Source organism: Arachis stenosperma, chromosome 8 (assembly GCF_014773155.1).
Source record: "Arachis stenosperma cultivar V10309 chromosome 8, arast.V10309.gnm1.PFL2, whole genome shotgun sequence".
Classification (NCBI taxonomy): Eukaryota; Viridiplantae; Streptophyta; class Magnoliopsida; order Fabales; family Fabaceae; genus Arachis; species Arachis stenosperma.
Genome location: NC_080384.1, coordinates 2828258 through 2951826, shown reverse-complemented (window position 1 = coordinate 2951826; position 123569 = coordinate 2828258). Strand labels below are relative to the sequence as shown.

The 123569-nt window shown below is 35.8% G+C and overlaps 10 protein-coding genes, 1 long non-coding RNA gene and 1 other non-coding gene across 36 annotated transcripts; 5 read left to right on the top strand and 7 right to left on the bottom strand.

The window, feature by feature from the left end:
• Positions 1 to 13465: 13465 nt before the first annotated feature.
• LOC130947162 (small nucleolar RNA R71) lies at positions 13466 to 13573 on the bottom strand. The gene has a single exon (XR_009072567.1). It is a non-coding gene; the product is annotated as a small nucleolar RNA R71 (small nucleolar RNA).
• A 36271-nt stretch (positions 13574 to 49844) lies between these two features.
• LOC130943650 (uncharacterized) lies at positions 49845 to 52502 on the bottom strand. 2 transcript variants are annotated; one of them, XM_057871623.1, is made up of 7 exons: positions 52215 to 52502; positions 51968 to 52107; positions 51782 to 51871; positions 51242 to 51294; positions 50926 to 51028; positions 50510 to 50614; positions 49845 to 50396 (listed from the first exon to the last, which is right to left on the bottom strand). In XM_057871623.1, the coding sequence occupies exons 1-7, from the start codon at positions 52471 to 52473 to the stop codon at positions 50388 to 50390; spliced, it is 759 nt and encodes a 252-aa protein (XP_057727606.1). In that variant the 5' UTR covers positions 52474 to 52502; the 3' UTR covers positions 49845 to 50387. The 2 variants fall into 2 exon arrangements, with proteins under 2 accessions (XP_057727606.1, XP_057727605.1); XM_057871622.1 differs by having other exon boundaries at positions 49857 to 50400.
• A 217-nt stretch (positions 52503 to 52719) lies between these two features.
• On the top strand, positions 52720 to 56390 carry LOC130943545 (DEAD-box ATP-dependent RNA helicase 20). Its single transcript, XM_057871465.1, has 10 exons — positions 52720 to 52849; positions 52983 to 53245; positions 53397 to 53576; positions 53661 to 53822; positions 53953 to 54107; positions 54735 to 54827; positions 54914 to 54999; positions 55086 to 55312; positions 55516 to 55749; positions 56106 to 56390. The coding sequence occupies exons 1-10, from the start codon at positions 52794 to 52796 to the stop codon at positions 56153 to 56155; spliced, it is 1506 nt and encodes a 501-aa protein (XP_057727448.1). The 5' UTR covers positions 52720 to 52793; the 3' UTR covers positions 56156 to 56390.
• Positions 56391 to 58979: 2589 nt separating this feature from the next.
• Positions 58980 to 63197, top strand: LOC130945191 (3-epi-6-deoxocathasterone 23-monooxygenase CYP90D1). Its single transcript, XM_057873905.1, has 8 exons — positions 58980 to 59262; positions 59366 to 59690; positions 60176 to 60325; positions 60410 to 60655; positions 61201 to 61290; positions 61510 to 61695; positions 61786 to 61907; positions 62743 to 63197. The coding sequence occupies exons 1-8, from the start codon at positions 59042 to 59044 to the stop codon at positions 62831 to 62833; spliced, it is 1431 nt and encodes a 476-aa protein (XP_057729888.1). The 5' UTR covers positions 58980 to 59041; the 3' UTR covers positions 62834 to 63197.
• A 4823-nt stretch (positions 63198 to 68020) lies between these two features.
• Positions 68021 to 73519, top strand: LOC130944504 (protein FLX-like 3). 3 transcript variants are annotated; one of them, XR_009072054.1, is made up of 7 exons: positions 68021 to 68144; positions 68341 to 68920; positions 69033 to 69178; positions 69398 to 69486; positions 69571 to 69791; positions 72755 to 72951; positions 73060 to 73519. XR_009072054.1 is itself a non-coding variant. In XM_057872848.1 (5 exons), exons 2-5 carry the CDS (start codon positions 68373 to 68375, stop codon positions 69652 to 69654), a joined length of 867 nt encoding a protein of 288 aa, XP_057728831.1. In that variant the 5' UTR covers positions 68021 to 68144; positions 68341 to 68372; the 3' UTR covers positions 69655 to 69921. The 3 variants fall into 3 exon arrangements, 1 of the variants encoding a protein (XP_057728831.1); XR_009072053.1 differs by having other exon boundaries at positions 72755 to 73519; XM_057872848.1 differs by lacking the exons at positions 72755 to 72951; positions 73060 to 73519 and having other exon boundaries at positions 69571 to 69921.
• Positions 73520 to 73865: 346 nt separating this feature from the next.
• On the bottom strand, positions 73866 to 76648 carry LOC130944503 (phospholipase D alpha 4). Its single transcript, XM_057872847.1, has 4 exons — positions 76466 to 76648; positions 75786 to 76343; positions 74503 to 75697; positions 73866 to 74407 (listed from the first exon to the last, which is right to left on the bottom strand). Exons 1-4 carry the CDS (start codon positions 76559 to 76561, stop codon positions 73965 to 73967), a joined length of 2292 nt encoding a protein of 763 aa, XP_057728830.1. The 5' UTR covers positions 76562 to 76648; the 3' UTR covers positions 73866 to 73964.
• A 10802-nt stretch (positions 76649 to 87450) lies between these two features.
• On the top strand, positions 87451 to 88531 carry LOC130944667 (PRA1 family protein F3-like). Its single transcript, XM_057873103.1, has one exon. It carries the CDS (start codon positions 87647 to 87649, stop codon positions 88220 to 88222), a length of 576 nt encoding a protein of 191 aa, XP_057729086.1. The 5' UTR covers positions 87451 to 87646; the 3' UTR covers positions 88223 to 88531.
• A 59-nt stretch (positions 88532 to 88590) lies between these two features.
• LOC130944666 (uncharacterized) lies at positions 88591 to 91871 on the bottom strand. The gene is made up of 7 exons (XM_057873102.1): positions 91631 to 91871; positions 91035 to 91186; positions 90809 to 90942; positions 90418 to 90644; positions 90116 to 90319; positions 89686 to 89766; positions 88591 to 89442 (listed from the first exon to the last, which is right to left on the bottom strand). The coding sequence occupies exons 1-7, from the start codon at positions 91675 to 91677 to the stop codon at positions 89190 to 89192; spliced, it is 1098 nt and encodes a 365-aa protein (XP_057729085.1). The 5' UTR covers positions 91678 to 91871; the 3' UTR covers positions 88591 to 89189.
• Positions 91872 to 92232: 361 nt separating this feature from the next.
• On the top strand, positions 92233 to 95894 carry LOC130944934 (uncharacterized). 19 transcript variants are annotated; one of them, XR_009072185.1, is made up of 6 exons: positions 92233 to 92477; positions 93197 to 93711; positions 94331 to 94399; positions 94657 to 94715; positions 94814 to 94933; positions 95385 to 95888. XR_009072185.1 is itself a non-coding variant. In XM_057873533.1 (3 exons), the coding sequence occupies exons 2-3, from the start codon at positions 93468 to 93470 to the stop codon at positions 95606 to 95608; spliced, it is 468 nt and encodes a 155-aa protein (XP_057729516.1). In that variant the 5' UTR covers positions 92233 to 92477; positions 93221 to 93467; the 3' UTR covers positions 95609 to 95891. The 19 variants fall into 19 exon arrangements, 1 of the variants encoding a protein (XP_057729516.1); XR_009072184.1 differs by having other exon boundaries at positions 94331 to 94379; positions 95385 to 95887; XR_009072178.1 differs by having other exon boundaries at positions 94331 to 94379; positions 94814 to 95889.
• A 473-nt stretch (positions 95895 to 96367) lies between these two features.
• Positions 96368 to 99093, bottom strand: LOC130943340 (uncharacterized). Of its 3 annotated transcripts, none has more exons than XR_009071782.1 (5): positions 98858 to 99093; positions 97887 to 98137; positions 97618 to 97755; positions 97388 to 97534; positions 96368 to 97090 (listed from the first exon to the last, which is right to left on the bottom strand). It is a non-coding gene; the product is annotated as an uncharacterized LOC130943340 (long non-coding RNA). The 3 variants fall into 3 exon arrangements; XR_009071781.1 differs by having other exon boundaries at positions 96369 to 96821; positions 96908 to 97090; positions 97618 to 98137; XR_009071780.1 differs by having other exon boundaries at positions 96369 to 97090; positions 97618 to 98137.
• Positions 99094 to 99633: 540 nt separating this feature from the next.
• On the bottom strand, positions 99634 to 104245 carry LOC130946510 (inactive protein kinase SELMODRAFT_444075-like). 2 transcript variants are annotated; one of them, XM_057875274.1, is made up of 10 exons: positions 104156 to 104245; positions 102686 to 103436; positions 102310 to 102464; positions 102126 to 102220; positions 100983 to 102007; positions 100720 to 100880; positions 100558 to 100634; positions 100317 to 100464; positions 99935 to 100084; positions 99634 to 99836 (listed from the first exon to the last, which is right to left on the bottom strand). In XM_057875274.1, exons 2-10 carry the CDS (start codon positions 102870 to 102872, stop codon positions 99762 to 99764), a joined length of 2073 nt encoding a protein of 690 aa, XP_057731257.1. In that variant the 5' UTR covers positions 102873 to 103436; positions 104156 to 104245; the 3' UTR covers positions 99634 to 99761. The 2 variants fall into 2 exon arrangements, with proteins under 2 accessions (XP_057731257.1, XP_057731258.1); XM_057875275.1 differs by lacking the exon at positions 104156 to 104245 and having other exon boundaries at positions 102686 to 103439.
• A 9572-nt stretch (positions 104246 to 113817) lies between these two features.
• LOC130945247 (uncharacterized) lies at positions 113818 to 116321 on the bottom strand. The gene is made up of 2 exons (XM_057873978.1): positions 115709 to 116321; positions 113818 to 115628 (listed from the first exon to the last, which is right to left on the bottom strand). The coding sequence occupies exons 1-2, from the start codon at positions 116319 to 116321 to the stop codon at positions 113818 to 113820; spliced, it is 2424 nt and encodes an 807-aa protein (XP_057729961.1).
• Between the last annotated feature and the right edge of the window lie 7248 nt (positions 116322 to 123569).

Here is a 123569-nt window from a genome sequence, read left to right as displayed (position 1 = left end):
CTTTGTTTAGTTAAATTCTATAAATTTAAAAAAAGTGGATTAAATAATTTATAAGAATCTGGGTTGACGGGGAACATAAAACATAGGTTGATCCTCCAAGGCAATGAATTCCATTTTCGAAGGTATTTAAATCATTAAATGGGCTCTAAGTCTCTAACATGATTTTTGAAAGTTAAAGGCGTGTTTGGGTGAGGAAGTTGCCCGAAAACGAGTTTTGGAGGACAGGAAGAAAGAAAGATTCTCCACCCAATCCCGATGTGGTCGGTTCCTTTTTCACCGCCCGTATGTTCCTCATCCACGCGCTTCATCCCTTCGTGTCCATACGAGAACCAACTCAATTCAGATTTAAGCGAAAACTCAGTTATAGTTAATTTCATGTAAGATTAATAGTTTAGAGTTATTAAATGATAATTTAGTTAAATTTATTAAATTATTTAACAATTTTAATTATTAACTTTATATAAAATTAACTATACACGAGTTTTTACCATTATAAAATTGTCTAAATTATTTAAATTCGAGTCGGATCAAGTCGGTTCGGATAATTAGATATTAAATACGAAATCAGAAACAATTTGAAAAAAAAAAGGTTTATATGACTTTAAGAACTTTTTTAAAAAGATTTGATAAAGTATATATGACAATTATTTTTTTTCATGGTTTGGGATGAGTGAAATTAGGATTAAATTAGTAAAAGATATAAATATTTTTTAATATAATATATTGGGTTTTTAAATAATCGAATCAGGTCGAATTCTACATTTTTAAGTTCGATATTCAGATTAATTAAGGTTGACTGGATTTTATCTGATTAGATTCAATTATCAGTTAAGTAGTATTTTGTAATAATCGAATCGAACCAAATTTAAATGGTTTAATCAAATTATCCATATCTCTTATACTCTTATTAACAAATAATTTAGAACATATTTAAATTTCGTTTAAATATTATTGTTAATTAATAGATTATTATATATATAAATTAAAATTTAAATATTTAAAAATTATTTAAATATACAAATAAGTTAATCACTCTAATAAATTCAAATTGATTGTTCTGAGTCTAATTTTATCTTACCTTTTAGTGTGAAGCCAATGAATCTTTTAAGTTAAACGAGTATAAAAATGGTACATTATGGTAAATTAGTGACCATATATGAAGCTAAATTAAGGGAATCAATGGTTACTTGTGGGGGGATAAAGGGAAGTAAAAGAACCGATATATAACAGAAGTAGTGCTTTTTATTTATGATATGATGTGAATTGTGAAGTATAAGCATCATCTGATTGCATTTCCGTTACAACTTCCAAATCCCACAAACAAAGCAATAATATATTAATTAAATCAACTCTAAATCAGCAACTTAACTTGAATTGGTTTCCATTGCAATTTCATACTAACCCAAGTACCAACCTCTTATTTTCCATGATTTTTCAACAACCTGCAGGCAGCAACCTAACCTTCCCAACCACATTAATTCATGTATTCAGATTTATTAGAATTTTTCTAAATGAAAAAGAAAAGGTTGAACTTTGGATTAAAAGGCTTGTGATTTCTACCAAAAAAAAAAAGCTTAAATATGATGGTTTAGTTTAAATTAAAATGACTAGCTATATAAAATGAATGCATTATATGTGTTACTGATTAGTTATTTATAAATATTAAATTATTAATTAAAATTGAAGGCAATTTTCTATATAAATTGAACAAGGGATTATTGAAGTAACAGATAGTAATTTTTTATATTTTCATTTATTGTTCAAGAATTCTGTTAATGAGTATTTTTAAACACTTGCAAAAGTTTTTTATTTTTATATATATTTAGAGTTAGAAAAATTATTTTTGGTGTAAAATTTAATGCATAGCATTGTAGTACAAAGTTGGGAGGGATGGTTTGGTTGCTTGCTTGCTTGTAGCGTGAGAAACCAAAGAATCAATGTCGTGTGTCATAGAAAGCCACAAAAATAGTTTCGTAGTCACTGGTCAAATTTTGAGGCAGTTTTTTTTTTTTTTTTTTAATAACATGCATCAAAATCTTTTTTATATAACTCATCTTCATGGACACATTTGCCCATTCCAATTCATTGTTATAGGGGAATGTGACGCAGAAATTGTTTCTTTATTTACCAACAAAATGTTATTTTGACAATAGGATATTTTACATTTATAACTTACTTGATAATTTCTATTTGCAAAAAATAGATAAGGTACTTAAGATAGTCACAATTTTTTATTGTCAAAAGATGTTGCATATATATAATATTAAAACAATATTATTCAATGAAGAAGTTTTATATTTTTATGGAAATTCAAATTTATATCTTATTGTTCATGTCCTAACTTAATATTATGGTCTAAATCTAAATAAGTCAAAAATGCTTAATTTAAAGAATGACCTTTACCGTTTATCCGACCTTCTCAAAGAGGTCGAATTTAACATAAGCTGGTAGATAACACTTAGTCAAATAAGTAATTGCTCTCTAAAATTTTTTATCCATTTCTAGAAGAAATATCTCAACAACCTTAAGATAAAAGGACGATTATCTATTTTCAGAAGTGAAACTACTCTAACGGTGGTTATTGGATCATCACCTATAAATACACTGACACACTCAGGTAAACCTAAGTTCCAATACGCTCTAAACCTGCTTATCCCCTTACTAACTTAGGCATCGGAGTGTCTTTGCAAGTACCACCCCCTCATTCTCTCACATACACAACTCGGACGGCGGCTCCCAGACGTAAAACAAGTCAGAGACCACCTTCTCCAACATTTAAACATCTCACTCAAGCCTAACCATTCGGTTCTAAGAAAGTCTCGGAACACCTATATATATATTGATTTGTATGTAATGTAAAATTTATAATTTTGCTATTAATTATTGTTTAAATGGTGAAAATGCTTCCATTCACCGCGCTTATCAAATCATTATTATTGATGCATTCACTCTTTCCTTAATCATTTCTAATTTTTTTTTATGCTTAATTCTAATAATTCTCTTTTAGACATCTAACAACTATATACATCTAATTAAATAATATAATTTTTAAAATTATTAATACACAATAATTAAACTTAAAAAATGATAAAATATTATTAAAATAAATACGATAGTACCTGTTAAACTATTAATATTTTATTATATACATGCTTTTATTTTTATATTTTATGTGATTAATATTGTTTTTTCTTTAAATACATATATATGATGTAGTATTTTAGAATTCTCCTCGATGATATAGGCCAAACAAGAGCTTGAGAGATACACTTTCCTTTCATTTTCCCCACTTGGTTTCACCTTTCATTAATGTGGTGGTTATGTAATCTCAAGTTGGAGAGGTACTTTACTCACTTTAGTGTATATAGTGAACAGTTTAGTACATAGTTGGTGATTAGCTGTGATCCAATCTAACTTCTAAGTTCTAACTCAAAATAATAATAATAATAATAATAATAATAATAATAATAATAATAATAATAAAGAAATAAAAGTGGACCCTAGCTTGGCCATTTGCACCAACATTTTCATTGCCTTCAGTACCATTTTGTTGACTATAAATGCATAGCCAGCTCATTTTTTTGCATTACCAGCATATTGGTTTCATCACATAAAACTCCATTTGTAAGCTTAATTACTAGTAGTACAACTAATTAAATAAACGAATTAGTACCATGCCCAATATTGCCGGTGCCCTAATTATTTGAAAGCATGTGATGTGCACGTGGTCCACAAAATTCATGACATCATAATTTTGTGTGCAACAATGCTCACAAATGAGGACCCTAGTACATGGGATGCTTCTATAATTCAAAGAATTATTGTAAGAGATGTTTATTCTATAGTATATATGTATCACATTATCTATAATTTTATATTTTTATAGAGATTATTACTCTTAGTACAAAATTCAACATCACAAACAATTCGATTATGGTCGTTTTGACCCACATAATAAATGAATCAATGTATAGGTTAAAGGATTGTAACACGAATTGTTCTATGAGAATGCAGATCGAAATGTCAAACACAAGTTATTCTCATAGAGTATTAACACCAAGTTCGATTTATCATAAAAAGTGAAAAATAACATGGAAAATCGAGTTAATACCTTATGAGGTCGAAATATATAACAATCACACGTGATTTTATCTAAAAACATTATATAAAATACGAGGCTTGAAAATTAAAGTAAAATTATAAGATATAGGACGTCAAACTTAAGAGTCATAATTCTTAATGATTAAGACAGAGTTATCATGACTTGAAAAATAAAAGAAAATTAAATTGTGGAAAAAAAAACACTATAAATTTATCCTTATAATTTATAAAGAGGAAAAATACAGAAGTAATAGGAATTTTAATTTGAACATTACATTATCATATAAAATTTTGTAAATTTTCGGTCACAGTCACACAATAAAAGAAAAAGAGAGTACAAATATATATGAGTGTCCAAAATTACTCTTCTTTTATTATTTTAAGTAAAATTCAGGTGCAGTAAATTTCATATGGAGTTGATAACTGAAAATTGTTAGATAAAAATTTAGTTAAATCAATTAAATTATTTAACGGCTATTAGCTATCAACTTTACATAAAATTGACTGCACTGAGTTTTTACTATTATTTCGTTTGTTTCCTTTTAAGTTTCAATTCATTTTTATTACTTTAATTTTCTTCTATGTTTTTTTAAACTTCAATCCACTTATTATTTCATTTATATTTCTTATTTAGTTTATTTATTTTTCTTTTTATTATTTTTGTTTTTACATAACCTTATTCTTTTTCTTTGATCATTTTATTTGCGAGCTCTTTACTTTGTTAATTGTATATTTTTTAGCTTTATCTATTCTCTTGTGTTGTAATTTGTCATAAATATTTTGACATAAGTCGATTCGATACTAATGTTAAATAATTTTTAGGTCGAATATATTTTTTTGATTTTTTTTAGGAGTCGTATTTGCTCTCCAAACTGAAATCTTTATACAAGTTTGATCGATACCTCCTGTTCATATCCCAACCCAATATTATGGTCCAGGCCCAAGTAAGTAAAAAAGGTCAAACCCAAACGCTGGCCTTCACCACTTATCCGAACTATTCGAAAGAGGTCGGGCTCGATATAAGCTCCTTCCCAAAGAGGTCTGGCTCGACATGAGTTGGCAGATGACACTTATTCAAATAAGTAACTGCCCCCTAGAATCTCTCATCCACTCTTTCAGAAGCAATATCTCAACAACCCTAAAATGAAGGGACGGTTATCCACCTTCTGAAGTGGAACTACTCCAACGGTAGTTATTGGATCATCACTATAAATACACTGACACACTCAGGTAAAACCAAGTTCCAATACTCTCGAAACCAGCTTATCCCTTGCTAACTTAGGCATCAGAGTGTCTTTGTAGGTACCACCTCCCATTCCTTCAAACACCTAACTAGGACGGCGGCTCCCAGACTTGAACCAGTCGGAGGCCACCTCCCACTGACATTTGGGCTAGTCCGTCAAACCCAATCCACCTATCTCAGGTTACCCACGTAACATTTGCATCGTTTCTGGGGACTTGAGAGATCACCTTATAATGGCGGATGACCAGAACGAGGACGGACATACTGCATCCGAATCTGAGCAAGAACATCAAGATGCGGTTAACAACGACAGAGCTATAATATCTCTGCAAGGAGCGAATAGCCAATACCGAGAAGGTCCCTCAGGTGTGAAAGACCCAAGGGGAATCTCCTTTGGGGTACACAAACCAGAAAAAGAGGAACAACCTCACGCTGTCGATCTCATGGGGCTGCTCCACGGCCACCAAGGACAGTTAGAACAGCTGGAACAAGAACTAGAGCGACAGAGAAAAGCGGAGAGAAACCTAAGGAGAGAAGTTGAGCGACGAAAAGAGCTTGAGGAAAAACTCTTAAGATTAGAATCTAACCTTCGAGGTAGGAGCTCTCGCGCTGACCGAGAAGATACCCCATCGGGGGGGTGAAGATCCGTGTAGTGAAGATATCATGGGGGCAAAAGTTCCAAGGAACTTCAAAAGCCCTGACATGGATCTGTACGACGGGACCACCAACCCAAAGCATCACCTGAGCAACTTCAAAAGTCGGATGTACTTAGCCGACGCCTCTGATGCTACCTGCTGCAAAGCCTTTCCAATGACTTTGACAAAGGCGGCGATGAAATGGTTCGATAGCCTCCCCCTAAGGTCGGTCACCAGCTTTGACGACCTCTTGCGTAAGTTCCTTATGCGGTTTTTAATTCAAAAGGATAAAGTCAAGCACACACCTAGTCTCCTGGGAGTGAAACAAGAGATCAGAAAATCCCTGAGAGACTACATGAAAAGATTCAATAAGGCGTGCCTAGAAATTCAAGACCTATCTACAGAAGCAGTAATCATGAGCCTAGTGAATGGACTCTAAGAAGGCCCATTCTCTCCATCCATCTCGAAAAGGCATCCGACTTCCTTGAGCGATGTATAAGAAAGAGCAGAAAAGTACATTAATATGAAAAAAATACCAGACTACGGAAACCGAGCTGGCGATCTGGACACCCCAACTCATCAAGGGAAAAAGAGAGGGAGCCCAAGAAAAAAGAAGAAGTCAGGTCTGAGAGGCCCAGAAGATATCATTCCTACACTCCCCTACGAGTTTTCCTAGTCGATATCTACAGGAAAATTTGTCACACTGAAAAGCTACCTCCCCCTCGACCCATCAAGAACAAGAAGGGGAGAAGTCATAGCGAATACTGTGAATATCACAAGTTATATGGGCACTCAACAAATGATTGTTACGACTTGAAAAATGTGATAGAAAAGCTGGCCAAGGAAGGTCGGTTTGATAGATATCTCATTGAAAGGTCGGACCATCATGGAAAGAGGAAACAAGATGAGGAAGATCAGAGAGAACCACCACCGCGGACCCCGGAACGGCATATACATACAATCTCGGGAGGGTTGATTGGGGGAGGACTCACCAAGTCATCTCGTAAAAGACATCTGAAGGAGGTTTACCAAGTCGGAAGTGACTTACCCGACCTCCCAACCATTTCTTTCACTAAAGAAGACTGATGCGTGAGCATCTTTCCTATCTTTTCCTAGTGAATTTGCATCTAATTTATTGAGTTTAATTAAGAATTAAATATATTTTAGCCACTATGGATGCTATTTTGAGTTTTGTGCAATTTTATTTATTTTAGGTAGCATTCTGCTGGATTTGATGGAGTTTCTGCAGCACAATAATCAAAGGAGATGGCTGCGAGGAACGATGTGCACGCGTGCCTGACGCGTGCGTGTGATTTGGAGGTATCCATGGCGACGCGTGTGCGTGACTGACGCGTACGCGTGCGCGTGACCGACGCGTCCGCGTGACTCGCAGAAAAGACCATCGACGCGTCCGAGTGACTGACGCGTCCGCGTGACTGACGCGTACGCGTGACATGCGCCACGTGCAGAAAAACACAGAAAAACGCTGGGAGCAATTTCTGGGCTGTTTTGACCCAGTTTTCAACTCATAAAACATAGATTAGAAGCTGCAGAATGGACAAATCAAGTGGTCCCCACCCATCAGCTGAAGACTTGTTAATTAATTCGAATTTAAATTCAAATCTTATTTTTAGGAAAAGATATTATTTTTAATTTTAGATAATTAGATTTTAAATTTATTAGGATTAGTTATAAATAGGAATTTAGATGCCATCAGATTGGAACTCTGTACATTTTTTACCAGAATCTTAGTTTTCTTCTCTGAACCATGAGCAACTAATCCTCCATTGTTAAGGTTAGGAGCTCTATCTATTTGTATGGATTGATTCGTTTGATCTTTCTAATTTAATCCATGTTTTTATTTATATTTCAATAATTGTTTTTGTTCTTTATTTTATGAATTTGGGTGGAACGGAAGTATGACCCATGTTCTAATTGAGTTCTTGTAAAACTTGGAAAAGCTCTTTACTTGAACAACAGCTTGAAAACATATTATTCTGAATTTCTAATTATTTGTATTTAACAGGATACGTGACATATAATCTCCTTATTTTTGGATAATTAGGATTCTTGTGGCATATAAACTGGAAGTTGATCATCACCTTCTAATTGGAATTAATTGACCAAGGAATTGGCAGTTAATGAATTTTAGAGGAGACTAGGAAGGTCTAAGGAATTAGGGTCTAGTCATATATAGTTTGCCATGAATTGAATCTTGCATGATTAAAATAGTTAGTAAGAAAAATCAATCCGAAAAAATAGATAACTCTGAAGCCTTAACTGTTTTCTCCATATTTTATTCCCAACTTATTTATTTGTCTATCCTTTTGATATTCTGAGTTCGAATTTAAACCTTTTGAATATCTCCAAACCCTTTTCTGCTTGCCTAACTAAGCCAATCAATCAATCATTGTTGATTAGTCCATCAATCCTCGTGGGATCGACCCTTACTCACGTAAGGTATTACTTGGTACGACCCGGTGTACTTTCCGGTTAGTTTGTGAGTTGTAAAATACCGCATCAAATTTTTGGCGCCGTTGCCGAGGATTGACTATGATTAACAACTATCAGTTGTTTGATTTGCTTAGATTAGGTGTTTTATTTTTAATTTTATTAAAATCTATTTTTAAAAATTTTTCAAAAAAAAAATATATTTATTTTGATTTATTTTATTTAAATTTTTTTCTCTTAATTTTTGAAATTAAGTTTGGTGTCCCTGTAGTAATTTTTCTAAAAAAAATAATAATATATTTTTTTAAAAAAAATCCTAGTATCTTTCTTTGTTTAACTTTTGGAATTTATAGTTTACTTCTTTTCATTTATTTTCAAATTTTTATTTATTTTATTATTCTGTATTTTATTCCTTTTCCAAAAAAAAATTTGTTCTGTCTTCTTTACTTTTCTGTTTACCACATGGTGCGTTTAATTCTGTTTGGTGTGTTGTGCTAAGGAAAAATAATGGAGAGAGATCACATGGGTTACTACTCACACCCGAGTAGTGATTCATATTATGGTGGATGGAGGAGCAATCCAAATTTTGGTTGGCAAGGTCAAAACTAAAGAGACTTCAATGCTCCATGTTCCAACTATCAAGAGCCACCACCTCCATATTCATATCAAGAACCACCATCTCATTATTCATATCAAGAACCATCATCTTTCTATCCATATCAAGAACCATCATCTTTCTACCCATACCAAAAGCCACCATCTCCCTATTCATATCAAGAACCATAATCTCCTTCTTATTCATATGAAGAGCCACAATCTCCTTATTCATGTCAAATACCATCAGATCTTGAGCTCCTCATGAAAGAATTCCTACATGATATAAAGACGAGTGTCAAAAATGTAGAGAATTATATTCAGATGATGATTAAGAACCAGGAAGAAGAACAAGCAAATTCCTTCCCAAAAGATACAATGCAAGATCCTATGGAAGAAAGTGAGGAAACTAATCAAAGGAGTTTATACTCTAGTGAATTAGAGAACTTTTCACTCTCACATATGGAAGAAGAGGAAGATGCACAACCTCCCATGCCCTTCGTAAGTGATGAGCGGATAATTTATACACTTTTTGGCATTGTTTTTAGTATGTTTTTTGTATGATCTAGTTAGTTTTTGGTATATTTTTATTAGTTTTTAGTTAAAATTCACTTTTCTGGACTTTACTATGAGTTTGTGTGTTTTTCTGTGATTTCAGGTATTTTCTGGCTGAAATTGAGGGACCTGAGCAAAAATCTGATTCAGAGACTGAAAAGGACTGCAGATGCTGTTGGATTCTGACCTCCCTGCACTCGAAGTGGATTTTCTGGAGCTACAGAAGCCCAATTGGCGCGCTCTCAACGGCGTTGGAAAGTAGACATCCTGGGCTTTCCAGCAATATATGATAGTCCATACTTTGCCCAAGATTTGATGGCCCAAACCGGCGTTCAAAGTCACCTCAAGAAATCCCAGCGTTAAACGCTGGAACTGGCACCCAAATGGGAGTTAAACGCCCAAACTGGCATAAAAGCTGGCGTTTAACTCCAAGAAGAGTCTCCACACGAAAATGCTTCATTGCTCAGCCCAAGCACACACCAAGTGGGCCCGGAAGTGGATTTTTATGTCATTTACTCATCTCTGTACACCCTAGGCTACTAGTTTTCTATAAGTAGGACCTTTTACTATTGTATTGAGATATCTGGGTAGCTATCTTCGTGTTTTATGGTATCTTAGATCATTGGGAGGCTGGCCATTCGGCCATGCCTAGACCTTATGCTTATGTATTTTCAACGGTGGAGTTTCTACACACCATAGATTAAGGTGTGGAGCTCTGCTGTACCTCGAGTATTAATGCAATTACTATTGTTATTCCATTCAATTCCGCTTGTTCTTTGTCCAAGATATCACTTGTTCTTCAACTTGATGAATGTGATGATCCGTGACACTCATCATCATTCTCACTTATGAACAAGGTGACTGACAACCACTTTTGTTCTACAAGCAATCAAGGCTCTAGTGAATATCTCTTGGATTCCTGATTGCACGATGCATGGTTGATCGCCTGACAACCGAGTGCTCGCCTGACAAACGAGCCAACCATTCCGTGAGATCAGAGTCTTCGTGGTATAGGCGAGAACTGATGGCAGCATTCAAGAGAATCCGGAAGGTCTAACCTTGTCTGTGGTATTCTGAGTAGGATTCAATGACTGAATGACTGTGACGTGCTTCAAACTCCTAGCAGGCGGGGCGTTAGTGACAGACGCAAAAGTATCGATGGATATTATTCCGGCCTGACCGAGAACCGACAGCTGAATTCCGCGTGCCGTGACAGGGCATATGCAATCGCTTTCACTGAGAGGATGGGAGGTAGCCATTGACAACGGTGAAACCCTACACAAGCTTGCCATGGAAAGGAGTAAGAAGGATTGGATGAAGACAGTAGGAAAGCAGAGAGACGGAAGGGAAGGCATCTTCATGCGCTTATCTGAAGTTCCTACCAATGAATTACATAAGTATCTCTATCCTTATCTTTTATGCTATTTTCGTTCATCATCATATCCATTTGAGTCTGCCTGACTAAGATTTACAAGATGACCATAGCTTGCTTCATAGCAACAATCTCCGTGGGATCAACCCTTACTCACGTAAGGTATTACTTGGACGACCCAGTGCACTTGCTGGTTAGTTGTGCGAAGTTGTGTAATGCCATGGAATTGAACCACCAAGTTTTTGGAGTTCATGACCAGGGATTATGAAAGTTGTGAAAAGTATTGTTCACAATTTCGCGCACCAAGTTTTTGGCGCCGTTGCCGGGGATTGTTCAAGTTTTGAGCAAGCTTTTGGTAACAATGCCTGGGATTGTTCGGTTTGGACAACTGACGGTTCATCTTGTTGCTTAGATTAGGTATTTTTTTTTCGAAATTCTTGAAGATGAATTCTAGAGTTTCATGATGATTTGTTGAAGTCTGGCTGGCTGAGAAGCCATGTCTAATCTCATTGGACCGAGGTTTCAACTTATCATCACAAGAACTTGTTGATTTTTATCAATCTTGCTCTTGGAGCAGTGATCTGCTAAGGCTTGGCTGGCCTTTGGCCATGTCTAGTGTTTTGGACCGAAGCTTTCTTTGAAGGCTTGGCTGGCTGTGAAGCCATGTCTAATTCCTGGACCGGAGTCTTAGACTAGCATTGCACTGATTCCTGGAATTCTCATTAAGAATTTTGATATCTTTTTCCACTTAATTTTCGAAAAACACAAAAAAATCAAAAAAATCATAAAATCCAAAAATTTCTTGTTGAGACACTAGTCTCATCTTAAGTTTGGTGTCAATTGCATGCATTCATGTGTCTTAGTGATCTTCAAGATGTTCTTGATGATTTGCTTGCTCTAATCTTTGAATTCTATTGACTTGAAGTGTTTTGTGTGTCTCATATGCATTCTCATTAGTGTCAGTAGTATACAAACTGCTAAGTTTGGTGTCTTGCATGCATTGTTATTTGATTTTAGTTGCATTTTGATTATCCTTCGTTATTAAAAATCCAAAAATATTTTTAATTTGTGTCTTTTCAAGTCAATGATACAGAGAATTGAAGATTTAGAACATACAGCAGAGGAATTGCACAGAAAAAGCTGGGCGTTCAAAACGCCCAGTGAAGAAGGACAGACTGGCGTTTAAACGCCAGCCAGGGTACCTGGTTGGGCGTTTAACGCCCAAAAGGGTATAGTTTTGGGCGTTAAACGCCAGAATGTGCACCATTCTGGGCGTTTAACGCCAGAATGGCACAAGGGGGAGAATTTTGTTTTCAAATCAATTTTTTTTCAAGTTTTCAAAGTTTTTCAAAATCAAATCTTTTTCAAATCATATCTTTTCAATCAAATGTTTTCAAAATCAATTTCTTTCCTTTTTCAAAGATACTTACTATCAATTAATGATTTGATTGAACATTTCAAGTATGTTGCCTTTTCTGTTGAGAAAGGTTTAATGTTTGGATCATATCTTTTTCTTGATAGCCAAGTTATTAATTTTCAAAATCAAATCTTTTAAAATGTTTCTCAAATCATATCTTCTCAATCACATTTTTTTTAAAAAATCAATCATATCTTCTTAACCACATCTTTTTCAAAATAGTTTTCAATCAAATCTTTTTAATTTCTAATTTCAAAATCTTTTTCAAAAATCACTTTACTTCTTCCCCACTTTTATTTTTGAAAATCAAGTAATGTTTTTCAAAATGTTTTCAAAATTTCTTACTTAATTTTCGAAAATTACTTCCCTCCTTCTCACATCCTTCTATTTATGGACTAACACTATTCCTTAATGCAAAAATTCGAACTCCTTCTTCTTTGATAAGTTCGAATTTTCTACTTCTGTCTTCTACTTTTCTTTTCCTCTGACACTTCAAGGAATCTCTATACTGTGACATAGAGGATTCCACATTTTCTTGTTCCCTTCTCTTTCTTATGAGCAGGAGCAAAGACAAAGGCATTCTTGTTGAAGCTGACCCTGAACCTGAGAGGACCTTGAAGCGAAAGCTAAGAGAAGCTAAAGCACAACTCTCTTTAGAGGACCTGACCGAATTCTTCAAAGAAGAAGAACACATGGCAGCCGAAAACAACAACAATGCCAACAATGCAAGGAAGGTGCTGGGTGACTTTACTGCACCTACTCCCGACTTCTATGGGAGAAGCATCTCTATCCCTGCCATTAGAGCAAACAACTTTGAGCTTAAGCCTCAATTAGTTTCTCTAATGCAACAGAATTGCAAGTTCCATGGAAACCCATTGGAAGATCCTCATCAGTTTTTAGCTGAGTTCATGCAAATCTGTGACACAGTCAAGACTAATGGGGTTGACCCTGAGGTCTACAGACTGATGCTATTCCCTTTTGCTGTAAGAGACAGAGCTAGAATATGGTTGGACTTACAACCTAAAGAAAGCCTGGACTCTTGGGAAAAGCTAGTCAGTGCCTTCTTGGCAAAGTTCTTTCCACCTCAAAAATTGAGTAAGCTTAGAGTGGAAGTCCAAACCTTCAGACAGAAGGATGGAGAATTCCTCTATGAAGCTTGGGAAAGATACAAACAATTGATCAGAAAATGTCCTTCTGATATGCTTTCTGAATGGAGCATCATAGGTATTTTTTATGATGGTCTCTCTGAACTGTCCAAGATGTCTTTGGATAGCTCTGCTGGAGGATCTCTTCATTTAAAGAAGACGCCTGCAGAAGCTCAAGAGCTGATTGAAATGGTTGCAAATAACCAATTCATGTACACTTCTAAAAGGAATCCTGTGAACAATGGGACTAATCAGAAGAAAGGAGTTCTTGAGATTGATGCTCTGAATGCCATTTTGGCTCAGAACAAAATATTGACTCAACAAGTCAATTTGATTTCTCAAAATCTGTCTGGAATGCAAAATGCACCAAGCAACACTAAGGATGCTTCATCTGAGGAAGAAGCCTATGATCCTGAGAACCCTTCAATGGAAGAGGTGAATTACCTAGGAGAATGATGAGCGGATAAATTATACGCTTTTTGGCATTGTTTTTATATAGTTTTTAGTAAGTTTAAGCTACTTTTAGGGATGTTTTCATTAGTTTTTATGTTAAATTCACATTTCTGGACTTTACTATGAGTTTGTGTGTTTTTCTGTGATTTCAGGTAAATTCTGACTGAAATTGAGGGATTTGAGCAAAACTCTGAAAAAGGCTGACAAAAGGACTGCTGATGCTGTTGGATTCTGACCTCCCTGCACTCGAAGTGGATTTTCTGGAGCTACAGAACTCCAATTGGCGCGCTCTCAACGGCGTTGGAAAGTAGACATCCAGGGCTTTCCAGCAATATATAATAGTCCATGCTTTATTCGAAGAATGACGACGTAACTTGGCGTTAAACGCCAAGTACATGCTGCTGTCTGGAGTAAAACGCCAGAAAAACGTCATGATCCGGAGTCAAACGCCCAAAACACGTCATAACCTGAAGTTTGACGCCAAGAAATGCCTCTACACGTGGATTGATCAAGCTCAGCCCAAACACACACCAAGTGGGCCCCGAAAGTGAATTTATGCATCAATTACTTACTTATGTAAACCCTAGTAGCTAGTCTAGTATATATAGGACCTCTTACTATTGTATTAGACATCCGGGATTGTATTTTCTATCCTGTGATCACGTTTTAGGGGGCTGGCCATTCGGCCATGCCTGGACCTCTTGCTTATGTATTTTTAACGGTGGAGTTTCTGCACACCATAGATTAAGGGTGTGGAGCTCTGCTGTACCTCAAAGATTAATGAAGTTCTATTTTCTTTTATCCAATTCCTCTTTTATTCTTATTCCAAGATATTCATTCGTACCCAAGAACATGATGAATGTGATGAGTTAATAACCCTCATTACTATTCTCACTTATGAACGCGCGTGATTGACAACCACTTACGTTCTACATGCAAAGAAGCTTGAATGTGTATCTCTTAGATTCCCCAACAGAATCTTCGTGGTATAAGCTAGATGGATGGCGGCATTTATCTGGATCCGGAAAGTCTAACCTTGTCTGTGGTGTTCCGAGTAGGATCCTGGGAATCTGGAAAGTCTCACCTTGTCTGTGGTATTCCGAGTAGGATTCCGTTCATGAATGACTGTGACGTGCTTCAAACTTTAACCTGCTGGGCGTTAGTGACAAACGCAAAAGAGGGATTCTATTCCAGTAGGAGCGGGAACCAACCGGTGATTGGCCGTACTGTGACAGAGTGCGTGCATTAGCTTTCACTGCGAGGATGGGATGTAGCTATCAACCATGGGTGATGCCTCCAGACTGGTTAGCTGTGCGAGTGACAGCCGCACAGGTTATTTCCCCGAGAGGAATGAAAGTAGCCACAGCTGATAGTGAACCCCTATACAAAGCTTGCCATGGAAAGGAGTAAGAAGGATTGGGTAGAAGCAGTAGGAAAGCAGGCGTCCGAGAGCTCTACAGCATCTCCATTCCGCTTATCTGAAATTCCCACCAATGAATCTGCATAAGTATTTCTATCCCTTTTATTATTCCTTTTTATTTAACAATCCAATTATCACTATTACCCTTTAATCCGCCTAACTGAGATCTACAAGGTGACCATAGCTTGCTTCATACCAACAATCTCTGTGGATTCGACCCTTACTCACGTAAGGTATTACTTGGACGACCCAGTACACTTGCTGGTTAGTTGAACGGAGTTGTGACTTCAAATAAGAACAATTATTGAATAAATCCAATTACAATGAATCAGATCAAAGAACAGTGATCACAATTTCGTCTACCAAGTTTTTGGCGCCGTTGCCGGGGATTGTTCGAGTATGGACAACTGACGGTTCATCTTGTTGCTCAGATTAGGTAATTTTCTTTTCAAAAATCTTTTTCAAAATTTTTCTTTTTATTTTTCGTGTTTTTAAACTTTATTTTCGAAAAATAATAATAAAAATCCAAAAAAAAAAAATTAGAAAATCATAAAAATCAAAAATATTTTGTGTTTCTTGTTTGAGTCTTGAGTCAATTTTTAAGTTTGGTGTCAATTGCATGATTTTAAAATTTTTTCTTGCAATTTTCGAAAATCCCATGCATTCATAGTGTTCTTCATGATCTTCAAGTTGTTCTTGATAAGTCCTCTTGTTTGATCTTGATGATTTCTTGTTTTGTGTCTTTTCTTGTTTTTCTTGTGCATTTTTGCATTCATATTTTCCATGCATTAAAGATTTCTAAGTTTGGTGTCTTGCATATTTTCTTTGCATCAAAAATTTTTCAAAATTATGTTCTTGATGTTCATCATGATCTTCAAAGTGTTCTTGGTGTTCATCTTGACATTCATAGCATTCTTGCATGCATCTTGTGTCTTGATCCAAAATTTTCATGTTTTGGGTCATTTTTGTGTTTTTCCTTAAAAATTTAAAAATCAAAAATATCTTTTCCTTATTTCCCTCCAAAATTTCGAAATTTTGGGTTGACTTGGTCAAAAATTTTCAAAATTAGTTGTTTCTTACAAGTCAAGTCAAAATTTCAATTTTAAAAATCTTATCTTTTCAAAATCTTTTTCAAAAATCATATCTTTTTCAATTTTTTTATTATTTTCGAAAATTTCAAAAATCTTTTTCAAATTATTTTCAAAATCTTTTTCTTATCTTTATATGTAATTTTCGAAAATTAGCTAACAATTAATGTGATTGGTTCAAAAATTTGAAGTTTGTTACTTTCTTGTTAAGAAAGGTTCAATCTTTAAAGTTCTAGAATCTTATCTTGTAGTTTCTTGTTAGTTAAGTAATTTTAAAAATTAAATCTTTTTCAAAATATCTTTTTCTTAAAAATCTTTTTAACTTTTATTCTATCTTTTTTTTCAAAAATTTTATATTTTTCAAAATTTGATTTCAAAATATCTTATCTAATTTCTTATCTCCTTATCTTTTTAAATTTTGATTTCAAACCTTTTTCAATCAACTAACTAACTTTTTGTTTGTTTCTTATCTTTTTCAAAACCACCTAACTACTTCTCTCTCTTCTATTTTCGAAAATATCTCTCTCTTTTTCAAAAATTCTTTTTAATTAATTAAATGTTTCATGTTTAAATTTTAATTATAATTTTCGAAAATCACTAACTCTTTTTCAAATTTATTTTCGAATTCTTCCTTTTCTTCTCTTCTTCTATTTAATTAATTAATTACTAACACTTCTCTTCACCTCTCTTCTTCATAAAACCGAATCCATTCTTCATTCCTCTACCCCCTTTCTTTTTCTACTAACATAAAGGAATCTCTATACTGTGACATAGAGGATTCCTTTCTCTTTTCTTGTTTTCTTCTCTTTCATATGAGCAGGAACAAGGATAAAGGCACTCTTGTTGAAATTGATCCAGAACCTGAAAGGACTCTGAAGAGAAAATTAAGAGAAGCTAAATTACAACAATCCAGAAACAACCTTTCAGAAATATTAGCACAAGAGGTGATGGCCGAAAATAATAATAATAATGCAAGGAGAATGCTTGGTGACTTCACAAAGCCAACATCCAAGTTTGATGGAAGAAGCATCTCCATTCCTGCCATTGGAGCCAATAACTTTGAGCTTAAGCCTCAACTAGTTACTTTAATGCAACAAAACTGCAAGTTTTATGGACTTCCATCTGAAGATCCTTACCAGTTTTTAACTGAGTTCTTGCAGATCTGTGACACTGTAAAGACAAATGGAGTTAATCCTGAAGTCTACAGACTCTTGCTTTTCCCTTTTGCTGTAAGAGACAGAGCTAGAGTATGGTTGGATTCACAACCCAAGGATAGCCTGGACTCATGGGATAAGCTGGTCACTGCCTTCTTGGATAAGTTCTTTCCTCCTCAAAAACTGAGCAAGCTGAGAGTGGATGTTCAAACCTTCAAACAAAAAGATGGTGAATCCCTCTATGAAGCTTGGGAAAGATACAAGCAGCTGACCAAAAGATGTCCATTTGACATGTTTTCAGAATGGACCATATTAGATATATTCTATTATGGCCTCTCTGAATTTTCGAAAATGTCATTGGACCATTCTGCAGGTGGATCTATTCACCTGAAGAAAACGCCTGAAGAGGCTCAAGAACTCATTGACATGGTTGCAAACAACCAATTCATGTACACTTCTGAGAGGAATTCCGTGAATAATGGGGTACCTCAGAAGAAAGGAGTTCTTGAAATTGATGCTCTGAATGCCATATTGGCTCAGAACAAAGTGTTGACTCAACAGGTCAACATGATCTCTCAAAATCTGAATGGATTACAACATGCATCCAACAGTACTAGAGAGGCAGCTTCTGAAGAAGCTTATGATCCTGAGAACCCTGCCATGGCAGAGGTTAATTACTTAGGTGAACCTTATGGAAACACCTATAACTCATCATGGAGAAATCATCCAAATTTCTCCTGGAAGGATCAACAAAAACCTCAACAAGGTTTTAACAATGGTGGACGCAATAGGCTGAATAATAGTAAGCCATATCCATCATCTTCTCAGCAACAGACAGAGAATTCTGAACAAAACACTTCTAATTTAGCCAATATAGTCTCTGATCTGTCAAAGGCCACTTTCAGTTTCATGAATGAAACAAGATCCTCCATTAGAAATCTGGAGGCACAAGTGGGCCAGCTGAGTAAGAAAGTTATTGAAACTCCTCCCAATAATCTCCCAAGTAATACAGAAGAAAATCCAAAAAGAGAATGCAAGGCCATTGATTTAATCAAAGTGGCCGAATGCACTAGGGAGGAGGAGGACGAAAATCCTAGTGAGAAAGACCTCCTGGGACGTCCCTCAAGCAAGAAGGAGTTTCCTATTAAGGATCCTGAGGAATCTGAGGCTCATCTAGAGACCATAGAGATTCCATTAAATCTCCTTCTGCCATTCATGAGCTCTGAAGAATATTCTTCCTCTGAAGAGGATGAAGATGTGACTGGAGAGCAAATTGCTCAATATTTAGGAGCCATCATGAAACTGAATGCCAAGCTGTTTGGTCATGAAACTTGGGAAAGAGAACCTCCCTTGCTCATTGGTGAACTAGATACTTGGATTCAGAAAACTCTACCTCAAAAGAAACAAGATCCTGGCAAGTTTCTAATACCTTGCACCATAGGCACCATGAGCTTTGAAAAAGCTCTATGTGATCTTGGGTCAGGAATAAATCTTATGCCACTCTCTGTAATGGAGAAGCTGGGAATCAATGAGGTACAACCTGCCTTGTTCTCATTACAATTGGCAGATAAGTCCATAAGACAAGCTTATGGAATAGTGGAGGACGTGCTAGTAAGGATTGAAGGCCTTTACATCCCCACTGATTTTATAATCCTAGACACTAGGAAGGAAGATGATGAATGCATCATCCTAGGAAGACCTTTCCTAGCCACAGCAGGAGCTGTGATAGATGTCAACAGAGGTGAGTTAGTCCTTCAATTAAATGGGGACTACCTTGTGTTTCAGGCACATGGCCATCCCTCTGTGACAACAGAGAGTAAGCATGAAGAGCTTCTCTCAGTTCAGAGTCAAGAAGAGCCCACACAGTCAAACTCTAAGTTTGGTGTTGTGAGGCCACAACCAAACTCTAAGTTTGGTGTCCAAATCCCATATCCAAACTCTAAGTTTGGTGTTGGGAATACCACACTTAAGTTGACCTGATCACCTTGTGGCTCCATGAGAGCCACTGTCAAGCTATTGACATTAAAGAAGCGCTTGTTGGGAGGCAACCCAATTTTATTTATCTAATTTTATTTTATTTTGGTGTTATTTTTGTGTTGAATTAGGTACATGATCATGAGGAGTCACGAAAAAATCAAAAAAATTAAAAACAGAGTCAAAAACAGAAGAAAAAAAAATTTTTCACCCTGGAGGACGCACGGGCTGGCGTTCAGTGCCCAGAAGGAGCATCTGGCCGGCGTTCAACGCCAGAACAGAGCACCATTCTGGCGCTGAACGCCCAGAACAAGCAACAACCTGGCGTTTAACGCCAGGATGCGCACACAGAGGACAATCTGGCGCTGAACGCCAGAAACAAGCTTGAAACTGGCGTTCAACGCCAGAAACAAGCATCACATGGGCGTTTAACGCCCAGAACATGCACAAATGGGCGTTTGAACGCCAGAATGATGCATGAAGGCATGTTACATGCTTATATGGTGAAGGAATGGTATTTGTTTTCACCTCAGGATCTGTGGACCCCACAGGATCCTCACCTCAGGATCTGTGGACCCCACAGGATCCCCACCTAACATATTCACACCTTACCTTTTAATCCAAATCTCATTCCCAATGTCACCCTTCCCAAAAACATTCATCAATCACCTCAATTCCTCTTCCCAATTTACCCATTCACCATTCACATCAATCTCCTCTTCCCCATAAACCCCACCTACCCTCATAAAATTCAAATTCAATACCCACCCTTTCCCACCCAAAATGGCCGAACCTATACCTCCCCCCTCCCTATAAATACCCTTCTTTTCTTTTACATTTTCACACAACACAAACCCACATTCTCCCACATAGCCGAACCCTCTCTTCTCCCTCTCTCCATATTTTCTTCTTCTTCTTCTACTCTTCTTTTCTTTTCTTGCTCGAGGACGAGCAAATTTTAAGTTTGGTGTGGTAAAAAGCCTAAGCTTTTTTATTTTTCATTCACCATCAATGGCACCTAAGACCGGAGTTTCCTCAAAGAAAGGAAAAGGGAAAGCAAAAGCTTCTTCCTCCGAGTCATGGGAGAAGGAGAGATTCATCTCCAAGAGCCATCAAGACCACTTCTATGATGTTGTGGCAAAGAAGAAAGTGATCCCTGAGGTCCCTTTCAAGCTCAAGAAGAATGAGTATCCGGAAATCCGACATGAAATTCAAAGAAGAGGTTGGGAAGTCTTAGCCAACCCCATGCAACAAGTCGGAATTCTCATGGTTCAAGAGTTCTATGCCAATGCATGGATCACTAGGAACCATGACCAAAGTATGAACCCAAGCCCAAAGAATTACCTCACAATGGTTAGGGGGAAATACTTGGATTTCAGTCCGGAAAATGTGAGATTGGCGTTTCATTTGCCTATGATGCAAGGTGATGAACACCCCTACACAAGAAGGGTCAACTTTAACCAAAGGTTGGACCAAGTCCTTATGGACATATGTGTGGAAGGCGCCCAATGGAGAGTAGATTCCAAAGGCAAGCCAGTCCAACTAAGAAGACTGGACCTCAAGCCTGTAGCTAGAGGATGGTTGGAGTTCATTCAAAGATCCATCATCCCTACAAGCAACCGATCTGAAGTTACTGTGGATCGGGCCATCATGGTTCATAGCATCATGATTGGTGAAGAAGTAGAGGTTCATGAAGTCATAGCCAATGAACTCTACAAAATAGCTGACAAGCCTTCATACATGGCACGGCTAGCATTCCCTCACCTCATATGCCATCTATGTTATTCAGCTGGAGTTATCATAGATGGAGATGTCTCCATTGAAGAAGACAAGCCCATCACCAAGAAAAGGATGGAGCAAACAAGGGAAGCTCCTCACGGCCTCCAAGAAGAACATGAGGAAGTGCATCATCAACAAATGCCTCAAGGAATGCACTTTCCTCCTAACAACTATTGGGAGCAACTCAACACCTCCTTAGAGGATTTGAGCCATAATGTTGAACAATTAAGGGTGGAACACCATGAACACGCCCTCACTCTCCAAGAAATAAGAGAAGATCAAAGAGCAATGAGGGAGGAGCAACAAAGGCAAGGAAGGGACATAGAAGAGTTGAAGAACATCATTGGTCCTTCAAGAAGAAGACGCCACTAAGGTGGATTCATTCCTTGTCCTTTATTTCTTTCTGTTTTCGGTTTTTAATGCTATGTTTATTTATGTTTTTGTGTCTCTACTTCATGATCATTAGTATGTAAACCATGCCTTAAAGCTATGAAATAAAATTCATTAGTCCTTCACCTCTCTTAAAAGAAAAATGTTTTAATTCAAAAGAACAAGAAGTACATAATTTTCGAAATTATTAGTGAATTTAGTTTAATTATATTGATGTGGTGGCAATAATTTTTGTCTTCTGAATGAATGATTGAACAGTGCATATGTCTTTTGATCTTGTTGTTTATGAGTGTTTAAAATTGTTGGTTCTTGAAAGAATGAGGAACAAAGAGAAATATTATTGATGATCTGAAAAACATCATGAAATTGATTCTTGAAGCAAGAAAAAGCAGTGAAAAAAAAAAGGGGCGAAAATTCTAAAGCAAGGATCCAAGGCTTTGAGCATCAATGGATAGGAGGACCCAAGGAAATTAAATCCGGATCTAAGCGGCTAAATCAAGCTGTCCCTAACCATGTGCTTGTGTCATGAAGGTCCAAGTGAAAAGCTTGAGACTGAGTGGTTAAAGTCGTGATCCAAAGCAAAGAGTGTGCTTAAGAGCTCTGGACACCACTAATTGGGGACTTTAGCAAAGCTAAGTCACAATCTGAAAAGGTTCACCCAGTTATGTGTCTGTGGCATTTGTGTATCTGGTGGTAATACTGGAAGACAAAATGCTTAGGGCCACAGCCAAGACTCATAAGTAGCTGTGTTCAAGAATCAACATGCTTAACTAAGAAAGTCAATAACACTATCCCAAATTCTAAATTCCCCCAGAGACGCCAATACCTCTAAACTACAAAGGAAAAAGTGAGATGCCAAAGCTGTTCAGAAGCAAAAAGCTACAAGTCCCGCTCATGTGATTGAATTAATATTCATTGATATTTTGGATTTTATAGTATATTCTCTTCTTTTTATCCTATTTGATTTTCAGTTGCTTGGGGACAAGCAACAATTTAAGTTTGGTGTTGTGATGAGCGGATAAATTATACGCTTTTTGGCATTGTTTTTATATAGTTTTTAGTAAGTTTAAGCTACTTTTAGGGATGTTTTCATTAGTTTTTATGTTAAATTCACATTTCTGGACTTTACTATGAGTTTGTGTGTTTTTCTGTGATTTCAGGTAAATTCTGACTGAAATTGAGGGATTTGAGCAAAACTCTGAAAAAGGCTGACAAAAGGACTGCTGATGCTGTTGGATTCTGACCTCCCTGCACTCGAAGTGGATTTTCTGGAGCTACAGAACTCCAATTGGCGCGCTCTCAACGGCGTTGGAAAGTAGACATCCAGGGCTTTCCAGCAATATATAATAGTCCATGCTTTATTTGAAGAATGACGACGTAACTTGGCGTTAAACGCCAAGTATATGCTGCTGTCTGGAGTAAAACGCCAGAAAAACGTCATGATCCGGAGTCAAACGCCCAAAACACGTCATAACCTGAAGTTTGACGCCAAGAAATGCCTCTACACGTGGATTGATCAAGCTCAGCCCAAACACACACCAAGTGGGCCCCGGAAGTGAATTTATGCATCAATTACTTACTTATGTAAACCCTAGTAGCTAGTCTAGTATATATAGGACCTCTTACTATTGTATTAGACATCCGGGATTGTATTTTCTATCCTGTGATCACGTTTTAGGGGGCTGGCCATTCGGCCATGCCTGGACCTTTTGCTTATGTATTTTTAACGGTGGAGTTTCTGCACACCATAGATTAAGGGTGTGGAGCTCTGCTGTACCTCAAAGATTAATGAAGTTCTATTTTCTTTTATCCAATTCCTCTTTTATTCTTATTCCAAGATATTCATTCGTACCCAAGAACATGATGAATGTGATGAGTTAATAACCCTCATTACTATTCTCACTTATGAACGCGCGTGATTGACAACCACTTACGTTCTACATGCAAAGAAGCTTGAATGTGTATCTCTTAGATTCCCCAACAGAATCTTCGTGGTATAAGCTAGATGGATGGCGGCATTTATCTGGATCCGGAAAGTCTAACCTTGTCTGTGGTGTTCCGAGTAGGATCCTGGGAATCCGGAAAGTCTCACCTTGTCTGTGGTATTCCGAGTAGGATTCCGTTCATGAATGACTGTGACGTGCTTCAAACTTTAACCTGCTGGGCGTTAGTGACAAACGCAAAAGAGGGATTCTATTCCAGTAGGAGCGGGAACCAACCGGTGATTGGCCGTACTGTGACAGAGTGCGTGCATTAGCTTTCACTGCGAGGATGGGATGTAGCTATCAACCATGGGTGATGCCTCCAGACTGGTTAGCTGTGCGAGTGACAGCCGCACAGGTTATTTCCCCGAGAGGAATGAAAGTAGCCACAGCTGATAGTGAACCCCTATACAAAGCTTGCCATGGAAAGGAGTAAGAAGGATTGGGTAGAAGCAGTAGGAAAGCAGGCGTCCGAGAGCTCTACAGCATCTCCATTCCGCTTATCTGAAATTCCCACCAATGAATCTGCATAAGTATTTCTATCCCTTTTATTATTCCTTTTTATTTAACAATCCAATTATCACTATTACCCTTTAATCCGCCTAACTGAGATCTGCAAGGTGACCATAGCTTGCTTCATACCAACAATCTCTGTGGATTCGACCCTTACTCACGTAAGGTATTACTTGGACGACCCAGTACACTTGCTGGTTAGTTGAACGGAGTTGTGACTTCAAATAAGGACAATTATTGAATAAATCCAATTACAATGAATCAGATCAAAGAACAGTGATCACAATTTCGTCCACCAGAGAACCCTATGGAAACACCTACAATACTTCATGGAGAAATCACCCAAATTTCTCATGGAAGAATCAAGAGAAACCTCAACAATGTTTCAACAACAATAATGGTGGAAGAAACAGGTTTAGCAATGGCAAGCCTTTTCCATCATCTTCTCAGCAACAGACAGAGAGTTCTAAGCAGAATACCTCTGACTTAGCAACAATGGTCTCTGATCTAATCAAAACCACTCAAAGTTTCATGACTGAAACAAGGTCCTCCATCAGAAATTTGGAAGGACAAGTGGGTCAGCTGAGCAAGAAAGTTACTGAACTCCCTCCTAGTACTCTCCCAAGCAACACAGAAGAAAATCCAAAAGGAGAGTGCAAGACCATTAACATGGCCGAATTCTGGGAGAAAGAAGAGGCAGTGAACGCCACTGAGGAAGACCTCACTGGACGTCCACTGGCCTCCAATGAGTTCCCCAATGAGGAACCATGGGAATCTGAGGCTCAAAATGAGACCATAGAGATTCCATTGGACTTACTTCTGCCATTCATGAGCTCTGATGAGTATTCTTCCTCTGAAGAGGAAGAGTATGTCACTGAAGAGCAAGTTACTAAATACCTTGGAGCAATCATGAAGCTAAATGACAAGTTGTTTGGAAATGAGACTTGGGAGGATGAACCCCCTTTGCTCACCAAAGAACTGGATGACTTGTCTAGGCAGAAACTGCCTCAAAAGAGGCAGGATCCTGGGAAGTTTTCAATACCTTGTACCATAGGCACCATGACCTTCAAGAAGGCTCTGTGTGACTTAGGGTCAAGTGTAAACCTCATGCCCCTCTCTGTAATGGAGAAGCTAGGGATCTTTGAGGTGCAAGCTGCAAAAATCTCACTAGAGATGGCAGACAACTCAAGAAAACAAGCCTATGGACTTGTAGAGGATGTTCTGGTTAAAGTTGAGGACCATTACATCCCTACTGATTTCATAGTCCTAGAGACTGGGAAGTGCATGGATGAATCCATCATCCTTGGCAGACCCTTCCTAGCCACAGCAAGGGCTGTGATTGATGTTGATAGAGGAGAGTTGATCATTCAAGTGAATGAAGAGTCCTTGGTGTTTAAGGCTCAAGGATATCCCTCTGTCATCATGGAGAGGAAGCTTGAAGAGCTTCTCTCAAATCAGAGTCAAACAGAGCCCCCACAGTCAAACTCTAAGTTTGGTGTTGGGAGGCCACAACCAAACTCTAAATTTGGTGTTGAACCCCCACATTCAAACTCTAAGTTTGGTGTTGGGAGGTTCCAACATGGCTCTGAGTATCTGTGAGGCTCCATGAGAGTCCTCTGTCAAGCTAATGACATTAAAGAAGCGCTTGTTGGGAGGCAACCCAATGTTTTATAATTAACTATTTCCTTTTGTTATTTTATCTTTTTTGTAGGTTGATGATCATAAGAAGTCACAAAATCAATGAAAAAAGCAAAAACAGAATGAAAAATAGGAAGAAAAATAGCACACCCTGGAGGACGCACTTACTGGCGTTTAAACGCCAGTAAGGTTAGCTGTTGGGTGTTTAACGCCCAGTCTGGCACCATTCTGGGCGTTTAACGCCAGAAAGGGGCACCAGACTAGCGTTAAACGCCAGAAAAGGGCAAGAAGCTGGCGTTAAACGCCAGAAATGGGCACCAGCCCGGCGTTTAACGCCAGAAATGGCACAAAACGTGATTTTGTTAGCCATTTGGTGCAGGGATGACTTTTTCTTGACACCATAGGATCTGTGGACCCCACAAGATCCCCACCTACCCTACTACTCTCTCTCTCTTCTTCCCCAATCACCTCAACTCCTCTTCCCCAAAAACCCCTCACCTATCAAATCCCCTCTTTCTCTTCACCACTCACATCCATCCTTCATAAAATCCCACCTACCCCTCCATTCAAATTCAAAACATTTTTCCACCCAAACCCACCCTCAAATGGCCGAACCACCCTCTCCCTCTCTCCTATATAAACCCTCCTTCACTCCTTCATTTTCACACACCTTAAACACCATCTCTCTCCCCTTTGGCCGAATACAAAGCCATTCCCTTTCTCCTCATTTCTTCTTCTTCTACTCTCTTCTTTCTTCTTTTGCTCGAGGACGAGCAAACATTTTAAGTTTGGTGTGGTAAAAGCATTGCTTTTTGTTTTTCCATAACCATTTATGGCATCCAAGGCCGGAGAAACCTCTAAAAAGAGGAAAGGGAAGGCAAAAGCTTCCACCTCCGAGTCATGGGAGATGGATAGATTCATCTCAAGGGTGCATCAAGACCACTTCTATGAAGTTGTGGCCTTGAAGAAGGTGATCCCCGAGGTCCCCTTTTCACTCAAAAAGGGTGAATATCCGGAGATCCGACATGAGATCCGAAGAAGAGGTTGGGAAGTTCTTACCAACCCCATTCAACAAGTCGGAATCTTGATGGTTCAAGAGTTCTATGCCAATGCATGGATCACCAAGAACCATGATCAAAGTATGAACCCAAATCCAAAGAATTATCTTACTATGGTTCGGGGGAAATACTTGGATTTTAGTCCGGAAAGTGTAAGGTTGGCATTCAATTTGCCCATGATGCAAGGAGATGAACATCCTTACACTAGAAGGGTCAACTTTGATCAAAGGTTGGACCAAGTCCTCACAGTCATATGTGAAGAGGGCGCACAATGGAAGAGAGATTCAAGAGGCAAGCCGGTTCAATTGAGAAGGCATGACCTCAAACCCATGGCTAGAGGATGGTTGGAGTTCATTCAACGCTCAATCATTCCCACTAGCAACCGGTCTGAAGTTACTCTAGACCGGGCCATCATGATTCATAGCATCATGATTGGAGAAGAAGTGGAAGTTCATGAGGTTATAGCCCAAGAACTCTATAAGGTGGCGGACAAGTCCTCTACCTTAGCAAGGTTAGCCTTTCCTCATCTCATTTGTCACCTCTGTTATTCAGTGGGAGTTGACATAGAGGGAGACATCCCTATTGATGAGGATAAGCCCATCACTAAGAAAAGGATGGAGCACACAAGAGACCCCTCTCATCATGAGATCCCTGAGATACCCTAAGGGATGCACTTTCCTCCACAAAACTATTGGGAGCAACTGAACACCTCCCTAGGAGAACTGAGTTCCAACATGGGACAACTAAGGGTGGAGCATCAAGAACACTCCATCATCCTCCATGAAATTAGAGAAGACCAAAGAATCATGAGGGATGAGCAACAAAGACAAGGAAGAGACGTTGAGGAGCTCAAGCACTCCATAGGATCTTCAAGAGGAAGAAAGAGCCGCCATCACTAAGGTGGACCCGTTCTTTGATTTCCTTGTTCTTTATTCTTCTGTTTTTCGAATTTTATGCTTATGTTTATCCATGTTTGTATCTTGTGATCATTAGTGTCTTAGTATCTATGCCTTAAAGTTATGAATGTCCTATGAATCCATCACCCTTCTTGAATAAAAACGTGCTTAATTGAAAAGGAAAGAATTGCATGAATTTTGAATTTTATAATAGTTTAATTATTTTGATGTGGTGGCAATACTCTTGTTCTCTGAATGTATGCTTAAACAGTGCATATGTATCTTGAATTTGTGGTTCATGAAGGTTGGCTCTTGAAAGAATGATGAAAAAGGAGACATGTTACTGAGGATCTGAAAAATCATTAAAAATGATTCTTGAAGCAAGAAAAAGCAGTGAATACAAAAAAAAGAAGAGAGAAAGCAAGCGAAAAAAAAAATCGAAAAAAAAAAGAAAGAGAAAAAGAAAGAATAAAGTTGTGATCCAAGGCAAAAAGAGTGTGCTTAAGAACCCTGGACACCTCTAATTGGGGACTTTAGCAAAGCTAAGTCACAATCTAAAAAGGTTCACCCAATTATGTGTCTGTGGCATGTATGTATCCGGTGGTAATACTGGAAGACAGAGTGCTTTGGGCCACGGCCAAGACTCATAAAGTAGCTGTGTTCAAGAATCATCATACTTAACTAGGAGAATCAATAACACTATCTGGATTCTGAGTTCCTAAAGAAGCCAACCATTCTGAATTTCAAAGGATAGACTGAGATGCCAAAACTGTTCAGAGGCAAAAAGCTAAAAGCCCCGCTCATCTAATTAATACTGATCTTCATAGATGTTTTTGAAATTCATTGCATATTCTCTTCTTTTTATCTTATTTGATTTTCAGTTGCTTGAGGACAAGCAACAATTTAAGTTTGGTGTTGTGATGAGCGGATAATTTATACACTTTTTGGCATTGTTTTTAGTATGTTTTTGGTATGATCTAGTTAGTTTTTGGTATATTTTTATTAGTTTTTAGTTAAAATTCACTTTTCTGGACTTTACTACGAGTTTGTGTGTTTTTCTGTGATTTCAGGTATTTTCTGGCTGAAATTGAGGGACCTGAGCAAAAATCTGATTCAGAGACTGAAAAGGACTGCAGATGCTGTTGGATTCTGACCTCCCTGCACTCGAAGTGGATTTTCTGGAGCTACAGAAGCCCAATTGGCGCGCTCTCAACGGCGTTGGAAAGTAGACATCCTAGGCTTTCCAGCAATATATGATAGTCCATACTTTGCCCAAGATTTGATGGCCCAAACCGGCGTTCAAAGTCACCTCAAGAAATCCCAGCGTTAAACGCTGGAACTGGCACCCAAATGGGAGTTAAACGCCCAAACTGGCATAAAAGCTGGCGTTTAACTCCAAGAAGAGTCTCTACACGAAAATGCTTCATTGCTCAGCCCAAGCACACACCAAGTGGGCCCGGAAGTGGATTTTTATGTCATTTACTCATCTCTGTACACCCTAGGCTACTAGTTTTCTTTAAGTAGGACCTTTTACTATTGTATTGAGATATCTGGGTAGCTATCTTCGTGTTTTATGGTATCTTAGATCATTGGGAGGCTGGCCATTCGGCCATGCCTAGACCTTATGCTTATGTATTTTCAACGGTGGAGTTTCTACACACCATAGATTAAGGTGTGGAGCTCTGCTGTACCTCGAGTATTAATGCAATTACTATTGTTCTTCCATTCAATTCCGCTTGTTCTTTGTCCAAGATATCACTTGTTCTTCAACTTGATGAATGTGATGATCCGTGACACTCATCATCATTCTCACTTATGAACAAGGTGACTGACAACCACTTTTGTTCTACAAGCAATCAAGGCTCTAGTGAATATCTCTTGGATTCCTGATTGCACGATGCATGGTTGATCGCCTGACAACCGAGTGCTCGCCTGACAAACGAGCCAACCATTCCGTGAGATCAGAGTCTTCGTGGTATAGGCGAGAACTGATGGCAGCATTCAAGAGAATCCGGAAGGTCTAACCTTGTCTGTGGTATTCTGAGTAGGATTCAATGACTGAATGACTGTGACGTGCTTCAAACTCCTAGCAGGCGGGGCGTTAGTGACAGACGCAAAAGTATCGATGGATATTATTCCAGCCTGACCGAGAACCGACAGCTGAATTCCGCATGCCGTGACAGGGCATATGCAATCGCTTTCACTGAGAGGATGGGAGGTAGCCATTGACAACGGTGAAACCCTACACAAGCTTGCCATGGAAAGGAGTAAGAAGGATTGGATGAAGACAGTAGGAAAGCAGAGAGACGGAAGGGAAGGCATCTTCATGCGCTTATCTGAAGTTCCTACCAATGAATTACATAAGTATCTCTATCCTTATCTTTTATGCTATTTTCGTTCATCATCATATCCATTTGAGTCTGCCTGACTAAGATTTACAAGATGACCATAGCTTGCTTCATAGCAACAATCTCCGTGGGATCGACCCTTACTCACGTAAGGTATTACTTGGACGACCCAGTGCACTTGCTGGTTAGTTGTGCGAAGTTGTGTAATGCCATGGAATTGAACCACCAAGTTTTTGGAGTTCATGACCAGGGATTATGAAAGTTGTGAAAAGTATTGTTCACAATTTCGCGCACCAGTAAGCAATGAAGAAGAGATTGAATTAGAAGAAAGATACCAAGAGGAAGAGGTTGAAATTGAGGAAGCTTGCAAAGAGGTAGAAGAATTCAAAGAAGAACACAAGGGAGTGGAGCTTGCAAGACCTCTTCCAAAGCCATCACCAACCAATACAACATTCAAGTGGGTAAAATTCCTATCCTTAACCTTTACTTTTCCACTTGAATATGGGCTACTAGAGACGGATGGTCAACTTAGAGCTATTTGTGGCATTAAGAGTAAGAGGAAGATGGTTAGTCGCAAGAGTTGTCAAGCAAGGTTCAATATGGTTGCATGCTCCAAATTAAAATGCAAGGATTGGTGTAGAGCTCAATTAAATGGGTCTAGAAGGTTGTTTGGATGTCTCTGTGAGAATTCAGATTGCTTGCCACCCGATGGGAACAATGGTGATCCACAAGAAGACGAATGTAAGAGTAAGGTTTGGGACCCTGGGATTCATTCCCACAATCAACACTCTTGGGGTCCTGTCACTTGTTTCAACTTGCTCGAAGGCGTTATGCGCTTAGTTTGGGATCCCGGTAGCCATTGGAATTACAAACATTGGTGGAGATTCCTGGATCAGTACAAGCACAAGCCACCATGACCAGGAGCTCAACACATGTCCAACTTAAGGACTTTAACTAAAAGTGCTTGGTGGGAGACAACCCACCTTAGTATGATCGTTTCTTTTCATTCTTAGTTATTTTTCGTAGCAGTAGTTTTCTTGCTTATTTGATTTTTATTGAGTTCTTACTAATTTTCTGATCATGCAGCTATTTTAGAACAATAACCGGATAATAAAAAAAAAGAGAAGATGAGCATATGACGCGCAAGCGTCGCTGACGCGTACGCGTCATATGCATGTGCGTGAAAAATAAATATGAACAGAAAGTTGCACGAGAGTGGCGCCAGAATGAAGCCTTTCGCACAAACAAGCTCACGTGTACGCGTCCATGACGCGTGCGCGTCATTCGTGATTTTGGCACTCCACGCGTACGCGTCACTGACGCATACGCGTGACCTTGAATTTCGACGTAAATATATGTTAGGCAGAGAGTTGTGCTGGCTTGGGGCTGGAAGTGTGTTAGAGGCACAAATTTACTCACGCGTACGCGTCCCTGACGCGTGCGCGTCATTTGCATAAATGGCCCTCCACGCGTGCGCGTGCATGACGCGCACGCGTCGTATGAAATTATTGGTTCTTAAGCCACGCAAACAGAGAGTTGTGCGTGCTCGCGGCTGGATTCGCGTGAATCGCACAAAACCCATGGCACGCAGACGCGTGCCTGACGCTAACGCGTTCTAAAGAAAATTCGCGACCCACGCGTACGCGTCGCCTTCGCCGTACAACTACACTTGTTCGCTGCACAGTTTTCACTTTTCTTTCTCTCTCTCCCACTCCTAATTCTCTCTTGTTCTTTTATCTTTATATTTTTTTCTTTCCTCTAACTATTTGTTTTTATTTTCAGTTCTTCTTTGCTTGAGGACAAGCAAACCTTTAAGTTTGGTGTTGACGCTTCGCTTAAGGGTTTTCTATTTATTCCTATGGCACCAAAAGGGAGGCGAATCATCTTCACAGAGGAGCACAACCTGAAGAATAAAGCGACCACTAGGATAATTAAGGTGGTTAAGTTCCTTTCATTTTTATTCCTCCCCTCTTTTCTTATGTTATGTTCCGGTTTTCTGCTATTTTTCTTTGTTTGTTTCATGATCCTTTATTAGTTAGAATCCTAGGACTAGTTTAGTTTTCTCTTAATTGTTTTAATTCTGAAAAGATGTCTCATGTATTACTCACTGAGCTTGAACTCAAATAAAAAAATACATAAGTGATTGAGAAATTGAGTTAATTTTAAGAATAGTCTTATTTACTTAAAGGTGGTGGTATTCTCTGTGATTTTTGAATATATGATATGAACAGTGCATATTTGAATTTGAATCAAGGGATGTTGATGTATAAGAAACAGGAATTTAGAGAATTATTATGACCTATCTGAAATAAACAAAAATTTAATCCTTGAAGCAAAAGAAACAAAAAAATTAAATAAATAAATAAATACATAAATAATAAAAGCAAGGTCCAAGACTCTGAGCATCAATGACTAAGGAGGTCAGACATGATTAAAAGCTCAAAGAGTTGTTTTTCTAGTCATATGTTTGTGGTATGATTGTGTCAAGTAATCCTTGAGACAGAACACTTAGAGTCGAGACCAAGTGTGTTTAACAGAGTATGCTAAAGGCTTTGAGCACCACTGTCTGGGAGTAATTGAAAGAAAAATCAGGACTCAAAGAAAGTCCCCCAGTTAAGTGTTTGTGGTGTTTCTGTGTCAAGTAATCCTTAAGACAAAACATTTAAAGTCACGGCTAGGCTCAAGGTGCAAAGCACCAAAGAAAAATCAATTAAACTAAATTTTGTTGTGTTCAAGGATTAAACTGAAATATAAAGAATAGAGAATTCATAATATTATCCGGATTCTAATTCCGAATGACAATGACATCCTCCTGAGTCAAAGGAGAGTGAGATGCCAAACCTATCCAGGATTACAGTTTTAAACCCCACTATAAAAAGAGACATGAGTTTAATCGAACTCTCATTCTCATGCAAATTCATATCCTAAGCTTATATTAGTTTTGGTTGCTTGAGGACAAGCAACAGTTTAAGTTTGGTGTTGTGATGCGTGAGCATCTTTTCTATCTTTTCTTAGTGAATTTGCATCTAATTTGTTGAGTTTAATTAAGAATTAAATATATTTTAGCCACTATAGATGCTATTTTGAGTTTTGTACAATTTTATTTATTTTAGGTAGCATTCGGCTGGATTTGATGGAGTTTCTGCATCACAAGAATCAAAGGAGATGGCTGCGAGGAGCGATGCGCACGCATGCTTGACGTGTGCGCGTGATTTGGAGGTATCAATGGCGATGCGTGTGCATGACTGACGCGTATGCATGAATCGAAGATTTGCTCAGCGACGCGTGCGCGTGACAACGTGTCCGCGTGACTCGCAGAAAAGACCATCGATACGTCCGCGTGACTGACGTGTACGCGTGACATATGCCACGTGCAGAAAAATGCAGAAAAACGCTAGGGGCAATTTCTAGGCTGTTTTGACCCAGTTTCCAGCCCAAAAAATACAGATTAGAAGCTGCAGAATGGATAAATCAAGTGGTCTCCACCCATCAGCAGAAGACTTGTTAATTAATTCGAATTTAAATTCAAATATTATTTTTAGGAAAAGATATTATTTTTAATTTTAGATAATTAGATTTTAAATTTATTAGGATTAGTTATAAATAGGAATTTATATGCCATCAGATTGGAAGTCTGTACATTTTTTACCAGAATCCTAGTTTTCTCCTCTGAACCATGAGCAACTAATCCTCCATTGTTAAGGTTAGAAGCTCTGTCTATTTGTATGGATTGATTCGTTTGATCTTTCTAATTTAATCCATGTTTTGATTTATATTTCAATAATTGTTTTCGTTCTTTATTTTATGAATTTGGGTGGAACGGAAGTATGACCCATGTTCTAATTGAGTTCTTGTAAAACTTGGAAAAGTTATTTACTTGAACAACAGCTTGAAAACATATTATCCTGAATTTCTAATTGTTTGTATTTAACGGGATACGTGACATATAATCCCCTTATTTTTGGATAATTAGGATTCTTGTGGCATATAAACTGGAATTTGATCATCACCTTCTAATTGGAATTAATTAACCAAGGAATTGGCAGTTAATGAATTTTAGAGGAGACTAGGAAGGTCTAAGGAATTAGGGTCTAGTCACATATAGTTTGCCATGAACTGAATCTTGCATGATTAAAATAGTTAGTAAGAAAAATCAATCCGGAAAAATAGATAACTCTAAAGCCTTAACTGTTTTCTCCATATTTTATTCCCAACTTATTTATTTGTCTATCCTTTTGATATTCTGAGTTCGAATTTAAACCTTTTGAATATCTCCAAACCCTTTTCTGCTTGCCTAACTAAGCCAATCAATCAATCATTATTGCTTAGTCCATCGATCCTCGTGGGATCGACCCTTACTCACGTAAGGTATTACTTGGTACGACCCGGTGCACTTGCCGATTAGTTTGTGGGTTGTAAAATATCGCACCAAAGACGGGCAGGGTATTGTTCCCGAATATGACGACCTGGTGGTGATTACTATGATTCTCGCCAACGCCCATCTACACAGAACGTTGGTCGACCAGGGGATCTCGACAGACATCCTGTTCAAATCAGCGTTCGACAAGCTGGGATTGGATGAAAAAGAGTTAAGAGCATACCCTGACATCCTCTACGGATTGGGGGACACACCTATAAAACTATTAGGATTTATACCCCTACATACAACTTTTGGAAAGGGGATGAAATCCAAAACTCTAAGCATAGACTTCATAGTCGTTGATGTGGGCTCGGCCTATAATGTCTTAATAGGTAGAATGATCCTAAATCGTCTTGGAGCAGTGGTATCCAGCCCCCATCTTTGCATGAAATTCCCAACACCAGAGGAAATAGCAACCATCAGGGGAGACTAGAAGCTGGCGAGAAAATGCTACAACAAAAGCCTAAACCTGAGAGGTAAAGGCAAGGAGGTTAACACCCCCGAGCTAAAGAAGAATTGTGACCACAGTCTGGAGGGAAGACTGAAGAAGTGCAGATCGGGCAAGAGGACGGAAAAAATACCAACATAGGAGCAAATTTAAAAGAAGATATGAAGTAGAAGCTGGTAAGGCTCCTACAAGAAAATTCTGACTTCTTTGCTTGGAAAGCCTCCGACATGCCTGGGATAGATCCTGAGCTCATGGCGCACAAATTGTCAGTATACCCAGGATCTCGACCTGTTTAGCAGAGAAGACGGAAGCTCGGTCTTGAACGGGCTCAAGTGGTTGAAGAGCAAATACAAGCCCTCTTAGAAGCCAGCTTCATCAGAGAGGTCAAATATGCGGCCTGGCTGGCAAACATAGTGCTAGTCAAGAAGCAGAACGGCAAGTGGAGGATCTGTGTTGACTACACCGACTTGAATAAGGCGTGTCCAAAGGACCCATATTCTCTTCCAAATATTGATTCCTTGGTAGACTCTAACTCGGGATATCAATACTTGTCGTTCATTGATGCGTACACCGGATATAATCAAATCCCGATGCATAGGCTGGATCTGGAAAAAACATCTTTCATCACGCCTATAGCGAATTACTGCTATGTGGTCATGCCCTTTGGGTTAAAAAATGCAGGAGCCACATACCAAAGGCTGATGAACAAGGTGTTCGCACCTCACCTTGGGAGTTTAATAGAAGTATATGTGGACGACATGTTAATAAAAACCAAGGATGAGGCGGACCTCCTGACCGACCTCTCAGAGGTCTTCAACACCATAAGGGCGCACGAGATGAAACTGAACCCCACATAGTGCACCTTTGCAGTGTAGGCTAAAAAATTTTTAGGGTTCATGCTAACACAAAGAGGGATTGAAGCTAACCCCGATAAGTACAGAGCAGTCCTGAAAATGAAAAGCCCAACCTGCTTAAGGGAGGTCCAGCAACTGAACGGCCGACTTGCAGCTCTCTCCAAATTTCTAGCAGGATCAGCACTAGGATCCCTACCACTTTTTTCTCTACTAAGAAAATGATGCTAGTTCAAATGGACTCCTGAACGCGAAGAAGCTTTTTAGGAGTTCAAATGGTTTTTAAGCCAACCTCCGGTTCTAACCCAACCTAAAATCAAAGAAGAACTTGTCCTGTATTTATTTGTAGCCAAAAAGGCTGTAGCGTCAGCACTAATACGAGAGGACGAGGTCAGACAGCATCCTGTATACTTCACCAGCAAAGTTCTACAAGTCCCCGAGTTAAGGTACCAAAAACTCGAGAAGTTCGCATATGCCTTAATAGTGGCATCTCGAAGGCTAAGACATTATTTTCAAGCTCATACAATAAAAGTTCGAACAAAACATCCCATGAAGCAAATTCTTCAAAAAATAGACATTGCGGGCAGAATGGTGGCCTATAGAGCTATCCGAGTTCGACCTAAGGTACGAAACTCGGACAACAATTGAAGCCCAATGCCTAACCAACTTCATGGCAGAATACGCAGGAGATTAAGAGGAGGCCTCCACAACTTGGGAATTGTATGTGGATGGTTCTTCCAACAAAATCGGAAGCGGTGCAGGCATAATACTAATCAACCAAGAGAAAACCCAAATAGAAGTCTCCCTGAAGTTTGAATTTCCGGCCTCCAATAACCAGGCAGAATATGAAGCCTTGATTGCCGGGTTGAAGTTAGCAGAAGAAGTCGGTGCAACCAAAGTAGTGATCTTCAGTGACTCTCAAGTGGTAACTTCCCAAATCAATGGAGAGTACCAGGCTAATGATCCAAATATGAAAAGGTACTTGCACAAAACTTTGGAGTACCTTAGGCAATTCTCAGAGACCGAGGTCAGACACATAACTCGAGATCTTAATAGCAGAGCAGACGCCCTCTCCATGTTAGCAAGTACCAAGCTAGGACGGAGTAATAGAAGCCTGATCCAGGAAACTCTCCAAGAATCCTCTGTCACAAAAACAAAGGCTAAACAAGATGTCCTGGAGGTATCCGACTTGGACCTCAGGTGGATGACCCCTTTAATCGAATACATAAAATTCGAATCCTACCCAAGGAGGAAAAAGAGGCCAAGAAAATCCGGAGGAAAGCACAAAACTATACCTTGGTAAAAGATATCCTCCATAGAAGAGGAATATCCACACCATTATTAAAGTGCGTCCCGACCTCAAAGACAATAGAAGTTTTGGAAGAGGTGCACAATGGTATCTGTGGGAACCATCTTAGAGCAAGGTCCTTGGCCAGGAAAGTCATTCGAGCCGGGTTCTATTAACCGACCTTGCAAAAGGATGCCACCGAGTTTGTGAAGAAGTGTTAGCCATGCCAAATGCATGCTAACTTTCATGTCGCTCCCCCTGAGGAACTCATAAGCATAACTTTTCCATGGCCTTTTGCGGAATGGGGATTAGATCTACTCGGACCTTTTCCTCAAGTGCCAAGACAAGTAAAATACCTCATAGTGGGAGTAAACTACTTCACAAAATGGATTGAAGCAGAACCTCTGACCTCCATTACAGCCGAAAAAAGTTGGAAGTTCCTCTACAAAAACATCATTACCCGGTACGGAATACCCCATTCCATCACCACGGATAATGAAACCCAATTCACCGACTCTACATTCATAAACTTGGTAGCCAGCATGAAGATCAAACACCACTTCACCTCAGTCGAGCACCCACAAGCAAATGGGTAAGCTGAGGCAGCCAATAAAGTCATATTGGCTGGATTGAAGAAAAGGCTTCAAGATGCAAATGGAGCTTGGGTCGAGGAGTTCCCTCAAGTGTTGTGGGCCTATCGAACCACACCTCAATTAGCAACTGGAGAAACACCCTTCCAACTTGCTTATAGCATAGAAGACATGATACCTGTTGAAGTCAGCAAGCAAAGTCCAAGGGTGAGGTTCTATGATGAGGTCGGCAATATTCAGGCACAGAAAGAAGAAATTGAACTACTCCCTGAAGTCTGAGAACAAGCCTAGATAAGGGAAGCAGCACTGAAACAAAGGATGACGAACAGATACAACAAGAAAGTCATTTGTAGAAGCTTTGCCTCAGATGACTTGGTCCTGATTAGGAATGACATAGGCGTAAACAAGTCAGGCGAAGGAAAGCTCGCCGCCAATTGGAAAGGGCCATATAAGATAAGTGAAGTCCTTGGAAAGGGATATTACAAGGTGTCCGACTTGAGCGGTGCTGATCTCCCTAGATTATGGCATGCCTCCAACATGAGGAGGTATTATAGTTAGAAGCGAACTCCGCTCCCTGATGTACTCTTTTTCCCGACTTCATGGTTTTTTTTCCAAAAAAGGATTTTCCTGAAGGGGGTTTTAATGAGACATCAAAGCAGGGACTAAGGGTTAAAAGTCTTAAAACCCTTAGTAGCTAAAAAACAAACTCTTGTAGAAGTTACCTCAATCAATTGATAAGAATTTATTTTATCTCTTTGCAAATCTGTTATTACCTTATTATCCTACGAAACGCACCGATTTAAGCTCGAAAAAACATAAAACTCCTTTGACCAACCTGAATGGTCAACGAGGTACAAATCAGTATAAAGAGGTTATAAAAGACGATCATGATAACTCGAGGGCAATATCCCTAACGACTCACAAGTCGAAGAACCCAAGGAAAACAAAATGCATCGCAAAAATAACCTAAGTTATGAAAATAATTCAATAAGAAAAAAATTGGATATGTAAGTTTGAAATAATGGAACCCAAAAGAGATACGAAAACCCCTCAGGAATAAAAGCGAAGGCTCTCTCAAGTCTTTAAAAGAGTTTTTGGCAGTAATTGCCTAAACTTAGACAAAACAGCCCATATAACGAAAAAGTTTTTCCACATGAAAAAGCAAAAGGTTTCGTAAAAACCTTAAAAAGATAAAGCATCAAAACATCCGCAAAGCATGCATAATCAAAATACTTTGTTAAAAGGCCCTTATTCAAAAAAGACCAACAAAACAAATACTTTTTTGTTAACGACCCTATTAAAGGTAAAAAATGTCATGAACCACCACCCACCAACACATAAAAAATAAATTGTTCATAAAGGGCCCACAAGCCGGGCCCTAGTAGCTGGAAATAATTGTGAACCAAGAAAAGGATTAGAGTCATCAAGGAAAATGGAAGTCGGATTTGCTGCAGGAGTCAGAAAGGTCTCTTTGGGGGCAGAAGTCGGAACCTCAGAAGAAATCGGCAAGAATCCCTCCTGTTGCTCCACCTCACGGGGAGGAGACTCAACAATACGCTGCCCACAAGTCTTCAGCTCGGAATCTGTTTCAGGACAAGGAGGAGAGACAACGGCCCCATCAATAACAATTTTTTCGAGATGGGGAGGGGAAAGGTCCAAGCCAAGAGCGATAACTCTGACTTGTTCCTTGAACACCCTAAAAGCCTCCTCCGAACTCTCCACTATAGAATCCTCCAAGTCCTGATAGGCCTCTCGATTTAGCTCCGGTTGCTTCTATAAGTCAATATTCTCAGAAAAAAACCTGACATAATTTTGCTTCGCCTTCTCCTTCATCCTCTCAACCAATGCATATTGGGCCATTAGCTTTTTCTCCCTATCCTGGAACTAAGCAACCTCCTCCTGAAACCAGGAGTTCTTCTCTTGCAGCTTCTTCTCCTCTTCCTGATATAGGACAATCCTCCCCTGAAGGTCCTCTATAGTTTTTTGAAAAGAGCTCAAAGGAGTTTTTCCAGTATATTAAGAAGGGTAGTACAGACTCCAGCCGTCCAAATTTCCCCGCCCCCCAGCAAGAATTTGAAGATGGTTACGCAAGGAAGCATCATCCATGGAAATTTGACTAAAAGGAAGGATGTGCTTCCTTGCAAACTTTGGACCATCGAAGTTGGCCTCCCCAGCAGTGGAAGAACCAGTCTCTGAGGTCTTCTGCTTCTTTTTTTCAGGCTAAGCGGAGGACTGAATTGGTGGGACAGAAGCAGGAGGGGGAAGAGAAGAAGCATGAATAGGGTTTACCAGAATATGGTGAGAGGAGGAGGTCTCCAAACCCGAATCTCGAAGAGGAGGAGTGCCAAAAGCTCCGACCTTCGCAGCATCAGCTCGGGCGTGAGCCTTCCTCTTCACCTCTTGAACTTTTTGGTAAGCAGCGCTAGATCCACTTTTCACCATTTTTGAAATAAGAAAACAAAAGTTGGTCAACCTGCAAATCAGAAAGGAACATATTGCAAGTCGGAATTCTTCAAAAGCAGCCACAAAGAAACAAAAGCTACCTAACTCGGTTTTGACGAAACTCGGAGAGCTAAGAAGGATTTTTTTAGTATCCAGATTTGGAGCCCTCCCCCAAGCCTCTTGAAAAATTCAACAATGGCCTCCTCTACCTCGTCCAAATCATCCAAGCCATATTTTTCAACAGGGGAGGCCTCCGACCAGTACAGAGAAAATCGAGGTTGGCATTCTCATTTAAGAAAAAAGAATGGTGGCCCTCTACAGCTTGGACCTTGAAGGAAAAGTTTTTGAAGTCATGGAAGGATTCGTCAAAAATAGAAAACACCTTCCGACCCTGAATAGTTCGGAAAGATACCAATTGCTGTGTGTTTTGCTTATTTAAAGGTCGGGTAAAGTGGAAGAGATAGAAAAAGATTTTTAAAGAGGTCGGAAAATCAAGCTCTTGGCTGACAAGTTGGTAAATCTTCATAAAACCCCATGAATTGGGATGAAGCTGGGTAGGAACAACTCGACAATGGGACAAAACGTCCATTTCGAAATCAGAAAAAGGACAGGAAACCCCTAAACGGGTGAAAAGGCAGTCGAACATAAAGAAAAAATGAGAACCAGAATCAGCAATCCTCCCACAACAAACCCGGTCCTCAGGATCCGGGGCCACTAATTCATTCTTAAGCTCGTCAGCCTCAAGGCTACAAATCCTATGATGGGTACGAAGCTCGGTGATGAAGTCGGTATCTACTAAAGGTTTCTCAATAAGTACAGAATAATCTACCCATTTCAAAAGGGTCTCAGGGATACGGGAAGACATTTTTTCAGCAATAAGGAAGTATGTTTAAAAGCAATAAGACCTACAAAGAAAAAGAAAACCATAAAAAAATAGGGTTCCCAAAGACAAAGCAGTTTCTTCCGAAAGAAAATAAGAAAAAGAATCACTAGGTGGCAACAACAATTTCCAATAAACATGCGAAAATCCTAAAGCCACGCATTACAAATAAAGGAGCAGTAAAAGCACGAATTTTTCCTCAAACTCGCGATGGCACCAAGCAGAAATACAGAAAGCATTACACAAATGTAGTTGCAGCGACAAAAAGTAATGAACCACCCGAGAATAGAAGGCCAAAGGGAGTTTTTAGTGAAAAAGCGAACAAGCAGGAAAAAACTTCGATGAGAAGACGAAGGAAAACAAAGAAAGAAGAGGGAGAATTATTTATAATAGACTAGGGGCATAACAATAAAATGATGCAATCATTAAAGCAACGCGCCGTTACGAATGTAACTGCCCCTATGTGTAAATGTAAAATCTCCAAACGAACGCGACGTTTGATTAGACGCAACGATTGAGAAATTCAAAATCACGTCGGTTTCAAACAAAAAACCACGTCAGTTTTTTACTTGAACGAACCTAAGTCCAACTAATTCTCGAATCTCACTCATGTCTAAGAGATCAGACTTGAGTAGGGGCACTGTTCATACCCTGACCCAATACTATGGTCCAGGCCCAAGTAAGCCAAAAAGGTCCAACCCAATGGTTGGGCTTCACCACTTACCCGATCTCTTCGAAAGAGGTCGGGCTCGACATAAGCTCCTCCCCAAAGAGGTCGGGCTCGACATGAGCTGGCAGATGACACTTATTCAAATAAGTAACTGCCCCCTAGAATCTCTCATCCACTTTCAGAAGCAATATCTCAACAACCCTAAGATGAAGGGACTGTTATCCACCTTTTGAAGTGGAACTACTCCAACGATGGTTATTGGATCATCACTATAAATACATTGACACACTCAGGTAAAACCAAGTTCCAATACTCTCGAAACCTGCTTACCCCTTGCTAACTTAAGCATTAGAGTGTCTTTGCAGGTACCACCCTCCATTTCTTCAAACACCTAACTCGGACGGCGGCTCCCAGACTCGAACCAGTCGGAGGCCACCTCCCACTAACATTTGGGCCAGTCCTTCAAGCCCAATCCACCTATCTTAGGTTACCCACGTAACACCTCCTATTAAAATCGATTAAAGAAAAACAAAATCCAAACAAAACAATGTGAAAGCTTCATACATCACAAGAGCAACAATAGCCTTCTTTAATCATCAAATTTTTCTTATAAATTATATACAAATTTTAGTTTAGTCTTCTTTAAATTTTTTATTTTATTCTTTGTTAACTGTAATTTTTTTTTATCCTTCTCTCAAAGTTAATCTAGCGCCCCAGTGAAATGCAATGTATATTAGCATGTTTGGAATTTAGTTTATATTTTATTTATTGCTTTTTTACAAGGAGAATGCTCCCATAAAGACGCATAAAACGTCTTTTTGTAAAGACACTTATGTGTCGCGTTATTATTGGACATATTAATGAACTGGTTATTTTTAAATTTCTTAATAAACTAGAATAAAATCGATTCTTTTATAACAATAACAATAAACGCAATTGTTATCAGATCCAATTGAACTAGCCAATTTACATAACCCACTGGATCATGATTCTTTTTATTTTTTTTAAAAAACAAAAATTAGGGATATATTTGTCTTTTTATAAAACAATTTAAACATAATTCAATTTATATTGTGTAAATTGATCGGATCAAATCGTGTCTAATAATTATAGTGTGGATAATTGAGTTTATTATTGTTGCTATAATAAACCGATTTTATTATGGTTTATTAAAAAATAAATTATTAACCGATTTAATAAAAATATTCAATAATATCATGACACATGTAAACGTTTTTAAAAAGAGATATTTTTTGTCTTTATTGAAGTACCCCTTTTATAAATCAACGAATAAAAATTAAAATATATAAATGAAACACATTGGCAACGCTATGCATGTCGCTATAAAATATTAATATCTAATTCATTTGTAAAGCAAAGAGTGATGATACCGGATTTACTAATAAAATTCTCACATTTAGAATATGACATATTTCTGAAAATAAAAGTTACATATATTCATAAAAATTAATCTAAATAGTAAATAACTAAAAACGACCAAAAATCATTTAAGTGAGATTTAATTGAATTTAAAAGTAGAAACTTATATATAAAATTAATAGTTAAAAATTATTAAATAATAATTTAATTAAATATATTAAATTATTTAACGATTAACTATTAATTTCATATGAAAATAATTGCGCATAAAATTTTTATCGAATTTGAATAGGCTAAAAAGTAAATAAAAATTAAAGAGTAATAATTATGTTTCAAAGTGCACGAGCAGTATTATTTTCTATATGTTATAGTTTTTAATGAGAAAAAGCAGACGCTGCTCTTCTTTTAATAGTGTCCATTTCTCTTTTCTCTGGCCTCTAGTCATGAGTCTTTACATAAATACACTTTCATAGTTTCTTTTCAGCTCCATTCAAGCACTCAAACGAAAATTACAGTTTTAACTTTTATCTCAACAGCATAAAAAAATTATATATTAGGCACATGGTCCCAAAATGGGCCCTTAAGCCCCATAGCCCATTTTTCATTGTAGTTGGAATTTTGCATTTCTCATTTAGTGCATTACTCACGTTTCCTTCGTCATGTTCGAAAATCCAAAGGCCATTGAATTTATAATTTTTATTATGTGTGAATTTTATTATTTTAGTTTAAATTTGATTAGACTTTTTTTTAATTAACTTTTTATTTTAAAAGAGTTTGATCCGATTGTAATACTTTGAAATTCAAGTACTTGAGAGGGAACCATGCTTTTCTGTTTACTTTTTTTCCCTTGTTTATAAGTGTGAGTTAGTTTATACTTTTTATGATCAGAATTGTTGTAAGTACTTAATTTTTATAGTTAGAAATAATGATATTCTCCTAATTTTATTTACTTATTTATTTATTTTGAATTATTATAACTAGGAATTTTAAGTGCAGAGACAAAGAATGAATAATAGTACATGACTTTACTAATATGGGAATTAGAAATGAATAAAAGAGAGCACACAAAAAATACAAGCAAGAATAAAAGAAGAACAGGGCCACACCAAGATGAGAATGACACTTTTGCATGACATAGCTAGGCATCAACATCCATTGTAATTGTTCGTACTTTTTGGTGAGGTTACAAGTTAGAAAGATTCAGAAATTAATTTGACAATGTTAGCACTAAGTCGAGAGGATAACATGCAAAACACTCAAATATTTAAGTCAAGTCAGTAGTATTTTAGGTGATAGAATGAACAGTGTTTTTTTACTGAATTTTTCTTTTTTTTTTATTATATCTCTTCGATGTAACTGTTATTAGACTTTTAATATACACGTTTAATAACATAGTTTTCTCATTTATTCATAGTCTCGTCATGCCATTTTTGTCCAGAAGAGTAACATTTCTCAAAGTATATATGAAAAAGCCAAATAGTTTAGGGCGAGAGAGGTAGTGAAGCCATGCACATCCATCAAGTAGTTATCTCAAACTTAAAGGGATGAGATTGCCACATACATTTTGTGTTGGCGTTACCCATTTGATTGCAACACTCTCAGTCATCAACATCATTTGTTATTGGATATATATTATATGGTAGGGTCTAATGTTAAATCCAATACAAGTAACAACTATGGTCACTAAAATGTTGTGGGGCTGTAAAAAGTGCATATGCATAGGGACATATCACATATATGTTCATCGAAGATGATAGATCAATAACAATTCTAATCCAGATTTCCCTCTATTATTGACTTTTTCTAGAGCCCGATGCAAAATATATAATTAAATATTTACTTGTATTATTCAATAATAATTAATTAATTCTTCTGAACTTGTTGAAGTTTCAAGCTACTATATACAAATGTGTCTTGTTGTTACTAGTAGAGTAGTAGTAGTAGTAGGGTATTTAACTAACAATCTCCACTAATGCATCCGTTATTCAGTGGGCGGAGTTTGAAATAAAATTTTGGAAGGCAAAAATTTAATATAAAAATTTTAATAATAATATTTATATCAAAATAAAATTTATAATCTAATTATTCTTTAAGTTTATTACTAATAAGATAATAAATAAATAATTCTATAAGATAGAGGATAATTGTCAAGATGTTTTTGATATGGACCCGTTTAAGATAAGCTCGTCTGACCTCATTTCGCTGATTTGGGTGATATTGTCAAATTTGAAGCCATTTTTCAGGGCCTCGTTTCAAAAAATTAAGGTCAAACTCATCAGATGCAACTTTTTAAATTTTTGAAAGTTGTATTTCATTTTCTTCGTGATTCATTAAAGAAGTTATATATTCTCCTTCTTGAATATTAACCTTCCTCTTAAAAATGCATCAATTCTTTGATTTTTCATCATTATTTTGTATAAAAAATTTGAATATATTAAAAGGATAAATATTAAAATTTAAAATATTTATTGATTTTTTTATCAATTTATATAAATACAATAATATCAATACTTATTGAATATTCTAATATTTTTTATCATATAAAAAAATTAAATAAAATAAATAATAATATATAAAATAATATCAAATTAAATAAATAAAAAATACCTAATTTTTTAGCAAAGCGTACTTTTTATAATGAGAAGCAAAGCAACAAACATCAAGGAATGTATTTATTATGCAATAAAAGTATGAGATATAAATTGAACCTAAATACTCTAAACTATAGTAAAGTATTTGAACCAACTCAATTACTCTTTATTTTTCGAAGGACTACTATTAACTTTTTTATAAAAAATTTAGGAGACCATGACTCCATTGCCCTAGTGAAGCTCGCCTCTGCCGTTAATCATTGCGATTTAATGGCTCATTATTAAACAATGCTTAAGTTATATTAATGAACCATTAAAAGATCTAACTTATTATTTTAAAAATCTAAGGGGTCGAGTTCAACGCGGCAAATTATATGGTCATAAACCATAAACATGATGGTGTTTGCCACGTTATTTTATAGAAGAATATAGAAGCATCAAATTATAAAGACTATGGTATCATTGATGGGTACTCACATTAAGTAATTAAAACGGCAAGATTGTTCATCAAGAGAGGGTAGAGTAGTCAACTCCTAATATGTCTTAAAGACTTAAACTCTAAGTTTTCTATATAATATGTGCATGCAAACCCTTTGTTAGTGACAAGATTGTGCTAGCTAGTTTTGAAATGATCATCATTCGATTGAATAATATTCAAACTAAAAGCAATTATCACTTTATCACTTTATTTCTTTTCCTCTTGTTGTTTGCTTTTGAAGTGCTATGAGGAGTTGCGCTAAGTTTCCTTGATGCCGAATTATTATTATTATTATTATTATTATTATTATTATTATTGATAGTTGGTTGGTTTCAAAAGACATGAAATGTTACTATCAGAAATTCATAATCATGCATCATTATTATGTGATGCCACACCAATCACCAACTTGTTTTCTTTGTTCCCTTTCAGACCGATACATATCAGCATCAACATATAGGTGAGGTCTCTGGTGGCCTAACAATAGGTGGTTAAGTATGGCCAAAAAATTGATTACCCTTTCAATAGATGACATATGGTAAAGAGTTTACTCATCATATATTTAAAAGGAATGTTGAGTGTAGTAAGTGCCATAAATTACTGATGGCAAAAAGGGAAATACAATGCAAAAATTTGTTTTTGTCTCTTGAGCTTTATAATAATTAAACCAAAAAAATTCTTGCTACTTTTAATTTTAAAAAACAAATAATGATAATAAAAGAGAAATAGCTCACAAAAAGGAAAAAAAAAACATATAAGATGATAAATTACTTTTTTTTAAATATATTATATTTGTGAAATATACTAATTTAATTACACACTTTTATTCATTTAAAAATAGTTTTATCTATTCATAATAAATTTAAATGTTACTAAGATTTATTTTTTATATTATTATGTTATAATTATTTGAAAATAAAAAGATTAAAATATATTAAAAAAATTATACCTTCGTAGCTTTTTGTTATCAATTATTTTAATTTTTTTTTGTTTTGTTTTATAATTTCGTCCGCTTTTAATTTTTTTTCCAATGTAGTTATTGCTCTTGAAAAATTAATACTTACATGTAATTAATAGTTATTTTAGATAATTTGATATATTTAAAATTTTGAATAAATTATTATGTAATAGCTTTCAACTATTAATTTTATAGGAAAATAACTACATATAAGTATTTATTTTTTTAGTTTTAGGTAATACTTTAAAAAAATATTAAACTGACCAGATAAAAGAAACAAATTGAATATATATTACATATTTAAGATATTAATGTTTTTGTTTTTAAAATAATTTTTCAAGAGCAATAATTACATTGAAAAAAAATTGAAAGTGGACGAAATTATAAAACAAAACAAAAGAAAAAAATTAAAATAATTGATAACAAAAAGCTACGAAGGTATAATTTTTTAATATATTCTAATCTTTTTATTTTCAAATAATTATAATATAATAATATAAAAAATAAATCTTAGTAACATTTAAATTTATTATGGATAGATAAAACTATTTTTAAATGAATGAAAATGTATAATTAAATTAGTATATTTCACAAATATAATATATTTAAAAAAAAGTAATTCATCATCTTATATGTTTTTTTTTCTTTTTTGTGAACTATCTCTCTTTTTTATTATCATCATTTTTTTTTAAATTAAAAGTAGCAAGAGTTTTTTTGGTTTAATTATTATAAGGTCCAAAAGACAAAAACAGTTTTTTGCATTGCATTTCCCTTTTTGCCATCAGTAATTTATGACACTTACTACACTCAACATTCCCTTTAAATGTATGATGAATAAATTCTTTGCCATGTGTCATCTATTAAAAGGTTAGTCAACCTTTTGGCCATACTTAGCCACCTATTGTTAAGCCACTAGAGACCTCCCCCAACATATATTATCTGATACTTCTACGTTATTAAACAATAATCTTCCACCCATATACTCGTGATGATATATAGTAACCATGATTCTACTGCAAGTAATCATGCACACGATGTTACTCTATGCTCATAAGATAACTCAAAGACTAATCTATTATCTATCGCAGATTTAAATTCCATTTTATTATTTATTATCTGCCACTAGACAATGAATTATTATATATCTAAGACGGAATTTAAACTCTCGACATTTATTTGAATACATTAAATCAAAAAAAAATTCCAGTATTCTCTCTCATTATCACCTGTGCAGGGCTAGTGTTTTTACAAGAAATCTCTAGCCAACCTTCCTGTAAAAGATCTTTTCTTAACATCAAGTTTGTTGGTACTGGATAAAAAGGATAACTCCAACAATATCTTTGTCCTCAACGCCGCTTAATTTCCCGGAATTAGTCACTTCAACACCCTTCGATGGTTATACGGGTCGAGCAACAAGTGACTACTAAATTAACCCAAGTTGATTTACATTTTAAGAATATGTGTACTCTATACTCTTTATCTGCAGCCTGATAAGTGAGGAGAATATCATGTACTTGTTAAAATCTTGATGCCCTCTTTCGGTTAATCCTGTCTGGGACCAAACAGCTCCTGAATGTGAATGTGGCTACTAGCTATAGACCCAGTTGACAAAGTACATTTTTGTTTTTGTTCAACTACCATTAGCCTTCAAAATTTTGGAGACCTTATTAGGCCGAATTAATGAATGAATTGTTCTTGAGATGGGGCCATCATACTCACGGGACATGTTCAATTAACCACACAAGTGGATAATAGGGATAATACTACATCCGATTAGACTAGTAGGGTGGGCTGTGAACTGTTGTGTTTAACACTTTTTATGCTTCCTTAGAAAGAGGCTCCAACCATATGCTACTATCTCTTTCTCATGGTCTTGGACCACCATGACCATCTATCAGCTATTCCTACATTTCAAGTCTTGTGAAAAGAGAAATGACTCAAGTGAGGAACATCAATGTGGCCGAGACATGTGATGTAGTGGCAAAGATGTTTGCCACAAATGAAGCCACACCAAGTTAGAATCCTAGTGTAGTTGTTAGGTTAGTGTGTGTGTGTGAGTGGGTTGTATGACCCAAAAAAAAAAAAAGGAACATCAACATGCAATTTTATGGCAGTCAAGTTGCAGGTTTTGAATATATTTCTGCTCACATAATATAATCTGTGGAATATTGAGGCAAAACGCTTTAAATGGGATGAGACAGGTTATCTGCCCATGTGATGGAAATGACATGTATTAAGCATGACCCTATTTACTGGAAGCATATCCAGAAAACTTAGGGATGGTAGGCCCTCATGTTCTTCTCTTCCTCCTTCAATTAAATGAGCATTCATGTAATGTAATTACAATTTCAGACACATATAGTCAACTTTATTCTTGAAGCATAAAATATCATACATTCAGGGCTATGAACTTATGATAACATTCTGTTGAGACCTTATCTGGCTGACTTTTCCGTAATGCAACATTCACAACCAATACCACAAACTAAAGTTTATGGAATCAAGTTGCACTTACCTATACCGACAAGATAGTATTAATTATCACTTATCCCCCAGGATGCTGCTTGGTCCTTTTTTATTTTCACAAGTTGTTTGGAATGAATATAGTTGACTAGTTGAGAGGGTTTCATTTTGTTAAGCTTGCTATCTTAACTGCCAAAATTCCAATATAAATCTTAATTTATGATACAGAAAAACAGTGCATAAGGAAAAACCTTTCGAACATGCATAATTACAAATTATGGGATTGGAATTTCTAAAAAATACTACAAAATAGATATTTGGTCCCTATCTTCTCTGCATAACATTCAAATATTATCCCAAATAAACAAATTAGCTATACCAAACTCAACCAAAATCTCATAAACCATTGCAGTACTCTACCACATACAACCAGAGATCTTCAGGCTGTATCCCTCTGAAGAAAAGATGTGATTTATGTGATTACAGCCTTTGTATAACAGAATTTTTATCGTATAAAAGACCTACAAAAAGGCTTCTGGTGCATGGCAGAATATGTGTGGTTGACGTGTGGTACTGGTACAGCATCTCCAGTGAATAAGTAAAAAGAGGGAGTCAAGTCACTAAAGTTTTGCAGAAGAACACAATGAATTGAACCTGATATTCAACAAGTTGTTTTGCCTGCTCCAATGTAGGGTCGGCTGAAGATCACATCTATCCATTGTTCAACTCACCTGCCTTCAAGCGTAAAGATGGTAATTTTCATCTATTCGGCTATATCATAGATGTCTATGCAGAAATCAAACAGTCCAAGTGAGATTAGATAGTATGAACTATGAAGACTTACTATTGCTTCTTCCAAATTCAATGGCATTGCTGAATCAACTGAGAATCCCAACTCCGACATTAGCTTTTCCAAGCGATTCACATTTGTCAAATAAAGATAGCCAACCTAGTTCAATAGATATCTTCGTTAGGGAAGAGGCATAAATAGCAACTCTGTTTCATACTTCTCAAATTCTTTGATCCTCAACTACTAATGAACAATACTAATGGATTCATACATTAATCTTGTAAGTTGCAACAAAAAACCAAGCTTAAATTGCCATACATGATTTCACTAGTCTTCAAATAATCAAATTAGTTTCATATAATAGTGTGTTGCATTTGTCATCCCCAATTTAAACTCAAGACATATTCACAGAAAACTCCCAAGAAAAAAGAGAACTATTTTATGCAAGAGTTACATCCAGAAGTACTGACCAATGTTTCTAGTGAAGATGCTCTGTTGTATACAGCTGCACCAGCACGCCTTTTTGTCTTGGTTTTGCTTGAAATAATATTCTTTCCCCATCGAAGAACATCCCTGAAAAAAAAAAATTAAAGCCATAAGCTGATAGAAGAAATTTTAACAGATCTTTATGATCTGCCAACCTTACCATGGTAAGTGTATCTAAGCCTGTATTGAACCACTATGAGATTAGCGTAGCAGTATCTTGTATCAGAAAAATAGTGAAATAACATGAATCTATAATAAAATAGTTAAAAAAAAAAGTTGCAGAGATTAGTGTATCAGTACCTCTCTTGATCTGATAAAAAGTTACTGTTAAGAAGCCTCTGAAGCAATGCATCCTGGAATATGAACAACATAAACAACTTACTATATGCCACAATAGAGTTGAAATCAACACAAAAATTATATCAGTGGCCAACAGAAGCCATATATCTCACATACTTATTCACTTTAGGAGCACCAAAGGACACAACAATGATTATTACAGGAAAATGAAGAAACTCTTTTGAAAAAACACAGCCTTTGAGGGAAAAAAGCCTTCTTAAGTTTGCGAACAAGAGTTCATACTTACAACTTACAAGGAATGAAAACCACCACTACTAGTCTACTACTACTAATAATAATAATAATCATAATGATCATCTTATTATCACAACTCAATGACATTTTCCACAATGAAATATGCCCATTACAAAAAATAGAAGTTCACAACACTATTCAAGAAGCAGCATCTCAATCATCTAACTTCATTGCATAAACAGCAAAACATTGAGTTAAAGAACCACTGATTAAATTTCATTTATTTATTTTTTTTAAATGTCATACCTGAGCTTCACATCGCACCACTGCCATGACACGATCATTGTATTCTTCAATACTGAGGGGAGGGAATAAAAAGTGCCTACGAGCATAGAGCTGCAAAATTTCATTTAAAAAAGGAAAAAAAGAAAAACCTAATAAATAAAAAATAATTTATATTCATAAATAAATAATCAATGAAAAGTAAGAGACCTCATATATGCAATCACCGATATAAGCTAACGTTGCAGCATTGAATACAGATCGAGGCTTCACCACTTTAGGTGGAGTCGGTAACCACTTCTCATATCCTAAGTATGTTTCATCATCTTCTTCTTTTTCTTTCTCTCTATCTACAATTATACATTCATTGCATTTCATTCAGCTAAGACTACGAAAATATAAACATTTTTGAAGCTTATAGTAACGGAATTAGTCAATTAGGTAACTAGTTAAATACCAGTCGCGGCGGGAGGAGTGGCGCGTTTGAGAAGATCATTGATGAATTCATCTTTACGCGTGGTTGCAGTGGTCGTCGGAGGCGACTGGGTTTGTGTGAGAGTCCGAGTTTGAAGCTGCTTGGTGAGCTTGCGAGGCGCGTTGGGGTTGTAAGTGAGTCTCTGTTGTGTGTCCCATGAAGCCCTCACTCCTAATTTCACCAAACATGATGACGAAGACGCCGTCGCCGTCGCCGATGCGGCACCGTATAGACCCTGCATTATTAGCTTCGAACTTCGAACTCAACTGAAGATAGTTATGGATAAAGCTGAACTGAAATCTAGAGAAGATATTTATCTCCTATTGGGCCTAGTTGGGCTCTGCTTTGGTCCAATAAGGCCCAACTATAAGGTCAAGTTTTCTGGCCCATATATTTCTTACCTTGCAGGCCCGAATCATATGAAAAACAAAATTATTATTAAATTAAATTAAATTAAATTAAATTACCATGAGGATTTAATAAAACCTTTGCCAGTTGGTGGTGGTAGTGGTCTGCTTCCACTACGACTCTCGCTGCTTATCGAACTCCCCAGTCACCGCCATGAGCCGTTATGACAGCCGCGCCGCCGACCCAGCTTCCTATCGTGACCGGAGAAGGTAAACGCCATTCCTCCTTACTCCATTTCTACTTCAGCTTCCTTTCTAGGGTTTCTCTTCTCAGCTCCTACTTCAATTCATTACAAACTGGAACGTAACAATTCAAAATGGAATCATTTTTTTGTGTGTTTAGCGATTCGGGGCTAGGAGCACCTCCGGCTTCAGCTTCAGCTTCAGCTTCTAGTAGAAGGGATTACGATGACGGTGGAGCCTCCCCAAGGAAGCTGAATTTGGACGGCTTGCCCCATTTCGAGAAGAATTTCTACCATGAATCGCCTTCCGTTAGGGCAATGACTGAGTCCGAGGTTGACGACTACCGTCTCCGCAGGGAAATCACCGTTGAAGGCCGTGACGTCCCCAAACCTGTCAAGTCCTTTCACGATGTTGGCTTTCCAGGTATATTAATCTCCTTTCTGGCCAGAATAGTGTAGTGGAATTGTTTGAATATGATTGTATTCGAATGAAATGGAAGAGTTTCTGTGAGATTATGTGGGTGCTGCTGTGTTTCCAACATTGTACTGATTTCACAACATTGAACTTCAATTAGAATATGTACTGCAAGAGATTAAGAAAGCTGGCTTTGTCGAACCTACGCCCATTCAATCTCAGGGTTGGCCAATGGCTTTGAAAGGGCGCGATCTGATCGGAATTGCGGAAACAGGGTCAGGGAAGACGCTTGCTTACTTGTTGCCTGCCATAGTTCATGTAAATGCTCAGCCAATTCTAGGTAAGGGGATAATGATGCTGTATGACTGAGTTGTTAAGCTTCTTTTTTGTTGTGTATTCTAAGAATTTGGAACAATGTTTTCAGATCCTGGAGATGGACCAATTGTGTTAGTTTTGGCCCCAACTCGTGAACTTGCCGTCCAAATACAACAGGAGGCTACTAAATTTGGTGCATCATCAAGGATTAAGAGTACATGCATCTATGGTGGGGTTCCGAAGGGGCCTCAGGTGCGTGATCTCCAGAAAGGTATGTGGTGAAGTAAGTATTACAATGCCAGGACTTGCCTTTCCATTGCAAGTTCCACCCTCCTCTTGATGCAGCTTTTATTGTGTTATAGTTTTGAATCTGATGATGCTTCTGTTAATTTTTGGGTTAGGCGTTGAGATTGTAATTGCTACTCCCGGAAGGTTAATTGATATGCTTGAGTCAAATCATACTAACTTGCGGAGGGTCACATACCTAGTATTGGACGAAGCTGATAGGATGTTGGACATGGGGTTTGATCCTCAGATAAGGAAGATTGTCTCACAGGTAGGTGACTCTATTATATCATCTTATTCTTATTTTAAAATAGTACAATCTTGAGAAATGGCATAAAGTAATATTGGGTGGGAAATTTGTTTGCTTCCATTTTCTGGTGGCTCAAATTTCCAAGGCTTGCTATAATTTTTTGTAATCCAATTCTGTTTTCTTATGGGTGGATAAGAGAATTTTATATGTTAGAAAGGTTCCAACTTAGTAAAGCAAACCAACAATATACAGAAAAAAAAAACAGCTACACAATAGAATGGCAACACTGTAAGATATCACACGACCCTTTCCCTTTTGTAGCAATTGCTGGCCAAAAAGCCCATGGAAAATCAAAATGAAATTATGTTATCTTATATACAATCCCTTTCCTTTTGAAGAAGTGCAAGATTGAGGTCCAACAAATGCAGCAATAGATACCTACTGTTCTCTTTCAGACGATATACTAATTTCAGGAGACATTATTCTGCATCACTTGCTGAATAGATTACCTTGTGATTTAGACAGCCTCATCATAAAAGTTGATACCAATCTATGTGGTCTAAATTTGCAAAGATAGATTTCTGAAGCTGCAACTGGAATTTTATTCTTCTGGTTGTCTGATTAATATTTTTTTTCAAATTTATGTAGATTCGTCCAGATCGTCAGACTCTGTACTGGAGTGCTACCTGGCCAAAGGAGGTTGAACAATTGGCAAGGCAGTTCCTTTATAACCCGTACAAAGTGAGATACTTTCATGTCCGTTTATCTTTGCATGGATATCATATGTGTAATTTGAGATTGAATTGATTTTTGTAACCATTTTACAGGTAATTATAGGTTCTTCAGATTTAAAAGCTAACCATGCCATACGACAATATGTTGACATTGTTCCTGAAAAGCAGAAATATGACAAGTAGGAGATGTTCTGCCTTATTTTCATTACCTAACATTATTACCCCATCATATGGGACCATTTAATGGGGTTGTCTAATTTATCAGATTGGTGAAGCTGCTGGAGGACATCATGGATGGCAGCCGAATACTGATATTCATGGATACCAAGAAGGGATGTGATCAGATCACTAGGCAGCTCCGCATGGATGGTTGGCCCGCACTATCAATTCATGGAGATAAAAGTCAAGCAGAAAGAGATTGGGTGCTCTCAGAGTTTAAATCTGGAAAGAGTCCAATAATGACTGCAACAGATGTTGCAGCTCGGGGTTTAGGTATAGAAGCTTGTGTTTGTGTTCATTTAATCATTCTGTTGCATCAGATATTTCATTTTTGATATGTGTGCATCAACCAGATCATAATTGAAATTGTCTTAATGATGGATGAATTCTACATGAATTGTTTTTCTTTTTGAGGTAGAATTGCTTTCTACTGCTTCCCATGAATTTGGCATCATCTATTGTCTATTTACTGACAGATGTGAAGGATGTGAAGTATGTGATAAATTATGACTTCCCGGGATCACTTGAAGATTATGTACATCGTATTGGTCGGACAGGGAGAGCTGGTGCAAAAGGAACTGCATACACGTTTTTCACAGCTGCTAATGCCAGATTTGCAAAGGAACTTATAACCATACTTGAGGAAGCTGGACAAAGAGTGAGCCCTGAATTGGCTGCAATGGGGCGTGGTGCACCTCCTCCGCCATCAGGTCTGTTAACCGTGGACACTTGTATAACTTGGCTAACATATAACATTAGTTCCTTGCCCCAGCCGTTCTTTTTTGGTTTGAGTGCATCTCTTAGTTATTTCCGAATGGCACTTCTTGTTCCTTTGGTCCCTTGCCCTGGTCTGCCAAAATTGAACTTTACCATCATGCCATGGCAGTCTCTGATTCTATCCAAAATGCTTACTGTAGACATGCGTCAGTTGTTCTCAAATTCTATCCTGGGCCGAGAGGCCTGTTCATTAATATGCTTGATAACATGCTTTGCTTGTAGAATTTTGTGCCTCGTTAATGGGACGGTTTTATTTATGAGATCTTTAATTTCTGCAACAACAAATCAGGTTTCCGAGACCGAGGGAAGGGTTATGGCAGCAGTCGCCCGTGGAGCTAATCGATGGAGATGGCCAGGTCTTCAGCGATGTTTTCCTTGATGTTACGACCTGACCCATTATTACTGTCCTTTTAAATTAGGTTTTGTAAGAATGGTGGTAGGAATTTGATTTACAGCTTTTGTTAGACTCTTCTTCCTTACTTGGTTCGAATGTCCATAGAACATGGAGAAGCCTTGTATCACTGTAAAATCAAAACACTTGTTTATACTTGATAGTTCATACCCCATTAATTCATTTTGCAGTCGCATTTGATTTAATTATGTCACTGCAATGTTTTTATTCCTTGTGGCTAAGCTGCTCGGCACAGAGGAAAATAAAATGAAAAATACGATGGCTTCCTATGTTTAGAGTGGACTTTGTGATTGGAAGACTAAATGCTTCAAGCTATTAATGACTTAATGTACTAAAGGCACTTCAAGTTTTTTAATCATCAGAAAGCTTAATTAAAGAACTTTAATTAAATTCTATTATTTACTGCTAAGTACCCTTTATAAAATTCATTCTGGAAGGATCTTTCTTGGCTATAGAAGTTTTCTTAAATATACCTACAACATGAGTCTCATACTCTCATTGGTTATCATATTTACAATAATAAATGTTATCATATCGAGTTCTGGTCACGTGAGCTTAATGCAAACATGCACAATTCCCTTGGACGTGGACAGGGTACGGTACTATGCAGACTCTACGAGTTCCCACAACATAGAACCAACTTTAATTTCATTACGGTAGCAACCACCAACCTCTATAACAATGCTACTATATATAGTTAAAATATTTGAATCAATATATACTCCTATTCCTATATATAATGTTTTACTATAATGAAATGCCAACAAAATTTGACAAAGGTATTCCGCATGCCACTGAAGTTATTATTGCGTAGTTCTTATACGCACGTATGGTCATTCTTTTCTAAGATTCTAAATGATGATCTTGTTGAATAATTAAAGGGAACTTAAAAAGCAAGAGAGAAAGATATAAACAAGTAATCTAAGTTGTTATGATGATACACCGGAGTGTGAAATTTGAATGTTGAACTAGGTCGCTTGCATGAAGATTAATTTAAATAACCAAGATACAAACGCTGCGCTAGCTGATTATTTTGAGTTTAGAATTAGAATTTTTCTTTTCTTTTTTTCTTCTTTTTAATTTTAAAGGGTAATCAAGAAATGGGCCATTGCGAGGAGCTACTGACAACAGTCAAACAAAGATTTATAAAAGCTTAATCATACATGGGTAAGCACATGGAATCTTCATTTTCTCCTTGGAAAAGAGATGATTTACTTTTATATACAAATTTGGCACTCTTATCCTTGTTAGGTCCAATTAAGAGAATATACTAATGCTAGCACTCTCCCAATATCTTAATTGTAATTAAAAGAATGGTATATATAGTAATTTTGGTTAAAGAAAAAAGCACATGTATGAGGGGCCTCTAGCATATATATGATATATAATATTAGAAAGAGTGGAAATGATTGTAACACGAGAGGTTATGAAGGAAGATTGGATTGGGACATAATTTTGATGATGATGGAGCAATGTGGTTGGACTAATTGAGTCTCACATGAATGCACGAAACCGAACAAAGAAAGAGAGAAAAGGTGGGGGACGCCCTTAATCTACAACAACATTAATCATTCATTCCCTTAATTTGTGGGGTAATTCAATTCTCCTTTATTCATTTATGTCAAAACTATTCACAACTATGTTACGTATTTATAAAAACGTAGATACTCCAACCAAGATTTTATAATTATCTTCATATAAAAATACTTCATTTTAACTATTGGATATAGATTTTAAGACTTGATTTTTATATGCTATAAAAGTGTTATCTTTGTTTAAAGTATAGCAAAATAAATAAGTCACTTTTTAAACCAAGATCATCATGAGAAGATATTTTTGTCATCTTTATTGGAGTAATTAGTTGAAAATGTGTAAAATAATACATCTATTCATACATAAATACATATAATAACTGATATGATAAATATTTTTCTTTTGTGCATAACATTTTTGAACTACTAAATCAAAAACTTAGATTTCATATTTTACTGAGTCAATATTTGAAAAGCCTAACTTATTATCTATCACTATTAATGCAACATAATGCTTGACATTTTCTGTCTCTTCCTTCTTTTACATCAACAATAATGAGAAGACTCCCAGAAGATAAAAACAAAAAAATAGAAACAATAATGCAATATTCTAAATAAGTACTCTTAAGAACCTTCAAGTATTTATGTGCTTTGCTCAAATCCATCACGTCTCTTGATCATGATGAACAACACATAGTATCCTGTTATATATTAATAAATTTAATATCAATATGAAGGTATATAAATATCTACATAGAACAATACATAATTACTTCATTCCATTTGATGTTCCAAGTTACTATTTAAACTTAATTATTCAATTAAAATAATAGTACTACTATAATCTACTCACATGTGGATGACACTGACTAATAGCTGATTGAGCAGAAAACCAAACAAATTTATATAATTTCCCTCGTCATTATATTCAGCAAGTTGTGATATATAGTATATAGTAACAGACAGACAGAGACTAAGTAAAATTAAATGAAGCTGAAGATAATATTCCCAAAATTCAGAGCAAAACTATTAAACTATTTGAGTATTGACCTCAGTTAAGTCCAAAGGTAGTAGCATCAGTAAAAATTCTTTTTTGGTTAAAGAGAACAATAAAAGGCAATCTTGTATCTATAGTCTATAGTACTATACTTCTTTTTTCTCAATGCACTGCATATATAAATATTCTCACTATCACAACACTTTTGCTCATACTTCATCACTTCACAACACTCAATTAGCAATATTTAAGCCAAATATATAGTGTCATATTAGAAAAGAAAAATGGACAAAGTTGTTTTGATTGTGTTTGTGACACCATTACTCTTGTTCTTCATCCTCTTCTACAGAAGGATCACATGGCTTAGACTCATCAAATCTAAACACATGAAGAATCAACTTCCCTTAGGCACTCTTGGATGGCCTTTTGTTGGTGAAACCATTGAGTTTATTTCCTGTGCCTACTCTGATCATCCTGAGAGCTTCATGGACAAGCGTCGAAGCATGTAAGTTCATTGCGGTTAATTTGATACATTCATATCTCAATTATCTCAAAATAAATTGTATTCAGATACATTAAATGCTTATATACAACTTGAATTTTTGCAGGTATGGGAAGGTGTTCAAGTCTCACATATTTGGGAGCCCAACAATTGTGTCCACAGATGCAGAAGTTAATAAGTTCATTCTGCAAAGTGATGCAAAGGCTTTTGTTCCTTCATATCCCAAGTCTCTGACTGAGTTGATGGGAAAGTCTTCCATTTTGCTCATCAATGGAAGCTTGCAGAGGAGAATACATGGACTAGTTGGAGCTTTCTTTAAGTCTCAGCAGCTTAAGGTTCAGATCACTAGAGAGATGCAGAACTATGTCCAACAATCAATGACTAATTGGAAGGAGGATCAACCTGTATACATACAAGATGAGACAAAAAATGTTAGCTTTCTTTCTTTCCTTCTTATTTCTCTGTTCTCTATCCATCTCCCAAGTTTGATATTTTGTCTTCAAATCTAAGTTTAGTGTGGTATCTTGGCCGAGATTAATAACTGTCACAAGATACAAAATACAAAGACACCGAGATAGTAAAGACGAAAAAAATCTGTTCAAAAAATAGACATTTGTGAATGTTACAAATGCAAAGTTGTATAACAAGGTGAAGCTCTCTTTCTCATTCTCATTAAGCTTGTTGAATTGTAAAAATAAAAATTATATTAGGTGACATAGTTATTTATCTGGCTCATACTTGAGTTTCAAGGTGAAATAGTAGACAGCAGCTAAGATTACAAAAGTCAAAAAATTCCAGTTGTCTTTTTCCGAGGTTCATAATCATTTTGCATGGATTATGCTGCCTTGAAAATGATATTCACAATTATTATGATGTTATATTATTTTTTAATATATCATACCAATTATCACCCCAGATTGCCTTTCAAGTACTAGTCAAGGCATTGATTAGTTTGGATCCTGGTGAAGAAATGGAGCTTCTGAAGAAACATTTTCAGGAATTCATGTCTGGCCTCATGTCTCTACCAATAAATTTGCCAGGAACTAAACTTCATCAATCCTTACAGGTAAGTGGTAAGTCATTAATTGGATTTTTTTTTTATATTACTTCATGCTATGATTTTTAGCCTAATTGTTTTTTATTTTTTCAGGCAAAAAAAAAGATGGTGAAGTTAATGCTGAGAACTATTGAAAGTAGAAGAGAATGTGGAATCTCCAAAGTTCCAAAAGATGTAGTGGATGTGCTTCTGAATGATGAAAATGATAGGTTAACAGATGAATTAATAGCAGACAATATGATTGATATGATGATTCCAGGGGAGGATTCAGTGCCAGTTCTTATGACTCTTGCTGTAAAGTATTTATCAGAATGCCCTACTGCTTTGCAACAATTGAGAGTATGCCATTTTATTTTATTTTTTATTTTATTTTAGAAATAAAGAAATTACATTAAAATTAGTTCCAGCACATTGTTCAGTTTCAAAATACTGTCACTCTTAATGATTTGGTTAATTGGTGGTTTTGCATAGTTACCTATTGGCCTAATATAAAACTAGAACAACTTTTTGTTATTTTATTGTGAAAATTACATTTTGTGAAACCATGATGTCATTTCTTGTTCTGTTATTATTAAAGATTCTAAGTTCTATTCTTGGACAAATAGACAAAGTGGTTAATAGGCTTAGTCCTTGCTATGGTAGTAGGGATTAGACATTGCACCATGATAGCTATGTGACAAATTGACAATGAATGAACCCTATAAAGAGAAGCAAACATCACAATTGTAGAAAATTTCATCCACTTAAATTCTATGTTAATGTCAAGGAATACCTGATTAACAATTCTTGGTAAACGATCAAATAATTTTGTTGTGGACAAAATTTGACTGAAGTGATTACTGATTAATCACTTCTTTGGTAAATGGTTCCACTGTTGGTAATAGGAGGAGAATGTGAAGCTTAAGAAACTCAAAGATCAGCTTGGGGAGCCCTTGAATTGGAGTGATTACTTATCATTGCCATTTACTCAAACAGTAAGTCAAACATAGATGATATATATTAAATTATATATGGTTTACTAATGTATTTGGCTTATAAAAAATGGTACGTGTATACCAAAAACTAGCTACTAAATTAGTTACTTAGAATGTATTTGTGTATAAATATGTGTTGTTTTAATATTTTTAATGCGTATTTTGTTATATATTAGTTGTATTTTGATATACATATAGTATGGCTGCTTACTTATGCAGGTTATCACAGAAACTTTGAGGATAGGAAATGTAATAATTGGAGTTATGAGAAAGGCTATGAAAGATGTAGAAATAAAAGGGTATTTTATACCGAAAGGATGGTGTGTGTTAGCATATTTTAGATCAATTCATCTAGATGACAAAAACTATGACAAGCCTTACCAATTCAATCCATGGAGGTGGCAAGTAAGAGAAGCATATAAACTATAACACACTTAGTTGTTTATTGTTAATCTTCTAGTTATTTAGCAAAACAAATTGTTGGGGTGATGACAGGACAAAGACACAAGCACTTGCAATTTCACTCCTTTTGGAGGTGGACAAAGATTGTGCCCTGGCCTTGACTTGGCCAGGCTTGAAGCTTCTATCTTCTTGCATCACTTGGTCACTCAATTTAGGTGCTCATCGATTCTCATGCTGCATTTAATTCTCTATTAAATCACTTAACACATTGAATTTACTTCCAATAAAGTAACAGAATAGTTGAAAACACAAAGATACATGTCCAAGAAAATATATATGTACTACTAAATTCAGGTGAAGCCATAGATTCCACACATGTATGTATGTGATTATGCTATTTAAGAAATGACATAATTATAGAAATGTGTATATGTACAGGGCTAGAAAGGAATAATTGACTGGTCAAGCAACCTAAGTCCATGTGTTTGTCACTTTGTCTTCTTGTTGATGATGAGAACAAGAGAAATATTATTCAAGCATATACTATGTATTTACATAGTATGGAACATAAAAGGATGCATTTGTCTGTGATTTTGGGAGTGCAGAAAGTACCTTTCTTTTTCACATAATTTTTAGTATTGTTTAACATGTGATTGTGGTAGAGATGTTGTGGACATAATTTTATAAGAGAGACAATATTATATTTGATATGTTAAATAATGTGCAAATTACACAACTCCACTAAAAAAGAAACTTTATTTACTTATTGGAACTGTTTTCTTTTTTGTTTTTAGCTTGGAGACAAATTGCATGTTGTTGATATTATTCCTTAGGTCTATAGATCATGTCTTATTGCACCATCCTCTAGGAAGATACACTATGCTACAACTTGAGATTAGCTTGGTCCTCATAATAAATATGCAATCTTTAGTGCTTTTTTTCTGTTTTTGTATACTATAATACAAGAAAGTATAGTCATTGCTAGTTTGCTACCCTCTATATGACTACTAGTTAGGAATCTGAAACTCTCTTGGTGTTTTTCATGAACAGATGGTATGCAGAAGAAGATACAATTGTGAATTTCCCCACAGTAAGAATGAAAAGGAGGATGCCAATCTTGGTTAGAAGAGTGAAATCTTAGAGAAAATCTATGTATAAATTAACTGACAATAAAAAACAGTCAAAATTTATTTTATTTAATATTTATTAATTAAAACAAGTTTTGATTTTTTTTATCTTTCTAGCATTACGAAAAGAATCAGTAGAGAAAAAAAAGACAAGATGGAGAAGAATAGCTAGGAAAGAAAAAAAGGGGGTCCATAAAGAAGGTTGGTTAATATGTACACACGTGTGGGGAACTTTCATATATAAGGTTAATGAATTTGTCCCCTTTGCTTTTGTCTTTGCACATCAAGACAACACAAAACAAAAGGTTTCATCTTTTGAGGGACCCTCAATTAGGCATTTTACTTTTCACTAATTCTTCTTTCCCATTTCACCTTGTATGCATTTTTTTTTTTTTTTTGGTTTTAGAGAAGGGTAGATATGCTTTTTGTTGTTGTTCTTTCTTTTGTTAGCTTTTGGATTTGCTTTGGAAGAGGGTAGGGGAAAGATTGAATCAGAAGAGTAAGTGGAATAATAGTTTTGAGTTTAAGGGACCCATGTAATAATGATGAAATTCATAGGACAACTTGATGGAATTCTATATACCCCATAAAATATAAATGTATCATTCATGCTTGAGTTTTGATATGGAGATTATTGGGGACCCACAGCCACAAACACTTAGATCTGAATGAAGTAGTTCCACTTGTAACGGCGCCAAGATCATTTTGTGGGTCTAAGATTTTTTTTTTTAAGTAAAAAGTTCCACACAACAAGGCGGAATAAGTAAAAATAAAATTATAATTTATAGTTATCTTTGGCATTTATTCTTAATCTATTCTTAATATATAAAAATAGATATATAAGTATGTATTACATTATTTTTGAGACATTTCTTTTTTCTTATTAATGTCATGTCAGCAATATTGCTTACTTAGCACAATTTTAGAATCAACCACTTAATTCTTGTCAAATTAACTATTATTTCTAAATCAGCAAAAAAATTAAATATACAAATAAAAAAACTAAAAAATAGAATCTAATAAATTTGTAACCTACAAATACATTGAATTTATATTCCTATATTTATTATATCTTACCATTATAAACAATACAATAAATTTATAATCGCAACAATTAATTTATTAATTTTTATAAATAACTCCCTAAAAATAATAAATATCCATATTACAAATATCATAATAATATTATTAATCATAATAAATTTTACGTTATAAGTATTTAAATTTCATATTATTTAAACTACATATATAAGTCTCTTATCACTATTCCTTCACATAACATTAAATTTAGCACAAAAAATTTATTTTCGAACTGTACATTTCAAACTTATTCAATAGAGCATCATTCTTTCAGAGCAGAACGATTAGAAATCGAATAACTATCCAAGATCTAATGGCCATGCAATGAGAATCTGATGATCAGGTATAACAAAAAAAATCACAACATGCATCATACATTCATACTTACTCAAATACCATATACCTAATGATAACATAAATTGAATATTGTAATAGGAAAGATCTTCACAATTTTAGCAACTATAAACGAAATTGATGACAAATTAGGATGGAACTATGTTAAATGTAAAAAGTGTTATGTCTAAAAAAAGAAACAACTACATTTGTGGCACATGTAATCAAACACCACAATATCCAACAATACGGTAACTCTATATACTTTTCATAATCTCATTTATCAAATTATTAATTGCTAACCCAATACTTATTTTAGGTTCATAATTCAATTAAAGGTTTCAGATTAAAGTGTTACAACAATTTTTTTACTATTTGATAGCGACGCAAAAAGTTCATTAGGCACAACTGCTTCAAATCTAATGACATTTCAGAAAAAGAATGACATTGAAGCACCACCCCCATCAAGAGATTAAGGAGAAAGAAAACTATACAAATTCAAGACACATCTTCGGAAGAAGAACATACATACAAAGATGGAACTAAATAACACAATAGAAAGTGCATCAAACTCAACAATTCATAAAGAACATGTCTTCACAAGAACCTACGACAAAAAGGAAAAAGCAGCTACTCTAACAACTAACAAAAAAAAAAGGACGAGCGCCACATAAGATGACTAAGTCCATCAATTAAAACAAATGCAAAAATCAAACCACCAAATAAAATGTCATTTTGTATAATTCCAACATCCAAATTTTTTGTACTACAAATTATTAAAAATAAAATACCTTTTAAATTTAATTTTAATTTACATATATTTAATTTATTTCTACAAAACATAACAATTTTTAATATTTATTATATGCTATCATTAATTTACCATCCCGCGCATCGCACGGATCTCATTTTAGTTGTCATTAATAATCATAGGAGCTAACACTTTGCTATTTTTAGTAGTTATTCACCGTTCTATTAATGTTATCATCTACATCCACTTAAAAGATTTATTATTCTTTTCGAGCCAAACATTTCACACAACAACAAAGAAACTAAGCCAAATATTCTTTTCAACCCAACTTTCAAAATGTTGTTTAATATTATTTGTAACTGTCCACAGTCTACCTAACGCAAACAACTAAACACATCACACCTTTTAAAAATACTCACAACTAATAAACAAGTGAAATATGTGCTCTACCTCTTTTTTACATAGTACATAAAACATATCTTTCTGACCAATAACTCATAATCGAGCCAATCTTTCTTTAGTGTTTACCTTTCTTACCAATACAAACCAAACAAATAATTCAACTCTTAGTAGAGCATAATCTCTCCATATAGTACTAGTGAAATTGTAACTGGTGATATCCTCTGGGACCATTTCTACCTACATAACCTATACAAATGAGTTAGTAGAATAAAATCAATAAATGTCTTTTTTTTTTTAAATCAAATTTTCATATGACTCGATCCTCTCTCACAGTAGTTAACTTGGCCAATTGTAAATTTGCTTGGAGATGATTAAGTAACTCCATCTCCCATTGGAACAACTCCCTCTTGCATTGAAAAATTTAAATCTATTCTAGTTCATCCCAAAAACCACAATCCCCTATAACATAACTTTGTTGGTTTGAAATCGAGATAAGTCTTGAAAAGGTATCTTTCAAAGCACCGCTTTGTAGCCAGATGTCCTCCCAAAACCGAATCCTCTTTCCATTCCCTATCTCCCAACTCAAACCCCGAATCAATTTTTTCCTAACACGTTGATCAATAATCTGTAACCGACAAATATCCTTTCACAGACTACCCTGTTTAGGCACAAGTTGACTAACAAGCATCTCTAAAGGATTCAAGTTATTACACGAACACACAATTTTATTTCATGACGGATCGTCTTCTTTTGAAAACCATCACCACCACTTAAACAAGAAGGCTGTATTATGAATTACTGTGTCTTCCACACCTAGACCACCTATTTTTTTTGGAGCTTGTACTAGTTGCCATTTTACTAACGGTATACCATCTTTTCCATCCTCCTTACTTCACAAAAATCTTCTTTGCAATAAAATTGGCTTTTTCGCCACAGATTTTGGCATTTTATATAAACTAAGATAATACACAGGCAGATTATTTAGGACAGACTTAATAAGAACTAGTTTACCCGCCTTATTAAGAATTTTTGCTTTTCACATACTAAATTTTGCTTTCACTTTGTCTATCACTGGTTTTCAAGTCTTGACAAGTTTTGGATTTGCACCTAGAGATATTCCAAAATACTTTACTGGTAATGAATCCTCCTTGCATCCCAACAAACTGTACATCCTCCTCGTCCAGCCTTACTTGCAATTGACCGGAATCAAACTTGACTTTTTAAATTTGATGTTCAACCTAATATCATCTCAAAGCACCTCAACAACCTCTTATAGCTCTTGATAGTGTCTTTCTCTTGGGGATAGAATATGATAGTATCGTCTGTAAACTGAAGATGAGACAGTTCAATACTATCCTTACCTACCAAAAGAGGCGTAATCCAACCATTTCGTATTGCCTCTCCAACTATTCGATGTAAAACATCCACGACCAGCACAAAAAAATAAGAGATAGGATCACCCTGCCTCAGGCCTTGTTCCATCCGAAAAGGCTTAGATGGAGATCCATTAATGAGGACCGACATAGATGTTGTACCTACACATTCTTTAACCCATTACCTCCACTTTAGACCAAACCGCATCTTCTAAGCACCACTTAATTCTATCATACGCTTTTTAAAAATCCAACTTAATTATAGTCGCGCATATCTTTCACACCTTTAATCATTAAACAATCTCACACGCTCTCAATGTCCCATCATGTATTTTCTTCTTCTTTACAAATATACTCGGAATCTCTCCTACTAATCATAATATTATTCTAGATCTAAGATTCTTACTTTTTACTAGCTCAAATAATTCTCTCTTTTTTGTACTTCTACATCTCATCAATACAATTCAGTTTTCAAAATAAACAAATTATTTGATAATCCATTGTTATCTTTAAACTATAGGCTGAAACAATTGTATATAGTTTCAAAAAATCTGAATTTCTTTAAAACAGATTATATAGGCCATCAAAATTTTTTACAGTTTACAAAAGATAATATATATTTTCTTTTAGATTGTATAATTCTTCTCTAGTTTTTTGCAGGGTATAAAAAGTAAGAATTTAGATCTTTTAAATTCTAGATTTTTATTTTAGAAGAAAAAATGAGATCTTTTAACATTGAATATTTTTTTTCTCATATTTTCTTTTAGTCTTACCTATAAAATAAATAGTGATAGATCATACTTTACCTTTTAAAATAAAATTTAAAATTCAGAAAATCCAAATTCAAAAAGTAAACCAGTTCATATCGATGTACATCACTTCAATCACTTATTTTGGTGAATTACATCAGAAAAAATATTTAAAAATTAATTTGTCAAATGTGGGATTGAACTTTTTATAATTCATTTATAAGAGAAATTTCTAAGAACCAAGAGTAAGTATAAAAACTGGGATAACAAAAGATTAAAAGAATATGGATCAACAAATTCTTTTTCAAGTATGTTTTTTGTTCTATTTTCGGTATTGATATTGGGTTTCTCTATACAATGTTTTACTTATGGGCCATTATGTGTTAAAGAAAGCCCAATCTAACGTTGCACATTGCATTTAAAAGAATTAATGGGATCAGCCCAATCCAACCCAATTGTTGGCCCATTATTTTTAGACTTTGGAACGACGCCGTTGATGAGAATTGCGGTTGAGTCTTGTGTGTGTTTGCCTTCCGCTGCCGCAGAGAGGAGGAACAAGACCTTCTTTTCTGCTCTTCGATCACATCAGCATCACCCTACACCTTCATCTTCATCTTCGTCTTCTCCCTCTCACAAGGTTCGCTTTTTTCCCGTAACCTCTCTCTCTCTCTCTCTCTCTCTCTCTCTCTCTCTCTCTCTCATATTGAAATCCGATTTCATTCATCTTTTCTTTCTATCATTCATTTTCCTAATTTCTGTTTACGTCAGCAGCGCTTCATTCATGATTCTAAATGAAATATATGATATCATATGTGTTTGTGAGATTATTATAGGTTGTTAGGTAGATAAGGTAGGCTTACTTCAAATGTCATCAAGGCACCGCGTTCATCACCGGGAACCCTTGAGTTCCCGCCGGGGTTACCCTTCCGACGCCCCTTATGCCCGCCCGCCTCCTCCCATTCCCCGCCCAGCCATCCCGCCGCCGCATCCCGCCGCCCTCCTCGAAGAAGAACTCGAATTGCAGCACGCCGAGATGCGTAGGGTTGTGGCCGACAACCGCAGGCTCATTGAGGACCGTGTGGTATTGCAGCGTGACCTTGCTGCTGCCAAGGAGGAACTTCACCGTATGAACCTTGCCATTGGTGATATTCGTGCTGAGCATGAGTTGCATTCCAGGGAGCTCATTGACAAAGGAAGGAAGATGGAGTCTGATCTCAGGGCTGCCGAGCCCCTGAAGAGTGAGGTTGCGCAGCTGCGAGCCGAGGTTCAGAAACTTAACACTCTTAAGCAAGAACTTACAGGGAAGGTTCAGACGCTTAATCAGGATGTTGCAAGGTTACAAGCTGATAATAAACAGATTCCCATGTTGAAGTCCGAGATTGATGGCCTACGCCAGGAGCTAATGCGTGCAAGGTGTGTGGCTCTGCTGTGATCGCAGTTTCCATATTCTGCTTCGAGCCCTTCTGTGATGTGCATTCCTGAATTTGTTAGCTTAAACTGATGGTGATTAGTTTTTTTTTTTTAGAACCATGGTGGATTATGAAAAGAAGGCAAACATAGAGTTCATGGAACAAAGGCAATCAATGGAGAAAAACTTGGTTTCCATGGCTCGGGAAGTGGAGAAGCTACGTGCAGAGCTTGCTAGTGTTGATGGCAGACAGTGGGGTGCTGGTATGACCTCTTTGTTATCCTTCTATAGATATCTTATTGTGTTTTATTAACTGTATGGGTTGTTAGAAAAGTTATAATTGCCTGATTTGATTTAATGGCTTGAATAAGGAAGGCCATTCAATTAGACCAATAGATGGCCTTAATAGAGTTGTATCCTCCATTTATTGATGATCTAAATAATTAAAATGATGATGTTTTGTTTTCTAATCATTTACAAAGGCGGGCCTTATGGAACACAGTTTGGTAGCCCCAAAGGGGGTTATCCCGCTCTGTATGCAGATGGATATGGACCATATGGCGTTCACCTGGTATGTGTCATCCTTAATTTATAAGTTTTAAATGTTAGGCTTCACCTTCAAGACTTTATTCACCTCTTATATGCTTCTGTCTAGGGTGCTGTGGAGAAAGGTCCTCTGTATGGGGCAGGTGCTACTTCAAGGAAAGGACCTGAGAAGTCTCGCACTAATCGCCGCTGAAATTCTAAGTGATCGCTGTTGGTGAAGAAGTGAGGCTTGCCATCACTTTAGCCCGTGTTAACACCATGGCTGTGATTGAGTTTGGCATCCTTCTATCTGTGCATGCCTCATCAATGCTTATTTTCTGGTTACAATTGGTTCGTAACTAGCATATATAGGTTTCGGTGTTGCTTTGTTTCGTATTTATAGGGAAAGTTGTTGCAATATGTCTTAAGTTCAAAACCTAGTATGATGAAACTGTTAAATTTATCTATCTTCCATTGATACATATTTCTCGTTTTTTTATTATTGCTTTTGGCCATTATTGTTGTCTATCTTTCTTCTGGGAAAGACATGTTTTAAATAATTCATGAGATGGAATGAGGTATAGTTCCCATGTGCTGAAACATGTTGCCTGAGATTCAGTATTTGATGGGTGATCGTGGATAGCTGTTTTAGAAGGCGATGGATACTTAAGTTGTATCATTATTATTATCGGTGCTCCTTGTTGAAGTTTTAGTAATCTAGCAATATGTTAAATAAATGGTGCTGCACAGGAGAGTGGATGTGTGATATTGAAATTAGTCCCATCTAGTGGGTAATTATTTCTGTCACAGCAGTCATCAGACAGAGAGGAACTTGGGGCATAATTTATATTAGGTATTCTGTTGTTTACTGAGGTGAACAAAATGAGAAGTTACAGTTTGACGGAGAATATAGAGTATGTTTCTTTAGGCTTGATGTGATAAATCTCAGTTATAGCTATTTCTAGGATTGGATAAACGTCACCGAAGAGCAGTATGGTGTTCCTCACCTGATGTATTTTATTAGGATTAGTCGTTGTAGTCCTGCAACTGATAAAGGAGGCATCCTGCATAAATTTTTGGGAATATAACCTTGTGGGTGATTATGTTGCTAATGGCTGAACGAATGTAAGATATCCATTTCCTGGAAATTAAGCTCTAGGGTTTCATATATAGTTAAGTTTTCGGGACTTTGTTTAGTTTCATTGCTGGAAAAGGTGCTTGTATTGACGGTGGCTGTAATCAAATATCGGATTTATATCGGATTTAATATACATGCCTGGAGAAGATGTTCGGCTTTTGAAATATTCAACCTTTTATTTTGTTTTCTCTGCTAAGTTGCTGGTGGTAACTACTGCTTTTTGCTGGCATGGATGATGGGTAGTGGATGGTGGAAGTGTGTTGCGTTTGTCCAGAAGCAGTGTTGTTTGTTGGTGCATACAATGTCCAATACCCTATGATACTTTGTCGTGAGGAAAACCCCAAGAACAATGAAATTGGATGGAGTGAGTACAGATTCAGAAGTATTTTGCACCACTATTTGGCCATGCTTTAAAACATGTTCAGTTTGATTGGACCTTGAATGCTCCAAACGATTAAGTGCTGTAGTGGTACATGTTAGAGCCTGATTTTATACAAGTGGATTTTCCCAGCAAGATGGTAGTGTATTAGGTCTTGTACTGCTCTTGTTCACTGTTTATTTGAAGAGGGCCAGAAATTGGCTGCTGTCGATGTAGAATGAGATGTATGCTAGCTTACAAATCTGACCGGCACTAAGATTCAAGGGGTAAGTTAGTTCTATACCCATTCTACATGAAGAGTGAATCTCATACATCAGGGAGTTTCCCATTCTTCATATTGGTTGGGGTGCTGAAATCATCACGATGCCCAAAATTCTATCATATGTCGTAACCATCACTTTGGAATATCTGAAGAGAAGACTTTCAACCTGAAGTATGTCTGGAGGCGAGCTGGGGATCTGAAGCTCATAGGCAAGTATTCTGCTTATTTTATTGGTCTAAATGATGTAACAAGTATGGAACTTGCTATGTGTTACCCTTCTGATTACCATCATCATTTAAAGGATTAGTATTCTGCTTAATATAAACTAGTAGTTGCACACCTGTATTAGGTCACCGAGTTCCATCATCAGATTTTGTTTCTAGGAATGTTATCTAACCAGAAAATTTAGAGTAATGCTTAGGAATCTAGCCTTCTAATTCGACTTTAAGCAGTAGTATAATATTAGCTGCAATGCATCCATTCCTACGAAATTGAATCTTCTGTATTCATATTTATTAGTTATGTGCTTTGACAATTGAAGCTGTCTGGAAAGCTAAAGGATGCAAAACCTTCACATAGGTCCCAGTTGTCATTATCAATCTAATAGGAGTGAAAGGAAGGTTGAGATATTGGTTTGTATCATAACAAATTGTTACATCGTTAAGTCCCGCATTACATGAAGATATCATACTCTGGAGTCCAACCTTTTTAAGGCAGTATCAGAACCAATCATGTGGCTGTCATTGTGGTGTGTAAGCTTCTACATTTTTTATGGATATGCAAAGACAGCCTTTATAAGTACTTTAGCATCCCTTTCCCCTTGAGCTAGATTTTGAAGTGAAGTTAAAGACTCACAATTTAAGACCTACTATCATTTTGTGAAGTATGGTTAATTGCTTCTGGAATACCTCACCATCCAATTAACTTGGATGGATTCATGGCTAAAGTTGGATGCTTGCAACTTATAGGTTGAATTCCTTTCAAGTGGTGAGTTGATGTTGCTACTTCTCTCAGTAATTCATGTAGGCTATATTAATTTAGGAGCATTAACCCAGGGCTAGTAGTTACTGCTGACTTGAACATGAAGCACTCGGAGTTGGCTGTCTCTAGAGTAAGTTTGAGTCTTCTGTAGAAAAGATGAATAGTCAGCTTCCCTGGGGAGTCAGAGGCTTTGGAGTTGCTTATAATGCTGTTCCAGTGTCCAACTGGATTGGAAAATACCAGGACACATTTTCATTATAACAAGTACTTTAGTGATTAATGTCATGAATCTCGTGAGGAGGTTTTTGTTACACTTGGTCAGGATGAAGGATGCTAACGGTCATTTGGCTTCCTCATTAGTTTCTTATAGTTTCAAGATTGCTCCCTTATCTTGCAGTTCTCATTTTATTTTGTTTTGATAATGCTTTTCTATATGATATGGCATTAAGAGTAATGTTCATGCACTTGTCTTTTTTATGTATATATTTTTTTAATGTTTTCTTCTCCCTTTGCACGCATATTCAAGTAACTAATGTTTTCTATTATTGTTGCAGATGAGAGGCTGGGAATTTTGTAGGGGACTCTGAAATGAGGAAAACTTTTCACGTCTTTTGGCCTAAATGTTGCAAGATTTTGAGGAACAACAATATATTCTTGATTGATTTTGAAATGCAAATGGGATGTATTTTCCCATTATGGGCTAAAGACTGTTCAATCAAGAGGATATACTTAGATAGCTTGTTGCGTCAAGGTAAACTATATATTCTGATATTAGATATGAAGCTTCGGTGGTAGCCACGGATTGTTTCGACTTACAAATGGTAATGCTGAAAGTTGTGACACAATTTTTGTCTGGTAGATGGATCATGAATGATTGCTTCAGATGTTGCTAAATGTGGTTTCTGGAGGAAGGGATGTCTCAGTTTAGATATTTTCCAACACATGCCTCAAATTCAGGTTGATGCAGACTACTTCACACCACCAATATTTGAAGCTAGGCCAATGAAGCCTGCCTTAAGGTCGTTGCTATATAATCAGATTTAGCTTGAAATCTGTTTGATAGTCATTTCAACGCTTCTCCGCACACATTTTCATGATCATGTGTTATACATGACAAAGAACTTTACCTATTATCATTTGATTATTCATTATTCCATCGAGATTTTTCATATAACCGCCACCGTTCCGTAACCGTGTGTTCCATGCATTGTACTTCCCTGGACTCAAATATGTTTCACAGATTCGATTTAGTGTACCTTTTGCTGCTGTTACAGATTTTTTTTTAAGTTAATCTATGAAGATAAGCATTTTTTGTTTTCCGTTCTCCTTCAACAGCTAGACTAATATAGCTGCAGATGAAGCATTATAATTTTATTGATGTTATGCTGAGATTTGCATGACCAGGACTCTTTGCTCGGAAATTAACTGCGATTTGATTTCGTTCACTGTTAGGATTTCACTCAGAAATTCGTTTTTCATACAACTCAGAGACCAATGGAAAGACAAGTTTATTAAGTAATTTGAATTTACATCGATTGTTGTCTCAGCCTCTTGTCAACACCAATCATCACAAATGTGCAAGGTCTCTGCTTTTTCAGAATCATAAATTCATAATGTACATGAACACTACTGAAGGGAAAAGGGATATATATATATATATATATATATATATATATATATATATATATATATTTCTTTTGGTTGTGAAGGGAAAAGGGATATACACAAAAGAATTGTTAGTCTTGTTTTTGTGTGCCCATATTGCTAAGTGGTAAATAGAGGGGGTAGTAACTTAGACCTCTTTCCTTTCACTAAACATTTTGTATCAGGAAAATAATCCTCACCATTAGGCATGTCCTCTACACACCCTTCTTGTGTTACCATAATGGGGTATGTTACAAGGTGCACCCCCTCCATGTCCACAATCTCTTCATTCCTGTACACTTGCCACATTTTATCTCCTATCAACCGCATTCTATGCACACAATCCAACCTTTCCGGCTCCAAGAACAGTTCATCAGTGCTCTGGGTGTGTTCATACCACAGTGACATTCTGTATGCATGAATATCACCATGATTCATGAGTTTGTCAGACTCAGCTCCATCTTGAGACTGGTAGCATCCTATAGCAATCTCTGTGTCCCTTTGTCCATCCATGGATCTTTGGTTCACATTGGCTGATCCTATTAATATGTATAGGTCGTCCACTATTCATAGAAAGAAGCAACAAAATTAAGCACTTTCATAGAATGAGCAACATAAGTTACTTTAACTAATCAACAATAATGTAATGATTTCATACCAATCATGATCTTGGAATGGACATAAACCATGAACCTTCTGTTTTTCTGTGCATTCCAGTATTGTGTTTCAGGATGTGGAGAATGTGGTGGAAGAAACTCATCTATTCCCTTCTGTTCCCTATTCGCAAGGCAGAAGAAATTCAAGTAGTCTCTTGGGTGCCCAGGTTCACCACTTTCTTGTATTGCTTCTCCAATTAATCCATACATCATTGCCATTGTTTCTCTGGTCCAATGCAGTATATCTTGAACTGGTTCACTTTCAGGAACACCTTCTGGCCACATTGGTATTACTATGTACACTGCAAACCTCTCTTTTGCTTTGATCTTACTAACAACCTTGAGTGCAATCTCAACTGGAATCAGATTTCCACAGCCACTATAACTATCTTTCTCCCACAAATGGCACCCTCCAATGAAATATTGGTTCTCAATATATATGAACTTATCGGCGCGCCTAATCGCTTCCACATAAGCCTCATGTATGCTTCTCTCAACAGTAAGCTTTCTAAACATTTGACTAGCAGATACATGATCAATTGACCGATATACCTGAACTTTCCAATCCCTCTCAGAGGGATTACTTGCAAAAGAAGGATAGAGCTTTACTAAGGTGTTGGCAGGGACTAGAAGAGAAGGATCACATTGTTTTGTCCATCTTTGCTCAAAATTTGTTAAAACATCCCATGCAGCCTCACCAGTTACACAAGCATGAGCATCATGCCATGGCTCTCTTGGCCCTCCTTTGTTGAGGCTAGCTCCTGCAATGTTTGTCTGGTAGAAGTCATGGTAATGAGATTCCTTGTCAAGTGTTCGGAACAATGAGTGTGTCTCTGTGTCGTACCGGCCATCACAGAGATCAACACCACCCAAGAAGCTCAGAATCTCTCTTTCATTAGCAGAGTTGTTGGGTGCTCTGGTGTCCACAGTTATAGTTTTCTGGTGGTGAGCAAAGACTGTGGGGAACTTATGGTGTAATCTTGGACATTTTCTGCATATTACTTTTGTGTGTTTGAAGTAAGCAAAAGATTCTTCATCATGGGTGTTCATAACACCTTTGATCTTAATTAAAGGCAAAGATGTCTCATCATCCCAAATCATAATCCTCACAGCCACTCCTTCATCTGCTTTCCTCTTCAATAGTTCACCCAACTTTACTTCTCTGGCATGTGGGATTTCTGTTTGAGGATCTCTAACCTGAACAAAATAGCATGAGTGCAACTTTATCAAAACCAACATGTATATGATAAAAAATGGTATGAATCATATGATATTTATTATTTACCAGAATCATGTTGGGATTGAAGGACCACCCTGCAATGTAAATTAAATACTTTGCACCCTCAATTGCTTTGTAGACATCCTCCCATAGATTTCTTGGTGCTCCACATAGATCAAAAGGAGGTTGAAAATCATGTGAATGATGAGCATCATGATAGAGCTTAACTTGACAATTAGACCTCTGAGGGAATGTAGCATCATTAATCCCTTTATAATCCCCATTGCTAATTATCTTTGCCCAACTTGTCTCCAAATCTGCTGGCTTAAACCATAATATGAACCTCAACTTGAGTTGTGTGCTTGGTTTTCCATTTTCCATTAGGAGGGGGAGGAAACCATTCATGAAGCTTCCTTCTTTCAATTGTTGAGCCTTAATTTGGAATTTTCCCAATATGGAACATGGTGTTTTCAGAGTGATGGTGATGGTTGAATCACTTGGATGAGCACATTGAATCTGAAAGGTTTGGTTCCACACACGCCCTCTTTCTTGTGTAGTTTTTGCCATCACCTTGTTGCCTATTTTGATGGTCACAAAAGCTGGCTTTCCATTTGGCCATAGACACTGTTAAAAGAGACATTATTGAAATTAGCAAATTGGCATGCAGTTTATTCAAATTGACAGTTATTTCGAAACTGAGAGAATAATGTAAATACTATATAGAATGATAGTTATCTAAAACTCACATTAAAGGGAAATGAAGGCGAATAAGGTGTGGCATCAAAGATAGTAGCTTCAATTGTTCCATGGAGAAGAGAATGCTTTTCTTCCATTACTGCCATAACCTTGTAACAACTTTTTCACAATGAGAAAACTATCAACTTTGCTTTGACTTTTGAGGTAAACTGAATATTGTCACATTACTATTTTTTTTTTCCCCAATATGATCACATTTCATATATAAAGGTTCTATGAGGTTGGTGGTGCTACATAATGCAGATGAAGAAGCAAAAAGAAGGGACCTTAAAATGCAATTAAACTGTTAGAGGGGAGCTTGGAAAAACTTGTAGTTAACCTTCCAACAAGTTTTCGCTTGAAGCACAAGTTTCTTGTACTCAAAACACAGGTAAAGACCAAATCAATATGATGGTCAATTAAGAAGAATATGCAGAGGATTAAGAGGCTGACTTTGTTATATTAATCCTATATTTAATTAATTAATTAAAGCTGGAACAGTTTTGTTGGATTCAAACAATTTCGTGTCAACTGCATCACCACTAGAATTTCTAGTCGTATTAATTATCAACTAGAATAATGATTTTCTTTTTATCAAATTGAATAGATTGAGTATCTTAATCTCATACATGGTTCACCACCATGCATGATGAATCCCAACCGTGAAGATTATGAAACATAATTCATCAAATACGTGAAGGTTTGACAATGTTGAATGTGTCACATTATTCACTTTCTTTTGATTAACATAATTGGTTGATGAGTGCCTTGCGGGATTGACAACTTATCAATACTTAAGATTCCGGAATAAAAACATGGTGGTGGAAAAAAATTAATTAAGAAACCAAAGTGTCACTGTCGTCTATTGTCTTGTTTTCAAATATGTGTTAATTAAGAGTATATGCGAAACAAATTATGCTCTTCGATATCAAGCTAACAACTATCCATGGCGTGTGCCTTGTGGGAAACATAAAAAATCATTTTTTAATGGAAAAAAGTTGCATTTGATTTTTCATTAATTATTCTTTGATTGCTCTTATTCTCAAATTGAAGTTTTCTAATGAACATCTTATAGTTAATTATAATAGAATTTCACATCAAGCACTTTTGCCACAAATTTTATTTTATTAATTATATGTGACTGTTATACTGACGTGACGATGTTATGTATTAAAAGAATAAATAGGTTTCTAACAAAACACGCATTTTGCAATTACTCAAAACTACGTATTTTAGTGAAACTAATAGGACTTAGGAGGCATTCATTGGTACATATTAGGTATGTTCTCTTTTAAAAATAATACTAAATTTCAAGCTTAGGTGATAATTTATTTACAGTTGTTTTCAATCAATTGATTAGATAATTTCACAAATTTAACTAAATTATCACTTAACAGTTTTCGACTATCAATTTCAGGTAAAGAAAATTGCATGTTAGCATTTATCTAAGTTTTAATGTGAACAAACATCACATATGTTTGGTTTGGCAGTGATCATATAAGGCTGTTGCCCAAATTATACGATATTTATGCCTAACCACAAATCAGTAGTAATGGGCCATCCCACTCCAAAACAACTTGGACTTAAGAACATCCTTAAAATCTTAACACACATTGTTAACTAAAGGCCTAGGCCCAGCTTTATGTTAATAAACCACTTTGCACCCTACATTATATTACCTGATAATAATTTTTGAAAAAAAAATTAAATAAGTTCTTAACTTTTAAATTCGAAAACATATAATTTTTTAATTAATTAAAAATATAAAAAATATATTTTTTAAATATAAAATATTTTTAAATATAAAATATTTAAATTTTTTATTCAAAATATACAAAAATAAATTAATTTATTAAAAAAAATTAACTATATTACGTTCTGAAAAATAAAAAACATTTTTATAATTTTACTTAATCGATGATTTATTTACCTTTCAGATAAAAAAGATCGGAATCTATTTATCGTTTACTCTAATTTTTGGGCAAGGTTAGATTTGATTTGCGGGCATCTATGTTGGCACTTGGCAACTAATCTAATAGCACAACAACTACTAGAATAGATGAAATTCTTCATTAACCATCAAATCATATTGATGATGATGATGGATCCAAATCACAGTTCTGCACCATCACTAATTTATATCTTCACAAAAATCTTGTGTTTAGTAGTGCATGGTCAAAAAGGGAACACTACATACTATATCATGTTTATTCATAAAAAAATTCATTAACGAAATCATAGTAATACATGAAATGTGGATCAAGTGAGTTGTCATGTTGATGATGTTTATGCTTATTTGACCAAATAAACCAAACTCTTAAAAAAATGCATAAGAAAGATTTTTTGGCAATGTTCTGGGACATTTCATAGTGGACACGTGGCTTTTCTTACTTGGTCACACGTTGTTTTATTATTTGCTTTGGGTTTAGTTATAGTCGCTACATTGCCGTCGCCTTTTGTTTTTTGATTTGCCGTCCCTACAATGTTTTAAGTGCCCTTATCCACCCAACTCATGTCCTCTCCAAATTCAATTATAAATTTCATAATATTATTGCTGATTCATTGCTCAATTATACTTTATATATATAGTATGTAATATCTTTATTAAAAAAAAAAGTTATAATTCCAGTTCTATTACTATGATTTAAATTGTATATATGTTATGATGTGTGACATTGTTTTATGTTCATCACTTTGTTCAAACTTAGAACTTATCATAATCTAATGAAAGAACTATATCATGTTTCGTCATTAGAAGCTTTTTAAACCTTAGATAAAAATAAATAAATATATGCTACGATAACATAAAAGGATTTTTTATTTAAATAAATAAAATAAATGTAATAATTATCGAAATAAATAATTTAAAAAATATTTACCGATTTATATTTACCAGTCATGTCTTGTTTACACTGTAAACGAGAAAAAATTGCGTGCATCTCGTTTACAGTATAAACGAGATATGACACGTCAGCTGAAATATGGTTATCTCGTTTACACGGTAAATGAAATAGACCCTTATTTCGTTTACACGGTCGAACGGCGCCTATAAGTATAAGTCGTTTACAACCTGTTTTTGGACCTCATTTTGACTTAGTCAAACTCTTTCTCCCCTCTTTTTACCCTTTCCAACCATATTTGAGACCGATACAGTGATGGCACGCCAGGCGGGAAACGACGGAGACATTAATAAACTAAACGAGACGTCGCATTACGCCAGAGTGACTGACTTCGGGGTTAGTTGCATTCTGTTCGGTTAATCTAAGTATATGGACATTGTTAGGGTAGTCTCGTAATGACAAGTACTGAGTAAAATGCTAACTAGGAATTGGACTGTATGATGAATTTAGAACAATATTTGCTTGTGTAAAATTGGAATGACTCAATTAAGATTTGCTTACCGACATAAGTAATTTAAAGACATTTGTAGAGTAGAGACATGGTAGAATGTTCTTAAGTAGTAGTAGTAGTACTTTGTTCTTATGTAGAGTACACAAATTTATTATTATCTCTTTATAGGTTAATTTTTTTTTTCATTCCGCAGAGGCCTCTTCTTCTACTGTTCCGACGAGTCAGCCATACCTTTCCTCCACCGGACGCTATCGTTCCGTATCTGACTGAGGCCGGATTCGGCGACACAGTGCCCCTCAGGGACTTCACATTTGACAATTCCCTGATTTTGGCACTCGTAGAGCGATGGCGTTCGGAGACACACACGTTTCATCTCCCGTGGGGTGAGATCACTATCACGCTGCAGGACGTGACGTACCACCTAAGCCTACGCGCACACGGGAACCCCGTTGGGGGGTGCCTTCGTGACTTTGGTAGGTGGTACGGCACGGAGACGTGGGCCATGGTGGAGCAGCTGCTTAGTGCCAGGGCTCCGGTAGTGGCACAGCAGGCTGCGCAGAGGAAGGAGTCGTTCACGCTGAAGCTGGTTTGGTTGCGTGATCGTGTCCGTCAAATGCCTCCGACCGATGATTCTGAGACCCTCTAATAGTATGCCCGATGCTATATTATGTTATTGATCGAGGGTATTTATTGACAGACAAGTCCAACAACCTGGTGCACGTACGGTGGCTACCGCTTCTCCGAGACTTCGCGGAGTGTAAGGCATTATCTTGGGGCTCTGCTGTGCTGGCCTGGACTTACCAGTCACTCTGTTTGGCGGTATAGCGGGGCGTCATGGACATCGTCGGTTGCACTCCGCTTTTGATGAGTTAGATTTATCAGAGGTTTTCTCAGTGGTGTCCACCAGATAGAGGAGTCTACCAGTATCCGCTAGCTGCAAGGTAACCAAATATTACTTTTTCATTTCGCGTTAAACATTGTTGTTAATTCGTATGGTTTGTTACTTAATGAATCGTATATATCTCTGTTACCGGGTGCCCTTCAACACTGCATTGATGCACTCGGACAGATTTGTCGTCATGTGACCAAACCGACGCCCGCTGTCGCAATGTTGTAGCCAAATCTCCTTCCTGAAATGACCAGCCCAGTCAACCATTGCTGGGGAGACTCCTCTCAACGCATCCATGTACCACTCGTAACCGGCCTTGCTTGGACTATAAGCAGCGTTAATGAGGTATCTCTTACCCTCGGCTGACTTGAACCGAGTCATGAAATTCACAGCCATGTGTCTTATGCAGTAAGCATGGTAGGCTCTTGGGGGATGCCAAACACTGTCATCAGAGCTAAGCGCGGTCTTGATAGCCTGAGATCTGTCGGAGATAACCAGCAGGCCGTCTTGTGGGGTGACGTGGCGTCTTAGATTAGTTAGGAAGAACGACCATGACTCGGTGCTCTCGGACTCCACATTGGCAAAAGCAATAGGCAGGATTTTGCTATTCCCATCTTGCGCCACCGCAATAAGCAACACACCACCATACCTGCCATACAGACGCGTACCATCTACAGAGACAAAGGGCTTGCAATGCTTGAAGGCCTCGACACATGATGGGAAAGACCAAAATACCTTGTCGAACATACTGCAGTCACGTACCAGGAGGTGTCCATCGTAGAACGGTTTGACGCGTAGGTCACAAATGGTACCAGGAAAATAACTCTGTAGTGCCTGAAATAACTTCGGAACCTTATTGTACGACTCTTCCTAATCCCCATAGATTTGTGCAATTGTCTTCTTCTTGGCCATCCACACCTTTCTGTAGGATAGTTTGAAGTGATAGCTTGCTTGGACCACACCTTGCAAAACCGGAATGCTTACAGAGGTTGGACTGAATCAACGAAAAGATGATCCTACAGATCAGACTGCTGTCTAACTGATGATGGTCTTGAGACATGGTGGGTGCTAGACAACTATGCACTCCACCCACCCTCCGAACCTCCCAGAACACAACAAAACAGGATTGCTTCAACCATGTTGTACACCTACTTAGTATATCGTATAGAAGTAATGAAAAGCACAAGTAAACTTAAGCTTACCAGTATCCGAGATTCTGCCGAAGGGCCACACGGAGGCTCCATTGACACCCATTATCAGCTTGACGGCACTGCACATGGTACTTTAATCGGTCCGATTCGATCACCCGGTACTCCACACTCCTCCGAATATTGTAGTTCTTCACACCCTGAAGCATTGCCTCTCGGCTTCTAAACTTGTGGCCGACCCGAAACTCTACACTATTGTCTAGGTTGTAATCCTCTTCACCCGTGTCAAGAAATGGAGTCCTCTCATGTATGACGTCCAGATCCAGACTGTGATAGTGAGACGGAACTGCCGAAAGCGTCGGTATTGGAAGAGGTGGAGGTAGGACATGGCGGGTTACGGTCTAAACAGGTGTCTGCAGAACACACTCATCCTCATCCCCATTATTGGACAAGTCGTTGTCACCACTGTCCGCCACGTAATCCTTGTCCGGCTCCTCCTCGTCCTCCTCTGCCTCATCCACTGGAACGGCGACATGAATGGGCGGTGGTGCGAGGGGTCAGTCGTCCTGCACATAGGTCGAGTGTACGGAAGGATCACCGCCACTGTGTCCTACCTCTACAGAAAGCTCCATTACTTGCTACACCATGATCCTCCCATCGATGTCAAACATCATTCGCACATGCTCATCCCCTAAAAAAAGTCGGAATAGTCGAAACCGAAAGACTCCGTTACCCATGGGTGCCAGCATCCTATACGTCACCCTTCCGATTTTCCTCGCTTTTGTACCACCGAGCTTGCTCAATATCAAACTCCTCAAATCGGACAACGTCTCTACACACTGTGTGCGAAACAATATCAGATCCTCACACTCAAATGTCACCCCGTTGTCGCCGTTTCTTATACGACAGTTAGGATAAACAAGTACAACTATGTATAGACTATTACTGGCCATTAATGCCTTGTATTTGTGAGAAATATGAGACACAAAAAGAATAGAAAAAGTTTGTAAAAAATACTAAGGATTACACATCCTTTTATAGCTGGTGGAATTCTACTCCATGTATCTCGTTGACACTGTAAACTAGATGAACATTGCATATATCTCATTTACACTGTATAAACGAAATATAAATAAAAAACATAAATTGATAAATATTTTTTAAATTATTTATTTCGATAATTATTATATTTATTTTATTTATTTAAATAAAAAATCGTAACATAAAAGCTACATTAACATGTAACAACCATAAAAGAATATACTAATAAAACACATGAGAGGACATTTGTATTATTGATGTAGTATTATTGTGTGATAAAAGCAACATTTAAGAGATCAAATCGAAACCGAAATGTTAATAAATTCTCCTTCTTCACAAAGTCAAGTGACCTTTCCATCCTACTCAACAATAGTATATTCAATCAAGAACTCCTCTTTTCGTGGCACATGATTGTTCACATCTTCAATTGTAAATTCTCTTATATATTTACAACATAATTATAGAGTATACAACACTAACAAAACCTTATTCAATTAGAGAAAATCGCTTAAACAATGCTATTATATTCTATTATATATCATATTTATCTTATATATAATTTTTTCAATTTTTTCTGTAACTTTTGACATTTGTCCTTTTTTCTCTAGGTCTTTTACTGTTTATTGGTTTTTTTTTACACATTCAAATTCAAATTTTTTTGAACAATAAGTAATATTGTAATTTTTTTTCTTATATTCCTGTTTTTTATTCTGCAATTGTTATAGATAAATATTGAGCTTAATTAAATAAAAACAAACTAATAATTAGCTAACATTAATTTTAAAGGGCAATTTACGCTTATAAATTGTTTGAGCTCCAATATTACGCAAATACATTGTTTCAGTTTTATATACGCAAATGCGTTGTTTCACTATTTTATGTAAATTGCTACTGGCAGTAGCGGTTTACAGGTGTGCATAAACCGCTACAACCAGCCGCAGTTTATGTGTGTGAGTGTGTGAGTGTAAACTGCTGCTGGCAGCAGCGGTTTACGTGTGTGTGAGTGTAAACCGCTATAGGCTATAGCGGTTTACGTGTAGTGTAGTGTGCTGCCTATATAGTCAAATTATACAAAATTAAATAAAAATTAACTAAGTTCCATACAAAACTAAGTTCCATACAAAAGAACATGTATTAATAGAAATAATTAAAAATTTTATATGAATAATGAGTACTAAAAATTCCGATACAAAAATATAACAATATGCATTAGAGAATGTAAAAAAAATTCTAAAAAAACATATTACTATGAACAAACAAAATAAATGTAAAATTGATTAAAAAAATCAAAACTTATAAAAACTGATAATTATTCTTGATTTTTTTATTACAAATAAAATTGAATGGCAAAATTAGCAAAAAAATAATATTTTTTAAAATTATTTTTCATTTTAATAATTGAACAGAGCGTAAAAACTACACTTAGTTATTTCCAGTGAACAAGAGTTAAAACATAGAAGTCATGTTTGTCTTTAAAGAAAAAAAAAAATAGACAAACAAAAAATTCTGATATTTAACAAGAAAAGTCTAATTAAAAAGATGTTGTAGCGAGTACAATACATAAGCCTATATTAAAATCCACGATTATAAAAATAAGTTAAAATATAAATATAAAATATATATTAAAAATAATTAAATAATATATATTTATATATAAATATATAATAATTTATTTTAGTATATAAATAATATTTTTAATCAAACATATACAAAATAAAAAGATACGTGAGTACATAAAAATAGGGAGATATAGTTCAGTTAAAGAGTAAATTACACCAAAAACAAGAACAAAAAATACTGTTTTAATATATTATGTGTATAATACAGATATAGTTCAGTTAGAGAGTAAATTACACAAAAAACAAGAACAAAAAATACTGTTTTAATATATTATGTGTATAATACACCTATATATCTCCCTATTTTTATGTACTCGCGTATCTTTTTATTTTGTATATGTTTGATTAAAAATATTATTTATATACTAAAATAAATTATTAAAATAAATTATTATATATTTATATATAAATATATATTATTTAATTATTTTTAATATATATTTTATATTTATATTTTAACTTATTTTTATAATCGTGGATTTTAATATAGGCTTATGTATTGTACTGGCTGCAACATATTTTTAATTAGACTTTTCTTGTTAAATATCAGAATTTTTTGTTTGTCTGTTTTTTTTTCTTTAAAGACAAACATGACTTCTATGTTTTAACTCTTGTTCACTGGAAATAACTAAGTGTAGTTTTTACGCTCTGTTCAATTATTAAAATGAAAAAAAATTTAAAAAAATATTATTTTTTTGCTAATTTTGCCATTCGATTTTATTTGTAATAAAAAAATCAAGAATAATTATCAGTTTTTATAAGTTTTGATTTTTTTAATCAATTTTACATTTATTTTGTTTGTTCATAGTAATATGTTTTTTTAGAATTTTTTTTTACATTCTCTAATGCATATTGTTATATTTTTGTATCGGAATTTTTAGTACTCATTATTCATATAAAATTTTTAATTATTTCTATTAATACATGTTCTTTTGTATGGAACTTAGTTTTGTATGGAACTTAGTTAATTTTTATTTAATTTTGTATAATTTGACTATATAGGCATCACACTACACACGTAAACCGCTATAGCCTATAGCGGTTTACACTCACACACACGTAAACCGCTGCTGCCAGCAGCAGTTTACACTCACACACACGCACATAAACCGCTGCTGCCAGCAGCGGTTTACACTCACACACTCACACACATAAACCGCGGCTGGTTGTAGCGGTTTATGCACACCTGTAAACCGCTACTTCCAGTAGCGGTTTACATAAAATAGTGAAACAACGCATTTGCGTATATAAAACTGAAACAATGTATTTGCCTAATATTGGGGCTCAAACAATTTATAAGCGTAAATTGCCCTAATTTTTATTTAATTTTGTATAATTTGACTATATAGGCAGCACACTACACGTAAACCGCTATAGCCTATAGCGGTTTACACTCACACACACGTAAACCGCTGCTGCCAGCAGCAGTTTACACTCACACACACGCACGTAAACCGCTGCTGCCAGCAGCGGTTTACACTCACACACTCACACACATAAACCGCGGCTGGTTGTAGCGGTTTATGCACACCTGTAAACCGCTACTTCCAGTAGCGGTTTACATAAAATAGTGAAACAACGCATTTGCGTATATAAAACTGAAACAATGTATTTGCGTAATATTGGGGCTCAAACAATTTATAAGCGTAAATTGCCCTAATTTTTATTTAATTTTGTATAATTTGACTATATAGGCAGCACACTACACGTAAACCGCTATAGCCTATAGCGGTTTACACTCACACACACGTAAACCCCCGCTGCCAGCAGCAGTTTACACTCACACACACGCACGTAAACCGCTGCTGCCAGCAGCGGTTTACACTCACACACTCACACACATAAACCGCGGCTGGTTGTAGCGGTTTATGCACACCTGTAAACCGCTACTGCCAGTAGCGGTTTACATAAAATAGTGAAACAACGCATTTGCGTATATAAAACTGAAACAATGTATTTGCGTAATATTGGGGCTCAAACAATTTATAAGCGTAAATTGCCCAATTTTAAATGTATAATGATTTTTTTTTGAAAAAAAATATAATAGTATTTACTTGTATTGTTTTTTTATGATATTTTCTAATTCTACTATGAAATTTAAAATTTTAATACTTATTAGATAAGACTTGTGACTAGAAGATAATCTTTTACTTGAATTAGATTTGAGAAAAAAAAATCTAATTAACTAAATACTAGGATTCAAGAGTTTGTAAACTAGAAACACAAGTTACAACTTACAAATACACAGCCCAAAAGTAAGGGTGTTTATGGATCGGATCATATTCACATATTTGGATAAATATTCGCATCTGATTCAAAAATTGTGGATATGATCTGATCCGCAGATTGATCAGATCGGATATCCGCACCTTTTGCGGATCGGATCGCGGATATCTGCTCTACATCCGTATATCCGATCCGCCGATCTACAGATCCGCACAATAATAATTAAAATATATATATATATATATATATATATGTTTAGTGTTATATTTATTTGTTTGTATGTTTTAGTTAGTAATTATTATTCATATATTGTATTATTTTATTTTTGTTATTTAGAAAAAATTTGATTAAAAATATTTTAAAAATAAATAAGTTTAAAAGTGTGAAAGAAATATTTTTATTGAATTTTTTTCATAGAAATATGATTAAAAAGAGAAAGTTCAATTATGTGAATATATCCGATATCTAATATGTGTGTATCGGATCGGATCCAACACAAAAAAACATGGATATCATATCCGATCCGATCTGATAGAAATTGTGTGGATCGGATCGAATTTTCGGCCATATTCGATCCGATCCACATACACCCCAACCCAAAAGTGAATACGAAAATAATAAAGAAGAAATTAATTATTAATTAATTATCCGGATAATAATTTCCAATGAATGATGAACCCAATATGAATAAAAGGAAAGCTATCATTCATAGTCCCACGAGTTCAGAAACTATAGCACAAGGAGCTTATAATATAAATAAATAAATAAATAATAAAAATTGGCATTCCTATTAATGATTCAGCGTTCATTCACCATTTTCCATTTTCCAGTTTCCATCAGCACGTTCCCTCTAAGAAGAATCCCCAAAAGCTGGTCAACATACTTCGTCGTCTTCTTCACTTGGAAGCTTAGAGAGCGATGACGACGTACGGAACCATCCCAACCTCCTCTTCTCCCTCCTCAAATCTGGAGTTCCTCTCACGCGCCAAGCAGCGGATCAAGGAAGGTCTAGGCACGCGCCGCCCATGGAAGCTCATGTTCAACCTCCACTCTTTCGGTCTCCCATCTGGATTCTCAGACGCGCTCTCGCGCGTGCGCACCAACATCGCTTACTTCCAGATGAACTACGCCATCGTCGTGCTCCTTGTTCTCTTCCTCAGCCTCCTATGGCACCCGATCTCGCTCATCGTCTTCGTCGTTCTCATGGCCGCGTGGCTCTTCCTCTACTTCCTCCGCGACGAGCCACTCACGATCTTTGGCCGCCTCATCAGTGACCGCGTCATCCTCATCGTCATGTCAGTGCTCACCGTCGTGCTCTTGCTGCTCACCGGTGCCACCGCAAACATACTCATCGCGCTCCTCGTCGGTGTGGTTCTGGTGGTGGTGCACGCCGCGCTGCGCCGGACGGATGACTTGTTCTTTGATGAGGAGGAGGCTGCTGGATTGGTACAACACCACCACCATCATCACCCTGGTGTTGCTTCTTCCTCTTGAATTTCATTCTTCTAAGTTGTGATTATGATCAAGAGATTCATATTATTTCTAATCTTTGTTCTTTTTGTTGTTGGTTATTGTTCACGTTGTGGTGGTAACTTGGTGTTGATGTTTTCAATTTTCAACCATCATTTTGTAATTTGGTTTATTGTTAGCGAAAATTTTTAGATTTTTTATATTTTTCAAAATGTTCCTCTTTTTTCCCCCTTCAGATTTATGTTTGAATTTTCTTTTTTTTAATTTTCCTCTTTAGGGGGTTTGTGAAGAAAGTTGCAATAATGCTTGGAGAACTATGTTCAGCTTTCATTTATTTTATTTTATATTGAAGTTTACTGCAAGATATGAAGTATGAACTAAATTTAATTCTCTGTTGCGGGTGGGTTTTGGTTTGGAGGTGGTAGTTGAGATAAAAATAAATAAATTAATTAAAAAATAATTCAACGAGAGAAACAACAGGGGTCCCTTTAAATAAAATTGACACAAAGTAGCAATGATAAAAGTATTCATATGTGATGTTTGGTTGGATTTCATCTCCAAAAAATCATACCTAATTAATTATTTTGCTCAAATCGGTATTTTTTTGGAAGGTAATAGATAACCAATATTTTTCTTTTCTCGAAGTTTCCTTCAACGTTGTTTGTGTATTGCAATTTAAACAGCCATAACCTTAGATCTACGAGTAGCTCCATTGAAGGAGGATCAACGACCAAGTCAAAACCCTGTTTTATCCTTGTGTGATGTTTCAATTATCATCAAAATGCAGCATGAGTCCAAATTCTAAAACTGGGCAGGTGATTGAAACAAAGCTTTATAAATATCTACAAAAGTTCCAAAACATAGTGCCTGTTTTTCCTCCAATTACTTCGTTTTCTTATCCCGGAGGCTAGTAAGACATTTACGTAAAGGAACATGCCAAAACATCTCCCCCAAATCCGTGTAGTTAGACGCATTGAAGATATGAATAAAATCAGGGTGCCAAGTTTGGTCTCAAATCCAAACACCAACATCTGTAGTCTGATCTTGACATGGCATATAGTTCATCTGGTGTGAGGTTGCTTACTTTCTCAGATTGCCAACAATCAGACTCGCCTATGTTGTTATTGGAAGTCAATGTTCCATAGCCTTCCTCCTTATGAATTTGACCCCGGATTCTCTTATATAGTCTCATCACAGAGATACAGTCTTCATATGGGTCATGAGCGCCGCTTTGGATATCATAACTGTAAAAGCCAAAGGCCCGTTACATGAGACAGCTTAAAAACTGCATAGGATCTGCAATTACTAGCTAATGATGATATTGTGTCAACATAAAACTATATAGTCATTCCAAGAATCTATCATGTTTAACCTAGAGCAACCAAATTCAAGCGCAATGTAAATGCAAGATTTTAAAAAACAGAAAGCAAAATGCGGAAAAAGAGACAATTAAGGCTGAAAGAAACTCAAGGAAAAAGTTAACTTGCCCTAGATATGTTCGGGTAAGATACTTGAGCGAATGGCTAACCAAGTTTGTCTTCATCAATGGTCGATACTTTGCAGTGTCCCTTCATCACAAAATATAGGCATAGGCATAAAGTGAGATCAAGCATCTCAAAAAAAAAAAAAAAAAAACTGCTGCCAAACTAAAAATATCCATTCAAAGAATGAAAATATTTAATCAACCTAGCATAATTCAATGTAAAATATATATCCAAGCAAATGAATAGGATGGAACATACAAAAATAAACCTCTTTTTCTTTTTTTTTTTTTTGGGAGGGAGAGGGGGCGGACGGGGGTGCGAAGACAGGAATTTCCATCAATTATTTCATTCATCAGAGAACAAGCCTATTATAATAAGGTATGATATTTGGAATGAACTAGCACAACATAAATTTCACTCTACAAAGACCTACCTCAGCAAGTGTTTGGGATAATTCAATTTCAAGCAATCAAAATCATGTTCTAAGTCATGCCCCACCAGAAGCCTGGCCTTCCCCCCATCTAGAACTTTGCCAGTGGATTCTCCGTTATATAGAATTTGCAATACCTTTTCCTGAACCTCCTTCAGTGGCATAGCATTTCTAAGATTCTCTTCGGTCAACCCAGTTATATCATATCTGAAAATGTCAAGTGAAGTCAACCCGAATGCTCTTGGATCATTTTTCCACCTTTCTCTTGGATAGAACAGGAAAAATACCGTACAAGTTTAATGTACCTGTAGTTAGTAACAGGGATTATTGGCTGTACATATGTGTGGAAGATTAAATTCTCATCTTCATCAACCAAGCATACTCTAGCACAAATTTCCAGCGATCCATCACTCCCGCCACCAACCATTTCACAATCCATTGCAATTGCTCTAGGACGTCCACCAGCACCATTTTCATCACAGGAATCTAGATTGTCAATTTGGGAGCTTATATAGGGCATTGCATCGGTTCCCTGGAAAACAGCTTCATACCAAATATAAACATCCACACAAAAACATAAAATAGAAGACAAAGCGCATGGGTTGCTAGCAGGTTTTCTTTAGCAGGTCTTGGTTAAAGTACAGATAACACATTTTATTTGATATAGGTGCTTTATGCTGCCAACGATCAACTTACCATAGGAGCAGGGGAAGATAAGCGGCATGTTTCTAAATGCTCCCTGAGAGATACGGCACTATCAAATAGTGACAAGCAAAGTTGACAACCTTGTTGAGAGAAAATTGTTGAACAAAGTCCTTTTGGCAATGGACCTACAAAATAAAGACGCGAAGGGGAATAAAAAACTAAAAGCGGGGAGTAAGATCACAAAAGATTTGAACTTGCAATGGATTCGGAAACTAACCGGTAAGATGCTCCCTGAGAGACTCAAAAGATTTGCAATGCTTTTGACAAACCCCACATCTCGGCTGATGAAGAGAGTGGTAAGATATTTTCATGTGCTCAATAAGATGCTCCTTTTTCTTGTATTGCTTATAGCATGCCGAGCATTTGTGTCTGTAATTGAATGAATTACGCATTCTTTAAACAATTTAAGATGATGCCACATGCTCTAACATACATAACCCTCCTCTAGTCTCTTGGCATATAGAAGATCCTATCATCCATTCACTTTTGAATTTATAAGCACCCAGCACAAAGCATGCTTTAGAATTATATTAGAATTCTAACATAGAATACATTATGTTAATCTAACTTAACTTTCAGTAGTAAGGGGCAGATTATTCTAGAAGCTACTATAGGCAACCTAAACAAGCTGAAAAAATGAATGGAATATTCCTGCTAGCTAGCTACCTAATATTTTTACTAACAAAGAAGCGATCGTGATTATGGTAGTTTACATTTAATTAAGTATTTAAATAATCGAAAACACGCACACATGCATACACATAGAACAGAATGAAATGATTGAAAGAATAAAAACGTTTTTAAGTGTTTAACCTTTTGGGTGGGTTTTCAGTTTCAGGAGGGTCAGCTTCGGAGTCCATTGAGTCTGAGCAAAATATTACCGTATTCTGGAAATGAAATGAAGAAGAGGGAGTGGCGAATCAAATGAGGTTGAAGAAGATTCACAGCGAACCCTAACCCAACGGAGTACGAAGATTCACTGCGTCATGCCGTCACAGTTTCTTAATTTCTTTTCTCCCTTTGTTTTTTGTTGACTCTTTTTTTTTTTTTTTTCTCTCCTTTTCTTTGGTGTGGAGAAAAAGTTAATTAACTCCTTTTGACTTACTGTCTAATATATATATATAAATATATATATATTTGATATATGTAATATATAAAAAATTTAAAAACTTTTATCCCAATATTTTTTTATGATATTTTTAAAATAAATTTTTAAAATACATTTTAGCAAAACTAAAATTTATAACTAATTAAGTAGGCAACGGATTCCTTGCTCCATATTTTATGTGGGAGTATCATTAACCCACTTCAAAATAATTATAAATTGAACCCCGTTTTTTTTTTTGAAAAAACTAAAAATTAGAAATTGACCTCTGTATTTATTAAGTTTTACACTCTTCCCTTTTTAATTTTGATCACAAATTCAACGTTGTAAACCATTTGCTCTGATAGGGTTTTGCCCTCTTTCAATAGTGATTGACATGGTCTCTTCCTCTTCCTCTGCCGTCTCTCTCATCCGCTCATCTTCGCCATGTAACCCGCTTCTGCAGCTGCCTCGCAACTTGCTTCCGCTTCTACTGCGCCGCGCAACCCACTTCCCCGCCGTCGCGCAACCCGCTTCCCCGCCGCCGCACAACCCGCTTCCCCAGCTTTCTATCAGGTAACATTTTCACCCTATCTCTTGTATATATATATTTTCTTACTTCTTTCCAAACTCAGATTCTATTTAGTTTATTTTGTTTTATTGCTTTTTCTATGGTAAGTTTTTGGTAAATTTAAATTAAGTTTAATTTCTATTTGTGTTTGATATATGTTAAAGGAAACTTTGTTTCAATTGTTTATCAGTGATTCTATTTTTCTGGTTCATATGTGTTGTTTCTTCTTATTTATTGGTAACAACCTTAATTTGATTGATTCTGTATGTGCATATTAAATTTGATTTCTTACTAGCTAGCTAGCTTGCTATAGTGATATGACATTATTATTATGCACAGCTTCGTATTTAGGGCTTAAAGAGTTTTTACCACCATATTTGGATCCAAATCTCACAAATCAAGAACTCATCACAGGAGTCAACTTTGTCTCTGATGGTTCTGGTTATGACACACTTACACCAACTCCTCAGTGTATCTATAACACTACTCTCTTTCTTTATCTACATCTTATTTATCACATGCATGAAATGGTTATAATTTCTTTTTTTTTCCTCAAATATATGTTTCATGCCTAGCTTTAATTTGTCAATTTGGTTAAAAATATTTTTGTACAAAATTACTTACCTAAATCCTCTTTATGTATAGATATAGATGGATAGAAGTATTAAGTATACATAGATTGGTTAATTTTCTGAATTTGCATTGGTCTCTCTATTAATTGCAGAATGTAATTTCAATTCGAAAACAGTTGGAACATTTAAAAGAATACAAAAATAGGTTGGAGAGGATTCTTGGTAAACAGAAGATCATATGAAGAATGCTATATTTTTCAGAAGTGCAGGGACAAATGACTTTGTTATTAATTATTTTACATTGCCAATACGAAGAAAGACAGAGGATAAGTTATTGTTTGGAACGGTGTAGAATTGAAGGAAGTAATTGGTATCCAGAGGAAGAGAAAGAAGAGGACATAGGATAAGTTATTGTTTTGCAGCATGAAGCAGCAGCTACCTGGCGTTGATGCTAAATTGCAGAAGATTACAGAGAAGATAAGAGAAGAGAAGAGAAGAGAAGCATTTCTGCTAGGGTTTTTCATTCAATTTCATTCAGCGCCATTCTCTCATCCTCTTCCTCTACTGTATCTCTTGTTCGCCAATCCTCGCCGCCACATCACGCTTCAGACGACGCCGCAACCTGCTTCCACCGCCGCCGCGCAAGACGCTGCCTCAACGCTTGGAGGTTAGTTAATCATTATGCCTTTTCAATTCATCATTTCGTATGTTTTTTCTTTTTGGGTGATAATAGTGATGATATTGCTGTGCTACTCAGTAGTTAGGAGGAATGTTATTGCCATGAAAATGAAACAAAATTGAGTGTAAAGGCCAATCAAATCTGAACTTTGAGCATAAGGGGATCAAATCCTTGTTGAACCATTCCCTTTTCAACGTCAAAACCTCAACTAGCAAAGTAGATGACTGAATCAAAGAATTTTACCTTTATAACAATAATGATTTCATGTCTATATAAATTTGTTTCCAGTAAAGTTATAATTAAATTCTTGTGCAGATGTGTGAATGTGATTCCATACAAAATAATAATTTTTCTTTGTATAATTATGGCCTCATGTCCATTTTAACCCCCTTCTTGGCTTTTTGCACTTTGCTATTCCTTTTTTCTTGCCTTTATTGCAAGTCCATAACCATATGATATGATATGAATGTCATTTGATAATGACTTGGATGATCACATGAACATTGAAGATGACTCACTAGTAAGTATTTTTACCAATGAGTTAAGACAAAGTCTTAATTGCTGCCTATTAGCTAGTACTATTGATATTATATTGCTTATATTGTAGGTATATGATGAGAATGCTTCGTACAGTAGCAATGAAGTGGTGTAATATGGTATAGTATTTTGGTTTAAGGTTGTGGAATCCTTTATTTCTGGTTTAAGATGCTAGTTAGGAATATTTCATGTAGATTTATTTACAAAGGCCATGTGAAATGCGAGATTTAACTTGAGCATTAGACCATACATTAGGTTCCAAAAATTGACTCCCATAGAATTCATTGTAAACATTTTCTCCCTTCCCCCTTTCCTTTTTAAATCCTGTTGTAATTTCAATTAAAATTATTCAATATGATATGGTTAATTTTGATCTTACCTGTAATTGTGTGACAGTTCTGATCTGAAATTAGCAATAGCCTTGCAACAACAGGATATCACTACATTCCAAATATGTATAAGCCACTGCCTTTTCACTTTCATCTTTCTTTCTGGTTAATTTTTATGAATCTAAGATGAGTTTGTGTTGTGAAATTGGATTCTGAGTTTTCAGATTCTAAGTTTTCAGATGGCTTTAAGATCAAGGAATGCAGGACTGTCTACTAACAGCAATAACGCAGAATGGATTGAACCATGATCTTTAGGGCAATTGCTTTTAATGCTATATCCTTCGGTGTGTCTTGTTGGATTTATCTTAAACTAGGCTAATATCTTTGGTCCTATATGAAGTATTTGGTCAAGAAAACTACTCTTACCAACATTTTTAATTCTCCCAGTTGCCCTTACTAACATTCATCTTTCACGTTCATGTCATTTGGAGTTGGTTTTTACTTTTTACCATTAAAAAAGGAAACCGGCATTCCTTCTGAAACCATCTACACTCACATTTTCAACGTCTCTTTCCTAACTTTTTTTTGTATGGAATTTCTAAAAAATATTTTTAGGTGAGTACTATTGTTACTTTTAGAACACTAAAATAAATATAATACAGATCCTAGACATGGAGTGCTTATCAGTTTCTAGTATTGAGTGGTGTTTGCATCTCCCTGATTATTATCAGTGCTGTTTTAATTCATCATATTCTATGTGTAATCGATGTGGTGGTGAATTAAATTGACTTTCAGCAAGGAAAGATTCGGACTGCGTCAAGCAGAGACTTGATGGTCAGAGAACCGGGATAAGGTATACAAAAGGTACAATGTTCATAGTAGTGCAGTCAAGTCTTCCAACCAAGCAGGGGCACCGCATAGGACAGAAGGTGCTGGTTCTATTGAGGGACACCGCACAAGGATTCTGTTTAAGAGCAAACTATAAAAAATATTGGTTTTATTTTATAGTGTTAGTTTGAATCACACTTTTGTTTCTTATAAAGGTTGATAATGCTCCCGTGAATCGCACTCTTCTGTCTATCATTTAATTATTTTTCCTTTATAATATCCCATTTTTGTATGGAGGGAGGAGGATCCGACTTGGAAGTGACATGGAAGCATTTTTTATATTCTTTCTTTTGCTTCTTTTCTTTTAACTTTTTCTAATCCAAATATGTATAGCAAGAGCCATTTTACTGCGTGATAAGAGCTAAACACGAGCTCATCTCTCTTTTTTGGTTTTCAATAATTTTTGGTTCTCTCTTTTTTCGGTGCCTATCAAGAAAGATTGTTTCTCGATTGCAAAAATGTAAATATATTAGTTTTAAAAATATTAAAATTTAAAATTTTATTTAAAAATGAAGAAGATAAATTTAAAATTTTAAGAGTAAAATTTTACTTCGGTCTTTAACCATTTACGGGACATAGTGTAATTAGTGAATAGATCATTATTATCTAAATTTTAAATAATTTTGTACTTATAGTTGTAAAATATATATTAATACAGTTTATTTTTTTACTTTAAAAAGATGAGTTCATTATAAAAATAATTTAAAAAAATAAGGTAAATAAAACTGTATGATTTTTAGTTTTATCCAAAATTATAAGTAAGTTTTTAATAGGATAATGTAAAAGTGATACACAATGAGAGAGATAAAAAATAATCATACAAATAATTGATCTATCTTAAGTTATATAATACAATATACTTCATACAAATAATCATATAAAACTACAGAATACAACATCAATCATAAAATAAAATAACACAATTATTATTCACTGGAGGGAGGAGGAAGAGGCAAGACTTTTTTAGAAATATTCTAATATTGCATCACTGTCGTGCACATATCATAGCATATTGGTCTATGCTGCAAGGATTCGCAAAGTCTTTGGATAACAGCTTATATGCACTCTGGTTGTAATATTTAAGACAGAATTCATCATTGTTGACATTGAGCCTACAATCATCCATTTTCCTTTAAAAGAAAATAGAACTGAAGTATAATCTAGCCCGTAGGTACATTCATAGAACTGAAGTATATCTCATGAAAAGTAAGAAAAGTAAGAATAATAGAAAAGACTCGAAGAAAAGTATATCTCATGAAAAGTAAGAAAAGGCTCAAAGTGGTCGCAGCCTCGCAGGAATAATCTAAGCCCGTAGGTACATTCATAGGTTGAGGGATACGTTGCCTACAATCAAATCATAACCAAACTTAGTATAAAAAAGGCTCAAAGTTTGACAATAATGTCAATTTGCTTATATAACTGGAATATACAAGTATCAATATATAGGAAGCAAATTTTATCATATGTGCTGATAAGTTGTCCTTGTGAGTTTCTGCGGCCTTTCTCAACTCTGCAATGTTAATGTTACCCTTGGGGTTGCTGCACATCATAGTTTCCTAATGCACATCATACGTTTGATGCTTTAATTCTAGTTATGCAATTGCCTAAGACAGCTGCATGAAATGAACCATTAGTTGACACTCATTCCTTTTGATATCATCTTTGAACTTTCTACTATTAAGCATTACTTCATACAGACTAATTTATAATAATAGAACAGAAGTAAGCATTATGCCATTCTAATCACTTTACTCTATCTAAAGTACAAAAACCACCAACCAGGAGACAATGATATCATATTTGATCTACTTTCTGAGAAGAAACTAATGCCATCTCAACAGATTTATTATGACAGCAAAATTAACACAGACTGAAATTCGAGACAGAGCAGATGGTGAGAATTTAATTACCTTTGATTTTTGAGTAATGTTCAATGACATCATCAACAAGACCATCAAAACTAGGGATATAGCCATGGAGGCCTTGTGAAAGGCCAAATCCAGGATAATCCATAGCAAAGACCCCGTATCCAGCTAATGCTATCTTCCTAGCTATGCCTGAAAATAATCCCATGACACGTTTGAGTTGCTAATTCACAACATTACTGCTCTAGTTAATTGCAGATACATGTTACTAATACCAGGAACATGCCTTCAAAGAAAAAAGTGCAGATGTCTCCATATCCATCACAGAAAAACACTGTTGCTTTTGGCTTGGATGCCTCAGGAAGCCAACTCTTACAGAATATTTCAATGCCCCTTGATTTCACCTCGTATGACTGTTACATTGCATATCAGATAACCATCAATCATCTGATGACAATAACTAACTTCGTAGAATCTGCAATCTTCTGCAATTTAGCATCAACGCCAGGTAGCTGCTGCTTCATGCTGCAAAACAATAACTTACCCTCTGTCCTCTTCTTTCTCTTCCTCTGGATACCAATTACTTCCTTCAATTCTACACCGTTCCAAACAATAACTTATCCTCTTTCTTTCTTCGTATTGGCAATGTAAAATAATTAATAACAAAGTCATTTGTCCCTGCACTTCTGAAAAATATAGCGTTCTTCATATGATCTTCTGTTTACCAAGAATCCTCTCCAACCTATTTTTGTATTCTTTTAAATGTTCCAACTGTTTTCGAATTGAAATTACATTCTGCAATTAATAGAGAGACCAATGCAAATTCAGAAAAATTAACCAATCTATGTATACTTAATTCTTCTATCCATCTATATCTATACATAAAAAGGATTTAGGTAAGTAATTTTGTACAAAAATATTTTTAACCAAATTGACAAATTAAAGCTAGGCATGAAACATATATTTGAGGGAAAAAAAAAAGAAATTATAACCATTTCAGGCATGTGATAAATAAGATGTAGATAAAGAAAGAGAGTAGTGTTATAGATACACTGAGAGTTGGTGTAAGTGTGCATAACCAGAACCATCAGAGGCAAAGTTGACTCCTGTGATGAGTTCTTGATTTGTGAGATTTGGATCCAAATATGGTGGTAAAAACTCTTTAAGCCCTAAATACGAAGCTGTGCATAATAATAATGTCATATCACTATAGCAAGCTAGCTAGCTAGTAAGAAATCAAATTTAATATGCACATACAGAATCAATCAAATTAAGGTTGTTACCAATAAATAAGAAGAAACAACACATATGAACCAGAAAAATAGAATCACTGATAAACAATTGAAACAAAGTTTCCTTTAACATATATCAAACACAAATTGAAATTAAACTTCATTCAAATTTACCAAAAACTTACCATAGAAAAAGCAATAAAACAAAATAAACTAAATAGAATCTGAGTTTGGAAAGAAGTAAGAAAATATATATATACAAGAGATAGGGTGAAAATGTTACCTGATAGAAAGCTGGGGAAGCGGGTTGTGCGGCGGCGGGGAAGCGGGTTGCGCGACGGCGGGGAAGTGGGTTGCGCGGCGCAGTAGAAGCGGAAGCAAGTTGCGAGGCAGCTGCAGAAGCGGGTTACATGGCGAAGATGAGCGGATGAGAGAGACGGCAGAGGAAGAGGAAGAGACCATGTCAATCACTATTGAAAGAGGGCAAAACCCTATCAGAGCAAATGGTTTACAATGTTGAATTTGTGATCAAAATTAAAAAGGGAAGAGTGTAAAACTTAATAAATACAGAGGTCAATTTCTAATTTTTAGTTTTTTCAAAAAAAAAAAACGGGGTTCAATTTATAATTATTTTGAAGTGGGTTAATGATACTCCCACATAAAATATGGAGCAAGAAATCCGTTGCCTCATTAAATACATAACTTTTTAGTAACAATAAGTTTTCTTAAGATTAAAATATATTTTATCTCACTTTAATTATATGTATTTTTTTCAATAGAAATAATCATATGTATCTTTTAGGAACAAATAAGTATCATAAACTTTTTAGAAATTAAACTAATATTATGTGTATCTTTTTTAAAGGTTAACTTAACATGACAAGTTTTTCTCAAGATTAAACTAATCTTTTGTGTTTTTTTTTTTTTTTTTTGAGAGATCAAACTGAAAACGGCTAATTTACTCTTTAAACAATTAAACCATTAGGCAATTGATGTAACATACACCACACATCTAAAGACATTTCACATTCTCACTGTAAAATTGGAAGACATTGTAACTGTACCTGAAAAAGCACAAAAGGCTGCTTCTACTTATTGGACACTATCCTAGTTTCTACTATACTGTACAGATCAGAATACAAGTACAAAATTACATGACATTCATAAAATAAGAAAATATATCATCTTTATGTGGTGGTGGGATTGGTAGCTGTAATGTAATTTGTGTCCATGATCATGTCACCCTCCAGTATTCTGAGCACCTAATACAAACAAAAAACACAAACAAGAGTTAGGATTACAGCATGTAGCTGATTAAATGAAAGTAAAACTTGCTTAGAAACATGATAGTTTTGTTCACCTGTGACATGCGTGGTCTGGAATAAGGATCTCTCCTCATGCATAATGAAGCTGCATGAAGCATGCAATTGACCTCATTTTCTGCATAGTTATTTCCCAACCTTGGATCAATTAGTTCCTCAATTGCATATTCTGCTAGCAATGGCCGTGCCTTCATAATACAAATTTCATATTAACACTAATACTCTTGAAATGATGAAAAGATTATATACATAATATAAAGTGACTATTCACATGCAGTTGTCTTCAAATAAACATAATAGGTAAGAAACGTTAGATGATTTGACATATTTAACTAAACTAAGCTCTTAACAATTATCTTTGCATAAGGACAACTGCACGTGAATTTTCACCAATATATTAATAGTCCTCCCTTAACTCACCCATTCAGTAAGACATTGCTGCCCCTTCGGCCTGCTAAGATCGACAGCTTTTCGTCCGGTAACAAGCTCCACCAATACCACCCCAAAGGAGTAAACATCAGCCTTTTCTGTTATTTGGCCGCTTTGAGCATATTCAGGAGCCAAATACCTAAAAACAGAACAGAATATCAACAAATTAGAGCATAGTTAGTTGCATGTTTGTTATATTACAATGACAAGTTAGATGATGAAAAACTATTACCCAAATGTTCCAATCACTCTAGTTTCAACACCAGTGTCTCTATGTTGCTGCCACCTTGCTAGCCCAAAATCACCAACCTTGCATTGCACAATTCAACACAATGTTATCATGAAAAAAGAAACTGCATAGGATGATGTACTAAAGTTCTTCCTTTTCACCTACCAGTGGCTCAAAATCATGGGTGATAAGAATGTTATTCGGCCGCATGTCACGGTGGATAATGCAGCCTACTCTGCACTCCTCATGAAGATATCTCAAGCCTCTAGCAGCTCCCACGGCAATTCTTTGACGTGCTGACCATTCTAATGGTTCCTGTTTTTTCCCTGAAAAAATGTCAGTTTACAATTATATGAACTTAGCATCTAGAATTACTTCAATAAGTTCAATCCAACTCAAAAGTTAGAAGCAGAAGCAAGTAAAATTACCATATAAGTGAGTGTCCAGAGATCCATTACATATGTACTCATAAACCAGCAACCTTCTCTTATTCTCAATACAGAATCCAATGAGCATTACAACGTTTCGATGCTGAGCACAGCTGAGGACTTCAACCTCTGAGCAAAATTCAACATCACCCTGAGAACTAGCCAGTTTATGCTGCTTCACAGCAATGACTTGTCCATCAGGTAAGGCCCCTCTGTGAACAGAGCCAAATCCCCCTTCTGCCAAGAAATTAGCTTGAGAGAATCCACTCGTAGCGAGTTCCAACTCGGCATAGCTGAACCACCTTGGAGGTTTCCCAAAAACAGGAGCCTTGTGTTGACATATTGAACACAATGGAGGTGGACCAGGTGGAGCATTTCTTGATAATGTTATTGCTTCTCTTACATTTCCACTCAAATCCAACTCACTCATATGGCTTGAGATCTCCATTTCAGCTTCTCTTTCTAGCCTTGAGAACTTTTCCATCAAAGCTCTAGCTGTGGATGTTTGATTCTTGCTATGGCATCCTTCTTCTCTGCATTGAGATGATTGTTTGCATAAAAGTAAATCTTTGATCCATGGTTGGAATCTCAAGGTTGCTGAGGATAGGGACAACTTTTCGCTATCCGAGTCTGAACTAGCATCAACTTCTTCATTTTGTTTAATAGTTTCCTCTTTCTTTGACTCACCATTATTCATCTCAGAAACAAAGAATGGTGAAGTTCCAGGATCAGAGCTTGAAACAGATGAAGTAACGGCTTCAGTCGCGGTAGAAGGAGTCCCTACATCTGGACTACTAGTTGGGGTGACAACTGCTCCTTTTATGGAACTCAAAGAATCATTCTTATTCTTGGCTTGTCTTCCAAGCTTCCCATCTTGCTTGGAATGTAATGGAGCTGCTTCTTCAAGATCCTTCTTTTGTGATCCAATCAAATTCAACCGGAGCACTTTCGCTTGGGATTGTTTCATAACAACAATGTTGCAATGCAGCTCTTCCATACACTGCTTTTCTTCTTGTTTTAGCTGCCTGCAAAGAAAGCACAACCAAAATAAATACCAAAAGCAAAAAACTATCACCTCAGATCAATAAAATTGTAAATTAAACCAGGAATTGAGAATTCATCAATTTTGTTATCACTAATTACTTGTCTAATACAACCCAATTGGCTTGGGCCTTTCTAGCTTCTGCAGCCACTGCTCCACAAGGTGATCCAGAAACAATTTTAATCTTGACATTTATCTGTTGAACAAGGAAAAAAGTTTTAACATAATGATACTGAAACAGCAAGAAAGATGAACCTAACAATACATACATCAAAGGATTCTAACCTTATTTGGATCATAGATGTCATGGAGCTGAAGAATCATCTGAGAGAAAGAATCAGTAATCTCACTCTTCTGCTCTGAACTAGTTGGTGAATGAGATTTCTTCTGGGTGTTGGCACAGTCACCAGCAAACCTTGGAAAACCCCATAATCTTCTTCCTGCATATTTGCACAAAAATTCAGGTAAAAGATACCAAACAAAATAGTTATGTTTCAAAATTCTCAATTGACAACAATAACAACTTGAATGCTAGAACCTGTGAGTGCCACATAGGACAGCATCTAAACTATTCAGTACTTTGTAAAAGAGATGTATTATCTGACAAAAAGGAAAGAAAGCACAGAAACAATGAGCATATGGAAGCAAATAGAAGGTTTACCAAAACTTTGTGAAGAAGGCACAACCACTATTAGTGTAATGCAATCCCCAGGTTGAACAACATGAGTCAGAGACCAAACAAGTGCTGTCTTTGGAATTTCCTTTGATGCCTTAACAGCAACAATAACCTTCTCAGCACCATCTGAACCTTTTTCTTCCTTCCCTCGCTTATGCTGTTCTCGACTCATCACCACCACCACCACCACCAACAATCCCACAAAAGCTATAACAGGTTTCAGTGAATAACCATCAAAGACATGTATTTGTATATCCTAAACAAGAAGTTGGAGAAGCATATCAGAAGAACATGATCAAAGTTACTCCTTTGGCCCCACCCCACCTTTTCAATCATCAAGCAATAGCAGAGAAACCAGTAATAAGACCCTTTTAATCAAATGCAAACAACCCCTCTTTTTAACTTCCTCATGAACTTGCTTTTTCTTCACTCAAGAACAAGATGGTTTCCGCATGTAGCTAGGTTCCCAGAATAGTATCAAATCCGTGAAGAATCCATGTGACCCTTTTGGCTCAGAAAGCAACATGCTGCATTCCCCAGCTCACAGTGCAATGTAGATTTCAAGTGTGAGAAAAAAGAAATCCATGAAGATTGAAAAGCACTGCTCACTGAACCAAAGAACATGCCTTTTCAGTTTTGCATTGGCTTTGCCTTTGAGCCTTCAAATCAACCTCCAAGTCAAAACATGGATCCAACTAGCTGGATTTACTGTTGACATGACCTTAGAGGAACCCCTCTACACCAAAAGAAACAGTAACCATGAGTTTCAATTGCCACTGATATGACTTAAGATAAAGGTTATTTTAGCTCTCTGAGCCACTCAAAGTTCAGTACTAGTTTTTTCACTCTGCACAGTCCCAAATGTCATTTCAATTAAAAAGTAGAAAAACAGTGATTTGGATGAATGAAGAAAAAGAAGAAATCCAAAACAATGTGAGAGACAAGCCACAAGAAAGAACTGGTAACTGACATCTTGTTGGTTTAGAAGATACAGAAACATAATTTGGCAACTATCAAACAAAGCAGAGAAAAAAGACACTAGGGATGAGATCCAAACCTTTCTTTATCTCTATTATCATATATTGTTTTTCTATCATTCTACTCTATTGGACATTGAACATTAAGCTAAAAAATAAGAATATAAAACAAAGATATCAACATATCATACACTTTTCTGTTTAATATTATTGTAGTAAACAAAATGAAAACCCTGTAGAGTCAAGCTCGTAACAGTTCTTCGTTGGGAATAACAAAACTTTATTTGATTAAAAAAGAAAAATAGAATAACAAGAAAAAATATCCCCAAAAACCAAGCATTGTGAACATATGCATGAAAACTAAGACCTTCAATGAGCTCAAGGGGTTGTCTTGTCAAACACCCTCTTTTTTTCTTATGGTTCATTCAACTTTAAACTTGCAAAAGCTCAAAGCTTTAACGTAAATGCATTTGCTTACTTTGCTACACTTGCACTTCCAGCATCATCATTTGGGTAGTATTAACGCCATGGCACAGAATGAAAGGAAAAAGAAAATGATGAAAAGGGGTTGTCAAAACCAAAACCAAGCATAACGGAATGGACCACCATGAAAAGAAATGAGACAAAGTTTGGAACTTTTAACAACCCAAGTAGCCCAATCCTCAATGCAAGGAGAGAAAAGAGAGGAGAGTTCTTTTCTTTTGTGACATGTGACTATGTGAGTAGTAAACAATGGAGATAGAGACATATAGAGAAGTGAAGAGAACACAGATAAAGATATTAAGATTTTTTTTTTCTTAAGAATAATTGCAAATTTAGGATGAAACTGAAAGTCTGAAACACAATGGTGTTCCAATTCTGCAAAGGTTCATACATGTGACATCATGTTACTTGGGAGGCAGATAAGTAAGAAAGTGAATCAGATTTTGTGCAGAGCCTAACGCTATAAATTGGCCTCAACCATAGAGCTATCTAACATTAATAACTCTGAACTAACCATTTTCCCTTATCTACATAAATACTTAATGGGCGACATAAAAATTGAGATTTTCTCTAAATTCGTTCTTTAACGAATTTTATCAATTAAATTAGTTTTTCAAAAATTATAAATTAATTATATTTGTCTTTTAGTTATTCTATTAATAATTTTTGTAGATTATTGATGATGTAAAATGTTAATTAATAGGATACATAACACATAATATATTCGATTGGACGCTGACTAAATATATTTATGAAATTTATCAATTTAGTCACTATATCATTTTGGGAATAAAATTTATATAATTGAGAAAAATAAGTAAAATAATAGAATTTTATAAATATATTTGATTAATATCCAATTAAACATGTTAGACATATTAGGTCTGATATGTGTTGCCAATTAACATTTTACAACATTAATTATTAAAAAAATTATTAATAGAATGATTAAATGACAAATATGATTAACTTTTAATCTTTGATGAACCAATTTAATTAAAAAAAAATTTTAAAAACAAATTTAAAAAATATTTTATCTTTCAAAGATTAATTTATCCGTTTACCTAATTTTTAATAGTTTGAATTAAAGTTATAACATATGGTCTCAATTTTTTGTGTATGTGTGGTTTCTGGTTTTCTATGTGATAACTTCAATTGCTGCTGAATTTGGTGATCCATGTTCCATGATTTATGATTAGTTGTGAATTGTGCATGGACTTCACGTTTGGCCACCTTCTAACTGATTTTGTTATGTTCTTCATATATTATATATATACTTCTATTAGAATCATATAATATAGTCACATTTTAATTAATAATAATAATAATAATAATAATAATAATAATAATAATAATAATAATAATATCTTGTAGCTTTATAGTTAGCATCATCAGGCTTTCGCATTCAAATCAGTGATACAAACTAAACAATTTCCAGAAGTTTTAATTAGATTAATACGTTGCAACATGATGGTCCAGTTTTAATTTATACCGTCATATATTTAAATGTGGCATTAAAAAATAGAATGACGTTGAATAAACACTTTTATAGACTTATTAGTTATTAATCAAACATGAGTAACCTACTTTACAATAAAGTAATATATAAAATAGGAAGAGTTTGAAAACGGCAGCAGAGATCTGAAAATTAAAGAGATTATTCCATTAAGAAATAATTAATAAACTTTAAAACGATATGACATGAATGCACGTTTCCTTCTTTCAAATGTATTAATAATTCGTAATATTATATTTATTTTTTTTATGTACAACAAATTCGATTCATCTAATTTAATTTCAAGAATTGCAGTTATATTTTTTTAACTGAATTTTTTAGTTTTCCAAATATATTATATATGTTAAATATGGGTATTAAAAAAATGATAAATTTAACTACCACTTAATTTTTTAAATATACTTTTAGATTTTTCTGTCAATTTAAAACTATATATTTGTTTTTTTAGTCACTAGCTGGAAATCATGCACAAATTAAATCATTGAATTATGGCTAATTTACTACCATTTACCAATTGAATCGACTCTTCACAATTCAAAATGGAGGCAAATGGACTTACATCATCATTGAGTGGTTGAATTGGTGAAAGATGCTTAAAATGGGATTAAAAAAACTCCAAACAAGTACTGTATACGATGGCAAAATTGATTTAGATTACAAATTATTATTATTATTATTATTATTATTATTATTATTAGCTGTTGTAATAATAAGTAAGGCTGGCAATATATATTCTATCTGTGGGTATTCAATTTGGCTTAATTCATTTAGGTAGGGTGGGCTACCCGACCCACTAAGAATAAGATAGAGATCGGTCTAGGTATGTCTGCGGATAGAATAAGATATAGGTTTATGGTGTATTCTATCCTATCTGCATTCTATATATAACACATATTTTTATAAAAGTTAGGTATATAAGTTAGCAACCACTAAATTAGTTAATTAATTTAATAATTTAGAACATTAATTTTTTATTTTTTATTTTATTAATATGTATGAAATTTAGACTGATTGAATTTTATAATTACTTTAAAAAAAAATTAATATTTTCGCGGGTATGATATAATAGGATAGGATTTAAAATTTTAGGATGTGAGTAGGATTAGGGTTAAAAGATTTTTAACTTAAAAAAAAGATAAAATTTTAATAAAATTTTCAACGCACAAATAAAATTAAGATAAAATTCAAACTCTATCCTATCCTACTTATTGCCAATTCTATTAATATAGAACATGTTAGGTACGTCAAAAATATATTAGTATAATGTGTTAATAATGAATATGCTAATATACATGATTAAGTTCCTTTTCGCTTAGACTCTGCACAAAAATGTGGCGTCTTAAGTAAACTCAACTTCAAATTAAAAGGTAACTTAACCCTGAACATGAATATATAGGTGCGTCTAATATGACTTCATGAACATGTTATAAAGTTAATATAATAAAATATTAAATAATTTAATATATTTGATTGAATATATTTTATTAAATTATCTAACCATTTGTAATATCTTTACATAAAAATATCTTTATAAAAATAACCATTTATATATTATATACTCTTTTAATTTAATTTTTATAAGGTATTGAATATATATTATAATTTATATTCTATACTTCCTTCAACCATGTATAAAGTAAGCTGAACTGTTAAAGTATATTGTATGTAGGCGAGTTCTCTGGTGTCTGGATACCGGTGACTAACGGTGGCTATGCTTTGACCCACCAATAACATCATAATATCTGGCCCCAAGGATTCTCTAGGAATGAGCGAAACAATGTCGCTGAGGATTATGCAATTAAAGATAAACACAGTAACTTCAGTAGATTTGCTGGGAAGGTATTTATGTAATTTTGCATTCGAAAAATAATTTTTGTTTTTTTTTTTAAATAAAAGTCTTGATGTTCCACTGGATAAGAAGCATCACTATGGTGGAGCACCGTACCAACAGAAAATGAATACTTTTTACTGAAACTCGAAGCACCGTATCTTGAGACTTGGAGCCACTGGAAGAAGTGGCAATTAGAAGTGTCCGAAAGAACAGCGGCAGCTCATCAGCGTCTTCGGCGAATTGATGAGGAAGAAGGGGCGTGTTCACATCAGGTCTAGATTTTCAGTTGGGCATGTTTTCATGAAGGCCATGACAAATAAAAAAAAAAGCAGTGAGGGTATTTGTGAAAAATGGTACATTTGTAGATGCAGCGGATGTTCAAAACAAACTCAGTAGCCAGATTGCAAGTTCCATTGGCTTATTAGAGACGAGAAACAAATTGAAGAAACCGTAACTTTCAGGTGGATAAATATGGAACGATTTTAGCCTACCTTTGATGATTTTTAGATGTTGTGGAACATTCTGAACCAATCTTTCTATTTTTTGTATTTTCTAATTTCTTACATTTTTTTGGAATGATTTAGTTAGTTGTTTATTACTCTTAATTAATATCCAAAAATTTTTTTCTTTTTTCATTTTTTTTATTAGCCAATTTATCATGGTCAACTATGTCAAAGTCTGCCTTCTATTTGTGCTAAACATGCCACATGCCAACATTGCATTGGTTGATTTAATTTAATCACCTTAGTCACCATAATTACCATAAGAGAAAAGCCACCATAAAAGTCACCAACATAGTATACATATTTTTAAATTGTGAATACAATGAAAGTGACATGGATCAAGGTGGAGCCATGAAGAGAGGACCCTAATAATCCATGGTGCTGTAAGCAAAAGCCCACATGCCAATGACAATATTGACCCTACAAAAAGCTAAATGGTTATTGTCAAATGTCAATGTCTCGATCTATGTATATCCCTACATCCACAAACCTACTAATACAAAATTCACACACAATGACATAAATAACACACCCAAAATTCTTCTAGCATTGTGTGATCTAATCTAATAATCAGTTTATTCTCAAAGTTCATCACATGCTCAATGATTCAAGCCCTCTTGAGTGGGCCAATTGGAATCTCTATGCTCAAATGTGCGACATATATGTGCTGATATGCATGGAATTTCACTATAGAAAAAATTTTAAGCGTATATTAATTAATATTATAATAATTTTAATCGTTAATCTTAATTATAAAAAATATGTAATATATATTAACTAAAATCAATAATTAAAATTAGTAGAATAGTGATGTTTCGGTATATTTAAAAACTTTCTTTCATTATGTATGGTAGCAAAATTAAATGAATGAAAAGTTAAATTAGTTTCTGATAAATTATTCATTTTTTTAAATTAATTTTTAAATTTTTTTAATCAATTTTATCTTTTAAAGATTTTAAGTTAGTTATATTAGTCCTTCTATCACTTCCGTTACTAATAACATTAGAGTTTATTGATATGATACATTAGGTGACACCACAACATACACCTAATAACTATAATTGGCAGCTAATATGATAAGTTTATGAAATTAGATCAATTAACTCCAAATTGAGTGATTCTAATGCCTCGAGGTCCCTTCAATTAGGTTTTTATTTGATTTAATTTTATAATGTTCGTAGCCAATTGCAACTCCTAGGTATATGCTGTATTATTACTTAACGTGTAATATCAACAAACTTTGAAGCCATCAATAAAGGAAGTGACGGAATAACCAACATGATTAATCTAAATATTTGAAGAACGAATTTGATTAAAAAAAATTTTTAGAGACTAATTTTATAAAACAAGTGATTTTTTAGGAACAAATTTGACTATTTACTCAAAGTTAAATTTAATCATTTATTCTCATATTTTTTTGATATAGAGAAATTACTTAATAGTTATTAGATATATAATATAAGAATTTAATTTCATGTATGAAAATACAAAATTAATTATATATTCTTATATTAATAAAAATAATTAATATTAAAATTTATTATTCAAAATAGTATCTAAATACGCATATGAATATGATTAAATAATTATGTTGGTACATCAAAAATTAAATTAATAATATAATTTAATAAAAAAGATAGTATACGATATAAAAGTTTAACATTTAATAATCTCTAAAGACTAAAGAGAACGAATTAGATATAAAAATATAGATTTTCTTTAAATCGAATCCTTCTTTTAAATTTTCAAGTATTCGACAAATATTAGTATTTTGGTAGTTTTAATTATTAATTTTAATCATATATATTTCAATAATTAATATGTTAGGTATTCATTAAAATTGATTATTAAAATCAATTATCAGAATAAAATACATATTAAAATATAAAATATAAATTAAAAATAAATTAATATATATAAATACATAATAAATAATTTTAATAAATAGTTTTATTATGTAAATAATATTTATATTTAATAATTAAATCACAAAAACACTAATATTGTTGGAATACTTAAGAATGCTTGCAAAACTATAAAATCGCTTGAACCAAATTCTTCTTTTTTAAAGCTGCTGGAGAAAGGCACTTGGAGAGGAGAAGAGGGACTTTATTGCTGCTACCAACAATGCATATTGACATTGCTTTGTGCTTGTCAGATTCTGATAGCTTAATGATACAAAGAAAAAAGGGAAAAAACGAACCATGCATGGCAATGTAATAATTGTGCAAGACCACTTGTCCCATGAAGCCTCTTCTTTGGCCTTTGCCAACTGCAAACCCAACACAACATACATCAAATCTTCGGAAATTATTTTCTTTATGGAGATAGTGGTGGTGAATTGGCCGGATATTGGCCAAGGAGGGGAATTATCGGTGGGTGGAGCTCACCCTCAACACGCCGGGGGCGTGGTGGCTGAGCAGGAGAGCCATGTGGCAGCACGCCGGGGGCTTGGTGGCTGAGAAGGAACGCCAGGTGGAAGCACGCCAGGGGCGTGGTGCTGAGGTGGCAGCAGGCCGGGGGCGTGGTGAGTCACCACGCAAGGGGCGTGGTACGTCAAGTCTCGCGGAGTCCCAATGCACCTGCTGCACCACGCGGGGGCGTGTTGCAGTCCTGCCTGCATGCAGGAGACAGCCCCCCACCCCGGAAACCAGCGCCGGTGATGCTCCATGTATATATGCATGCGTTGGTGAGTCTTCTTCTCCTCCCATTCATGCTGTTTGAGCTGAAACAAAAAATAGTTGGAAGAAGGAGAGAAGGAAGTGGGTTAGTCTGTAGGAGAAGTATAGTGAGTAATAGTGAATAGTGGTGAGTTAAGTTTATACGTGAAAATAAGTAGAATATTAGTTAGAGGATTAAAAAAAATGGTACGTAATTATCTGGCGCCTGAAGAACATATTATCAACTATTTGGATCATCCTATTTATGTAAGTAAATAAATTTTTTTTTGCTATATTTAAATTAATTTATTATTTATGAATTTTTTTTATGCACGTATATTTTGGTGTTGAGAATATTATTCTGTGTATTTTATAAATATTTTAAGAATATTACAATAATTTTTGTAAAATAAACGTTAATAATAATAATAATAATAATAATAATAATAATAATAATAATAATAATAATATGTATAATTTGTACTAATTTTTGTTATTAAGAATATGTTGAGGAATAAAAAATATATTCTGATGTTGTAATAATATACGCAATGTGAGTAAGTAAATATTATAGAAAATTAGATATGTAAAATGTATAAAAAAATAATAGTATATTATATTATATTATACTATATCGTTATTAAAAATTGAAAAAATAAATAAATTGATACATAAAGATTACTAAATAATACGTGATTGGTTGAATTATTATTTAATTACTAAATAATAAGTGAATGTTTATTATAATATTTATAAGGATTATTATTTAATTAATGTAACATAAATTTTTTGTTGATGCAGCCTAACAGGAATTTGTTGGTGCGTAAATTGGATCCACCACAGACGTGGAATCCAATGGTGGAGAACCACTTACGCGCCACGGGATTCTACCACGTCTCCAGAATTGGAGTCATAAGAGGATTTCACCCCATGTTAGCTGCTCTGGTTGAAAGGTGGAGGCCTGAGACCCACAGCTTTGTATTGCCGATCGGTGAGGTTACAGTGACATTAGAGGATGTCGCTCATATATTTGGCCTACCCATTGATGGAGAGCCTGTCAGTGGATGGACAGATAGTAGTAGCGAGTTCGTTCAAAGTCAGGGCATAGCGATATTCGGTCGTGAGCCATCAGTCAGTAGTAATGCAAAGTCCTATATAAAGTTGGGTTGGGTTCGACGTATTAGAGACGCAGAGCCGTTGGATACTGAGGAGTCCATCAAGAGATACGTCAGATGTCATATATTCTGTTTGTTAGGGTCGACCCTATTCACGGACAAGTCGACCGCATATGCCCATGCGAAATATCTACCATTGCTTCGCGATTTCGAGCAGATCCATACTTATAGTTGGGGGTCAGCTTGTCTCCCTCATCTTTACAGAGCACTATGTCGTACATCACGATATGATACAAAGGAGATGGATGGCCCTCTGAATCTGTTGTTTGTTTGGGCATGGGAGCGAATGCCGTGTCTTACTCCCGTACCGAGACAAATCCTTCCACCCACCGAGATACCAGTTGGCAGGAGGTAATAAGTCTTATTTTAGTCGTGTGTTATATTCATGATGCATGTTTGACTTATGGTGTTTTACTTAAATTTTTTTAATTAATAATGTGTCAGGTGGAGTCATTCGGAACGGACCACAGCGTGGTTATCCAAGACCGTAGAGACATTCAGGCATGACATAGACTACATGCAAGAGGTAAATAGTTATATTTTAGCTGTTCCGCTTTTCAATCCATTATTGTTAGGGTTCTAATATGCCAATAATACTGTGGCAGTTTGAGTGGCGGCCGTATCACGGATTGATCGTTCCGGACGAGTTATATCCCCATCTTGAGGTGTGTGACATCGTTGCTCCGTTGTTGTCATTCGAGTGTGTCGAGTGGCACCCTGCGGACCGAGTGATGCGTCAGTATGGATATGCACAACCTCCTCCGCGGGCAGCAAGGGATATTCCAGTTGATCAACATTGCATCGTTCTACGTGGAGTGCAGCAACATGACTGGACAGTTTTGCATGGGCCATGGATAGAGGAGTGAGCCAACAGGCGACACAGTCGATTGTGGGATCGGCACCCCCTTCCGACCTGGAATTTTTTCCCGACGGTAGAGTATCGGGATTGGTACGTACGCTCCTATGGACATCTGCTGAGATTGACGGCCTACGTTCCTCATCATCCACAGCCACCTGCCCCACAGCATGTAGTGTTTGAGCCTATTTCTTATTATATACCACAGCCACCGGCCTACAGTCATGGTAGCCATCACTCTCAGGGCAGTCACCACTCTCAGCACTTTCAGCACAGCCCCCATGCTCAGAGCAGCCACCATTCTCAGTACAGTGACCACGGTCAGTCCGGGCAGCATCATGATCCCATACTTATCATTCCTTCTAGTACAGATTGGTTTGACTTCTCCAGCGGCGGAGATGCTGGTTTGGGTGGCTGGTCAGATTTTAGTGGTATCCCTTCACTGTCGGTGTCAGCTGATCCACGTAGGGCATCAGTAGATATGGCTCATGGTTTGCAGGGTCGTACTTCCGAGCGCACGTCAGCAAGTGCGTCATGTGATAGTGGTTTTATGCAGCGTCAGCGGGCATACACAGTTGTTGACACGTTCAACCCCGGATCATCCGCTCCAGCAGAGGTAGGCGGGTCGGCCGCTCTGACAGATGCAGGTGGGTCCGCCACTCCCGCAGAGGCAGGTGGTTCTGGAGCTCCGGGGGTGGATGACTCAGTTCGAGGTCACCCATATGACCTACGGACGGAGCGAAATCCACCTGATAAGTATACTCCATCGCGGTTCAGTCTGGGCATTATGGGTAAGGGACTGAGGTACTTTGGTGGAAAGAAGTGAGCTTCGGTTTAGGTTATCTAGAGTTTATTTTCAGAGTTAGGTTAATGTAATTCGTGTTTAATGTTTTGGTATGTTAATGTAATTCGTGTTTAATGTTCTGGTATGTTAACTTATGTAACCTGTAGTCCCCTTTTTTGTATGTTAACTTAAGGAAATCAGTTAATGAAAATATTAAGCAGACATTAAGATATCAATGGATAGACTTCATTTGAAAAATACAAACACGTCTGATTTCAAAAGCATCAACTGACGAAATGCAAATTAAAAAGTACAAACATGACCATACTAAACTATGAACCAGCACCACTCGGTCCAGCACGCTGCGGACACCTACTCCGACTATGACCCTGAGCACCACAGAGACGGCATATCCGAGGACCACGCATGTCACGTGAGTCTATTTCATTCAGGTATCGGGTCAGTTTGGGCCTGCCTTTAGACGTTCGCCTCAGTGCGGGATTAGCGACCAATGTGGGTCCCTCATAAGCAGGCCATGTCTCGGGATCTTCTAATGGTGTGAACTCAAATCTATATACCTTACGAACTTCCATCATCTTGTACACATCATGCACATACAACTGCCAATCGAGCCGCTGGTTAGCACAGCAAGCAATAACATGGCGACATGGTATTCGTTCAACCTGAAAGTGCCCACAGTCACACGTCCGTCGCGCTAGATCAACAACTAACACCTTTCCAGTAGTCATTTCACGCACCTCAAACACCTCATTTCGTCTATCAAAGCGGTGCACAACTATATTCCCAGCCTGTTGCATACTTTCTTCTATCCGCTGTTGTGCAAATGCGGAGTACGTAAATCCAGCACGCTTGCGTTCGTGAGTCTCGGCACTCTTCCGTGTAAAGAGTTCATTTAACCTATAATATGTTGCTCGGACCAGCGCCAACACAGGTAGATTACGGGCACCCTTCAACACTGAGTTAATACACTCGACAAGGTTCGTTGTCATATGGCCCCATCGATGTCCCTCGTAGAATGCCAATACCCAATGTCTGAGTCCGATGGCATCGCACCACCTGGCATATGCCTCGCCTCGCTCTTCCAACCTCTTATAGTTGATATTGTACTCCTCCGCCGTTCTTGAATACCCTATATTGACAACAAGCTTCTGCAAGTGAGGGACTTTGAATGCCCTTAAGAAGTTACTGCCGATGTGTCTTATACAAAACATCCACCATGCTCTTGGAGGTTGCCAATCACCACCGGAACGATTAACTGCTGCCCGTATTGACTCATGCCGGTCTGAGATCATACCCACACCGTCTTTTCTAACAACATACGTTCGCAGATTCCTGAGGAAGAAGTGCCACGCATCAGCTGTCTCACCTTCCACCAAGGCAAAGGCAATAGGCACAATGTTTTGGTTCCCATCTTGTGCAACAGTGACTAGAAGTGTACCTTTGTATTTTCCGTATAGGTGTGTGCCGTCAACCTGAACCAGGGGCTTGCAATGCCTGAATGCCCTAATGCATGGATTGAAACTCCAAAATACACGATGAAGTATTTTTACACCTTGTGCTTCCTCATTCCCGTTGTAGAGTGGTCGTGTTTCTATTTGGACAACTGAACCAGGAATCTTCTGCACCATGACCAAGAGCCACCACGGCAATGCTTGGTAAGATTCCTCCCAATCACCGAAAACGTTGGCAACGGACTTCTGCTTTGCCAACCAAGCCTTTCGATAACTGATGGTATAGTTGAACCTTGACTGGACTTCCGCAATTATAGATTTCACCTTGATGGACGGGTCCGTCTCGACCAATGGCCTTATAGCCTCAGCAACTGTATCTGAGTCCAACTTGGAATGATCTTGTGAAATCGTTCCGATGGTGCACGTGTGCCTACCGTTGTATCTGCGTATCTCCCAACAACCTTTTCTCCGTATCAAGCTGGCTCGGATAAGCCAGTCACATCCACGCCCGTACATCTTGCATTTTGCATAGAACGTCTGTGGCTCAGACTCATACACATCATAGTCAACTCCTCTAGATATAGTGAAACTTCTAATTGCTGCAACGACCGACTTTCTAGAACTGTATTCCATTCCAATTCGGAACTCTCCGTCCTCAGGATCAGCAATACCTACAGGAAGCCGAAATCATCGTTTATTGCACAGTCCAAGGTATAAAGTAACAAAAACTTCTTATTTAGTCAACAAGTACCTCTGTTTGCATATTCCGGAAACTCGGGGGCATGCATGGCGTCGAGATCCAACTCACACATAAAAGGTGGAACGCCCATCGGTTGACTGCTCAAGGGATGAACCACTACATTCTCCACTGCTGCCTCAACTCCCACATCACCATCCTCATCTTCGTCGCCGGCTTCATAAGTGGCTTCGAAATCCTCTTCGCTGTCACTATTCATTCCTTCGTACACTGCAGCTATATCATCATTTACATCTATATCATTTTGGACCGCTACTGCCTCTACAGCTTCAAACTCAACGTACAACTCAATCTGTGGGTGTCTCATATAAGTTTGCCGATGAATTTGAAACATATTCTGCATACTCGCTTCATCCGTGATCGGAATGGTATCAAACTGTATTAGACCACCAAAAACTACAACCGGATTCCGGTACAGAATTCTGCTCACTCTCATTAACGTACCATTCTCCATGCTTTGACATAGGCCGTTCTGCAACTCCATTAACGCCATCGTGCATGGAACCACAAACGAAAACGGATTTTGTGACACAAACCTCACTCCCTCAGGAGTATTACGTATTATCTCACCATCACGATACACCACCAAATTTGCGGTGTCCTCCATTACACCCAGAAGAGCATCAAAGATTCCTCACAACACACTCAAATCTCACTCACTCGGTATGGAAAACACTATCGAGCTCTACCTTATATAGAGCAGTGCACTTAACACGCCCCCCACGTGGTGTACAGTTGGACCAATCACCATTCGCCACGTCAGCACGCCCCCTGCGTGCTGACGCAGCACGCCCCCCACGTGGTGCAGCTGCGGGCCAACCACGTTCCGCCACGTCAGCACGCCCCCTGCGTGCTGACTAAGCACGCCCCCTGCGTGCTGCCTAGGTGGCTCAACCACAGCATGCCACCTAGCTTCCACGCCCCCCACGTGTTGTATGTACCACGCCCCCGCGTGTTGTGCATTTCATCTGACACGTCCATCTTTGTGTAATACATCCAGTTGCTCCATTTTCTCCCAATTCACCAAAATGTTTTCCATATTTAAATTAATGAGTCTCAAATCTTGTCAGATTATATATATCTATTTTTTTTCGTTGACTAAAGACGAAAAGAAAGAAATAGCACATATAGTATAGAAAGACTTAGAGAACGAAATGCACAACACACAAGCATTAGCAGCAAAATATTAAGCAAGTTCGCCACATATGACAAATTAATAATGACACATCGGATGGGGCATGCATATATATGGATATATATAATGATGAAAGGGAAAGTGAGATTGGATTTTTATATTTTTTACTTTGGTGGAACATTGAACAGAATCTTGACTACTGCTGCAAGAATAGAAAAATATAAAATATTATAATTCATGATAATAATTTAAGAATAATAACTTTGATAAACAAATATTTTAACATAATACAAAATATCACTTATCCGTAGGTGATGAACAAATTAAAAAATTAATCAAATAATAAACTTTAGGTGCCTTATCCTTTTTGTGTCACCATGAACTCCATTATATGACAAGTTCTAATACTATAAAAGTGCAAACTATCAGTCTGTGCTTCATCAACGTCAGTTATTGTTCGATATGCCGGAACAAATTGGATATACTTAAGTGGGATGAGGTCATGGTTGTGAGTTTCTTTAAATTTGGTGACCTGCCATTTTGTAAAATCAATTTATAGTGAAATTTAATCTTTGCTTGATATATTACACGTGTGATTGGCTTGTGATCCTTTTTTCTGTTTTCTATCTCCAAGTACTTTTTTTTATATGTACCCTCTTTGTTACAAACCATCTGTCGCATATTAAGGTTTCTATTGAAATCTTGTCCTTTTTCGTCAAGTCTCGCAACAAAACCGTGCACTTTAGCATAATTTTTATAAAAATAACAACATTGATCAACGGTGTCAAATTCAATACCCCACATGTCATCATAGCTTAATTCGTTTAACTTCTTCTCAACTTCTTGAATTTTATAGTTACAATTCAACACTTCCATGAATTCACTAAATTTATCCTTATTGTTGATAAAATCTTCCTCCTCCTTATCAGAACTACTATCATACCCAAAACATAGCTGATCACATTCGATAAACTCCTTTAAATTCTTATTGGCATCGATATTCATGTTTATGATGTTCAAATAAGTTTTTATATCTTCGATTACTCAAAATCTATTACATGATATATTAATAATAAATTGATGTGAGGTTTAGTTATAAAATAAAAAATTAATTAAATCATAAAATAATTATTAACCACAAATTGATCCTCAGAATTAACAATGAAGCAATTACGAAAGAGATTGACCATGAAACAATTAATTGAATGAATCAACAATTAATGCATATCTCATAATTGCAATAACAACTTGCTTGTAACGTATTAATAAATTAATAAGGTCTTTTTTTTTAAAAAAAAGAAATAAATTATTTATTTATAATCATTTATTATTGCATATATCAAGTAGTAATATATTGGTAACGTATATATAAGATTATTGCATAAATTTTTTTGGAACAATGTGATAGAATTGTTAAAATTTTTATGTGTAGTTTTTAATCTCTGTTTTTGGAATTTGAAATTAGATAAGCATGTAAATATTAAAAATTTTTAAATTTATCCACATCTTTCTCAAATTATGATCCATGCATATTTAGTGGCATAATACAATTAAAACCATTGATTTTATGCCCCCAAATTAATGTCTTTATAATTTTTTGATTTTGAAAAACAATTATTTCGATATTTTCATTTAAAAATACATTAATTTAATTTATTGTCTTTAAACATACCTTATTAAATTATTAATACGTTATCACTTTATACTTGAATGGTGGAAATAAATATTAAATAATGATTATTTATTTGTATGATTATTAATACATTACTACATTAATTTAATTTATTGTCTTTATACTTGAATGATGACAATCAGTAATTATTCTGATACTAATCAAGTTTAATTCAAATTTTAAAACAGAAATTATTTATTTGTTTTTAAAATACTTTTTCAAAAAATAATTTTAAAAAAGTAATACTAGTAAAATTATGTGATAATTTTTTTATTAAATATAAAAAATAATATAAATACATAAAAAATATGTGTTAATAATTATACGTATATTAAAAATATTTGTTGACTATGAGTATTATTATTCAAGTAAATAATATACAATTTAACTTTTTAACCTTACTTGAAAAAACTCTTAAATGAGATAATATTTTATTTTCTCTAAATTTAAGTTGTAGCCCACAATGCTCCTTCTGTCTTGTACACAGACTAATTCACAAAAATAGATAATTTTGGTCGACTGAAAATAAAACTAGCATTTGTCTGTACAGTACTAAAAAGAAAAAGGTTAATTTTGCTAACTCTCTCTCCTTTTTATTTGGGTGTGGTTAGTAGATTGGCAATAGAGATATGATGGATTGAAACTAATAATATCTCTGTACAACTCATGATAATCAAAGAAAAGATACACTTAAACTGAACAGAAAATATTTTAAATGCCTATAGACATGAGAGATGAAAGACAAACACAACTAAATTAAATTAGATAAAAAAAATTAAGAATGTAAATGATGAATCTAGCTTCAACAATGAACTTATACTGGCTCAACAATTGAAAAGATAATTCTAATTAGGCGAGTAATTACTTCATATTCCAGAATCAATCATACATATACTGCAATTAATTTAATTGATCAATCTATATAGTAGATATAGAGCTCGAAAAATTGTATCCATGGCACAAAATTTGTTCCATAAAAAAATCAATAAAATAAAACTGACGGTTTGAACATGCAAGAAACAAGCCCAATAACAAAAATAAATGAAATTCATTGTTTGAACTGACAATGAACACCTAACCTAATATCAGGGGTGTGGAAGTCAGCGACGGTGATGGAGAACGCCGCTACGCTGGTGGATCGGAGGCGCAAACACAAGGTCACGGAGGCTTAGAACGTGAGAGACGGCGGCGACACTGCTGTTGGAGGCGGAAACAGGGGGCGCTAACGACGGGCGATAGAGATGGAGATTGACGAATGCCTGTGAGATAAAAGGGATCTGGCGGTGTCGGTGAGCGGTGGTGAACGGCGGCGGTGAACGGCGATGGTGGAGAGGTCCAGATCAGAAGGGTTGGGTGTTCAGAGTCTAACTTAGAACCAAAAACAATAACTAGTGAGTATTTTGGGAAGAAGACAATGTTGATGAGAAAGGGAAGAGATTTTTTATTTTAATTTTGTACTAATTTTAATAAACAAAAATACTTAACCATAGTTAATCATATATGATTAAAGTATATACGTATTCGTATTTGTATACAAATAATAATTAATACACTTTTAAAATACATTAAATTTTAAGATTTTAAAATTTTTCAATTATTAATTGATTAGGATTAATGATGCCGCATGTCTATATTGTATTGTTCCACATATATAGGGTATGAATTTTATCACAAATGTTGGGGTATGAAAGCAATCACCTAAACTTTATTATGAAAAGAGTTGCTATTCAGTCTTGACAAAAATTTAATAAATTTAATTTAAATAAGATCTAAAAATTGCACACTAAAATAAAAAAATTACATCAAAACTAAGAAACAATATATTTCTATTGTACTTATAGATTTAGATAAGCTTTTTCCTATAAATAATGATTTACCATATGCACGAAAAGAAATTAAAAAAAAAATAATGTTAGCTAAAATTTGATTGTTTTTAAGTAAATAAAAAGGATTAAGTATTTTGTGAATTATTTTTACTGTGTAAATATAATTAGCATAAATCTTTATAAAATTTTTTTTAAATTTTAAATTTTTATTTATTTATAATATTTAAATTATAATAGAATTAACTTGGCTTGTAAAGGAGTTGGTTGGTAGACTTTCTTTTTCAAAAGCCGAAGGTGTTGCAGTTTCAGTTAGTATTGAACGGTTCCATTCTTGAGTTCTTGTGATTCAAATCATTCAATAGAAAGTCTAGGACCAATATTTTTATTGAAATTTAGCCAACACTTAATCATTAAAAGGAAAATGAATAATCTTACACTATTAGATGTCATCTCACACCATTAAAAATGTTGATAACGACTAATTGATGACTATATATTACAAAGAGCAATGCTAGGGGGCCAGCAATTTTTGTGATTGTTAGCCATCAACTAGCCATCAATGATAATTTGATGGTGTGAGATTGATGTGAGATTTCATCCAATGGCTCACTTTTTTCTGCTGGTTACATGCTGGCCAAAATTCAATAAAACTGATGCCCCCTAGACTTTTCCTATTACAAATTCTGTTGGTATTCCTCATTATTCAATAATCACTCCTAAGTGTTTTTTCCTTCCTCATTCTCTCTCTCTTTCCATAATCAGCAGGTATTTTCCTCCTTCAATCACTCCTTGATCATTTTATCCTAGCTAGTTCTACTTGATTTTATATATTGATTATACATATAGCTAATTCTACTCGATAAATTCAAGAATCATAGCTAGGTATCTAAATTAGGATTCTTTCTATATATTCATGATTCCATGTTACACTTGCAGCAACATTATATTCATTTCGTTTTGTTCCATATTACACTTGCAGTAACGTATGCCGCTTGTGGAGATTGCGATCACGGCCGCAGTTTGCTACAGGCCTGCTGAGCTCATAGTTAAAGCCGCTTTTTTTTCCTCCCCTTGGAGTTCTCGGTTGGTTCTTTATTCGCCTGAGACCAAATGGAGTAGGGAAATTATTTTACCATAAGGATTGGGATCTACAAGTGATTGGATTCGGTTTAGTGTTAGTCGGATGGAGTAAACCACTCCATGATATTGTTCAGGCACTATTGACTACCACCCCTCCCACTATTTGGGAGGGGTTGATTACGCTGTTTCTCTTTGTCATAAACTGTTGGTGGAGCTGGAGGCTGTTACTTGAGAGCTTGGATCAGTCGCGGCAGCAGCAGTTGGAGCAGCAGCGGCAGCAGTGGAATCAAATGATGCGGCAGATGCAGCTGGAGCAGCAGCAGATACAATGGATGCAGCGGTTGCAGGAACTTCGTGGGAACCGGCACGGAAGAAGAATATCCGGATTTATGAAAGGGTTAGTTGGAGATGATGCAGTGTCAAACTAGAAGAATTTCTTGTACTGCAGAAACATGATTAGTACAACATGGTTATGTGAAACTCAAATTTGCTAGTTGGTTAATAGCTAGGAGGTTCATGAAAAATTCTGTCCAGTTTAAGTTTGTTCTTCACATCTTCTGTCTCTTTCCTTTGTTTCTGTAATGGAAACAAAATGCATGGGCAAGCAAAACAGAAAAATATAGTGCTTCGGAATGTTATGCTAAACCACCTTAGACGATGCTTCCCATGAGACATCATATTTCTTATATTGCAAGAGCCATTCATTAGCCATCTCATATTCAACTGTATTCGATTGAGCACAATGTGATGTTGATACTGCATTTCTCTATAAAAAGCAAAGAACAAAGAAGAAAAATAATTACAACAAAAATATATAGTCAACACACCTAGAAGTCATCGGTGTCTCTACATCAAAGTACCTATAACTGCCATTTCTTTTCTCTTTCTCAGTATATTAATTAATAATTGTAATTTGTTTAAATTAAAAACAAAAAAAAGTTTACTAACGCCAAAAAGTGATTAAAATTTGTTTAAAAGATGCTTTAGATAAATATCTTTTAGCACTCCTAAATTTTTTATCAAGGTTGCGAGAACCGGACCGGTCAATAAACCGGTGAGGTCACTGGTTCAATGGTTCACTGGTTCGACCGGGGTTCAACCGGTTTAATTAAATATTAAATAAAATTATTAAAAAATTTAAAATAATCTTAAATATATAAATTCAATGATCTCTAACTTAATAAAATTTAATATTTCACATAATAAATTATCCATTACTTAATATTAGAGGTTCACAAACAACTTCAAACATCAAAGTTTATAAGTAAACAAAAAATAAAAGTACATAATGACAAACCCATAATGTTCTACATTCAAAAGATACAATTACTAGCAAGTTTTCAACTAATCAAAGGTGCAACTCATCAAAAATCATAATTATCATTAAGTGTTCCAACATCTCCATCATAAACAGGTAATCCAAAGCCACCATCAGAAGTTCCATCTATAACAATCAGAAAACCAAAGACCAGAAAACTTCAGACAACCATGAAAATAATCAAAATATTCATCATGAAGCAGAAAATGCAAAACAGAACAGCAGCAAAACAGAATAGCAGCAGAACAGAACAGAAGCAATGAGAACAGAAAATGCAAAACAGAACAGCAGCAGAACAGAAAATAATCAAAATATTCATCATGATTTGATTCATGAAGCAGTGAGCTAACAAAAGCAGAACAGAACAGAAGCAGCTAACAAGGTCACAGAAGCAACAATGCAAAAAAGAAGCAGCTACCAGAAGCAGAAAAAAATATTCATCATGATTTGATTCATGAAGCAGTGAGCTAACAGAAGCAGCAATGCAAAACATATTCAAAGCAGCAATCAAGGTCACAGAAGCAACAATGCAAAAAAGAAGCAGCTACCAGAAGCAGAAAAAAAATATTCATCATGATTTGATTCATGAAGCAGTGAGCTAACAGAAGCAGCAATGCTAAACATATTCAAAAATCAAAATAAAAAAAATCAATCCTGAAAATCAAGGGGGGCTCAGAAAATCAAAATCCAAAATCAATCATTGAACAGGCGGTAACAGAAGCAGCAAGCCTAGGTCCCAGAATGTAACAAGGTCACAGAAGCATGTAACAAGGAATCCAAAATCAAAACAGAACAGCAGCATGTAACAAGGTCACAGAAGCAAC

What these genes read in the sequence shown, in the direction of transcription:
- LOC130943650 (XM_057871622.1), bottom strand. Translation starts at nt 52,473, where the DNA reads ATGCAGGGTCTATACGGTGCCGCATCGGCGACGGCGACGGCGTCTTCG. An exon ending in TCGGTGATTGCATATATGAG is followed by an intron (nt 51,872 to 51,967) that starts GTCTCTTACTTT and finishes GAAATTTTGCAG; the next exon opens with CTCTATGCTCGTAGGCACTT. An exon ending in TGGTGCGATGTGAAGCTCAG is followed by an intron (nt 51,295 to 51,781) that starts GTATGACATTTA and finishes TTCATATTCCAG; the next exon opens with GATGCATTGCTTCAGAGGCT.
- LOC130943545 (XM_057871465.1), top strand. Translation starts at nt 52,794, where the DNA reads ATGAGCCGTTATGACAGCCGCGCCGCCGACCCAGCTTCCTATCGTGAC. An exon ending in TCCTATCGTGACCGGAGAAG is followed by an intron (nt 52,850 to 52,982) that starts GTAAACGCCATT and finishes TTGTGTGTTTAG; the next exon opens with CGATTCGGGGCTAGGAGCAC. An exon ending in TCCTTTATAACCCGTACAAA is followed by an intron (nt 54,828 to 54,913) that starts GTGAGATACTTT and finishes ACCATTTTACAG; the next exon opens with GTAATTATAGGTTCTTCAGA.
- LOC130945191 (XM_057873905.1), top strand. Translation starts at nt 59,042, where the DNA reads ATGGACAAAGTTGTTTTGATTGTGTTTGTGACACCATTACTCTTGTTC. An exon ending in TACAAGATGAGACAAAAAAT is followed by an intron (nt 59,691 to 60,175) that starts GTTAGCTTTCTT and finishes TTATCACCCCAG; the next exon opens with ATTGCCTTTCAAGTACTAGT. An exon ending in CACTTGGTCACTCAATTTAG is followed by an intron (nt 61,908 to 62,742) that starts GTGCTCATCGAT and finishes TTTCATGAACAG; the next exon opens with ATGGTATGCAGAAGAAGATA.
- LOC130944504 (XM_057872848.1), top strand. Translation starts at nt 68,373, where the DNA reads ATGTCATCAAGGCACCGCGTTCATCACCGGGAACCCTTGAGTTCCCGC. An exon ending in CAGGAGCTAATGCGTGCAAG is followed by an intron (nt 68,921 to 69,032) that starts GTGTGTGGCTCT and finishes TTTTTTTTTTAG; the next exon opens with AACCATGGTGGATTATGAAA. An exon ending in TGGCAGACAGTGGGGTGCTG is followed by an intron (nt 69,179 to 69,397) that starts GTATGACCTCTT and finishes TCATTTACAAAG; the next exon opens with GCGGGCCTTATGGAACACAG.
- LOC130944503 (XM_057872847.1), bottom strand. Translation starts at nt 76,561, where the DNA reads ATGGCAGTAATGGAAGAAAAGCATTCTCTTCTCCATGGAACAATTGAA. An exon ending in CGCCTTCATTTCCCTTTAAT is followed by an intron (nt 76,344 to 76,465) that starts GTGAGTTTTAGA and finishes CTCTTTTAACAG; the next exon opens with TGTCTATGGCCAAATGGAAA. An exon ending in TCAATCCCAACATGATTCTG is followed by an intron (nt 75,698 to 75,785) that starts GTAAATAATAAA and finishes TATTTTGTTCAG; the next exon opens with GTTAGAGATCCTCAAACAGA.
- LOC130944667 (XM_057873103.1), top strand. Translation starts at nt 87,647, where the DNA reads ATGACGACGTACGGAACCATCCCAACCTCCTCTTCTCCCTCCTCAAAT.
- LOC130944666 (XM_057873102.1), bottom strand. Translation starts at nt 91,677, where the DNA reads ATGGACTCCGAAGCTGACCCTCCTGAAACTGAAAACCCACCCAAAAG. An exon ending in TCTCAGGGAGCATCTTACCG is followed by an intron (nt 90,943 to 91,034) that starts GTTAGTTTCCGA and finishes TTTATTTTGTAG; the next exon opens with GTCCATTGCCAAAAGGACTT. An exon ending in CTTACCCGAACATATCTAGG is followed by an intron (nt 89,443 to 89,685) that starts GCAAGTTAACTT and finishes TGGCTTTTACAG; the next exon opens with TTATGATATCCAAAGCGGCG.
- LOC130944934 (XM_057873533.1), top strand. Translation starts at nt 93,468, where the DNA reads ATGAAGCAGCAGCTACCTGGCGTTGATGCTAAATTGCAGAAGATTACA. An exon ending in CGCTGCCTCAACGCTTGGAG is followed by an intron (nt 93,712 to 95,384) that starts GTTAGTTAATCA and finishes ATTGACTTTCAG; the next exon opens with CAAGGAAAGATTCGGACTGC.
- LOC130946510 (XM_057875274.1), bottom strand. Translation starts at nt 102,872, where the DNA reads ATGAGTCGAGAACAGCATAAGCGAGGGAAGGAAGAAAAAGGTTCAGAT. An exon ending in GCCTTCTTCACAAAGTTTTG is followed by an intron (nt 102,465 to 102,685) that starts GTAAACCTTCTA and finishes GCAAATATGCAG; the next exon opens with GAAGAAGATTATGGGGTTTT. An exon ending in CCAGACCACGCATGTCACAG is followed by an intron (nt 99,837 to 99,934) that starts GTGAACAAAACT and finishes TGTTTGTATTAG; the next exon opens with GTGCTCAGAATACTGGAGGG.
- LOC130945247 (XM_057873978.1), bottom strand. Translation starts at nt 116,321, where the DNA reads ATGGAGGACACCGCAAATTTGGTGGTGTATCGTGATGGTGAGATAATA. An exon ending in TCCGGAATATGCAAACAGAG is followed by an intron (nt 115,629 to 115,708) that starts GTACTTGTTGAC and finishes GGCTTCCTGTAG; the next exon opens with GTATTGCTGATCCTGAGGAC.